We start from the raw sequence: 103,854 nt of genomic DNA, 5'->3' as shown, positions 1-103,854 counted from the left end.
GGACAGGGAGCAGTGCTGGCTGGTGGAGGGCACTGTAGGATCACCACACACCGATGCCCCGGTGCTCGGCGTCAACTCAGAGCAGCACAATGGTGCCACGGTCAAGCCCGACTCCATCAAAATGGCTCGGAGCCAAATGTCCTGCTCCCTCTTGGTCTGAGGCTTGAAGGATCTGCAAATCTTGCAGTGATCACTGAGATGGGTCTTTCCCAGACAGCGAAAACAGTCCACGTGCGGATCACTCACTGGCATTGGCCGCTTGCAAGTGTCACACGACTTAAAGCCCAGGGCACATGGCATGCCCCGACCTGGGCACACTAACTAACTCTAAACTAACTAAAAACTGCTTCGACTACAGGAACTACTAGATATAAACTAATGAAGTCCAAGGGGGAATCTACAGCAAGGCTGGAGCAGAGCATTTCCAATGCACCTTCGCTGGCGGCAAGAAGGAACTGAGGGTGGGAGGAGCACGCAGCGCCCATTATACCATGCCATGGGGCACCACTCCAGGGGTCACTAGGGGCGCTCCCCTATAGGTACTGCTAGGGGGAAAACTTCCAGGACTGGTGCACCTGGGGAGCACGCACACCTACTGTGGAATGCACATGAGCAATCGAAGAAGAACAAACATGTAACGGATGTTAGTCACGTTGCTTAATGCACTAGTAGAAGTCTCACAGATACTATGATGATGAGTGTGGTGTAAGATCCTGCATAGAACAGAATAGAAATATGTTACTGCTCAGAAGAGGGCAGACATACACAGGAGACTGCTCTTAGACACAGATCCCCTTCTGTACGCTCACACCTTCCTCTGTACTTGTCATGGCTGGAGAAATAATTTATGCTGATTTAAAAATTCCTGGAGCCAGTTCCTCTTCAAGGCCACCACAACCATCTCAGCACCTCAGTAAGTGGATTTAGTTTCTTATTTTTGCATCAAGGTGGTTAGTCTTTGGTTAGGATTCCATTTTTCTCAGATATTTTTTTGTTTGGCTTACAGCAGAGACAGCTTAGAGAAACTGTGTCCAGAGCCAAGGAGCAGCTCTCTGCTTTGTGTGTGGTGGGACTTAGCTAATATGAAATTCTTTACCATTCTCAGCATTTGGCAACTTAATTTCGTTAAGGTAATATAGTGCACTTTAGTTTGTTAGTCCAGTGTGTCACAGAAAACTTCTTAGCCTCTGACAGTCTAAACATGCAAATACAAATGCAATGCAATATAGCTGTACTTTGTATGACATACATACATATTTGAGGCATATCAGCAAACTATTGAGGTAACAGTACATAGTATAGTGGGTTATAGTTGGGGGCAATGAGCAGGACATTGGGTGAGTCTGAGAAAGAATGACAAAGCACAAGGAATGTGGGGGGACTCGTAGAATAGAATTTAATTGTTTTGTTAGAGAGAAAGTTAAAATCCATATACTTCTGAGAGAAGAGGTGGACCTGAAATTAGGTAGGGAGCCAATTATGTGCAGAGGGTCATGGAGACTGGCAGATGGTGGGTACTGGGGGGTGTCGGGGTGGGTAAGCGATGTAAGTAGGGAGAGGGACGCCTGGTATCTGAGGAATGGGACCGGAGAAGAACCTTGCCAAAGGCGAGCAGGGAGGGAATGACAGAGATAATGAAGGGGATTTGTCTACTGGATGCTGAAATGGACACAAAACCAGGGAAGCTTTCCAAGGACAGAGATGACGTGTTCTGTTTCTGAGCGCAGGAGAGACAGCAAGTTATTGCACTGTAGCTCCACTGAAGTATGGACAGTCAGGAGGGACTGTCAAGGAGAAGACAGTGGCAGAGCTGAGAACAATGAAGAGTTATCAGTGTTTTAGGAATATTTAAAATACAAGGAACCATGTGTTACAATTTAAGTTAAAGGATGTAAACTGAGTATCATAAATTATTTGTGATTCCTCTGAAAAATTATATTAAAAAAGTTAAAAATCTTGATATTTGGAGACTGTTTGGGGGGGGAATCATTTAAATATTAAATAGCTATTTTAGGGTGTATTTTCCATAAGTACAGTAAGACTACAGAGTTACATGAAGAGTAAAATTTTCAGAAGTGCCTAAGTGATTTAGATGTTTCTAAGAATCCCACTCTATTAGCCCAAATATTTAATCAAGCTGTATATCTAGTTTATCTTGCTATAGTCAAACATATTATATGTTAACTACCTTCAGTTATACTTGAATATTGCCAATGATTCTGGCTTCCTTTATCTCATAAGTTTTCCTCTAAGTATAGCTATAAATGTATTGTACTTAAAAAAAATGTATCGCTGTACACTTAAAGCTCTTGAACATAACTGAATTATTGTACATCTTCTGAAACCATTTCTTATAGAAATACCTGGTGCAATTTTATTAACAGTTGATATTTTTCAACAGATCTTGCTTTGGTATCTATTTACATCACAGTAAAGCTTAGCATAATATGTGGCTGTCTAGTCAAATTTAATTCTTATTGTGAACTGTCATGAAATTGTATCCATCCATTTTTCGATATTATTTTCAGACAGGATCTTATCTACTCTTGAAAAATATTTTAGGATTTAGATTCTGCTTGTTACATCAGTGTAAATCCAGAGTGATGCCATAGAGGTCGGTGAAGTTACTCCAAATTTACACAAGTGTATCCGAGAACTGAATTTGTTTTTTAAATTGTTTCTCTAGCTGCAGCTATATAATGTTGTTAAGATGAAGACTGACACTATGTTAATGACTGGAAATTTAGGCCTCATTCCTGTGATCTGATCTGATCCTTATGGGTGGACCTTCAGTTACACCTGTACAGAATCCCATTGAAGTCAATAGGCACAAGGGTCCACTCACATGTGCAGGAGTGGGGCCTTCATTCACAGAGTCCAAGGCCAGAAGGGACCACAGTGATCATCTAGTCTGATGCCCTCTATAAGAGAGGTTGTAGAATTCCCCAAAATAATTCCTAGAGTATCTTTTAGAAAAAACATCCAATCTTGATTTTGAAATTGTTAGTGATGAAGAATCCACCACAACCCTTGGCGATAATGTATTTCCTGTCTTATTACTAGGGGCCTGATGCTCCAAATGCTTGCAGCAAGGGTGTAGAGGTTTGTGCTATGGGTCATCCCAAGGCCTGAACCTGCAGACGCTTATGTGCGCATTTAACTTTACTCAAATGAGTCATTCCACTGAAGCAGCCACTCATACGTTTAACATTACACCTCTTCTGAAATCTTTGCAGGATCAGAGTCTAATGCTGAAATTAAAATTAACTTGTCTCATAAGTTGTTGGTAGAATCATGAAGTCACAGAATTGACTTCATACTGTAGTTAAAATTGGAAGATAGGTTCCAATATACAGAAGATCTTGACTTTTCTACTTCCTGTTCCTAAAACCCCCTCTGCTTTTAGCCTGAAATAATTCATGTTAGTCTGAAGCTACAAGATAATTTTCCTGAGAAATTTTAAAGTAAATTCAACGAGCCATTTTAAAATGAAGACAGAAAACACAACCATACCCAGCATTAATTAATATGAAATTTGCCAGATGATGGTGCTAAGAGGTTCTAGTTAGGAGCAGGGGCCTCATTCTGATGGTACAATAATTTTTAACTATTCAGAAATTATTTCCACTATTTTTTTCCACTTATAATTCCAGAACAATTAGTTCTGTAAAGTTAAAAGTAGCGATCTGAATTAGGTGTCTGTGAGAATCCTCAAATAAAGATCCACTTTTATGAACAGAAGGATGCAATTTTTGAACTGACCCAGAATTAAGAGTGGTTACAACAGGAAGAAATTTTAGTCTTCTGTAGTGGTTATAAACTCTGTGAGTAGCCTTAAGAGTGTCACGAGCTTCATCTGTAGCAAAAAGTTAGTTTCTAACCCTTTCCCTAGAGAACGCAGTTTGAAAATGTAGTGTGAGTTTGGTTTAATGGTGTTTCTGTTTACAAAAAAATTACTGATGAAAATTAAGACGCTGAGCCATTGTAACGGCACTGTCACTTCTGTGTAAATTTGGATGTTACCTTAGTCCAGTGTTTCTCAATCTTTTTGTGCTGGAAACCCCCTTTGGACTTAAAAAAATAATTGTGACCCCATACCAAGACTTGAAAAAATTGCGATCTCTTACCTTAAGTATTATTAAGTAAATTATTAATAATACTCAGGGCCGGCGTTAGGAGGTGGCACACAGGGCAGTTGCCCAGGGCCTCACACCACAGGGGACAGGGGCGGCTCTAGCTTTTTGCCGCATCAAGCACGGCAGGCAGGAATTGCCGCTGAATCCGCAGGACCGGCAGACCTCCCGCAGGCAAGCCGGCGAAGGCTGCCTGACTGCCGCCCTAGCTGGGACTGGCAGGGCACCCCCCGCGGCTTGCCGCCCCAGGCACGCGCTTGGAGCACTGGTGTCTGGAGCCACCGCTGACAGGGGACCCTGCAAAGCTAAGTTACATGCTTTGACCCCGCGTCGTGGGCCTCAGACTCCAGGGAAGCCAAAGCTGAGGCCCAGGCCCCGCTGCCTGGGGCTGAAGCATGTACTTTAGCATCACGGGGCCCTCTGTGATGTGGGACCCCGAGCAGTTGACCTGCGCTTGCCACCACCTAACACCAGCCCTGGCCTTGCAACACCCCTAAACCCGCCCCCCAGGCTGAGAAACATTGCCTTAGCGGAACGTCTCTGCATTTAGTGCACACCTGGGTGACTGAGAATAGGCCTTGGCTCACTGTCTTCATTCCACAGTACAATTCTCAGGAAAGGAGCAAATCATTAAACTCTTTGGGCTGGGATTTTCAAAGACGCCTAAGGGGTTTCAGTCACCATTGAAATGCCACTAGGCTCCTTTGAAAGTTACAGCCATAGTGATATTTAGGGAAATGATAATCCACATGTATGGTGGGTGGCTTTAGGCCAATTCCCAGGCCTATTCCCTCTCCCCCCACCCCCCCCCCCCCCAGTGCCCCAGCCCCCTGGGCTAGAGTGAGAAGCCTTTTTTTTTTAATTTTTTTTTTTTTTACTTCGGGCGCGGGGGTGCGGGGCTTCGGCTCTCAGCAGCGGGTTCTGGTGGCTCTTGGCACTTCTCAGGCTCAGCCTTCCTTCAGCACTGCTCCCGACCTGGAGGAGTAAAGGTCCCGCCGGCCCAGTCAGGGGCGGCTCTGCACAGCACCGAGCGCGCGGGGTCGCTGCTGCTGCGCGACCTCCCGGACCTCCCCTGCGGCACGCCTGAGGTCTGCCCCAGCGGCACAGCAGACCACAGCCCCTCACAGGCAAGCTGCCAGGCCTGCTGCCTGCCACTGGCAGGCGAGCGCGCGCGCCGCGCGCCGCCCGCGCCCCGCATGCGCGCGCTGCGCTGGTGCCTGAGACGCCACAAAGCCAAAGCAAAGACTGACACTGCCTGGTGAAGGTGAGCCCCAAGCCGTTTTTTTTTTTTTTTTTTTTTTTTTTTTGTCCTGGGCCCGGGGCAACTGCAACGAATTGGGCCGCCGCTTCCTAAAGCCGGCCCTGTTCAAGTGGATGCCAAATACTAGCTAGTCGATTTCATTGAAGACTGAATACAAAAATGATCAATCAAATAAGACAACAGCTTTGTGAAAAACGATGTAAAATGTATTAAAATCTCTGGTCAGTGTGACGCTGGAGGCCAGACTAGGTGATTGTCATGGTCCTTTCTGGCCTTAAAAATCTATGAACCTCTGAATTACTTGAAAATCTAAGGCCCTAGCTGGACTATTTCCATTTCATGTACTATCACCACCAACACATGTTCTGCGGCGCAAATTCTCTGAGTATTGTCTGTACAAATCCATTTAGAGCTTTTTGGAGGATGTTTTCCTCCCTCAGCCTCACAGAAATTTTTTACTTTTTGGCAAAAAAAAACGTGTAACTGAAATATTTCATCTGAAAACCAAAATAGTTCAGTTCTGAAATGCTGCCATGGTGTGTCATGGGATTTGTAATTTGGGTGCCTCATGTCTCCAATTTCCTCTATGGGTTGGACTCCCAGTTTGGAATACATCTCCCATGATGCATCATGGTCTCCCCTCTTGGCAGGGGAGGGGCAGTCCATTTATGGCACCATTGTGTTAATTTTGACGGAATAAATGGGCCCAAAAGATCAAAGGTGTTAATAAACCCCGTCACTGTGTAGCATTGAACAGTGTTAAACAAGTTTAAGGGTTTAACATACAAGTTCCTCAGCTTGCTTAGACCCATGGCAAATACACCATTACAAATCATTTTAACCTTTGATTAAAGATACCAAAAAACAAAGAAAAGCAGTTGAAGCATTTGAAATATAAAGTATTAAATAAGGCTTTCATTTTAACACCATTCCTTATTTCCTTTCCCTTTATCTTGAGAGAAAAAACCCCCCTATTTGACAGTCTTTATTGTATTAAAGATGCTAATAACTGTCCTTTTTAGGGAAAAGAGAAAAGGTTAATAGAGATGGGCTGGAGCTGTTGCTGTTTCAAGTCTGATCCTGATTCTCTAAAAGAGAAAACCAGACAAACAAAAGGGGAGAGAAAAGAACAGCAAAGATAGAAAATGCAACTTCTATTTTTGGTGTTAACTCTCAGTTGTAACCTCACTGCTGCAGAAACACAAGCAGGCAACTTTAGACATGGCTGACACAGCAGCAAGATCCATGGCCACCACGATAGTCAATGCACCAGGCTTTCTGGCTGCATTCCTTGGGATTTCCCAGGGAAATACAGTCCATGGTGGAGGACTTCCCGTTTGACTGCCAGAAAACTCTTCAGCGCCAACACGGACAAAGTCCTCCACATGATGACAAACTCATGAATGACCCTCAGAACGTTGGGAATTTATACACCTGCCACAAAGAGTAGACAAAACAGTTACCAGCCCTACCAATGCAACAGGTATGCCTCATATATCCAACATCAATGGCAGCACGAACCACAAAGGCAGAGACCACAGAGATGCCGACCTCCATCACCATCGTCTCAATATTCCTTCTCCAAGCAACAATTTTGAGGGCTTGGTCAAAGGTTTTAACAATCTTGCTTACTCTGTAGTGCTGATGACACTGTCCATCTTCCATTTTGGGGAATGTCTGACTCCCTTTTATTCAACGTGGTCTTCCGTCACCACCACCACCAAGTGAGTCCTAGAAAGCTCAACAAATTTGTGAGGGTCCAGTTGTTCAGGCTGTCACACTAGCAATGATAATACCAGCACCAGACAATACCAGATCCTACTCCCTTTGCACAGAAGCTATGAAATTGTGGAATTGGTGCATCCAACACAATATCAACATCTAAGCCTCCTACCTTCCAGCCTGTCAGAATACTACAGCAGACACATTAAGCAGAGAATTTTCTCACAATCATGAATGGGAACTAAACGACATGGTCCTGCAGAACATATTTCAATAATGCGGCCACCCATCTATTGACCTCTTTCCGACATCACATAACTACAAGTGCCCACAATTCTGTTCGAGAGCAGGTCTGGGAACCCCAATCACTGAGGGATGCCTTCCTCCTCAGATGGGAAGCACCACTTCTATACGTGTTCCCATTGATACCACTGCTATTGACAGCGATAAACAAGATACATATGGACAAAGCAAAAGTCATACTGATAGCCCCAACATGGCCCAGACAGACTTGCTAGTCTTAACTGATACAGATGTTGCTATGTATTCCACGCACTCTCCCACTCTAACCGGACCTTCTATCACAGGAGGACAGGCAGGTCTACCATGCACACCTGGAGAGACTTCACCTGCGGGCATGGCTCCTACATGGTTCGATCATGAGGAACTAGCTTGTTCGGAACAGGTTAAACACATATTACTAAACAGTAGGAGGTCAACCATGCACAAGACTTACCTTCAAAAATGGAAGAGGTTCGCCATATAGTGCCAAGCGAAGCAAGACACTTTGGTTTCCTCACCTCTACCATTGATTTTGGAGCTACATCTTGGAGCTAAAAACCTTAGGACTATCCACTAGTTTGATCAAGGTACATCTGATGGCTATTAAAACTTTCCATCACAGGATTGATGGGATGTCACTGTTTGCACACCCGATTACCAAACGCTTCCTTACAGGCATTCAGAGCACTTAGCCTGAATTATATGCTCCCGTGCTGCTGTGGGACTTGAATACGGTACTATGCTGCCTCAGTGGGGCCCCATTCGAACCCTTAGTGACATGCTCTCTGATACATCTATCAACGAAGGAAGCATTTTTAGTCACTATTACATCAGCCCACTGTGTGGGCAAGTTAGGGGCTCTCGTGGCTCACCCACCTTATGCCTTTTATTCCCAAGGACATGGTCACCCTCAGACCACATCCGAGTGGTCATACCTAAAATATCTTCATCCTTCCACATCAATCAATCCATCTTCCTGTATTTTTTCACAAACCTCACGAGAGCAAACAGGAATCAGTACTACATACCCTGAACGTCAGTCATGCACTAGCTTTTATCTTGATAGAACTAAACCTTCCAGAAAATCCCCAAGGCTCTTCGTCTCCACTACCAAACATTCTAAAGGAGCCACGATCTCCACGCACAGACTCTAAAAGTGGATCTCAGGGTGCATTCACCTCTGTTACCAACGAAAGAACTAACAATCCCCATCCGGGATCAGAATTCATTGTACTAGATCCATTAATACCTCAGTAGACTTTCTAAAAAACGTATCATTCATAGACATATGTAGAGCTGCCACCTGAGCCTCTGAACATACATTCACAAAACACTATGCGATCACCCAGAGCTCAAGATCAGATGCACTGCTAGGGCTAACAGTGCTGTCTTCACTCACCCCTACAACTCTGAAGCCCCTTCAGTCCAACGTTGGGTACTACCCTATAGTCACCCCCATGGAGCACTCACAGGGACATAAAAGAAGAGAAGGTTACTCACCCTGTGCAGTAACGGGTTCTTCAAGATATGTGTCCCTGTGGGTGCTCCATTACCCACTCTCCTCCCCTCTACTTTGGAGTTCAATTTCCAGACTCTGCGGTAGAGAAGGAACTGAGAGGGTCGGGTCTCATGTACACTAGAGGAGGCTCCAATGGTGCTGCGAGATGGGGACTGTGTATGCATGACCCAGGTGGGTACTGCTGCTGAAATTCTCCAATCAAAGATGCAGGGATGCACCAACACCTAAAGTGGAGTACCAACTGGGACACACATCTCGAAGAACCCCAATGACTGCACAAGGTGAGTAGTAACCTTCAGGGCCAGCTCCAGGCACCAGCGAAGCAAGCAGGTGCTTGGGGCAGCCAACAGAAAGGGGTGGCACATCCAGCTTTTTGGTGGCAATTCGGCGGCGGGTACCTCAGTCCCTCTCGGAGGGAAGGACCTGCCGCTGAATTGCTGCCGAAGAATGAAGTGGCGGCGGTAAAGCTGCCGCCGAAGTGCCGCCAATCGTGGCTTTTTTTTTTTTTTGGCTGCTTGGGGCAGCCCTGTCTCTAATGTAGAGTCTAATTCTCCACTGCCTTACTCCTTTCTGTGTAAACAGTGCTGATTCATCAACACAAGAGATTTACCATGCAGCCATATCGTCAAATAGCATTGATAAGTTATCTAGTTAATAACTGGTCTCATCAGTAAAAATGGTTATAATTTTAAGAATTTTGAAATTTCACTGAAATTTCAAAATTTGAGAAATAAAATTGGGGAAAATGTTCAACAAAATATTTGCAAACTTTCCGATCTGGGGTGTGTGTGTGTGTGTTTTCCTTCTAACTACAGAACTAGGCAAAAAATTTAATATTAAAAAAAATTGGGAACACCTTTTGAAATGTGATTAATTCTCTCCTCCCTCTAATCATTAGTTCTTTCTTCAACTTTGACTTGCAGGGGTGTCCCAGAGGTGACTTGGCCTCTGATCAACAGATTTATTGTTATTTGTATTACAGTAGCACCTAGAACTTAGCCCCAGTCATGACTGAGGCCTCATTGTGCTAGGCACTGCACAAGTATATTTGGTTCTCAACCAAATCATTTTCAACCTAAGGCCCCACGCTGCTAACACTTTACACATGTGCTTTGCTTTTCTCATATAAGTGGTCTTTTTTGAAGTCAATGGGACTACTCACATGCTTAAAGATAAGTGCAGGCACAAGTATTGTCACCCTGTTTTTAGTGTTAGTAGACACTGGAGCCTGGTCTGTTTTCACAATCGAGTAAAATGTAGTGACATGGAGGCTGGGTATTTCTAAGTTTAATTTATTTATTTACACTGTATACACCAGTCCTGGTACAGAGGTGGTCACAACTGGCATGCAAACAAACCCCTCTTTCAGGAGTCTCAGCCCAAAAACCATACCTGGTTCCCAGGAAGCAACTCTGTCCCAAGATATGACTCTAGTTAGAAAAATTAAGGCAGAAAGCAAACTCCCCTGCTGGTGCCACAGCTCCTCCACAAAGAAGCTACTGTATACCACAAAATAAACAATAATATAACACTGCTTCAAAGACTGACCAGTGCTCACACATTAAGAAAAAGAATGTATATGACGGTGTGTAACAGCACCACCTGGTGACTCCTGGCGTAACAGTATCTATAGGATTGGGGGTCTAAATGGGGTCAAAACACAACCGGGGTATTTAGAACATGAAGGAAGGGACAGGGAAGACAAGGGGGATGGTCACAGGAATACAAGGTGATATGTATTAGCTTGGTTAACAATTTGGAGGCTTCACATGGTTTGTTTTTTGCTTAGCCGTTATTACTAGGCAGTTTACCATGGGTAAAAAGAACAGGAGGACTTGTGGCACCTTAGAGACTAACACATTTATTTTAGCATAAGCTTTCGTGAGCTGCAGCTCACTTCTACGGATGCATAGAATGGAACACACAGACAGGAGATATTTATACATACAGAGAACATGAAAAGGTGGAAGCACGCATACCAACAGGAAAAGTCTAATCAATTGAGATGAACTATCATCAGCAGGAGGAAAAAAAACCCTTTTGAAGTGATAATTAAGATGACCGATAGAAGGTGTGAGGAGAACTTAGCATAGGGAAATAGATTCAATTAGTGTAATGACCCAACCATTCCCAGTCTCTATTTAGGCCAGAGTTAATTGTATCTAATTTGCCTATTAATTCGAGTTCAGCAGTTTCTCTTTGGAGTCTGTTTTTGAAGTTTTGTTGTTGCAAAATTGCCACCTTCAAGTCTGTCACTGAGTGGTTAGAGAGGTTGAAGTGTTCCCCCACTGGTTTTTGAATGTTATGATTCCTGATGTCAGATTTGTGTCCATTTATTCTTTTGCCTAGAGACTGTCCGGTTTGGCCAATGTACATGGGTGTCACTTTACAGGGGGAATGTAAGAAAGGATCTGGCTGTGTAGAATGATTTACTCACTCTCACTCATGCCCGTCACCCCAATCGGGGTATGGGACGCCAACCACAGATCTCCAGAGTCCTCTATCCTGGGCCATTTGCTCTAGCTGGTTCCAGGTATAGCCCATTTTTTTGCTATCAGCCTGAAGGTCGCGTCGCCAGGTATTTCTTGGACGGCCTCTTTTCCGCTTGCCTTGGGAGTTCCACCGCAGTGCCTGTCTGGTGATGTTGGTTGGCTGCTTGCGTAGTGTATGTCCTATCCAGCTCCACCTTCTCCTTCTAATTTCTTCCTCTGCTGGGAGTTGACGGGTCCTCTCCAAGAGGTGGATGTTACTGATGGTGTCTGGCCAGCAGATCTGGAGAATCCTTCTGAGGCAGCTATTATGGAGGGCCTAAATCATGCATAAGGGACAGTGTGGGGGAAAAGGGGTGAAGGTGCTTTTGTGAGAAATGGGTGAAAGAAGCTGCCATTGGTAAAGCCGCCCCTAGCGTTATGTGAAGAGGAGAGGAACTCCCAGGTAAGGGGGCTGAGACAGGCTCCAGAGAAGAACAAGTTCCATTGTTATTTCTCACGCTGGGGGCTGATGGTGTTTCTCCAAACATTGTCTCTTACAGGTTCCCCTCCATGTCCCCGGTGGCATCGCATCGCTGTAGGGGTCGGATGGGCTGGGAACATCGTCCTGACAATAGCTGTGATAGCCCTGGGGGCTTGGGGTAAGTAGAGCCAATCTATTTATCCATTTGGGCTTAATGGTGCTCCACTAATTCTCTTCTCATTCCCAAATCCCACTGATATTCCATTCCTGATTCCAGTCCGTTTAAGAATGAAATCCTTGGCATTACATCACCAGCCAGGTCAAAATGTTACCAGAACAAGGTGCATTTAAAAGCTAGATGCATGAAAGTTGTGTGATCCAACTAAGACAGGTTCACTGTTACATGTGGGTGGAGGATAGAAATGCACCAACATTGAGTAGTGAATAGGATTTTCTCTTCCTCTATCCCTACCCTAGCTGTGATGGACACATTACACTGATGATTTTACACCCTCCACAATTGTTTTTTAATTCCTAAATAGCTGCAATAGAAGTAATTTTTATTGACACTGATGCTGTTTTGAAGTTTCCCAGTTGCATATCTCTTGTGAAGGACAGACCAGAGGAACTCTGAATACATCGGAGAATAATGAAGCAGAGTGCTCCTGCCAAGAGGATTTCCGGTCTCACTTGAAACCCCACAATGGCAGCTTGGCAGGTAACCCCGGCTCATACTGTCCCAGAGCCATGAGTCACTCTCCCTGGAAGAGTTTGCAGCACTCTAGCTATGATTGAAAATCCATTCACCATGTTAAAGGGACACTGTCAGCTTGAAACACAATGGACCAGATTCTCATTCATACTGAGGCCCCTTTATATACATTACTCCAGTGTTGTGACCCCCCACGCATCCAAAAACCCATGAGTTATGCCCTAAAAATTATGAGATTGACTTATTTTAGGAAAATTATACATTTTGGGTTCTTTATGTTTGCCTTCTGGTGTCTGAGCCTTTAGGTTGCACTTGGGGGCCTGCTGTCAGCTTTTCTCTGCAATTCTGAGGGACAGAAACTTTTGTTAATGAAACTAACATTCTCACATAATCCCCTGACTCCAGGAGGTGGGGCTTAAAAGAAAACACCAAACTTCACAAGATGTGTGATAAAAATATGAGAGACGGCAACATTGCCAAAGTGATAGTGTAAAGGGGCGAAACCATGGGAGTAAACTTTCATTTTTTTAGTCAAAGTGTTCAGGAGATTTTTTCAACAACAAAAGTTGTTCAGAAGATTTTTTCAACAACAACTAGAAAAGTTCAAATGCAACAAGTTTTCTGTGAAGATTTTCATTTTGAAAAAAGGCAATTTTTTATGAATCAACTCTACTCATAACTACATCTGGGAAAACAATGTTCAGGGTGACCTTTAAGTAGATGGGACGCTTTTTAATATGCTCTAATGCTTTAGGTGTGATAGTGATGTACTGTACACCCCAAGCTCCTCTGTCTTTTCTCTTTTCATCAGTCCCAATAGGTGGGTGCAAGGTAAATGCAGCAACTGCCTCTTTCTGTACCAATACGGTTATTTCACTCTCCCTGTCATCTTGTTCCCTCTTTATGTATCTCCACCTGTTTCTCATCCTATGTTTGCATTGGTAGCTCTTTGGGGCAGAGATTGTCTTACTATGGGTATGTGCAGCACCTAGCACAATGGGGTCCATATTCATTTTTGTGGCCTCTGTTCTCTGTTCTCCTGTAATACTAACCATTGATTTATATTGCAGTGATGCCAAAAGACCCAGTTGTGGATCAGGGCCCCATTGTTCCAGGTGCTGTTAACAAAATTCATAAAAAGACAGTCTCTGACCCAAATAGCTTACAATTTAAGTACAATTAAATCATAATTCTCAACAGTTTATGCAGAGGAGCAGCGGTGACATCTAGTGGTCAGATGCATCGGACACAACTCATGCTCCAATACGTCTGGTAGTCTATAAGGTGCCACAGGACCTCTTTGCTGCTAGTGGTCAGAGTAATTCCCATTGGTAGAGCATAGACAGTTTTAATAATAATGTACTACAACTGCTATAGAGGTTGGATCACAAAGTGTTTTACAAACTCTGTAGGACTCACAGGAATCATTTCCCCCACTACTGAAATGCATCCACCTCTGGGGTGAAACTCAACAGCTGTTCAGCAGCACAGAGCACTGCTATACAATGTGTAAGGGAAATGACTGAAGAAGAATCCCATAGTCTGTTGGAACTGCAGGAGGTGTTTTAGAGAGACAAATTGAAGTCACCCCAGGCTAGAATTTGAACAGGTTCAGACCACCCAGTATTCAGACCACCCAGCAGATTGAGGGATGTTGCCAGCAGATTGAGGGATGTGATCATTCCCCTCTATTCAACATTGGTGAGGCCCCATCTGGAGTACTGTGCCTCACACTACAAGAAGGATGTGGAAAAATTGGAAAGAGTCCAGCGGAGAGCAACAAAAATGATTAGGGGGCTGGAGCACATGACTTATGAGGAGAGGCTGAGGGAACTGGGATTGTTTAAGTCTGCAGAAGAGAAGGATGAGGGGGGATTTGATAGCTGCTTTCAACTACTTGAAAGGGGGTTCCAAAGAGGATGGATCTAGACTGTTCTCGGTGGTGGCAGATGACAGAACAAGGAGCAGTGGTCTCAAGTTGCAGTGGGGGAGGTTTAGGCTGGATATTAGGAAAAACTTTTTCCCTCAGAGAGTGGTGAAGCACTGGAATGGGTTACCTAGGGAGGTGGTAGAATCTCCTTCCTTAGAGGTTTTTAAGGTCAGGCTTGACAAAGCCCTGGCTGGGATGATTTAGTTGGGAATTGGTCCTGCTTTGAGCAGGAGGGTGGACTAGATGACCTCCTGAGGTCCCTTCCAACCCTGATATTCTATGATTCAAGAAGAGTCAGATGACTGGAAGGTAGCTAATGTAATGCTGGTTTTTAAAAAGGGCTCCAGAGGTGAACCTGGCTTGAGTACTGGGCAAATTCACTATAGTTTCTACCAAGAACAGAATGATCAGATACATAGATAAACATGATTTGTTGTGGAAGAATCAACATAAGTGAATTCTTCAAGGGAGTCAACAAGCATGTGAATGAGCGTGATCTAGTGGCTATAGCGCACTTGGATTTTCTGAAAGCCTTTGACAAGGTCCTTCACCAATGGCTCTTAAAATAAGTAAGTAGCCAGGGATAAGAGGGGAGGTCCTCTCATGGATCAATAACGGGGTGAAATACAGGAAACAAAAGGTAGGAATAAATGGTCCACTTTCACAGTGGAAAGAGGTAAATAGTGGGGTCCCCTGAGGATCTGTACTAGGACCAGAGCTGTTGAACATATTCATTAATTATTTGAAAAAAGGGGGTGAACAGTGAAGTGGCAAAGTCTGCAGACGATACAAAATTATTCAAGATAGTTAAGTTCAAAACTGACTGTGAGGCATTACCGAGGAATCCCTCACAACTGGGTGACTTGACAACAAATGGCAGATGAAATTCAACATTGATAAGTGCAAGGTAATGCCCATTGGAAAAAAATAATCCCAACTATACGTATACACTGATGGGTTCTAAATTAGCTGTTACCACCCAAAAAAAGAGATCTTGCTGTCATGGTGGATAGTTCAATGAAAGCTTCTTCTCAATATTCAGCAGTGTTCAAAAGGCTAACAGTATGTTAGGGACTATTTGGAAAGGGATAGAAAATAAGACAGAAAATATCATAGTGCCTATAAATAAATCCATGGTGCACCCTCACCTTCAATACTGTGTACAGTTCCGGTCACCCCATTTCAAAAAGGATGTAGTGGAACTGGAAATGGTTCAGAGAAAGGCAAAAATGATCATCAATGGTACGGAACAGCTTCCATACAAGAAAACACTAAAAAGATGAGGGCTGTTCGGCTTAGAAAAGAGACAACGAAGGGGGCATATTATAGGATGGGGTAGGCAACCTATGGCACGGGTGCCAAAGGCGGCACGCGAGCTGATTTTCAGTGGCACTCACACTGCTCGGATCCTGGCCACCCGTCTCGGGGACTCTGCATTTTAATTTAATTTTAAATGAAGCTTCTTAAACATTTTAAAAATCTTATTTACTTTACATACAACAATAGTTTAGTTCTATATTATAGACTTATAAAAAGAGACCTTCTAAAAAATGTTAAAATGTGTTACTGGCACGTGAAACCTCAAATTAGAGTGAATAAATGAAGACTCGGCACAGCACTTCTGAAAGGTTGCCGACCCCTGTGATAGGACATGAATGGTGTGGAAAAAAATGAATTGCGAAGTATTATTTACCCTGCCCACAATACAGAAACCAGAGGTCACCCAATGAAATTAATAGGCAGCAGGTTTAATATGACGAGAGGAAGTACTTTTTCACACAACTCATAACTAACCTGTGGAACTCATTGCCATGGGATGTTGTGAGGGTCAAAAGTATAACTGGGTTCAAAAAAGAAATAGATCCATCAAAGGCTATTAGCTAAGACGGTCAGGGATACAATGCTAGGATTGGAGGGATGCTGAACCTCCGACTACCAGAAGCTGGGAGTGGAAGAGAGGTGGATCACTCCATAATTGCCCTGTTCTGTACACTCCCCTGAAGCTCTGGTATGGGCCTTCGTAAGAGACAGCATACTGAGCAATACAGACAGTGGTCTGACCCAGTATGGCAGCTCTTAATGAACCCAAGTGGACCTTGCTTTTAGTTCTCAGCTGAATAGGATGACCAGATGAGAGGAAGAAAATATCGGGACACATGGGGGGGCGGGGTGCAGGGTCACCGGCAGAGCAAAACCAAAAAAACAAAACAAATGGAGTACTGCAAAATATCAGGACAAATTGCGTCCTGACCAAACATAGTTGGGATGCGGGACAAACGCCTAGATATCGGGACAGTCCCAATTTTATCAGGACATCTGGTCACCCTACAGCTGAACCATGGCACTAGCAGTGGTACAGCACCCCCTACTGCCAGACTGGGGCACTAGGTTCAGTTCTGCCTTGTTAGGTGGTGTCCTTCTATCTCAGTCTTCAATATTATTTGTTTCAACACTCAGGGTACGTCTACACTACGGGACTATTCCGAATTTGCATAAACCGGTTTTGTAAAACAGATTTTATAAAATCGAGTGCGCGCGGCCACACTAAACACATTAAATCGGTGGTGTGCGTCCATGGTCCGAGGATAGCGTCGATTTCTGGAGCGTTGCACTGTGGGTAGCTATCCCGTAGCTATCCCATAGTTCCCGCAGCCTCCCCCGCCCCTTGGCATTTCCGGGTTGAGATCCCAGTGCCTGATGGGGCAATAATCATTGTCGCGGGTGGTTCTGGGTAAATGTCGTCAGTCACTCCTTCCTCTGGGAAAGCAACGGCAGACAAGCATTTCGTGGCTTTTTTCCCTGGATTGCCCTGGCAGATGCCATAGCATGGCAACCATGGAGCCTGTTTTGCTTTTTGTGACTGTCACCGTATGTGTACTAGATGCCGCTGACAGAGGCGATTCAGCAGCGCTACACAGCAGCATGCTTTTGCTTTTGCATGATAGCAGAGATGGTTATCAGCCATACTGTACCATCTACCATACCATAAATTGGTAATAAGATGAGCATGGCTACCAGTCCTTTTGCACTGTTCCATTTGCTGCTGTCATAAGTGCCCCTGGCTGCTCTTAGCCAGGGGCGCAAAAGCCAAAATTGGGAATGACTCCCTGAGTCAATCTCTCCTTTTTGGTATCTAAAAATAGAATTAGTCCTGCCTAGAATAGAATAAGTGTACTAGAGAACCGCTGTATCAGAGAACCAGAGAGCACAGCTGCTCTGTGTCAGATCCTGCAGAAATTATGAGCTGTATGCTATTCACAGGGGGTGCTCCTGCAACAACCCCACCTGTTGATTCCGTTCTTCCCTCAGCCTTTCTGGGCTACCGTAGCATTGTCCCCCCACTTGTGTGATGAAGTAATAAAGAATGCAGGAATAGACACAGTGACTTGTTAGTGAGATATGAGTGGAAGGCAGCCTCCAGCTGCTATGATAGTCCAGACAGGACAGTAAGGAGTGTGTAGGAGAGAAGCCCAGCATCTCTCTGCTAGTTCAGGGGCACTTGAATCTTTTCTTTACACATGAAGGGTGGGGGCTGATGGAGCTCAGCCCCCTGTTGCTATGACGACAATGGTTATCAGCCATACTGCACCATCTACCAGGAAAAATTAGGACCAGGCGACCTTGATCGACCTGTCCCAAGCAAGTTGGTATGGTTACCAGTCCTTTTGCACTGCCCCATGTGCCAATAGGCTGATGATGAGGACTGGTACCAGTCGTATTGTACCATCAGCCAGCCATGGCGTGGGGGGAGCAAGGATGTTGGTGTTGAGTGCTGCACCATCGCGTCTATCTGCAGCAATCAGTAAAGATAGGGTGACATGTAAAAGAGTCAGAGGATTGTTTTCCCTTTCACTTCTGGGTGTGTGTGTGGGGGGTGAGTAGATTGCCAAGCTATGCCCTGACCCACCGCGGACACTGTGTTTGACCCTAGAAGCATTTGGAGCTCAGCCAAGAATGCAAATACTTTTCGGAGGCTGCAGGAACTGTGGGATAGCTTCAGTCCTCCAGTCCATGAGCGTCCATTTGATTCTTTGGCTTTCCGTTACGCTTGTCACGCTGCAGTGCGCTGAGTCCCTGCTATGGCGTCTGTCTGGAGATTTTTAAAAAAGGATTCTGAATTTCATCTTCTGTAACAGAGCGCTGATAGAACAGATTTGCCTGCCCTTACAGCGATCACATCCGCATGGTCCGTGCTGGAGCTCTTTTTTTATTTTGATTTCGGACTGCATCGCCACCCGTGCTGATCGGAGCTCCACGCTGGGCAAACAGGAAATATTCAAAAGTTCGCGGGGCTTTTCCTGTCTACCTGACCACTGCATCCGAGTTCAGATTGCGGTCCAGAGTGGTCACTGGTGCACTGTGGGATAGCTCCCGGAGGCCAATGCCGTCGATCAGCGTCCACACTAACCCTAATCCGATATGTTAATACCGATACTAGCGTTACTCCTCTCGTTAGGGAGGAGTACAGAAACCGGTTTAAAGAGCCATTAAAATCGATATAAGGTGCCTCCTAGTGTGGACAGTTGTGGCGTTAAATCGGTTTTGCGCTCCTAAAACCGGTTTAAACGCCTAGTGTAGACCAGGCTTCAGTTTCCCTTGAGGTCTCCCATCGGGGTACAGGCTGGGTCTGTCTGTGTTCAACTTTTATGATCTGACATGGTCAGATCCCCAGGAACTACATTTTACTGCAGCAATCCGGACAATCCCACCCAGTGATTCCTGCATAGAGCCCAGAACTTGTGACTGAGTCAGAGCAGATCTTTAGTAAGAAACCAACTCTGTGTAAAGACTTCAAGTGAATTTTCTCTTCTCTGGCCTCCCAGCTCTGCCAGCACCTTGCTGTCCTGGCCTACAGCATGCCGGCTGCTTGAGTGCTGACCCTGAGAAAAGCCCTCACTCGTACATTGAGTCTGAAGGCTTTTTACATGGCTGTAGGGAAAAACTTAAGCAATATCTAAAACTAGAGCTGATACATTGTAAACCTAGTTCATGATAAATATAAAAAGAAATGACAGTTTGATGTCCTCTGAAGGAAGTAGAAAAGTGAAAGTCCTCCCCCTCTTTCCCAATGGGGGGAAATGTTGAGAGTAAATGTTTATTTCCCCTCCAAAACTGAATGAAATCCTCCATCGCTACTGCCGCCCCCCCACAAAAAAAATCAGTATTTCCATTTTGAGTCCCTTCTCCCCATCAAAAAATGACAACTACAATAAACACTTTTATTTTGGTCAAAATGACATTTTCCATTAAAAAAAAAGAACTTTGAACAAGAGTTTTCACCCAGCCGTAATTTGCATGTTCAGAATGAATGACACCTCTGTTCCCATCTCCCGCTCCAGAGGGCTCCGGGTGCAAACTCTGTCCCAGCTACTGGCTGCTGCATGGGGACAAGTGCTACTGGCTGTCTAAGGAGCGTAAAAACTGGACTGGGAGCCGTGACGACTGCTCGGGGAAGAGCTCTCGCATGCTCGCGATCCGCAACCAGGAGGAGATGGTAACAAAATACAGGCTCATCAAACTCCAGCTGGAGAGAGACGTGTGTCCCTAGTTACAGTCCCAGAGCAGCAGGTTTATCCAGCCTGACTCTACCCCTCTGCCTCATTTCTCCTTTCCCCCCAGTTAATCAAACTCCGCACTGGGGGGTTTTCTCCCCTTTGGGGCGTCTGGCTGATTAACATACAGTTCAGAACAAGACCCCCACAGCTTTTACCAGCGTAGTTACATTGGTTAAGGGTATTTTCCTAACATAGGTGTGCCCGCAAAGGCCCTAGTGTAGCTGCAGTTTTACCAATGTGCCTGCGCTTACTGCAGTGTAGCTTATGCTGATCGGGGGCACTGGCATAAGCTGTAGTGGTAGAAACACTTAGCAATGGATATAGCTGTGTCCACACTACAGGGTTTCCAGTATAACTGCACCAGAAACACCTCCTAGTGTAGACAAGGCTTAAAGTGCTGATCTGGCCCCCCATTACCATAGTATCTGAGCTCCTCAGTACCTTTACTGTATTTATCCTCTCACACCCCTGTGAGGCAGGGCAGGGCTATTATCCCCATGCTACAGATGAGGAAACTGAGGCACAGAGAGCCCAACAGTGGGATTCACAAAGGTATTTAGGTGCCTAATGCTCATTGATTTCAAGGGGAGTTAAGTACCTAAGTATTTTTGTGAATCCCACCCTAAATGACTTGCCCAGAGTGACACAAGAGCATGGGCAGAGCAGGGCCGCCCAGAGGATTCCGGGGGCCCGGGGTCTTCGGCGGCGGGGGGCCCCTTCCGTTCCGGGACCCGCCGCCGAAGTGCCCCGAAGACCCGTGGCGGGCCCCCCCCCCCGCCGCCGAATTACCGCCGAAGCGGGACCCGCCGCTGAAGTGCAGCCCGGTCTTCGGCGGCGGGGGGCCCCCACCGCGGGTCTTCGGGGCACTTCGGCGGCCGGTCCCGGAACGTAAGGGCCCCCCCCCGCCGAATTACCGCCGAAGACCGGGCTGCGCCGCGGCGGCCCCGCTTCCCCGCCCCAACCTCTTACCCCGGCTCCCTCTCACCCGGAGTCTCAGCGCCTCGCCGGAACAGCCGCAGCGTGTGGCCGGCGGGGCCTGAGCTCCGTCCCGCTCAGAGCCGCGTGGGGAGGGGGCGGGGCTGGGAGCTCCACGCCGAGCGGAGGGAGCCGAGCTCAGCCCAGAGCTCCCAGCCCCGCCCCCTGACGACGCGGCTCGGAGCGGGGCGGGGCTCAGGGGCCCCGGCGGAGACTCGGCGTTTGATGCGCTGAGGCTCCAGGAGAGGGGCGGAGGCGGGAGCCCCCGCTCTTCTCTTGGGGGCCCCTGCGGAGCCCGGGGCAAATTGCCCCCTTTGCCCCCCCCTCTGGGCGGCCCTGGGGCAGAGCAGGGAATTCAACCATCCTCCTCCTGTCGCACGTCAGCTCCTCTGGGCCGGCAGCTGGAGGCTGTGACATGTAATCACTGGTAAGAATGTGGCCACTGCTCCTGCCTGTGCAAGGGGGACCCTGAGAAGAGGTGGTGTGTAGGGCCCTCAAATGTCTTACTACAGCCCTGTCTGTGGGCTCTGCTGGGTTCCCCTGGGCTCTGTCCTCCCTCCGGTCTTTGTGCTCCCAGTGCCAGATGGAGGGTGGGGGCAGAAAGTGGTGGTGTCTCAGGCACCCCCTTTTGTGGGGTCACAGTGAGCTGCTGCTCCCAGTCAATTGGCCAAACCCTTATCCCTTGATCCTCCCTCTCCTTCCTTCCACTAGAACAGTGGGATTTATCATCAGTGCAGATCGGCGTTAAGACCCCACTGCGGTGCGGGGGGCAGCTCGCCCAGCTTAGAGAGTCTGTCTTGGGGCTTGTCTAGACAAGCACTTTGTGGGCAGCAGGCTGGGATGTAAACCTACCTCACACAAGCTTTCTGTGTGCACACGGACTGCCCTGGGGACCCTCCTGTTGTGCACTAAAAATTCCCTATGGCACTTGCAGAGACGCGGTCAGACTGTCCACACGGCCAGTGAGCGCAAGCTACATTTACACCCCCGCCTGCCACGCCCTAAGGGCTAGATTCAGAAAGGGACTTGTGCGTTGGGATGCTGAGTGTCACGGTGCCTAGAAAATCCCTGGGATTCTCAAAGCCTGAGTTAGGTGCCCGGGTTCCCTGTACAATGCATGAGGAGAGATCGGTGCCCCAGAGTGTTAGTCACAAAGCCAGCACGCTAGGCGGGGAACAATGGGAGAGAAGACGAGGGGGAGGATACCAACCGCCGCCTCTCTCGGGGAATTTGGCGCCCAAGACTCCATCTACGCCGCGGCCAGGTCTACGCTACAAACCTACTGTGGTGCAGCTACATCACTCGGGGGTGTGAAAAATCCCCACCCCTGAGCCATGTAGTTACACTGACCTAATTCCCTGTGTAGGCAGCACTATGTTAATGGGGGGGCTTCTCCCATCAACAGAGCTACCGCCCCTCAGAGGGGAATTAACTACGCTGAGGGGAGACGCTCTCCTGGCCATGTAGAAGCATCTTCACTTAAGCGCTACAGTGGCACAACTGCACTGGTGCAACGTTTTATGGTTAGACCTGCCCTACACGTGCTACAGTGTCCCAGTGCGGCGCTGCAATGTGGACACTTTCTACAGTGATGGACGTGGGTTTGGTTTCTTTAGGAAATCCACCCCCTTGAGAGGCGGTAGCTAGGTCAATGGACTTGGTCCAGTAAAAGATATTACCTCACCCACCTTGTGTCTCAAACATCCTGGGACCGACACAGCTACAACTACACTGCACACACCACTGTCAGTATGGCAGGCTTCCTGCTTCTAATGTACTTAAAAAAATGGATCGTTTTTGCATCTGAGAAACAACTTGCTAAAAACTCTTCCTTGGCCTGCCTCCTTAAACATTTACAATTCACTTGCTGGAGTTTGTGCTCCTTCCTATGTTCCTCATTAGGATTTGTCTGGCAAATTTTAAACGGTGCCTTTTGCCTCTAATGGCCTCCATTACTCTGCTGTTTAGCCAGGGTGGCAATTTTTTGGCCCTCCTCCTGTCTTTTTTTTTTTTTTGGGTGGGGGGAGGGTACACATTTAGCCCTGGTGTACACTACAGACTTACATTGGTATAACTATGCTGCTGAGGGGTGGGAAAAATCCACCCCAAATGACACAATTATACTGACCTAAACACTGGGTGTAGACAGCGTTATGTTGCTGGAGAGGCTTCTCCTGTCGACACAGCAACTGCCTGTTGGGAAGGTGGATTATCTACACTGATGGGAGAAGCCCTCCATCAGTTTAGGTAGCATCTTCACTGCTGCGCTGTAAGTGTAAACAAGCCCTTAGGCTGAGCCTCTGATGGTGTTTTTAAGTAGTCTCTGTGCTGCTAGGAGGCATTTCACCCCGGCGACAGCTCTGTGATATTTCCATCCAACAAGTGTCCTGCTGCTCATGTAGTTCCCCTTTGTGAAGTGAAACGTGACTGTTGTGGGCTGGTTTGGTATTATGCCCCTCCAGGGAGGCTAAATGTCATTACCCTGTGGGCACTGTTACCGGGCAGTCCAGCTCCCTTCACCTCTTGGGGCAGATCCTGTGCTCCACTCAGGACTAAATCAGGAATTGCCTCTCCCCTTGCGGGTGCCAGGCCCAGCTGCTCCAAGCAGCCATCACGGATGGGGGCTAAAAATCATCTCTCTGGATCATGCCCTGAGGTGACATTCCCTCTGCTCCAATCCCGCTTTATTTATTCACACAAGAGACTGAGACACGTGCGACCACACACCTCAGACTATCCCCTAGCTCAGTATTAGCAGCTGCTTCTAAGAGGTGGGAGACCCCTGTTCAAAACCTCTCTCCCCTGCAGGCAAAAGGGGGGACTTGAAATGGGGTCTCCCACTTTCCAGGTGAGTGCCCCAACCCCTGGTTTTGCTCCTCCCTGCTATTTTGTGGGAGTTCACCTGTGGGACCCAAGCTGGTAAGTGGCCTTTGAACATGCTGAGTGGCTCAGGGCCTGCAGGTGCATTAGGCAGAGGAACGCCTATCTGCTGCTGGCTCATGCATCACACACTGGGGCTTAGGTAGCCAGCAGTGCATGGGCTGAGTGACAGAGACACAGGTACCTAGGAAACTTTTACTCTGAATATTAAGGCACCGAGCAGTTCAGTCACCTCCAGGGTTTGTGAATCCCAGGGGGGACGTGGTTCTGGGATGGAGGTGTCTAAAGTGGCCACTAGGCACTCAAGTCCTTTTGTGAACCCAGCCATTCATCCGGCCAAGTCCTCAGGCCATCTGCAGCCGTCTATGACCCAGGTCACATGGTGCAGGTTTCCTCTCCCCGCTAAGCCTCAGACTGTGTTTTTAAAGGAAAGCTGAGATGTGGTAGCTCAAGGTGGCCACTTTCAACAAGAAAGTATCAGGTCACCAACCCCATGAGATTCAGCCTCCTCCATTCCTTGCCAGAGGCCCCCTAACTCAGCTCACATGCTTGACTGATGCTCTGTAGGAAAGTTACAGAGATGAAGGCCAATGCCAGAGCCAAGCTTCCCATTAGAGTGAGGGGAGGAAAGACTCACCCATGGGCCTTTCCTTGTTACAGGGACCACAATGACACTGACTCTCTTTAATTCTGCAGCTTCTCAGGCTCTGCTGAAGGGAACAGCTGTGGCTTGATAAGAGGCAGCCGGATTCAGTCTGAGACGTGTGGTGCTGAGTTCAGATGGATCTGCCAGAAAGAAGCTGCCGTGATATAAACGGTGGAGCGGAGGCTCTGTATTTGTGTCTCTATAACATGCAGTCCCCTGCATTTGGGCTCACGGGGCTGGATTGTGGCTTTAGACGGAGCTCTAAGCCGGGGGCAGAGCAGAGGCCTGGGAGGTGCTGGGACTCAGGTGCCCCTTGCAGTCACAGTTCCTCCCCTCGGTCCTTCTCACTAGGCTGGGGCCTTGGGGTGTAATTTATAACTGCCCCAAACCTGCAGTAAATTGGTACCCAGGCCTGGGAGGCCCCTCGCCACCTCCTGCCTTTTGCCTGAGGGAGCCTCGTCTGTGTCTGCCAGGGGTCAGCTCCCCAACTCCACTGGCCACACGTGCTCGTGCTGGGCTTGCAATCACTGCAGTTAGCAATAGGCCCACTCTGCCCTGAAGCTCTCTGAGCATCCAGCCCCTGGATCCTGGCAGTATTCACAGATCTGCTGCTTCCAAGGGAACAGGAATGCCCCCGCCCACCAGCTCCACCTCAGCTCTCTGCTCTGCTTAACACACAGCAGTGACATATGCTCATAGTGAAATCACGTGTCAGTTCAACAAAGCCAAGAGTCAAGTAGAAGTGTTGGAAACAAACGGTTACATATAAAATAAAGTCATGTTCTAGAGCCTGGACTTATTTACCAAGATACTCTTCTGCCTAACCACGTACAGCTCACCCAAAATCCTTGCAGCGCTTTACAGCCAGGCAGGTTGTGACCTTTCTTTCACGAGACATGTGCTGGCAGTTTGCCTCTCAGGTGAGGGATCCAGTATGTATGTCTGCACACCAGGATAGACCAGACCAACCCCTTATCTTTGTTCTTAAACAGGACACCCCCTCTGCTGTTTGCAAAATCCTCAAAAAAAGAAGGAATTTACAGGAAGAAAATCTCTCAATTTGCACCTGGTTCACTATGCAAATAGGCATCCAGCTACAGGTACACACAATACACAGCTGACTAGACAAGGAGATAACCTGTTACCACCTGCCCAAAAAGAACATTTGAGATACATCACCTCCTGGTGACCTGCCTTAACTGCAAGACCTTAAGGGCATCATTCCACTTTAATTGAGTTGTCTCGTTAGCACTGCCCCCCCACTTAGTACAGCAACTCCCATCTTTTCATGTACTGCGTATATATACCTACCTACTGTATTTTCCACTCCACGCATCTGATGAAGTGGGTTTTATCCCACGAAAGCTTATGCCCAAATAAATGTGTTAGTCTCTAAGGTGCCACAAGGACTCCTCATTTTTAATGTCAGTATAGATACTGAGTTCCTTACCTATTATCCATACGCACATCTTGCAGTGATTATAACCACCTTTTGGTGAACTATTATGTAGCCATCAGTGCCAGGGGATCCCTGTAAACCCTCTGCACCCCCTGTACTCTGCCAGTTGGCACCAAGGGTTCCCTGGTTTACACCTTGCCCCCAAACCCCCTTTCTGGGCTGACTCAGCTCCTCTGTCCTGTAAGGAGAGGGACTGGAGCCAATACCCGGCTATACAGCTGGCTGCAGTGTGTGGAGAGGGTGAGTGACAACCTCAGGGCAGACTGCTGGGAACCAGGCACAAACCCAAACTGGCTGAGAGTTCTAGACTCAGATTTCACCAACCAACCATCTAGTGCAGAGGTTCTCAAACTGTGGTCCACAAGCTCCATTCAGGTAGTCTGCGGATAGTTCCCTCGAAGGTGCCACCTGGGTGGCCGCACACAAGAAAATGAAGAGAGTCAACCACCTAATTAGTGGAGTCGCACAGGTGTGGCTCCACTAATTAGGTGCCTGGACCCTGGAGAAGACGCCCACATAAGGTGAGGTGGTGGCCTTGGGGAGAATAGAGGGTAGGTGGGAGGGGACAGTGGGGTGAGAAGAGGGGGTGGGAGGGAATTTGGAATGTGGCAGCCAGAGAAAGAGTTGACTTTCCCCCAGCTTCAGGGCTGTGGCTGCCAGGGAGAGACCCCCCCTTCTCCTTCCCAGCTCAGGGGTTCCTGCGGCAGAGGAGAGAGGGAGAGACCCTCTCCTCCTTCCCAGCCCCAGCTCTGAGGCTGCCGTTGTAGAGGAGAGAGGGCACATCACATTAGAAAGGTAAGACTACCAATATTAAAATATGAGTTGTGTGCTTTTATTTATAGAACAAAAAAATTTTAATTATAAAAGGTTTTTTATATAGCGCTTTTATCCAAAGCGCTTTACAATAGTTAGCTAAGGTACAAACAATATTTGAAAAGATCATTAAGTGGCCCGCCAAGACCCACAGCAATTTTCAAGTGGTCCATGAAAAAAGAGTTTGAGAACCACTGATCTAGTGTAAACTCAGGCACTGTAACAGCCTAACCATGGAGTCCCCTTGTGTACTCTGATCTGTCTCACCACTCAGGTGAGCCTGCCTTTGTGACAGATGGTTCCTTACAGCCAGAATCACTGCAATATTCAGGTTACTCCCCATCCAAAAAGCACTTACCCAGGTCAATTACATCTTAGATATCAGACCAAAAACAATGTTTGTATCAAGTTTATTATAGGACAATGTATCAAAAAGGAGAGGAGTTATTTACATACATATACACATATAAATTATATATATATTACACACACACACTCACAAAGCTAGAATCTTAAGTTTCACAAGGTAACAAACATCTATAGCAGTGATGCTCAGTGATTCAGAAGCCAAATTAGCAACCAACATTACCCAAAAGAGCCACGGTAGCATGAATCCATTGTTTCATTCACTATAGTACTAGTCATATTTAAACAGGGAGTCCAAGTAGCACAGAGATAGTTATTTCTTGTTCAGGGTTTGTATCCCATCCCCTCCCTTGTGCTCTGAGCTGCTGGAGATCAGCACTTCACACTGCTTAATGCCTCTCTCCACTCTGGTGTGTTACAGTCAGAGGCTCCCAGTACAGATGCTCCAATATACCTTACAATGTGGGATACGACTGTCAGAAGTGATTTAACACTGCAGCCGCGCACAAGCATTCAATAAAGTCTAAGCAGATTCTTATGATGTTAATACCTATTTTAACACGGGTGAGCCAGCCTGGCCCCAGCTGGGGATTTCTCAGTGTCCTACTGAGACACGGGGACTTTGGCATGAGCCGGTACCTGGTCTGTGTGTGTCATACCTACCCACTCCCTGCCCTCTTCTACCCACCGGGCTCCAGGAAGGGAGTGAACAGAGCTCTCTCTCCCCTTACTCCTACATACCAGGCACTAGGTGTCCCTTGAGTAAGACTGCGAGTCTTTCACAGAATCTGTGACTTCCATGACCTCTGTGACTTTCCATGACTTCTGCAGCGGCCCGGTGCAGCTGACCCCAGGGCCACTCGAGCAGCTGGGGCAGCCCTGGGGCCAGCCACTGTTTGGGCAGCCCCAGGCAAACGCTTCAGGAGCAGTAGCTGGGCCCCTAGCTGCACCCCCAGCAAATATTTGAAAAGGTTACATAGATAATTGTCTTTCGTGCTCAGAGCAATCCCTGTTATTCCGGAATTTGTCAGATGTGATGGCCAGAGATCACAGTCAGGTTTTTCCAGGGCTAATTTCCATAATACCCTTGTTATCCGCCCCCTTCCACTGCAGCCTCCTTCACCTTTGTAAACGCCTCAGGTTTGGTGCAGATCCAGTGTCTCTCGCTGGTGCACCGCAAGCTGCTGACCCTATTCTCATCAGTCAGATACCCGCAGTCACCATCTGCTGTTATTGGAAACCTAAAAGACAGAAGCCAGGGAGCTGGTGTCAGGCAGGAGTTGGGCATTTCCCGTCAGTCGCAGACAGGGGGAGTTGCTCGCACAGTGCAGGGAGCTGCTGCACTCACAGCCCCTCACGATTCCCGCTCCTGCACCAGCCCCCCAGCAGAAGGGGGCAGCGAGAAAGGGGGCAGCGGGGCAGCAGGGCCAGGAGAGGCTCTAAGATCAACTGGCCTCCATGGAACATTTATGCCGGGGGGATATTTTAACCCCAGTTCCTGCTCCTCACACACCCCCAGCTGAGTTTGGATGGGCCCCTGCAGGCCCAACCCATTCAGTCTGCCCTGGGGGAGATTCCAGGTGAGTAGCAGCATAAGGAGCGACAGTAACGCCGCACAGAAGAGCTGAGTCAAAAAGACTCACAGGTTGTTGAATTCGGTGCCATTGGCCCATTTCCAGGGCTGTCCTGGGTCCCTCCGGAGGCCGATCCAGTGGTCGGGTTTGCCTTTATAGCGCAGCAGGAAAGCCTAAAAACAGCAGAGGGAGAGGTGGTGTCAGAGCCCCGACCCTGCTGCTCCCCCAGGCTCCAGGCAGGGAATCCCAGGTGGACACGGAAGGGCTCTGAGTGTTTCCAGGGACTGGCTGGGGATCTTTACCTTCCCCTTACACAGCTCTGGGTAATTCAGTATTAACCCTCCCACCCCAAACCCAGCTCCCCTCACCCCAATCTGCCCTGGGCTGGGGCAGCTCTTGGGTGCTGCTGGGTCTAAGCGCCCCCCACACCGCTCCATGCAAGGCCAGGTTCTGGGTGAAAGCTGCATCTTACAGGGCAGCTGAGCTCCCCTCACCATGGCAGGGGAAGGGGAAGGAAAGAGCCCAGCTGATCTGAATAGGAGATGCTGGGAGAGGCCAGAGATGAGAAAAGCCGCCCCCTCACCCGCACCATCGAGCTGCCCTTCGCCTACCCAGGAGCACTGGCTCTGCAAGTCAAGCTGGGATCTCAGTCCCTCTCCAGCCCAATACAGCCCAACAGGCCAGTAGACACCTGAGCCAGCCCAGCCCTAGAGTGGGACAGTCTCCTACTGGGAGGGCTGAGAGTGGGCAATCCCCATGGTCACACACTGACACTAGGAGCCTGGCATTCAACAGCTGGAAATCCATTCGCTGTGGCCTCCCAGCACGAGAGGGCTCAGAGCTGCTCCTCGCCCTGCAGGGGCAGAGACCAGGTCCTACTGCAGTAGCAGCTGCTGTGCCAAGTCAGGGCCAGAACAATGAGAATCTCTCTCACCAGGTCCTGCAGGGTGTCGATCACAGCCAGGGAGGCGTTGAGGGAGGAGCAGTGTCTCTGGCTGTGGTTCCAGTTCCCTTCAGCCTCAGAGAAATAGTAGCATTTCTCTTGGTACCCGATCCAGCCGTCTGGGCACGCAGGGCACCAGGGGCTGAGAACAGCTGAAGAACGCTCAGATAACAACACTGAAATGAGACAGTAACACATGGTGTAAGAGGGGACCTACCCATCTGTGGGAAGAAATGAGCCCCAACATCCCAGGCTTTGAGGCTCCCCTGACAGCTGCTGGGAGGCTGCTCAGGAGCCAGGAGGACACTGGGAATCCAGCCCCAGAGAGGGATTATCTAAGCCCGGTCTCACTGGGCCACTGTCTCGGGTTCATGTTCATTAGGGATGCAGCTGACAAACAGCTCGTGATTTAAAGCACAGAGAACCAGGCCCAAGCTCAGTGTTAGAGCAGGGGGTGGGCAGAAGAGCGACACTGGATAAGAAGTTGAGTTCAGCAGGATTTGCCAGGACTGTTACCCTGAGGAGCTCTGCTAGCCTGGGCCACTGTCCCCATTCCCCTGCTCTGTGTTTGGCTTCCCCGGAGAGGCAGGTTGAGATGAAGATGGGAACAAACACCCTTCCCTTCAGGAGACTGAACGCCTGCTGCCCGGGCCCGTCCAGCACAGTGCGATGGAGATGCTTGTTGTGATATGTTTACCTGGCAGGAAGGATTCCTGTGACACTCCCAGCTTGGGGGGACTAACACAGCTCACAGCAGTTCATCCCAAGCACAAGAGCAACATCCACATGATCAACAGAGCAATAAAAGGCAGATGAACAACTGAGAGGGAAGTGAAGTAACTTTCAGTCAGGAACATGAAATGGCCACAAGGTGGTACCAGAACTCCAGCAATAGAAAGGGCCTGTGACACTGACTGGCCAGTTGCAACTTACCTCTACAGAAGAAGTGCATTATTTCTCCTTCCAAATACAGCAGCTGGAAGGAAACTCACTAGACTAATCCTAGAGGATTTTGCATCACTGTGCGTGCACAGAACATATGTCCCCTGCAGATTTCTTTGCTTCCCTGCAGAAAAATGACTGACAGGAAGGCAAAGGAGTCATATGCCCCTCCCCAGCAGAGCAGGTGCATTGATTCAGGTGCCTGGAGCAGCCAATAGAGAGAGAAAAATAACTGGGGAGGGTGGAGATGCCCTGACCAGTGGCTCCTACCCTATAGCAGGCTCAGCTGCTAATCCCAGATGGGCTGGGGAGGATGGAACTTCCTCTTCCCCTGCAAGGAGTGGCCAGGGCTGGGTCAGACCCTCCCGCAGAAACCTCTCCCGCTGCAGGATGCTCCACCCTCACCCCACTTCCTGCCCCCATTGCTCCTCAGTGTGGCAGGGAGGGGATCACTGTTAAGGGAGCAGCTCCACTGTCCACCCAACCCCTGTACATCCAGACCCACATCACCCCTCCACCCAGAACCTCAATAAGCCCCCTGAATCCTAACTCACACCCCAACAAATCTTGCATCCTGGAACCTCCACCAAGCCACCCACACCCAGATTGTCCCACATAGAACCCTAACACCCCACACCAAGCTCCTCCACACTTGGATCCTGCTGGGCTGAGCCTGCTCACCCACACCTGGCGCAGAAGGGCAGCAGCAGTGGGGGTCACCTATAACTCACACCACAAAGCTATTGGCAAGGTCAGTGCAGTAGGTGAATAACCCGAGGCAGGGTTATCAGGGTCACTATGGGGAAGATGGGGGGAGGGTTAGCTCAGTGGTTTGAGCATTGGCCTGCTAAACCCAGGGTTGAGAGTTCAATCCTTGAGGGGGCCACTTAGGGATCTGGGGCAAAAATCAGTACTTGGTCCTGCTAGTGAAGGCAGGGGGCTGGACTCAATGACCTTTCGAGGTCCCTTCTAGTTCTAGGAGATAAGTAATAATTGGAGATGTACCAATTACCTTACTGCCCCCAGTCACAGCTACTTGCTCTCAGCCTTAGCTGTCCCCTGCGGCTGGGACACACCTACCTTTGGGAGAACATTAGCAGCAGAAGTTGATCAAAGAATGAGCAGGGCATGTGCCAGGCGTGTATTTCCCCGGAGTTGTCATGGTGCAGTGTGCTGTGCACACTAATGCTCACACATGAATGGAGCAGGGCAGTCAGTGCATAAACTGCTGCTCTGTGTGTGATGTGTCTCATTTCAGGAAGCAACTGCAACTGGGTGGGGCACAATTTCACATCCTGTACAGAGCTGGATATGGGAATACACAGCCCCCCCAAGAGAAAAGCTGCCAGGCCTGTGGGCCCCTTCCAGTATTGGTTAGGATGGACAGGGCACAGCAAGGAGCCTTTCAGCTCTGGGAGGCCTTGTCTGGTGCCATCTGTCAAGGCCTGGTGGCTCCCTGACCCACGGGTGTAGAACCCCAAGCTCACAGATCCCACCTTACGCTGTGTGAGCCAACGCTGCCCATTGCAATAGCCGGCCAGCCCAGCAGGGAGCTGGGACTCGCGGCTAGCACCGGTGTAAGGACGGGGAAGCAGTTGCACATTACACAGATGTGCTGCAGCAGTGTCCCCCACTGTGGTAACTTACTGCAGTGCTCAGCCCCAGGGCAAGCCCCTTTCTGCACCACTGCAGCCCTTCTACATTAGCAGTTTGCACTGTATCAATGTCATTACATCAGCACAAAGGATTCCTAATACAGACACTTGGATTCACCCTCCTGAGGCCCAGTGATCAGATCCCAAGGCAACAGATAAATCACACCCCTGACAGTCTCACAGCCCCTCCCTCCCCCCCGCCCCAGACTATTGGCAGATACAGCCGGGTTCCCATTCACCACAAACAGCCGCCCTCTGCGCTAGCACTCGCTGTCTGTGCAGGTGGGGGAGTCAGTAGCGCTACGGGGCCCTGCACTGCCGAAGTCACTCATTGGTGGGTTTCACACAGCATTAATGGAGGTGTCTGTGCTGCGTTCTACAGCTCATTTCAGTGACACGCCAGCACCTGCCAGCCCGGCCCTGGGCACGACCCGGGGATGCAGGCAGGCCAGGCTGGTACCTCAGGGTGACATGCTGCAGGCAGAGGGCCCAGCTCATCGCTGCCCTGCGCCTTCTCCTGTCAATCACCCCCACTCTGCACAGGGGTACCAGCGACTGTGCCTGGGGCCCAGCAATAGTGACTTGGGCCCCAAGGGCTCAGAGCTGGGCTGGGGGGAGCGAATGTCAGTCAGATCGTCCGACACAGAGAGCGCCCAGGTGCAGGGGTCTGGGGGGAGCGGGAGGAGGGTCATGGAGGAACATCCCCCAGGAATCCTCTGCCCCAGGGGCAGAAGCCAGACAGGCTGGGAGGACAGACTGTGACTGTGGTGGCTCCAGGGGGAATGGGATGTGCAGAGAGGGGCAGGGAGGGCTGAGAACTCACCTGCCAGGACAATAACAGCGATGATGAGACTTAAGAACACAGCGGCTGCGAGGGTGACTGCGAGGGCGACTGCATTTCTTGCCATTACGACTAAGTTCTGAAACACAAAGACCCGTCAGGCCGGGCCGCGAGGACACGTCTCACTGAGAGCACCAGGGCTGGAGCTGCCCTAGAACATGCCCCGTTCTGTCGATTGCTCCCGTCAGACGCTCTGGGAGGGGAGCCCGGAGGGTCAGGCAGGCTGGGGCTGGCAGAACAGTCCCTCCTTCCCCTCAGCCCAGTGCCCTCCCTGGGCACCCCCCAGCCAGGCTGTCACGGGGCCTGGTGAGCTCAGGGGCACAGAGACAAGGACCCACATATGTTCTGGTGGCAGGAGCTCAAGCTGCCCCCCCCATCCCCGCCCCCGCTCTGCCCCCTGCCGAGCGCTGGCTGGGCCCACACTGCCAAGTGCGCCTGTCCCCGCACACTGGGGTCTCGCACTGGCCACACACAGCAGAAGTGGGGAGGGGCCACGGCCACCGCTGTGTGCGCCAGGCAGCAGCTGTGAGCCGGGATCGGTGCCCTGAGAGCCCCTGGGGGAGACCCAGTCCCTGCTGCCCATGGACGGGGGGGTGCTGGGCACTGGCTGCTGCCACTGAGAACATGGCCCCAGATGGGGCAGCCTCTGTCTCTGTCCAGCCTGTTCCCAGGCAGCGACGCCCCATTACCTGGCCACCATCCAGTCTTCAGGTGTCCATCGCCGTTAACTCTCCCCTGCAGCGGCACTTCCCTCTCAGCAGCCCCAGTTGCTGGCCCCAACGTCTCTCTCATTGACACTCGGGCTACTCTCGGGCTGACTGAGTCAATTCAGCAGAAGCAATGCCGAGCGGGGGTGGGGATCCTGGCTCTGGCTCCCCTCACTGCTCCAGACTCCCCAGCTGATCTGAAAGCTGAGACAGATCCAGCAGGACAGGTCAGGGGGGGATGATTTGTGGTTTCCTCATTCCCTGCCCAGCAGCCCAACCCCTGCCAGAGGTGGTGCTATGATGATTAAACCCCCTTAAATCCCATTGGCCTCTCCACCCCCTAGGGCTTCAGAGACCTGATCTGCTATGGAAACTTCCCTGCCTTCCCCCACTCCCTGGGATGTACCCACCTATGCAGGGGAGAGAAAAGCCCCCTCCCCAGGTCTGCACCCACCCCCCCCTTCTTGGAAGAGAGTGAGCAGAGACTCATAAGGGGGCAGCATCCTGGCAAGTGATGGGAGGGCGGGAGGGGACTGTGATGCCCAGCCACTAGGTGTTTCCCACCAGAGGACATGGGGAGAGGGGGCATCATTGCCCTGCAGCAACCCCAACACACCGGGGTGCGTGGGGGAAGTGGAGGGAGGTGCATATAGCATGTCTGACAGGCCTGGTCTACACTAGGACTTTAATTCGAATTTAGCAGCGTTAATTCGAATTAACCGCGCACCCGTCCACACCAGGAAGCCATTTAAATTCGACCTAGAGGGCTCTTTAGTTCGAATTCGGTACTCCACCCCGACAAGGGGAGTAGCGCTAAATTCGACATGGCTATGTCGAATTAGGCTAGGTGTGGATGCAAATCGAACTTAGTAGCTCCGGGAGCTATCCCACACTGCACCACTCTGTGACGCTCTAGACAGCAGTCCGAGCTTGGATGCTCTGACCAGCCACACAGGAAAAGCCCCGGGAAAATTTGAATTCCTTTTCCTTTCTGGACAGTTAGAATCTCATTTCGTGGTTGGACATCAGGGCGAGCTCAGCAGCACCGGCAGCAATGCAGAGCTCTCCAGCAGAGGAGTTCATGTAATCTCTGAATAGAAAGAGGGACCCAGCATAGACTGACCGGGAACTCTTGGATCTGATCGGTGTGTGGGCGAGGAGTCTGTGCTGAGCTGCGCTCCAAAAACGGAATGCAAAGACCTACGAGAAGGTCTCCAAAGCCATGAGAGACAGAGGATACAGCCGGGATGCAACGCAGCGCCGCGTGAAAATCAAGGACCCCAGACAAGGCTACCAAAAAATCAAAGCTGCAAACAGACGCTACGGAGCCTGCCACCACTGCCCCACCAGTGACCATGGACTCTGACGATGGGACAGTGTTGACGGGCAGTTCCTCGGCGATGGTCGCGGACGGGGAAGATGAGGAAGGGTTTGTGGAGGACGAGGCAGGCGACAGCGCTTACAACGCTGGTTTCCCCGACAGCCAGGATCTCTTCATCACCGTCACGGAGATCCCCTACCAACCGTCCCCGGCCATTAACCCGGATCCTGAATCAGGGGAAGGAGCAGTCGGTAAGTGCTTTAACCATGTAAACTTTTATTCTTAATATAACAGGAATCTGAAGTATGTGAAAAGGAGGTCTCTCTATATATGGGGATAGAACAGAAATCCTCCTGGGAAATCTCCACAAAGCTCTCCTGGAGGTAATCGAAAAGCCTCCGCAGGAGGTTCCTGGGGAGAGCTGCCTTATTGGGTGCTCCGTGGTAGCACACTTTTCCGCACGAGGCTTTCATGAGGTACTCAGGGAGCATTGCCTCCCCGAGCACGGCTGCATAGGGCCCTGGTTTGTGCTGGCTTTCACGCAGCATGCGCTCTCTATCTCCTTCAGTGACTGTCCTCAGGGTGATCTCGCTCGGAGACTCCTGCATGTAATTAGGGGAATTACTGTAATGTTACGCCTGGTCCAAAGTATTTTAAAAAAATCTCCGGACAGATGGCATAGCAGAGACTCAGCACGCTGCTGCGTGACGAGCGTAACGGAAAGCCAAAGAATCAAATGGACGCTCATGGAGGGAGGGGGGACTGAGGACGCAAGGTATCCCACAGTTCCTGCTGTCTCCGAAAAGCATTTGCATTCTTGGCTGAGCTCCAAATGCTTCTAGGGTCAAACACAGTGTCCGCGGTGGGTCAGGGCATAGCTCGGCAATTTACGCACCCCCCCCCCAGAAGTGAAAGGGAAAACAATCCTCTGTTGACTCTTTTACATGTCACCGTATCTTTACTGAATGCTGCAGATAGATGCGATGCTGCAGCACTCAACACCAATATCCTTGCTCCCCCCCCCCGGCCATGGGTGGCTGACGGCACAATATGACTAATATCCATCGTCATCATCAGCCTACTGGCACATGGGGCAGTGCAAAAGGATTGGTAACCATGCCGACTAGCATCTGTCAGGTCCCCCAGTGTCAGGTGAACCTAATTTTTCATGGTAGATGGTGCAGTATGGCTGGTAACCATCTTCATCATAGCAACAGGGGGCTGAGCTTCGTCAGCCCCCACCCTTCATGTGTAAAGAAAAGATTCAATTGCCCCTGGACTAGCAGAGGGATGCTGGACTCCTCTCCGCCACACTCCTTAATGTCCTATCTGGACTATCATAGCAACTGGAGGCTGCCTTCCACCATTTCTCACTAACAAGTCACTGTGTCTTATTCCTGCATTCTTTATTACTTCATCACACAAGTGGGGGGGACAATGCTATGGTAGCCCAGGAAGGCTGGGGGAAGAATGGAATGAACAGGTGGGGTTGTTGCAGGAGCACCCCCTGTGAATAGCATACAGCTCATAATCTATGCAGGATCTGACACAGAGCAGCTGTGCTCTCTGGTTCTCTGATACAGTGGTTCTCTAGTACACTTGCCCATATTCTAGGCAGGACTGATTCTATTTTTAGATACCAAAAAAGGAGGGATTGACTCAGGGAGTCATTCCCAATTTTGGCTTTTGTGCCCCTGGCTAAGAGCAGCCAGGGGCACTTATGACAGCAGCAAATGGTGCAGTGCAAAAGGACTGGTAACCATGACCATCTTATTGCCAATTTATGGTATGATAGATGGTACAGTATGGCTGGTAACCATCTCTGCTGTCATGCAAAAGCAAAAGCATGCTGCTGTGTAGCGCTGCTGGACCGCCTCTGTCAGCGGCATCTAGTACACATACGGTGACAGGCACAAAAGGCAAAACAGGCTCCATGGTTTCCACGCTGTGGCGTCTGCCAGGGCAATCCAGGGAAAACGGGCTTGAAATGATTGTCTGCTGTAGCTTTCCCGGAGGAAGGGATGACTGACGACATTTACCCAGAACCACCCGCGAAAATGGTTTTTGCCCCATCAGGCACTGGGATCTCAACCCAGAATTCACAGAGACAGACTAGACTGTGTTCATTGTTCGCAAAAATTTATCTTTGCAAGGAATTCACTCCCTTTTTCCCATCACACAGCTTCGACTGTCTCCAGACCTGCCACAGCATTCCCCTCACAGAGGCTGGCAAAGATTAGGCGGCGAAAGAAAAAGACATGGGACGAGATGTTCGCTGAACTTATGGGGTGCTCCCGAGACGAGGCGGACCAGCAGAGCCAGTGGAGGGAGACCCTCTCTCTGTACCAGCGCTCACACAGCGAACGGGAGGAGAGGTGGCGTGAGGAAGACAAGCAGGCGACTCAAACGCTGCTTGGACTAATGAGGGAGCAAACGGACATGCTCCGGCGCCGTGTGCATGTTCTGCAGGACCTCAGGCAGGAGGACAGAGCCCCCTGCAGTGTATCTGCAACCGCCCTCCCCCACCACAAAGTCCCATACCCCCCTCACCCAAAATAACCAGAAGGAGGGGCGCCAGAGGCCGTGTAAACTGTCACTGCACCCCAGCAGAGTGCTCAAGTACCCAAAAGCTCTCATAGCCTACATTTTGAGAAGTCCTTTCCTTCCCGCCTCACCCAAGCCCCCATCCCAGTTTCATCCCCCAACTGTCTAGTTGATAATAAAAAATACTTTTCTGTTAATTACTGTTTCCGTCATGTTCTTTTAGAGGAGACTGTGTTTGAAGGAGGGGAAGGGGGTTGGTAATTGGACAGGACAATCACCTTTACCAGGGTACAGACATGGGGGCAGGATCAGCAGCAGGTCACACACACACTGCAGTCAGTACACACCCTGGTCGCTATGGGAGGTGGTTTGCAGGTTCTGTGTGGGTGGGGGGGTACGTGACTTTGTAGCGAGGGAGGGGGGTTACAGATCTCATGCAACGGTCCCTGTCCTGGACCACAGAGCCACGCAGCAGAGGAATCTGTATCCGTCCTCCCCCGCCAAAAGGCCACATAGCCCCCGCACACAGAGTCCCAAAAAGGAGGGATGGCAGGCTCCGTTGAAACATCCAGTCCGGCACTGCAGACCGCTCTGGGAGCAGGAACCTGTCATTCCTCGAATTACAGGCGGTCTTTACATCACTGCACACCCTATCCAGCACAGTCCGTGTCCCAGTTTCAACCTTGTAACGCAAAGTCATCAATAAAGAAACCATTGTAAAGTTACAGTGGAACATGTATTTTATTTTTAAACGTGTGTTGGAAGTTGGGGAAGTGGGGTGGGCGGGGTATGTAACTGCAGATGCTAGTCAACAGTAACTTGGTAAAGAAACAGGGGCAGGTTCAGCTTCTCTGTAAAGAAACTGAACAGTCTCAGGTCACGCTGCTCACTGCTTGCTGGTACTTGAAGAGTTCCTTGTCGCTGTGCAAGGCGCCTGCACAGAGCTTCACGAGCCAGGGCATTAGCGGGTAGGCTGGGTCCCCGGCGACCACTATAGGCATCTACACATCCCCAAGACTTATTTTGTGGTCCGGGAAGAAACTACCTTCCTGCAGGCGTCTAAACAGACCAGAGTTCCTGAAAACACGCACGTCATGAACTTTGCCTGGCCACCCGACATTGATGTTGGTAAAACGTCCCCCATGGTCCACCAGTGCTCGCAGCACCATTGAAAAGTAGCCCTATTTCTCAGCAGCTGACTGTGGAAGAGGTGGACGATAAGGTGCGAGGAGTTGACAACGGCCATAACTGCAGCGGGATCCGTGCTCAAAGTGCTGTGGCGCCCGCGCTGTCACTGAGCAGAAAAGTGCACGAACAGATTTCCCGCTGGCGCTTTCAGGGAGGGAGGGTGGGCGTGATTGACGGTTCAATGATGACAGTTACCCAAAACCACCCTCGACACATTTTTTCCCCCAGCATGCATTGGGGGGAAATCCCAGAATTCCAATGGGCAGCGGGGAGTGCGGGAACTGTGGGATAGCTTCCCACAGTGCACCGCTTCCAAAGTCGACACTGGCCCCATTACTGTGGACTCTCACAGTCGAACTAGTGTATTTAGTGTGGATACACAACTTCCACTTCATAAGGTCGATTCCACAAATTCGAATTAAGTTGATTCGAAATAGTCTTGTAGTGTAGACATACCCACAGTAAACAATGCACTGCACCCACTGCAGACTCCGGCTGTGCATGTGCAGAATGTCCATGGTTTGCCTCCTACATGTACCTACTGGTGCAGCGCATCCACTTAAGCAGCGGGGTCTTAGCCCCAAGCCTGGACTACAAGGAGCTGGGCCTGTCAGATCCTGGCATCCACAGGGGAGGGGAGAATGTGGGGTGACAAGCGTCTCTGTTCTCCCCCATATCCCCCTCATGTGACCGCCCAACCTCTTTCTCCCACAAGAACTTCCTCTTCTCCAGACCACGTCGTGGCGGCCTGCACGAGTCCCTAGAACTGCCCATAACAATAGTGCAGAGCTGTGCAGGCTCCATGCTTCTGTCAAAGATATGGCAGGCAGCTAGGAGAGCCATGCAGGTTTGTGGGATTTAGGGGAAAAAAGGTGCTAAAATCATGGGATACATATACAGTTATGGGATGCTGAACACTGCATTATGGGAAGTTGATCCCATGCTCCCCATGCGGGAATCACCATATAGTGCCAAAACTTCCCACGGTTCAGTGCAGTGGACGGTGGCAAGTTGCACAGTGGGATTCCTACCCATGGTGCACTGCACTCTGAATACATACAAGCGCTCCTGGCGAGTACACTCACCACCGACACAAGGAGCCAAGTAGGCGCGTGCACAAGTGACATACTAGCTGTGGTGACCGCATGCCGATGTAACATGAGTTAATGTAAGCTGGTAGGGTAGACATGGCCTTAGGTACAGTAACTCCTCACTTTAAGTCATCCTGGTTAACATTGTTTCGTTGCTGATCAACTAGGGAACATGCTCATTTAAAGTCATGCAAGGCTCCACTCTTACCTTGTTTGGCTGCCTGCTTTCTCCACAGCTGGCAGCCTCCCTACGCCCCCTCCTCCCCACAGCACCTCCTGCCCGGCAGACCCCACCCAGCTCAGCACCTTCTCTCGCCCCCGCCCACAGCAATCAGCTGGTTTGCAGCATTTTGGGGGCAGAAGGCGGGGGGGAGGGAGGGGAAGCGAGCCTGTGCACTGAGTCCTTGCTCCTCCCCCATCTCCCCTAAATACCACAAGCCAGCTGGATTGCCCCAGGCAGGAGGGGGGAGTGAGGACAAAATAGCCAGCTGGATTGCCCCAGGCAGGAGCGGGGAGCCAGGACAAAATAAGCCTTGAAAAATTGTTGGCGCCGCCACATGCATCTGAAAACATTTTGTGGCCAGTAGCACATTAAGGTTGGCGACCACTTCTCTAAACTAAAGTTTAGAGTCAAACCACAGTACAGAGCAGGAAATACCGCGCAATGTGCTTCTGGGAGCCTACAGCACCTTCAGCCTCTTTGCCTGCCTCATCTCCGTGCTACTGGGTGGTGCCTGTGCAGGGGCACCTCCCAACTATAGTACTGCACTGTATGTTTGTAAACACACAGCACGTGCACACCACTCCCCCAGCGTAGTATTAAATTGCTTGTTTTGAATTGTTTAAAGCCTATATAATGCCTTTTATCGGGCAAAAAAAGTTTCCCTGGACCCTAACCCCCCCCCCCCTTTACATTAATTCTTATGAGGAAATTAGATTCACTTAACATCATTTCACTTAGCCACATTTTTCAGGAACAGAACTACAGCGTGAAGTGAGGAGTTACTGTATATGAATTGTTTGGAAGATGCAACAGGGATCTTCAGCGACCCTAGGAGTGAGCATACAGCCGAGGAAGCCCTTTGGGCACTGCAGCAGGGATATCCGTCTGTCGCTAAAGATGCTGGGAAGTTCCACTGCTTGGTAGCAGATACTGAATGGAGCAAGGCTGTGCAGCATTAGCATGTCTGCATCAGCCTAAAAGAGGACATCTGTAGCCTATAGGACTAACCAGCTTGCTCGTGTGTGTGCATTATATATATATATATATATATAAAGTGTGTATGTATCATTTCTTATCATTTAAGTATTTCATGTATTGTAATAAGGGTATAGATTTATATTAAAAATAAGTTTGGTCGTAATGCAAGAGACCTACAGGTCATATCTCGTATGTTAAGCTAAGGCAAAGTTAATAAATCTATATTAAGACCTTTTACCCAGAAAGCAAAGTTGATCTATATCTTGTTACCTAAACAGATAAGTATCCATGCATGTGTCTAGGACCTTTATCTAGACCAATAGACAATGGAAAAATGGCATGGGGGGGTTTCAAAGTTGTACCCACAGACTTAATAGGTACACCACAAGGAAACTTATGTGCATATGTACGTCATCCATACACAAACATACTAGCCAATGGGGTAAGTGTACCCTAACATTTCTGTGGGCAAGGAATAAAATTTGGGCATAAGAGGAAGAATTTCTGGCACTTGCCCTATAAAAGAGGTAGCCCACCTCGCTAGAGTATTCTCTACTTTACTCTTACTTTCACTCACTATTTTATTCTATCTATGATGACTACTACTCTTACTAGGCCGCACTTGTTCTTCTAAACTTTTAAGTTTCAAGGGAACTAGGCTAAGCTTGGTTCCCCTACGTTTTTATTCTTAGTTTATTAGCTTTTGATTTTAACTTTAAGTTAGTCAGGTAAACCCTAAGTTAGTTTTGACAGCTCTTAGTATTAGTGTCTAAGCACTGCATCCCTCACTCAAGAATTGAGAAACCTGAACCACAAGGCTGGTCCTGTGTCTTACCACCAGGTTATCAAGGAAGGGTGTGAGTATATTAACCAAAGCTTTGTAGCATCTAATACTATATTACCAGATATATCTTTTGAATAGCAGTAATGCCATTGTAATTTTGTAACTGATTATTTTTCCATTTACTTACTATTTCATTACTTTTAATAAAGTCTTTACGACTATATCTGTCTCAATGTAAGCTTCCTGTCACACCAAGGTTCCTTTGTAAATTCTGTGGAGCCTGATTCGAGACAAGAACTTTTATCTTCTAGTCAGACTGGCAAGCCTAAAACCCACACTTATTAATATTAAATTAATAAACTGAATATTAGTACACCCTAAATCAGACTACAGACTGGCAAGCCAGCCAGACAGCTCAAGGAGTGTGACAGGAATTTTCAGGGATTCCAGGCATCCTTAGACCCATGAAAATCTCACCTAAGGCATAAGTAAAGAGTTAAAGTTAGATCACTGATTTTTGCTCTACAACCCATCCTGGACAATGATCCCTCACTTTCACAGGCCTTGGGTGGCAGGCCAGTCCTCACCCACAGACAACCCGCCAACCTGAAGCATATTCTCACCAGTAACTACACACCGCACTGTAGTAACTCTAACCCAGGAATCAATCCATGCAACAAACCTTGATGCCAACTCTGCCTATATATCTACACCAGCGACACCATCACAGGACCTAACCAGATCAGCCACAACATCACTGGTTCATTCACCTGCACGTCCACCAATGTAATATACGCCATCATATGCCAGCAATGCCCCTCTACTGTGTAGATCGGCCAAACTGGCCAGTCCCTACGGAAAAGGATAAAATGGACACAAGTCAGATATTAGGAATAGCAATATACAAAAACCTGTACAAGAACACTTCAATCTCCCCGGCCACACAATAGCGGATGTAAAGGTATCCATCCTGCAGTAAAAAACTTCAGGACCAGACTTCAAAGAGAAACTGCTGAACTTCAGTTCATTTGCAAATTTGACACCATCATTCAGTCTGTTTAATCCTGAGCTGGCTAGTCAATTACAAAAGCAGTTTCTCCTCTCTTGGTGTTCACCCCTCAACTGCTAGAAGAGGGCCTCATCCTCCCTGATTGAGCTAACCTCGTTATCTCTAGACTGATTCTTGCCTGCATATTTATACCTGCCACTGGAAATTTCCATTACATGCATGTGATGGAGTATTCACCCACAAAAGCTTATGTTCCAATATGTCTGTTAGTCTATAAGGTGCCACAAGACTCTGTTGCTTTTTACTCATCAAGATTAACACGACTACCCCTCTGATACAGACCAAAAACTGTGTCTCAACTCACAGGAACTTGACTTCCTGTGGTTGACTATCTTAGCAGCAGTCTCAGAAGTTTCCTGTTCAGTACTGTGGCTTAAAGTTTTAACTTGGTTTTAATTTAATCTTGCAAGATAAGTGAAGTAATAGTAATGTTATTTTAAAAAGTGACATATGCGTGTAAGGGGCTTTGTTAAAGGTTGAAGTTATATCTTATTGGTACCATTTGTTATAAGCAGTAGCATCGGGCCTGATGACCCACACTAGTGGTGGCGGGGGAGTTGATAAATCTATGTATTAATTGCAGCCAAAAGGCCTCAATAACTCAGAACTTGTACAATTCTTCAGTCCCCACAACTCTCCTGGGCTCCATCTCTAATCCGGCTACCTCAGTATCCCTGGAGTTTGGCAGGTCCCGACAGAGAGAAAAAACCCTCTTGATCAGCTACGGGCCATCGAGGGAAGAGAGGACAACATGCCCCCACCCCTCTATCATTTACTTGGGACTTATTGAAGTAGGTGTAAACACTGGTTTGGGGTATTGTTTCCTGTTTCTGTGATGGAACGCCTTCAGTTACAGAGTAAAAACAGTAGCGTGTTCATTATAGTTTATTACACAAGATATTTGAATTCTAAAACTGAGTTCTATGTTACATGTTAAGGTGAGTGGAGCAAGGGCAAAAGTAAAGCCTATTGAAGTTGCCTGCAGTACTGTTTTGGAAAACTTTGCCAAAAAATATATTCAGCAACATGAAAAAGGTTTAGAACAGTTGAGGAACAACAAGATAATCTCTAAGCATTGTAACCCATGGGGTTTTGTGAGTAACGTATTTAATGTAGAAACAGAGTGTGATGAAGTGGGGCTGTTCTTAATGTTTCCTCTGAATTCTGTGTGGGTGCCTCAGTTTCTGGCCAACACTGTCTCCGTGGCAACTAATGGCCCAGGCCCTTCCCTCCTGCAAGGGGATGCTAAAGGTGTGGGAGAAGAAAGATCAGGTGACCTCCTGGCCCGGGAAAGAGACAAAGGCCAGAAAGGAGGGCCTGGAGGGGGTTTCAGTTTGGGGCTGGCTGGGGACAGGAAGTGAGGGCAGACATGGGTGTCTGCCTCACTGGACCCCAGAATGGACCCAGCTGAGAAGTCCGGTTCTCTGTACCTACAAGCTCTGTTTTAGATCATGTTCCTGTCATCGAATAAACCTCTCTTTTACTGGCTGGCTGAGAGTCACGTCTGACTGCGAAGCGAGGTGAGGGCGCATGCAGGACCCTCTGGCTTCCCCAGGACCCCGCCTGGGCAGATTCGCTGTGGGAAGCGCATGGAGGGGCATATGCTGAATGCTCCAAGGAGAGACCCAAGAGGTGAAGCTGTGTGAGCTTCTCGCCCTGAAGACAGTCTGCTCCAAGGGAGAGGAGGCTCCCCAAAGTCCTGACTGGCTTTGTTGGGAGCAGTTCCAGAGCATCGCCCGGGGACTCCGTGACACAGAGCAAAAAAAGAAAAACAGCTAAACCGGTAAAGGAAATAGCTGTTAAATGTCTGCTCGTAGCTTATAGTTAATTGGGGAAAAGATTAAATAAAAAAATTAAAGTTACTCAGAAAAGCCCAGCAAACTTTGGATGCCAGCTTAAAATTGCTGCACAACTATAAATCAAACCATGGTTGGCTGTTGGGTAAAAAAAAAACAAGTTAAGAAGTTAGAAAATGTTTTAGAGGAGAACAAAGAATCAGTTCCCATCCCTATTAGCATGATGGAACCGATGGAGACAAAAAATCTGTAGGGTCAATTACTAGAAGTAGGTAAGAGAATTAGCTCAGGTTAATACAGTACCTTTAGTAGTGGAGCTGGAAATTGAGCCTGAGAAGCCACAGGGAGAGTCAGAAAAGGAAGTCAGCAGTGCAGCAGCAGCAGCTATTTGTAGTCTGCAAATAAAGAGGAAGCTGAGTGTCAGAGGCGGCGACTAGTAACGTAAAGGAGATGAGCAGAGCAAATGGGTAGCAAATATCCTCTCCTCTATTAGTGTCCGCCCCCCATTGGGAAGAGGAACTGCCTTTAGAAACTAATTGTTCAAGGACTAAAAGATGCAGTGAAGTGACACTACTGCCTGTGATGTAGTAATCTCTAAATTACGACAGAGAGAGATACAACCATCAAGGGATGCAATTCCTGCTTCTCCACCCAATATTACATTGGCACCATATAAATCAGAAAATTCAGCCCCTTTGGGTGGACAATTATTGGCATTTGGGCAATCATTCACATTGCCTAGGTCCCTAACATTTCATGGGCCCTCTACACCCCTTTGGTGTATGTTAGTTAGTATCACCTGGTGTACCAGTAAACCACCACACTACACCAGATCTGAACAGACTAAGAAGTGTCTTGCATCAGTGTTGAGATGCCTTGAGTGTAGGACATAAAGGTTCTATAAAAAGTTATCGTGCTCATCCAGGATTATCTCCAGAGCAATACTTCAGGAACCATGAGCTAATCCCATAAGAATTAAGGGACTCTGTAGCAGGGTGCTGGTGCAAAAGCACCTAATTAGCCCCTGGGGAAATAGATTGGGGCTGGGGAGAAGGCTGGTGCCTGGCCTTTAGAATTGGCTGCACCTGTGGGCCTGAGGGTTCAAGGCTAGAAAGGCTGGTTGGCAGCCAGAAGGGCGAATGGCCAGGGGAAGGTCAATCTCCAGGCTGAGGGCAGACTGTTTAGGAGAGGAGATTATCAGGCCTGCAAGCTCTGTACATAGCATAACACTGGTGGTGGGAGAATGTTGTGTAAATAAAGCCACGGGTGCTGCATAACTAGAAGCCTCTCTGAGCTTTACTGGGGCAACCAGTGGGCCCCAGGAAGAGGGGTGGGCAGAGGACCTGTCACAGACCCCCAGGGTTAGGCCTTGGTACCAGTGTCAGCAAATAACCCTGGACCTTTGAGTGGGTGCGCCCCTCGACAGGATTATGCATTTGGGTCCCATATAGGGGCCCAGGACCATATTCTTCTCTTTTCAAATGCTGCACAGAACAATTCACGCTTGAGAACTCAGTTGTAATATTTAAGCAGACGGGTGAGGCTCAATGATGGGATATTCGAAACTCCAAGCCCACCTGAATGAGCTGGTAATGGAAGGCAAAGGCCCAGCACCCTTGCTGCATCATTAACCCATTTCCTTCTCTCTGGTGGACAGCCTCCGGATAGATGAACCCATAGATTTGTCTGCATACGCTACAAATTACTTGGCATAACGCCAATTGGCCCCGAGTGTAGTCATAGCCCCTTTAGGCAGGGATGCAAGCAGAAGACCCACAGTATCTGCAATGGTAGGGAGCCGCCACAGAAATTATAAATACTGGGGCAGTCATTAGCATTATCCATACTAAGGATCTTAGAGCCTCCTCTTTGTCACTGGGGTGTACAAAAACACTTGCAACTTTTGTAAGTAATCAGATTGTTACCACACTTTCTATACCCATTGAAGTACAGATAGGTCACCTAAGAAAATTTCATCAATGCAGAGGTATGAATCTAACAGACCCAAGGGAATTGTCTATTGGGAACTGATTTCCTAAACAAACAGGAAAGTGTTCTTAATTTGAATAACCAATTGTTGAGTTGTCATTTTCCTGTTCTACGGTAATACGCATCAGTAATCACCTGGTCCTTGGAAGCCCAAACCGCCTTCAATGAGCAGAGAAGAATTATGATACATGGGACAAAGAACTCTTAGCTATCAAGGCAGTATTTGAGCAATAGCAGCACCTACTAGAGGGGGGCAGGTCCCCTGTCCAAGTGCTCACAGATCACAAGAACCTGGAATGTATTTGAACAGTCAGATACCTCAAGCGGTGACAGATCTGCTGGTCCCTCCTCTTTGCCCAGTTTGACCTGTCACCTACCACTCAGGAGCAAGAAATGGGAACACTGTCCCATGAGGCTGAGTACCTGCAAATGCATGAGAAAACTCTACAATTTTAAAGGCATCCAACTTCAGTGGCACAGCAGACAACAGCCTAATGGGTCAGTTCGCACCTTGTTACCCAATGACCATTTCAGGAGAATGCGGACATCCCACCAGCCCCCAGGTTCGAGTCCCGATGGGGTCCTCTATCATAAGGACCATACCTACATCTGAATGGGCAACCTAAGCTGCAGGTTCCTAAATTGTCATGATGCATCCCTTGCAAGGCACTTCAAGTACCTCAAGACCCAGAGCCTAATCTCAACCATGGGCTACCATTTCTGTTGACTATTGTGGCTCTGCCTTCCCAGGAACATTCAACTGTTCTACTTGGGATTAACCAAAATTCCACACTTTATCCCCTGCTGTGCCATCCCTACTTCCCAGGAAACAGCTTGCCTCTTTCCTGGAAAATATTTTTCAGCTCCATGCATTGCCATGAAGCACATCAGACTGTGGTTCTCAGCTCACTTCCTGGTTCTGGTGGGAATTTCTAAAACTTCTGGAGACTGAGCCCCTCCTTTCAACTGCCTACCATTCACACACTAATGGATGAATATAGCAGGCCAACCAGATTCTTAAAACAATACCTGCACTGATTCTTGAACTATAATCACAAACAACTGGCTGTCTCTGCTCCCATGTGCCAAGTTTGCTTACAATAAATGGCATGCACGCCTCTACCCAGCAAACCCCATTGGGGCGGGCGAGGGACTACAATTTTCACCACTACTTTCTTCTGGATGTCCCCACAAACTCCCCAGTATCCTCGATCATAGATCTAACTACCCATCTCCACCAGGTACACTGGGAACTCAAAGAACACTTACAAGCAGCCAAGAAACCATATATATAACTATCATTCTGATGGGGATCGCCGGGCTGCCCACAACCTTGCCATAGGAGGACATGGGTCAGTAAATCATGAACTCCTGACAAGTCAAAGGGCAGCTCCAATATTTGGTTGACTGGGAGGATTATGGCCCAGACAAGAGGTCCCAAGAATGAGTAAATTACATCCGTGCCCTGCATCTGTTGCAGGCATTTCAGAGACCATTAAGAAACCAGGCCCAGGGGCACCCAGAGAGCTCCCTCAACCAATGCGGGAGAGGTTCTGTCAGGAGTAAGGCCCTCACAGCTGCACCTGCTTGGTACTTCTGATGTCACAACAAGCCAGGCAGGCTGCCTGATAGAGCACCCTGCCTGACTGGCAAAGGAAGCCAGATGGCTGGTTCTTAAACCTAGCAGCAGCAGCTGCTCAGCACATGCACACACACCCATGCCCACTCTGCCTCCCTCTGCAAGCTCTCTTCTCTGCAGCTCTAGCTCAGATCCTGCCCGGTGCCCAGCCTTGCTCCCATCCAGTTCCAGCCTTGCTTCTGTCTCAAAACAAGCCCTGCTCCTGCCTTCCCTAACTCCTAGTGATCCAGTTCCAACCCTTGGCTCAAACTTCAGTCCTGACCCTTGGCTTGGATTCCTGCTCCAACCACAAAGCCCAAATCCTGCCCCAACCTGGTCTGCTGCCACTTGCTCAAGGACCGTACATGGAAAGAAAACATCTTCCCCATAGGGGAAGAAGCCATCTAATGCTAGAGGGCTTTTGAATCCAGCAGACAAAGGCAGAACAAGATGCAGTGGCTAAGAATTGATACTAGAAAAAATACAAATTGGAAATACGATGCAAATTAAGTGAAGGGAGTTACCCATTAGAACAGTTTCCAAAGGGATGCAACAGATTTTCCATCACTTTAAAATCAAGTAGATATAAATCCATGTGTGCCCACATATTGAATTCTGTGTGCAGATGTGGTCGCCCCATCTCAAAAAATATATATTGGAATTGGAAAAGGTTCAGAAAAGGGAAACAAGTTATTAGGGGTCTGGAACTGCTTCCCTAAGAACAGAGATTAATAAGACTGGGACTTTTCAGCTTGGAATAGAGATGACTAAGGGGAGATATGATTGAGGTCTATAAAATCATGACTGGTGTAGAGAAAGTGTTGTTTACTACTTCTCATAACAAGAGCTAGGGGGTCACCTAATGAAATCAATAGGCAGCAGTTTTACAACAAATGAAAGGCAATATTTCTTCACACAGCCCACAGGTTTACTGTGCAACTCCTTGCCAGAGGATGCTGTGAGGGCCAAGACTATAACAGGGTTCAAAAAAGAACTAGATACATTCATGGAGGATACGTCCTTCGATGGCTATTAGCCTGGATAGGCAGGAATGGTGTCCCTAGCCTCTGTTTGCCTGAAGTTGGGAATGGGCGACAGAGGATGGATCACTTGATGGTTCCCTGTTCTGTTCATTCCCTCTGGGGCACCTGGCACTGGTCACTGAAGGAAGACAGGATACTGGACTAGAAGGATTTTTGGTCTGACCCAGTGTGTCATTCTTATACAAGATTGGATGCTAAAGTCACTGGGTGAAATTCTCAGGTCTGTGTTTATGCACAAGGTCAAACAAGACTAACAATGGTGCCTGTGGGCCTTAACATCTAGGATGGGTTTAATGCCCTTTGATATCCATTGAGAGAAGCTGCCCATGGGGTAGGAGGATCATAGGAGGCTTCTTTGAGACTTGAAAATGGAAGAGTCCCACTGTGAGAAGGGTGGAAGCAATCGCCCAGGGGCCTAGTTCTGAGACATGTTGCTAGGCACTTCCTAGGGACTGTGGTGCCTGCACTGAGGAAGGTTGTGTGTGTTAAGTATTGGTTCTATGGAGATCTGGTGAAGGACAGAACGGAACATTTTCCCCTTTCACACTGTAGTAGCTAAATGGAGACTCTAAAATTCAGAATTCTGCTGTTTCAGTCCCTGCTGTTGCTGTCGCTGCCCTACTCTGTGGCCCGTACTCTCCTTTTCACGCCTTTCCTGCGAACTCCATTGGTTTGTCTGTGGGAAGAGCTCATGGGCAACACTGGCAGCAGGGGCTTGTCCGTAGGCCAGCTGGAGCTCTGCAAGGCATCTACAGTCCTAGCTCCGCTCCTAGGCCCCACAGCCGGCAGCACAGCCCACCAGCCATATTGGAGCCTTGTTCTTGACCATTATTGCCTCTGCAGACAGCTTTTCTTGATGGTCAGTTACCAGTGTAGTGCAGCAAATGTCTACATTGCCGCAGGACGGCATCACCATTCTGCTTCAGTGCAGGAGTCAGTATTAAACAGTGCAACCCTCTTAATCCAAGGCAGGGGTCTCAAAATCCTGGCCCATGGGCCATCTGCAGCCCAAGAACCTCCTGACCCCGGCCTGCAGAGGAGAGACCAAGGAGAATACAGGCAGAGAGACTGCTGGCAATCTCAACTACAGGCACACACACCCCACATCTCCGATTGGCTGGGGGAGAGGGACAGAGATACCTTCATTAGTTGCTGGGCAGAGTCAGCCATGGAGGCAGCACCCCCCCCCCCCACAATGAATACAAGTTGAACTACTAAACACAACTATTGGATGTATCCCTTTTGTGCAATCCTGAAGGTTTCAACTGCTCAGTCAGAGGCCAAACAGCAACAAACTGACAGAACTGAAGCATTGCCAGGTGGCTGGCCAGCACTAAAAACTTTGGGAGGCGAAGAATTGTATAAAGTCGTATGATGTATTTATTTTGAATTTCTTAGAAATAAAAATGAACATAAATATTTTCTTTTCTGAAGACCAGCTTCAGTGACACTGTTGGCCCGCTGGGAGGATTTGAGGACTGGCACTGGCCCTAAGGTAAATTGCGTTTGAGACCCCTGATCTAAGGAATACCAAGGACTCTGCAAACACTAATGGGTTATCAATTCTTTGCACTTATACAGAACCAATTATCCACAGATCCCAAGGTGCTTTCCAGAGCGGGGTGAGCACACTTACTTTCATCCTCTGAGATGGATGTAAGGCAGAGGCCGTAACCTACACCCTGCTGCCTTCACATAGTCAGTAGCAGACCTAGGAATAGAACCCAGGCATCCTGACAGTCCTGTGTTTTAATCTTTTACAGCTTCCTCCCATAGCTGGGTTTAAAACGTGTGCTCTGACCACTATTCTCCCCACCAGCCCTGGGACAAGAACTCTGGGTTCCTGAGGATTAGCCTTTTTAGGCACAAAGTGGATCAGTAACTCTCCCTCTACAGTGTACAGACCAGCAACTACTGCAGTGATCAAATTATTTGCTCTCCAGACCCTAGTGAGCCCTTAATCCCTTCACCTGGCATCTAGGGAGAGAAAAACCACTGCTCCTTCCTGTTTTTTCTTCCCCATGACATCCCAAGGGGGTTCCAAAGAGGATGGAGCTCAGCTGTTCTCCGTGGTGGCAGATGACAGAACAAGGAGCAATGGTCTCAAGTTGCAGTGGGGGAGGTCTAGGTTGGATATTAGGAAACACTATTTCACTAGGAGGGTGGCGAAGCACTGGAATGGGTTCCCTAGGGAGGTGGTGGAATCTCCTTCCTTAGAGGTTTTTAAGGTCAGGTTTGACACAGCCCTGGCTGGGATAATTTAGTTGGGGTTGGTCCTGCTCTGAGCAGGGGGTTGGACTAGAACCTCCTGAAGTCCCTTCCAACCCTAATCTATGATTCTATGAAATTAAATTTCAAAGGAATTACCTCACCAGACAGGTAAATGCTATGAAAAAAGGGGTTGAGTAGGGATGGTTTTGCACTATTAAGAAACAGGATAGAGAAAGATGCAGGTCTGGAGATCCCCCCCAAACATTTTTCAGTATAGTCAGGGGGGAGGCACAGCTGTTAGATTTGGACACATCTTCCATTAAAGTTAAAGGAAGATGAGTGCATAGCAGGACCCTAAGCTCCAATGGAGATTTTGTAAAAAAAGTTTATTGATTTAAATGGTCAGTTATGGGAAACTGGGGGGGGTGTCAGAATTATTTAATGACAGACATTGAGATTCAGAAAGTTTGTAAACCATTACAACACACTGTCAACATCACATGCCAAAATACACACACTCCATAGCCTTAAGTCAAGCTCTAAGTTCTCAGAGCAAGTAAAAACAGCTGCTTATCTGTACATTTCAATTATGGATGGAAATATTTTTCCTGGATGTGCCTAGGTGCCCGCATGGTGAAGTCAGCATTTATTGACATTTACCAATAAAGACCTAATCCTTCCAAGGCTACACTTGTATCAGTTTTGGTGGTGGGGGACACTGTTCCCTCTAAGCTGTATTCATGCACACACAGATTCTAAACCCTGCACACACAGCAAAACACCACGTGCACAACAATTTGCACACAAGTATTTTTTTGCGCATACAGCCTGTCAACAATTAGAGGGAACATTGGTGAGGGAAGTAGGGCTCCCCCACCATAGCATTAAGGCACAGGGCTGTAGCTACACAAGGTTCAATTAATTAATGGGGCGAGTTTTGGATTAAATTCCCCGTTCCAGAAGGAAAACTGGGTTTAATTCCAAGCTGATCTCTCTTCCTATCTAGTGGCTTTTCTCCAAGAAGGGAGCTGTTTCTCTGGCAGATGGGCAGGAGGTGAGACATGTCTTCCACAAGAGACAAGGAAGTGCATTTGTTCTCCTGCGACACTGCAGCAGTAAACAAGCCCTAACTCACCCAAGGGTGCTGTTAATTATTCTGAATCTGTCCCCAGCCCATGCCACAGGAGAGCTGGACACTTACATGGCTCTAGGAGAGCCAGGCTGGACCTGAGCATTGCAAACCTGTCTGGAGAGAAATGGGTGCCATTTCAGGACAGGTAGGGTGCACTCAGCTGATCTGCCACACCAGCTTGCAACCCACACACAGCCCAGTGGCCTGAGTCCTTGTCCCCCCTCCACCTCCCAATTCCACATATGGTTCTACTACTCACTAGAAGCAAAACAGCCAGAAGTTACCCTAGGATCTCCTTCCCACCCCCATGTACTGGGGCAATGCCACCCTCCCCTGATGTTAATTCCCCTCCCCTACCCCATGTCTTCTCTGCCCCAGGTCCCCCCTCTCCTCCCCATTTCCCCTGCACTCTAGGCTGGGCCTCTAAGTCCCACCCCTCTTCCTCCCACCCCCCATCCCCTCCCCACAGTATCTCCCTTCTCCCGCTGGTCTATGGGGCTGGGTCTCTCCCCTCTCCTCACTGGCCCCAGGGATCAGATGCTCACCAACCAGCTGCAGTGGCCCTGCTGGGTCCCCAGCTCCAGCCCTACTGACTGGGATGCAGAGCCAGGCCTGGCTAGGGACTGCAGTGCAGAGTCGGTGGCTGTGCAGCCAGGACAACAGTGCTTGGTTCTCCTGAACAGGAACTGCTAAACTCACACGAACTTGTGGTTCTGCCGACTCAACCACATGCAAATTGTGTTCTGTCATGGGATGGGACTGGTTGAGACACCCTGTGCACACACCCACTGAACTGTCCTTCACTGAAGAGAAAGTGGAGTCTGGTGCAGGGACAGAGTCAGCCAATGGGGAACTGGGACAGCTCCAGCCTGTAGCGTGTGGGCCTGGCTACACTTCATTTTATAGTGCTCTAGCTTGGTGGCTCAGGGGTGTGAAAAATCACCCCTCCCCTCCCCCCAGCACAGCAAGTTTGAGCACTTTAAAGGTGGATTAACAGAAGCGCGGGGAGAGCTCTCCCAGCGCTCGCATGTGTCCCCACTCACACATCAAAGTGCTGCTGCAGGGCCCTGAAGCTTAGAGCATACAAGAACAGGAAATGCAGGTTGCTGTGGGGGTTGGGTACAATCAAATGTTTCTCTGAGATCTGAGCTAGCTGCTTATTTCCGAGTTATTCACTCGGACCCCCCCGCACTCTGGCCTTCCAGAGCTGCTCTCACTGTTTCTTGTGAAACGTGTCTGTAAGTTACTCCTGTTGGATTTCTGCAACTGTTGCATTTGGAGCCATAAGTGTACAGGTCCCCCTTGTGGGACCTGCTACACCATTGTAAGCGCCTTTGATATCAGTGTAACCACATCCAGACTGGGAAGAATTGTACTGCTCTAACTATACTGGTTTTGATAAAGCAGTTGAGCTTCTGTGTGGATAAGACCAAAGTATTGACCCTTGTACTTAGTCAGTAAACATATGCAGCCATATGCTCAATATTACATCGTAGGCAACTGAAGAGCAAGTGAGGGCTGGAGAATTTAGGAGGGAAATTAGGAAGGCTATCAAAATTAAGAATCCAATAATAGTGGGGGATTTCAATTATCCCCATATTGACTGGGAACATTTCACTTCAGGACGAAATGCAGAGATAAAATTTCTCAATATTTTAAATGACTGCTTCATGGAGCAGCTGGTACGGGAACCCACAAGGGGAGAGAGAACTCTAGATTTAGTCCTGAGTGGAGCGCAGGAGCTGGTCCAAGAGGTAACTATAGCAGGACCGCTTGGAAATAGTGACCATAATACAATAGCATTCAACATCTGTGGTGGGAAGAACATCTCAACAGCCCAACAGTGTGGCATTTAATTTCAAAAAGGAGAACTATTCAAAAAGTGAAGGGGTTAGTTAAACAGAAGTTAGAAGGTACAGTGACTAAAGTGAAATCCCTGCAAGCTGCATGGGTGCTTTTTAAAGACACCGTAATAGAGGCACAACTTCAATGTATACCCCAATTTAAGAAACACAGAAAAAGAACTAAAAGAGCCACCACGGCTTAACAACCATGTAAAAGAAGCAGTGAAAGATAAAAAGACTTCCTTTAAAAAGTGGAAGTCAAATCCTAGTGAGGCAAATAGAAAGGAGCATAAACACTGCAAAATTAAGTTCAAGAGTGTAATAAGAAAAGCCAAAGAGGAGTTTGAAGAACGGCTAGCCAAAAACTCCAAAGGTAATAACAAAATGTTTTTAAGTACATCAGAAGCAGGAAGCCTGCTAAACAACCAGTGGGGTTGTATTTGACGATCGAAATACAAAAGGAGCGCTTAAAGATGATAAAGTCATTGCAGAGAAACTAAATGGATTCTTTGCTTCAGTCTTTACAGCTGAGGATGTTAGGGAGATTCCCAAACCTGAGCCGGCTTTTGTAGGTGACAAATCTGAGGAACTGTCACAGATTGAAGTGTCACTAGAGGAGGTTTTGGAATTAATTGATAAACTCAACATTAACAAGTCACTGGGACCAGATGGCATTCATCCAAGAGCTCTGAAAACTCAAATGTGAAGTTGCAGAACTATTAACTAAGGTTTGTAACCTGTCCTTTAAATCAGCTTCGGTACCCAATGACTGGAAGTTAGCTAATGTAACACCAATATTTAAAAAGGGCTCTAGAAGTGATCCCAGCAATTACAGACCGACATTAGACTTACCGGTACTGGGCAAATTAGTCAAAATAGTTAAGAATAAAATTGTCAGACACATAGAAAAAACAAACTGTTGAGCAATAGTCAACATGGTTTCTGTAAAGGGAAATCGTGTCTTACTAATCTATTAGAGTTCTTTGAAGGGGTCAACAAACATGTGGGCAAGGGGGAATCCAGTGGACGTAGTGTACTTAGATTTCCAGAAAGCCTTTGACAAGGTCCCTCACCAAAGGCTTAAACAGGCAGGCCACTACATTCTGCTCTGCCTGAAGGAATAGAGCTTGCCTCATGCCTACCTCTTTAGAAGCACTCCAAAGTCCTGCCCCTCCACAATGAGCATACCACAATGGCGAGGGACAGGTTGTCTCACACACCCCTGCCTGCTCCCCCCCAAAGCATGTATCACTTTAAATAACACTATTACTCTATCTTGCAAGGTTAAATTAAAAAACCTCTAAGTTAAAATTAAGTCAAACCACAGTACAGGAAATACTGGGATCACTGCCAAGCAGTCACTTAAATAAAATGGTCAATACTGGAGACTGACTGTTGTAGATGCAGGTAAAATCATAAGACTAGGCTTTTGGTTATATATAACTGGACAAACTTCTGATTCAGTGGCAGATCTCACCTCCATCCAAACTGAGGTACCAGTCATCAGTTTTAGGTTCTCATTTAGGCCCCACTTGTGCAGTCGTGTGATCTACTTTTATGCAGATCCTTAATGTGATTCTTGTGAGTAAACTGTCATCAGGATTGGGAGCCTTTGTTTCCCCAGTATTTTAAACTGGCCAACTGATCTGAGTGGAATCAGCAGTAACCATGCGCATTAAACTGTCCGCCCTGAGTAACCACAACTTGGTGAGGAAGCATAGCTGCTGGGCTTTGTGCAACAGGCTACTGAATACATGATACATGTTCTCAACTCACTACACTAGCACCCTAGAGGACATCACATCAAGTTCAAGATCTAAGTGCTCATCTTCAAGGTAGTTAACAGCCTGGGCCCAAGATACGTCTAAGATACCACTCAACTTTGCTCCTCAAGCAGAGTAGGACTCTGCTCTCCCAAGGATAGAGCTGAACAGAGACCAAACCCCGCAAAGGCTCAGTCTTAAGGCACCAAAGGATGTAAAAAGCAGCACAATCACCACCATCTTCTGTCCCAAGAACAGGGTTCACTTCTTCAACCTGGCCTCATTAATATACACAGACAGCACAGTATGGACACACCCATTCACCAAAACACATTTCAGGAAATGCAGAAGAGCTTTTCAAAAAAGCCCTTTCTACTGTATCAAAGTTGACACTCAACAGAACTCAAACCAACCAGTTTAAACAAGCCAAAACAACCTACTCCAGGTAGAGGTTTTATCTCAAAAAGGTAAGTGCTGGAGACTCCATGAAGACCACTAGGGACTTCACAAAGCCTATGATTTTACAAGGGGGCACCCAGCTCCTATGATGAGGGCCAAACCTTCCTTTTCAAAAAAGTCTTTCCACCATTACAAGAATGACTCATGGCATTAATACCTCCGTCTACCCTAATGCCCCCAAATTCAAGATGACTCAAATCAGCCAACCAGTCCCCAAACCCCAAACACCCTATTCCAAGCATGGCTTTTACCCTGTAAAAGGAAGATGTGCCAGAGACTCCAGGAAGACCACTAGGTGCTTAGCTATTGATTTTACATGGAAGGTGCCCAAATACCACTGTGAGAAGCATCAGTATAGAAACACTGAAGTAAAACAGGCAGTTCTCTTTCTAGAGAGAGGAATGGAGACCAAAACAAACAGTCTGGTTTACATGGACACAGATACTGTGGGGGATGGGCAGCAATACAAAATCCTAAAACAGAACCACACATTGCCGTTGTAGTCACACCACTAGAGCTCAACTGGACACCACTGGTGTGGTATAAATCTGAACTACATATGAAATTGCAGCTTGATGTTACCAAGAGTTTTCTGTAACAAAAACCACCATCGCTTTCCAAAGCAGCATAAAAACCTATCAGAAACTCCAAACAGCCACAAGTTACCAGTTAATGGGTTCTGTTAGAGGCCCTTACCTGCCCTGGAATCCAGTGAGCCTGTTCCTCAATTTACCTCAGCTTCCCCATAGCAGTTGAGCAGTAAATTCAGTGTAGCTTTCGACAGTCACCATGCCAACAACTGTCTTCCCTCCTCCGGGAGGAGTGAGACTCCAAAGGAAAACAACTCAAGCCCCCTGGTCCTTCCTGGGCCACAGTCCTCTTCGCAGTGTCTCCCCTTGATTGTAGGGTTCACAGAATCCATGATTCCCACCCCCAGGTCTATGCACCAACTTCTTCCCAAGATGCAGGGGAATGAAGGGGGCAAGGAGATGGTGCAGGATGGATAAAATCAGTGATTAAAAAACAGTTTGATAAAATGCTTTGAGGAAAAAACATCTTAATTAAAACTATCTTTAGATAGATTATAGCATCACAGAATAGGGATTATAAATTCTAATTCTATAGTATGAGACAATATTCATGTAATGTCTAAGTTTTTTAGATGAGTTCCAATAGTTCATGGATTGGGGACCCAATCTTATGGGGTTCCAGGGGCTTCTGTATAGAAAGATAGATTTAGGTTATCTTCTAGACTGAGCACTATCAGTGAGGCTTAGTTTTGCATTTCTCAAACTGTGGATTTGTGTCTCCAGAGATAACATGCTTGTTAACAGCAAAAATGTTTTTAAACATATAGAGGTGAGAAACAGACCTCAACCCTATTGTCCCTCTGCAAATGTGTACACAGAGTCAATCCCTTAGCTCTCTCTAAGAGTGCAAAGTTTCAAAAAGTTCAATGAATAGAAAGCTGTTGGGGGTAGAATATTTCTGGACAAGGAGAAGCCTGGAGATAAATGTGAAATTTAAATCAAATCCACGCTGTGGACGAATGTTTTTACTTGGGTGGGGGCTGCAAGAGCTGGACCCACTGCACTCTTCCCCTCCTGCCACATGCAGAATCTTACTCCAGGGGTCTTGACACAGGTCCTCCACAACAGCAGGTCTTGGGGTTAACACTCCATCAAGATGCATGGGGTAGCTCCCCCCATTTCAGAGAACGGTCTCAGGCTCTCTGCAGACTCAGGCAGGTGTTTCTGCGTTGCTTAAAGTCACAGTTCCAATCTTTTCTTCCCAACGACTCAACTTTAAACACACAAAACACCACAGTCCGAGGTCCTGACATGACTCTAGGAGCCAGGGCACTAGCCAGGATGTTTATGCCTTATCTGGCCCTTATCAATCCTATTCACAGATTGACTCGCTCCTGAGCTCTCATTACATAGACAGATGCATTGTTATAACCATGACAGATTTGTAACTTTTTCCATACCAATCCTCAAGACCGGCTGTCTAGCTTGGACCCCACTCAATTCAGGCAGTACAAATGCAACTGTTTGACATGCGTTCACAACCCTCCTAGGCTGAGAGCACAAACCGTAAAGCCAGCTGTAGCTTCACAAAAATCACATCATGCTCAAACCTACTTATGAAGAGAAGAGCCCACAGCCAGAGAACCTCCTTCCAACTGGAAGGCCTCTGTCCATCTATTAGGCAGGCACATGCATGGGATCAAACTAAAACAGCCCTCCAGATTTTGGGTTAGACACCTGAATACCTTTGAGGACCTGGGCCTTGCTCCCTCCCAGCTCTGGGCAATTGACAAACTCAGGAGCATCTGAGGATGGGGAAGCTACAAAGTAAACTAGTTTGCAACCTTTATCCAGAGCAGCCAGGCCTGAAACGCCAAGGGTCTTTCAGAAGGGAAGCCGCTCACCTGATTCATGTCTGGTTCTGAGATTCCTGTACCCTTCCTATCAGATATCCCAGCAGATGATGGGCAGCCTAATCCTCCAGAGTAGTCAAACTGATTGTCACTTCCTGGGACAACTTTTGAGCTGGTCTTGGAGCTGAACCTGAGGGGAGAGAGCAGACAGATCCTCTAAAGAATCAATAGTATATTACATAGAAGCAAGGCTGGGATTAGAGAGTTTGAGTAAGAGGTGAGTGGCTGAATAATACTTATCTGATCAGTCAGTGCTCAGTGACAGTCTGTCCTGTTGGTATCCAAGAATATTCCTGCAAAGGAAGTAACACAATGCTGTTAAGCAAAGCTCAGACTTTAAGGCCAAAAGGGACCATCATGATCATCTCATCTGACCTCCTGCACATGGTAGGCCACAGAACCTCACTCATCCACTCCTGTGATAGACCCATCTCCTGAGGATCAAGTCAATAATCCACTGGAAGAAGTTCTGTGGTATTTTTGGACACAGCCTGGAATGAAAGGGCTGTTTTAAGGCATTGAGCATGAAGTAATTTTATCCCCAAATTACTAATAGTCTGGAGAAGCATTGCTCTTATAATGCTAACTCAGGAGAGTAACACCTGGGGGCCATTTGTGATGCACCCCTCCCTTTGTACTATTTTAGTTAAGTTCTAGGCCTTGCTGGAGCCTTAGGCATAACTAAGAATATGAACCAGAGTAGGACTTGACAGAATAGTAACACAGTAAGTGTCAGCTAACCAAGTAAGTATGTTCCTGTCCTGAGATGATCATGCAGAGACAAGAGTTCTCAACACATTGACCCCTTGTAAAGATGAAGAGGGGATGAATGGATAATGAATGAGGATATTTTGTTGGATGTACAAATACAAGGATAGTAACTAACATTACCCAGTGTAATATGCAATTTTTTGTATCAATGTAAACCCAAAAAAATGTCATAGGAGGGGCATCTTTGTACAGGCTTAGGGGACAGCATTATGTAGACTGCCCCACTACATTTTTTTTTGGGGGGGGGGGCCCACAAGCCAGTGGTCTATGACTAGTTTGAGGTCTGCTGAATCACCACACTATGCTCTCTGCTAGTGCAGCTAACATCCGAGCTCCAAGAGCAGCAGCACTAGCAACACACCTGGCTCATCACATACCCTAGAGAACTCCATAATTAGACAATTATGAACATTTTATTAATAAGACTAAAACATAAGCAGCACACAAGCAAGCAATAAATTGTTTCCCCTTATTTCTTCTCCGATAATACTGTGTCATCAAGAAAAGTTAACATAATGCAGCGAGTGACATCTGTTGGTGTTGTATTAGCCTTGCAGAAGAATGATGAAGGTAAGAAGTCGCCATTAGGTGTCAGCATTACACAGCACATCCCCCTGTTTAATCAAGATCAGAACTGTGTTTTATGTGACTCCCGAAGTCTTTGCAAACATTAATTTACACAGCTCCAATTATCCCAGGTGCGTTGGATGAGCAGTATGTTTACAGCCATCTCAGAGGAGATGAAATTAAGGCAGAGGCAATAACACCCTGCCAGGCCCAGCAGCTGCCGCAGCTGGGATGGAGAGGTCCAAGCGGGACAGGCCCCATGAAAGTCCCTGCCTGAGTGTCAGCTCCTGCAGGCAGCCTGGGGCCGAGGCCAGCGGCTGCCCTTCCCCTTGCAGCCAGACGGACACACTGCAGCGCCGGGCTGGCACCAGGGCTTCCCCCACGCGTGGCTGGGATCAGGTCGCCCCGGGCCTGACAAACCCGCTGCGCCCAGGGGGCCCCGGGGCGGGTCTGCAGCGAGGATCGCGCCCCGCGGGCGGGCAGCGGGTCGGGAGAGGGAACAGAACCGGTTTCACACGCTCCGAGCCACAGGGCGCCCCGGGCCTGGAGCCTCCCCGGAGCCGAGAGTCCTGCCCCCGGCTCGGTCCGGCTAGAGGCACCGGCCTGCCCGGTCCCCGGCTCCCCCCAGCCGCGGCTCCTCCAGGGCTGAGCCCAGCGCACGGGGCCCGGCCGCAGACGGGTGAGGCCCGGCCGGGCCCCTCCTGGGGCCGCGCGTCGCCCCCCAGTAGCGCAGGGGAAGGCGGCGGCGGCGGCGGATCCAAGCGCCCGCCCGGACACACTCACCACGTGCACTTGCGAACGCAGGCAAAGAAACACGGCAGCGTGGCCCGCACCGGGTCTTATTTATAGCGCCGGAAATTCCGCGAGAGCTCGGGCAACGAGAGCGAGACCGGCAGCAAGCGGGTGGAGCGGGTTTAAAGGGGCCGTGGTCTATTTCCTCTTAAAGGGGAAGTTGCCAATATTACCCTCTCCTGACCCCTAGCCTGGGGGGGTGGGGGTTGAAGCTGAAACGAACAAAAGACGGAGCTTGTGCACGCAGAGACTAGACTCGTGAGATGCTCTTGGGGTGACCCCTTTATTGGATGCAGCTAAGGAACCCCATGCTCTATTTTAGGGAAGCCCTATAGCCCTCAGCAAAGCAGGAATTTTTCTCTCATAGGTGTATTTCTGCTGCTCAATTTACTGTTTAAAATGATCAAGCGAGGTCCCTTAAAATAAGGGACAAGTGGTCACTCCACGTTCCTTGTCTGTTGCAAGTGAATGGGGAAGTTGATATTAATGCATTACATTCCTTAGCATGAACCAGACACTGATGCAAAGCTTAAGAAAGTTTTGCAGCAGTTTTTCCCACCCCTGCTCAGGTAGAGTTGGGCCAGGCATTTACTTTGGAATAAGTCCAGCCCAGGTGTTGAACATTTTATGCTGGGACAGGAGCTGGTACCTTTTGTTGGTGGCTGTGTCTTGTGCTCAAGCTAAGCTTTAATTTAAAAAGAAGAAGTAGCTCTAGCTCTTATGGCTACAAATTCTTTCAGAAATGACAAATGGACAGATGTCTGCCTGACCTTTCAGACAGCCCAGCTTAAGTGCAAGAGGCCGATGCTTTCAGGCTGCCCAACGGGGTGAGGGGGGGGAAGGGCCCTTCCAAGTGATAAAGGTTTGGAGAAATTCTGCAGTTTCCACCTTGCATGCACGTCCTTAAAGCATTTGTTATTCAAAACAATTTTGTTCAGTGTCTGGGTACCAATACTAAATCCTGACACAGCAATACTTGATCAATTGGTTACTGTCCATTCAGTACATTTTCTGAAAAATAACATCCATAAAAAAAAACTGGATCTATGTCAACTACTGGTGTATCACAGAGCTGTGCAACCAATGGAACAGAGAAGCTACCCACTTTTGTTTCCTGCCCAGTGAAGCTTACCAGAGGGTGACAATCAGCCGTAAGGTTAATCTATAACATGGATGCACAGTACTGGGTAGTAAGTAATTACAATATATTTATATTTAAAGGCCTCAGTGGTAGTGTCACTACTCCAAATTTCTGTTTAACTTCTCATATACATAGCACTATGGGACACATTATTACAATCCCTATCCCAGTATTTCAAAACACTCAGCCTACTACTAATGATACAGATGGTAACTGTAACTGCCCTAATAAAAGGGGGTTGCTATCTGCAGTACCACAAGGGCCGAACTACAACACCAGATTGGAAAAGAATTGTTATGTTTGGATATAAAGGGCTGTTATATGTACACATACATACTATACATATACGCCCATATATGCTACAAATATGTATGCCACGTCCATATATAGTAATTATTTGGGAGTGCCTCTAAGGCTCAATCATAATACTACATTCCTCAGTCATGGTCCTGGGCCTAACATTCCCAGGCCCATCATAAGGGACTAAAAATAATTGGATAATAAAATCTGTCTCTCCGTAGTACAAGGGAATGTGCAGACTAAAAAGACAGATGGGGCATGAGTGTATGGATGGTAAAATATGGTAACCATATAACAGTGTTTAGCCCACTGGGTTATCCTCAGTCCATACATTATGCTTTTCTGGGACGATGGGTAAACATCCTCCCCATAAAATGATAAAAAGTGGGGGAGTGTGGTAAGATGAGGCCCTCAGACATAAACCCTTGGTATCAGAGGCCCGGTATGAGGCCTAAGGCCTGAACTAAGGTAATGGTCAAGACTTTGCTAACGCAAAGTTAAGCTGTGAGCCAGAGGCAGGCCCTGCTCACAGGAGCTGGCAAGGAAAGGGCTGATGTTGCAAAAATACACATACCTAAAATACACATACCATACACATACAAACATATGCCAGGATGATACCAGAACACTCCAATACTTGCACATTACACACAGATAACAAAGAACACACAAATCCATCCTAAGGACAGGAGCAAAAGCGTAATATGATGGATAGATTTCTTTAAGGCACTTTTTATTGTAAACTATTTTCCTACATGTCTTTTATAAAGAAATTACTGTGCAAAAATGTGCAGTGCTGGAAAGTCCAGGCTGCTAATGAAACAAATGCTAATTATTCCTAATTTCAGAGGGTAGATTGTTGCTGCTTGAGTTATGTGCCTTCTCTGCAGCAAGTTAGATTCTTGAAGGTGCCTGATCTTCACTGTGTAACCTTGCTCTGCAATACATTTGTCGTACTAGGACCTGATTCTTAGGTATGTTGAGCTCTTTCCTGGGAATGGATTCTGTTGCTGACAGAAAACTGTCCTAAAATAGCACAAACACGGCTAGATGTACATGGTTAATCTATTCACACTGTTCCAGAGCAGGGATTCAAACCTGGTGCATTAACCACTCGGCTGTTGGGTGGGGTTAGCTGCTGTCTCCTCCTCCAGTCCTCTTGTGAAACTAGTGTGAATTTTATTTATTTGTTTTTATTTTAGCTGAAACTATTCAGTAAATTCAACACCAGTTTGTGAATAGTCTTGTTCGGCCCAAAAGTGCATTTTTTTAAAGGGAGGGAGGTTGCAAATAAATGATATAGTGGAAAATTGTCCCCCACCTCTACTTGTGATGTCTTTTCACTAGTTCTCCCATCACTATAATCTTCCAGCCTAGACAGGACCTGAATTTCAAATGCAAGAAAAGGCTTTGGGGCCATTTCTATCCATTTTATGAAAGCAAGGAGAGGCAAAGGGCATAAGTCCATTTTTTCCCTTTGAAGCTCACCTACGTTATTCATCATTCACGTGACAGACTGACACTAAAGAGCATTTGTCCTTCACACACACAAGTGCAGAGCACTAATGTCACTGTCTATATCAGGAGAGCGTCTTTTTCACAAATCCATTTTGATACAGCACTGCAGGTTTCAAAATGAATCCGATCTGCTTTTATCACCCCGCAGCTGTTCCCTTCAGCAGGATCCACCACCTTGAACCTGGGAAACAAAATCACTGTTTAGTTTTTGAACAAGATTTATAGCAGCTTTTCCTCATTCTGACGCCTCTCACGAATTTCTTCCTTAACACCTGAATTGTTCCTACAGAGCCCTGGTTGATAAGACTTCCCGGCACATGATCCTGTAGAAGCTGCTGGCTGGTGTTTTCCAGAAGTGAACACGACTTGTTCACATTAGAAAAAACAACCCTCAGGATTAGCCACACTCTTGATGTAAATCATCTCTTGAGGTTTAGGACTGACCATCCCTCTGTGCAGAGGACTGTGCCTAGCACTGAACATCCCTTGTGTGCATAAGTAGCCTCTGCTCACAGCAATGCTGGAAAGTCAACAACCCCCTGCTCCCTGCTGGGCATCTTACATGGACTCCAAGGATAACAACACTCACAGTGTTTGATTTAACAGGGAGCCGTCCACCCAAATCCTTTTCCTTGCAGGGAATGTAATGGTGAGTCCAAGCCAGATCCGGTTTGCGTCTTTGGAAGTAGTTTGTATGAAGGCCTGTAAATGACATGGAACAATAAACTGACAGGGAGACAGGAGGTTATAGTGGTTCAGGTGCTAGCCAGAGACTCACGACAGCTGGATTTTATTCCCCTTTCCAGCCCAGACTCCTGTGTGACCTTGGGCCAGTCACTTAGCCTCTGTCTCAGCTGGGACAGAGTTAAGGTTGTGGTACGTTCTTTGTGGTCTATGTTGTGCTACTAGTGAAGTGTCCAGTGCCAGGTTGTAGAGCATAGGGTATGTACTTAATTTTTTAAGTCCTTTGCTTTTTAGCTTGTGTAGGTGCCTTGTGTATAGCGTAACCTTAACTGACACACAACAGCAGTTTTGTGTATTAATTATTACTAATGATGCTCATCTCCCCAGAGGTTTTATTTACCATCTCATCCTGATCCCGAATCGTTAACAGTCGAGCGCTCCTCTTTGAACAGTCGTCACGGCTCTTGTTCCAGGGAGTTTTTTCTTTAGACACCCAGTAGCACTTGTCCCTGTGCAGCAGCCAGTTTGGGGGGCAGAGCTTGCACCCTGATCCCTCTGGAGGGGAAAATGGAAACACGTAATGGAGCTGAAGGTTCTGACGAATGCTGAACTTCATCCCAGTCAATCACAGAGGCTTCATGCAGCTAGAACTACTACCCTTATTTTTGTTTGGGAACAGGTCCCATATTCAGTCAGCAGGAGGCGCTGCAGCCAGGAGTGAGGGGTATGGTGGAGGATGTGAGCACTCCAGTCCTGGAACTGTACTGGCTAATGCAGGTTATGCTCAATTGGGATTCTCCTTCACTTTCTCTCCTTAGCTATTGGGCAGTGTTAGCTTGCAAAGGCAAGCACTCGGAAGTTAGGAAATGTCTGTTTTATTGTGGCCCGTGCAACCTTAATTCTGCCCCCATGTGGGTCCACCTTGTGCACTGAATGAGGCAAGGCCCTATTGAGAAAACAATAGTATGTGATCATGTAATTAAAGATTGTCTATTAATACATATGCGCAAAGGGGCAGAATTATCCATGCACCATAAATCTGTCATTTCCCGACTTCTGAGTGCTTGATTTTCCCGCCATCCAAAATAATGTTTTGGAATTTCCTAGTTTAAAAATAAAAGAACAATAATTCTATGATGTGCAACTGAAGCAACATGCCCAGTGTGAATCATCAGCAGGGTTTGCACCCTGAACCGTCAGCACAGACTGGATCCCTTCAGTGACAGGCATCCTGCGTTAGCTGCTGGTAGGAAAAGGCTGTGATGTGGGGGAAGGGGCTGTTGGGTTCGGAGGCTGTCAAACAATAAGCTGCAAGAGCTTCTTTAAAAAGTCAGAAGAAATTTTGCCAGTGGCAAGTGTAAGTGATGCCTGTATTTAGGTTCCCTACCAGCTACAAGCTATAAGTAGTTTGTAAAGCCCTTTGGGACGAAAGGATCTACACAAGTAGGATCCTTAGTGCATTTGGTACTGTACGCACTGAGATTACCCCAAGTGACCACTAGGTGTCACTGAACTACGGGGAAGCAGCTGAGAGAGCAAAGGAGCAGAAGTTACCTCTTGAGTTGCTGGATGGAGGTTCACATAGAAACTGTTTGAAGCAGAACGGAAAATCCTTCAGCTCAGTGCTGCAGTTATAGCCGTAGCTGGGTCTCTCATTGGCACCGTCATTCCCCAGGCTCTTAAAATTTCCTTTTGACAGGAAGGAAAGAGCATGATTGTGAACCAGAGTTAACTATTCCGAGTTCGCAACCTGAGACTGAGAGTGTGTGTGTGCAAAACAAACACGTGCACATGCGGTGACAAGTTTAGAGTAGGGAAAGAGAAAGAACAAGACAGAAACTCTCATTCGTTGCACATTGTAAGATGCCTTCCCTTTTCCCTGCACGCTTAACAGAGGAGTTGCCATAGCTGGATCACAGGGGTTCATGTATCCAGCTCTTAGCTACACATTGTTCATGGAATATTCTGCTCTGCTTTGGAATGATGAAGCGTCCATGATTTTATTCACAAATGTGTTGGAATCGATAACCTTGACTCAGTGCAGGGGGCTGGACTAGACGAGCCCATGAGGCCCCTGCCAGCCCTACATTTCCAGGATTCTAGGAACAAGAAAGAGTCTCCGTGGAAATGTGGGGGAAGAGGAAATTTCATGGTGCAGCATTACACACAAGTGAATAACTAGCCTTGAGTTACTCACCCCACACGCCCATCGCTACCACAGCTCCCAGCAGGACGATGTTCCCAGCCCAGCCGACCCCCAGAGCCATCCGATGCCAGCGGGGACACTGAGGGTGACCTGGAAGAGTCAGGGTTTGGTGAAACATCTGCATATAGTGCAAGAAATAATCATGGCCAGCTGTTTTCCAGTGGAGCCGGTGCAGCAGCCTCCGATGGGGGTTATGTTCCCCCTCACATAACAGCAGGATAATTTTGAACCTGTCAGTCAAGGAGCAAGTCACTCTTAGGGCAGCCCTGTGACTAACCAGACGAAATACTGGAACTTGATGAGCATGCGAACACCGACCTCCTGTTAGCAACGTCACAAGTTAACAATGTGGTTATGTCCCACTCAGGTGAAAGTAAGCCGGTCCGGTCCGGTGTACCGGTAAGAGCTGGTACGCCATGCCGGACTGGACTGGCTTCTTCGGCAGTGATTTAAAGGGCCCAGGGCTCCAGCTGCTGCGGGGAGCCCCGGGCCCTTTAAATCACTGCCAGAGCCCTGCTGCCCCAGTGTAGTGGTGGCAGGGCTCCCGCAGTGATTTAAAGGGCCTGGAGCTCCGTGGTGGCCAGAGCCCCGAACCCTTTAATTCGCCCCTGAGCCCTGGGGCAAGTCTGTGCTTCAGTCCCCCCAGGCCTTGTCTGGGATGTAAAGGAGCAGCACCAGGCGCTAGTGATCACACTCTGGAAGTCCAGCATAAGCACGTACACTCGACACTGGTCAGATTAAAGCCGAGGCTCCTGCTCTAGCTTTCACTTGATTCATGTATAGCGCACATGCTGCCGTACACCTGGCCTTGTCTGGCCGAGAGCTTTGGAAGGTGTTAGTTGGACTGAGCCAGCTGATGTGATCAGACATCACACTGTTAAACCCTGTTCAAGGTCTAAGGATCTGTCTACACTGGAGCTGGATGGAGTAATTCCAGCCCATGTAGACGTACCCATGCTAGCACTGCTTGAGTTAGCGCACAAAATATAACAGTGGAGCTGCAGTGGTGCAAACGGTGGGAGGTGCTAGCTGCCGGAGCCTGTACCCAGCATCTCGGATGGCATCGTACTTGAGCGGCCAGCCCGACCTGCCGTTTGCGCTGCTCCAGTTACGCTGCTCCTTTTAGTGCACAGCTCGATTAGAGCTACTGCGGATATGTCGGCCCACGCTGAAATCCCACCTTAGACGTACTCTAAGATTCTGCCACCCCCCGCTAGTTCCAAGCCTTGTCTGGCAGCTTTAAACAAGCCTGGAGCCTGCTCCTGTACTTCCTGAGTGCCCAGAGCTCCCATCACAAGAAATGCAGGATTGGGCCCTTAAGCCTCAGCTACCCCAGTCTGTGCCCTCCTGGCCCTAGGGACAGTGGCTTCCACTCCTGGGACCTTTTTAAAGATTAATTCCGGAAGGTGACAATGAAACACACGGTTATGTCTGATTTTATAGATCGGGGGAGATGCTTCTTTAGGGGAATTGAACCCAAGGGATCTAATTCTGGATGGGAGACAGGCTCCGAAGTCCTGTATATTACAGAACTCACAGGGGAGAGAAGCAGCCGCTCAGGTGTATAGTTTGAGCACAGATTTCCCCTGAGCTGATACACTAAATCTAGAACTCAGCGAGGTGCAGGAGAGGCTCAGATCAGTGTTTCCGCTGTGCATTATTTTGCTTTTGTCAACATCAGAATTTCATTTTCCAGCCTGTTGCTCTTTCACCCACCGTGGTGGTGTCTGACGTCCCCCACAGTTTTCTCCGATCCCGACAGACCTAACCAATCCCTTGACATCCCCCAGCTTTGCAACCCCCTTTCCAGATCATGAATATATTAACCACCAGGGCTAGTGCAGAACCTTGTGGCAGCTCCCTGCCAACCTTTTGTTGAGATGAAACTGGCCATTAAGTCCTGCTACTTGTTTCCTGTCTCTTAGCCAGTTTCTGTTCTAGGCTAGTACTTTGCCATTCACCCCATGAATTCTTAGGGCTTGTCTACACAGGGAAATTGACTGGATGGTTGTTCCCAAATAGCTCACCATGTGGACACTCTATTCTGATTAAAAATCTCTTTCTCCCAGAATAATTAGTGCACTTTCGAAGAGGAGTCATTATTCTGGAATAAAATCACTTTTAAAATCACTGTCCTGGTCAGTTTACCCATGTAGACAACTCCTTATTTTCCTTACTGACTTCTTGTGAGGGACCTTGTAAACTGGTCCAGTAGTGTGCGTATTAGTGGATCTGTATTCTGAGCACGTGGGATTTGTAGCCAGGCAGATTATACAGGCACAATTCGACACCCAAATATAATCTCTCCTTCCTGTACAGTCAGGGCCAGCTCTAGTTTTTTTGCTGCCCCAAGCATAAAAATTAAAAAAAAAAAAATGAAAACCTCCAGGAGCAAATTACCGAAGCAAATATAATAAAAAAAAACCCTTCGAAAATGCCGCCCCTGGAATGCCCACCATGCCGCCTCTGGAGCATTGCTTGGTTTGCTGGTGCCTAGAGCCGGCCCTGTGTACAGTGCACAGACAGGTGCCATTGATTTGGGGAATTCTACCACCTGCTATATCAGGTCTTCTGTCAGTGTCCATTGCAATTCACTTGTTTGTTGCTTTCACACTTCTCGCATTTGTAGATACACACGTACAGGTTTTATTTTTGACCATCTGCCTATTTTTATTTAACTCCCTTGATGCCCTTTTGCAGAATTGACTTTTGTGATCTTACCTTGTCCAGCCTCATGATCAGCCATCCAGTAATTTATGTCTTATCCTTTACTGGATCCTGCATCTTGGTATTACTAATATGTCTGACATTAGCAGGCTCCTCAGCACCCGTTTGCTTTTCCCCAGCTCCTACCTTAAATAATCACCCCAAATCCTATTTATTGCATGTGCCAAGAGTCTGGCCCCGCTCTAGTTAAGGCAGAGCCCACCCTTTCTGTACAAGCTCTCTCTCTCTCCTCCCCCACATAGTCCCAAGCTCACTACATCATCTCTATCCACTGCCCTCTGCAGTTATCTGCACCATCACTAGAGTATCACGATGGCGCATCCAGAATTTCCACACATACAAGATGTTTTCCCTTGTCCCCTCCCTGCCAGGTGACATGTAAAGGCACAGTCAGTAATGGACACCACAGGGAGACAGTAAGTCACTTACCTTGGGTCCCAGATTGACACAGCCGGTCTGATCTTGTCATCTTCTGATGACGGTTGCATACCATGTACCCCTCTTCATCCTCCATTGGCCAGGCTCATCCTGGGTTTGAACTCTGTTCAGCAAATACTCAGAGGCGGGAAATGAGCCAGCTACCAACTGACCCTCAGGCTCTGCAGCTCAGGGCTCACACCTCCAGCAGCAGCACTGTCCCCCTCATGAGAAACCACAGGAAATTCGGGCTCTGCACACAAGTGACACTCAACTCCTCTGCCTTCCCTCACACCTTTGAGCCCATCACTAGACTCTGCCAGCTTCTCTCCTGCAACTTCTGCCGAGTCCCAGCAAAGTTAGCTTTCATTTCATGGGTAGGGTCTGAAGTCAGCGGTGCGACTCAGAGTCGAAAACCCCTTACGTTGTAGTAAGTGTTTGCTGGATCAAGCCATTAATTGTAACAACGGAAATTACAGCAGAGCGCTGGCACTGCTATAGTAAAGTTTGAGTATTTAATTCTCGAAACATTGACTTTTATTGCACAAACGTAAAGAAACTGAAAGACCAGGAAAAGAATGTAACTACACAGACAATGTTCATGCTCCTGGGATGCTCTCCTGCTCTCCATGTCCATGTCCATCTTTTCAGAGACTGAAATCCTCCTAGATCTGAGGTCCGGGTCAGCTGTCCCTGTGCCATTCAACATGCCATCACGCATTCCCTTCTTCCATCTTCTAATCTGGGAACGCCTCTGCACCGGTGCAGAGGCTGTGCTGAAGGCCAAGCTTTCCACTGTGAGGCAGGCAAAGCACAAGGTGACCATTATCAGTGCATACCCTGGGTCGGGCACAGGGGCGGCTCCGGGCCCCAGCACGCCAAGCGCGTGCTTGGGGCGGCATGCCGCGGGGGCGGGGTCGGCTCTGCCAGTCGCCGGGAGGGCGGCAGGCAGCTCCGGTGGACCTCCTGCAGGCGTGCCTGCGGAGGGTCCGCTGGTCCCGCGGCTTCGGTGGAGCATCTGCAGGCATGCCTGCGGGAGGTCCACTGGAGCCGCAGGACCAGCAGACCCTCAGCAGGCACATCTCCGGGAGGTCCATCGGAGCCGCGGGACCGGCGACCGGCAGAGCGCCCCCCGCGGCGTGCCGCCGTGCTTGGGGCAGTGAAATCGCTAGAGCCGCCCCTGGTCGGGCACCCAGTTGCTATTTAAAATTCAATCCCTTTATTCCACTGAAGTTCAAGCCAGAACATAATCACTGTCCCTAGCTATTCAATGCACCTGTTTGCTGTTCCAGCCATGGTGAGCATGGCCCAGGGACATGGGAGATGGGCCTTGTGCTGCAATTTGTGGGGAACCCGTGTTGGGAGCACAGGTGGGCAGGTGGACAATGCCCCCTCGCCTAGCAACATGGACAGTGTATGGAGACCAGGGACCAGCATTGAACCTCTCAAAGTGTGTTCTTTGTCTGAGGTGGCTCCGGGGTGGGTATCAGTGTTTAAAGCCACAAAAGAACACAGGAAACCCCTGCCTCCCCCTCCTGTAATGCTGCTGGTAGCAGTCGCTCTGGGCTTGCAGATTCTTAGGTCAACACTGATCCCTGCCACCCAAACCACCGGCATGTTAGGGAGATTGTGGTTGAGGGACCCAGAAATCACCGTGGGTGTGGGGAAACATGCTCTATTGTTTGCAGTACAAGCACTTGCAATGAAAACTACCACCATCGCCCTAGGTGACCCTATGTGTTATCAGTCTTCTGAGGGTAACAGAGGCAGCAAGGGAGCAGATGCTGCAAGCATCTGGGTACAGACCTGCAGCTATGCTGTGTACCACAATGCTGTCAGCAGAATTAATACCAGAGTGGCGTGGAAAAGTGTCCTACCGTGGGAAAGAAATAAGGCCACACTCCCCAGGAACCGACTGCAACAGATTGCAGAGGACCTCAATGAAAGTTCCCTGGAGATCTCCATGGAGGATTCCTGGGCCATCCCTCTGCACATAAACAGTGCCTTTCCAGTGGGGCACCCCCTGTGTAGCTGTGTGTGTGTGTGTATATATATATATGAAGATTGTATTCCTACTGTATTTTCCACTGCATGCATCCAATGAAGTGGGCTGTAGCCCACGAAAGCTTATGCTCAAATAAATTTGTTAGTCTCTAAGGTGCCACAAGTACTTCATTGAGTGATGGTCCGTATATGTATTCCAAACACGGGTCAGTTAATGCGCCAGAGTCGGAAGATTTCTGTAGCAGTGTCTGTTGCCCTGCAAGTATGTCGTACATCTCTGCGTGCTCCAGGCGAGGTTATATGAGGCCATGCGGGGCGATGCCCCTTCAGTTCCCTCTTACTGCCGCATGGTCGGAGTCGGAATGCTCGCTCCTCCGTGTTTGTAGTTTGATTACGTGAGAGTTCTTGTCTGTTCTTTTACATAGTTTCTTATTTCCCTTTGGGGTTTTGGTATAGTTAGTTGGTAGTGTTAGTTAGTGTAGTTAGTCCCCCTTTACCCTGCTCAGGGCCTGCCCCAGCTTTGTCTGGGGTTCAAACACTGGGCTTCGTACTCTTGCTTGTTCTCAGTGAGTGACAAGCGCCAGCGTTGCCTTTACTGCCTCGGAGAAGCACATCTCACTGCTCACTGTGAAATCTGCAGGTCCTTTCCCCCGCAGACCCACAAGGCTCGTCTACTCTGCCTCTGTAAGTTCCTTATGGAGGAGGCTCTCCGGCCACATGCAGAGTCTGACTTGGGACCAACAGACCCAGCGGTGAACTGCCCTTCACAGAACATCCAACAACCTGGATCTGAGGGTACCACCATTGCAAGACAACCCTAAACGTTAGAGTCACAAACACTCCAATAGGCATTGCAGCAAGTCCCCGTTGCAGACAGTCGCCAAGCACAGCATTCCCTCCCTGCGCTGTGCCAGGTCGGGTGAGACATTGCATGCAGACCCTGCCGTGCCACCTCCTAAGTTTCCCCGTTCCGAGGGTAAAGCTAAGAGGAAGAAGGTTGCACTGGTACTACTGCCCGATGCACCAACCACATGCTGGGACAGCACTCCAGGGCCTCCATGCTCTGGCTCTGCTAGGGACACCCCCTGGACTCCTGGGTGTGTTGAACCCCTCCTTCCAGGGGCACATTTAGACCTACCTTATCTGCTCTCTCCACCGCTTACAGGAACTGCTACTCCAGCGGACACACCACTCCTCCTGGGGCAGAGACCATAGCTGGCCATTGCCCACGGACTGCTCGTACTGACAGTTCCCCTGCTACTAGAGGCTTCCTTGGATTCTGACACCTTCTCCGAGGTGGAGCCATCCTTCTCTCCCATTTTCAGGTGCAGCCCGGATTACTGTGCTCAGCCGGTGCACCTGGCAGGGTGTGCCCCTGCCTCACCACCATGGTACCGGTATCCTTGGAGCTCATCGTATCCCCAGGACTCGACCCCTTGGCCACATTAGCCACCATAATACCCCTACCACTGGCCATACTCGCCTTCCCAGGCTTCACACCTTTCTGTCCGGGTTTTTGCACCAGACCCATCAAGCTCCAACCCTGAAGCAGAGCCAGAGCTGGTACTGCCAGTCCCACCGGCCGCTTCCTCCTCCCCTGGTGATGCCCTGATTCCCCTGCCCTCTCATCTCCCGACCACAGGTGCCCCCCCCCAGCCTCACCCCGACTCTGCCCCCTCCCTGCCCCTATGTGACCCCTCCCTAAATCACCACCCCGGCCTCGCCTCTTCCCCGAGCGTGCCGCATTCCTCCTCCTCCCTCTCCCAGCGCTTGCCACACGAAACAGCTGTTTTGCGGCACAAGTGCTCGGAGGGAGGGAGGGAGAGAGGGGGAGCGTTCGGGGAGGAGGCAGAGGTGGAGGCGGAGTGGAGGCAGAGGTGAGCTGGGGTGGGGGGGCGGGGAGCTGCCAGTGGGTGCAGAGCACCCACCAATTTTGCCCCATGGGTGCTCCAGCCCCGGAGCACTCACGGAGTCGGTGCCTATGTTCCCAACGACATCAGCAGTACCAGGAGCTGCTGCAATGGGTTACTATTGACTTGGGCATACCCCTGGAGGAGGTACACGACCAACACCACCAGTTGTTGGATATTCTCCAGCCCAGGGGACCATCTCGGGTTGCATTGCCCGTTAACAATGCTATTCTCCAACCAGCACAGGCAGTTTGGCACATGCTGGTCTCATGTACCCCTATGCCCAAAACAGTGGAACGCTGGTACTTCATCTCCTCCAAAGGGGCCAACTTTCTCTTCTCTCCCTGTGCCTACTTCCTTGGTGGTGCACACACTGACCGAATGGGCACGATAGCATTCTCACATCTCTACTCCCACAGACAGAGCAGCAAAACACCTTCACCTCTTGGGCTGTAAGGTATATTCTTCCGTGGTGTTGCAGTTTCGCATTTCCAACTGCCACGCTCTGCTAGTGAAGTATAACTTCAACAACTATGCCAAGCTACCAGAGTTCCCGGATGATCTGCTGCAGGACAAACAGCAACACTTCCAAGCTCTTGTGGAGGAAGACTGCCAGACTATGAAGTTGAGCTTCCAAGCTGCTGTCGATGCTGCAGATACGTCCTCCCGCTCCGTCGCCATAAGCGTCATAATGCGCCAGCAGTCCTCCAGCTTGCCATCTCAGTCCAGTACCTCCCTTTCAACAAGGACAATGTGTTCTCGGCAAAGACGGATGAGTCCCTCCACTCCCTGAAGGACTCGAGAGTGATGCTTTGGTCTCTCGGGACATACACCCTGGCACCCCATCAGAAACAGCAGTGACAACCTTTCTGGCCATGCTCCTATGTCAGACCGCCTATCCCTGATATCAAGACCTACAACCTACACAAAGGTGTCATCAGTACCAGCGACCCCAGCCATCAGCAGCCTCCACCTTACCGTGGCACCAGCCCAAGCCCAGTCAAGAGCTGAAAGCTGCCCCCCGTCACCATCCCTGTCACCCCGTCATCTTGCCCTGTTTGCCCACAACTGGGGCAGGATAACCTCAGACCATTGGGTACTAGAGATGGCATGGTTACGCTATCAAATTTCTTGCCTTCCCTCCACACCAGGGCTCCTCCCGGACACCTGCTGGGAGTCTCTCTCATCGCAACCTCTTACAGCACGAGGCAATCGCCCTCCAGGCAAAGGGCATGATAGAGCTGGTGCTCAGCTTTCGTTGGCAGAGGATTCTATTCCCTGAACTTTCTCGACTCCATCCTGCACTCGATCTCTGCCTCCTCAACACCTTCAAATGTACTGCCTGGGGTATAGGTAATGGCTTCCTGCAATGACAAGGTGAAATGCATGGACATGTGACTTGCCCATGTGACTCCAAACTCCATCTTGTTATTGTACTTTTCCACAGTAAGAACAACAGGTTTCCCTCCACATGGCAGAAGCTATAAAAGGCCCTGGAAACCCCTCCATTTTGCCTCTTTCCTGCTCAAACCTCTGGACTATGGACTTATACTAATGGGAGCATCTAACCGATGGACTGAGGACCTTCCAATGATTTGGAAGCAGCCAGAGATTGGACTTAAGCCAGCGGTTTATTCCACCACTGCTACAAGCCTAAACCAAGAACTTTGCAATTACTGTATGTATTTGATTCCTTTAATCAATTTTAACGCTCACCTTTCTTTCTTTTTATGAATAAACCTTTAGATTTTAGATACTAAAGGATTGGCAACAATGTGATTTTGGGGTAAGATCTAAGTTATATACTGACCTGGGTATGTGGCTGGTCCTTTGGGATCAGAAGAACTTTTTATTTGATGAGACAGTTGTAAAGAACCACTCATCTCTGAATCCAGTTTTCTTGGTGGTGATATAAGAGCTGGAATTTCTAAGGAAACTGCTTTTATGACTTCTTGTTAGCCAGTGTGGTAAAGCAGAAGTTTACTTTTGTTGCTGCGTTGGTATATCCTTTGGGGGATTAGCCACCAGTCTTGGGGTGTATCTACTCTATTTCTCAGCGGTTTGTCTTGAATTTGGCAGCCTCAGTTGTGACCCACAAAGGCACAGTTACACTTGCATTCTACCTTGAAAGAACCCGTGCCTTTCGCACCTCTCCACACCTCTCCGTGGTTATTGCAGACAGGTCCCGGGGCCACACCCTCTCCTCCCCACGCATCTCAAAGTCAGTCTCCACATGCATCTGAGAGTGCTATGTACGGTCTAACACCCCGCCGGGCTGGATTATGGCAAACTCAACGCGGGCACACGTGACCACCTTTGCCTCCCTGGCAGACATATCCTGGCATGACATCTGCTGAGCAGCAACCTGGTGGTTCCATGCATACCTTCACCCCCCATTACACCATCGCCCAGAGAATGGCAGAACAGGCAGCCATGAGCTGAGCCATGCTGCAGACGGGGCTACTCAGTGCTAAGAGGGTGCCTGAAGGGGCGTCGCCTCGCATGGCCTCATATAACCTCACCTGAAGCAGGAAGCGACATACTATGCATGTGCAGGGAAATGGACACTGCTACCGAAATCTTCTGGCTACAGCATATGGTGCACATGTGCACCCGTGTTTGGAATACAAATCGTGCCCAAGCATCTCGAAGAACCTCCAGTTACAGGTAAGTAACCTCTTCTTAGACTAACTACTTGCTGTGGTTAGATGTTGATTGATGTTCGGCTGCGTCTGTGTGTTCTTCCTGTGTGCTGGCACAGCAGACCTCGAGCGACCCGCTCAGTGACCACAAGGTACAAAGGCACCCAGCCAGGTTTATTGTCAACGAAGCACAGGAATAGAACCTGGCAGATCCTATGAAGATACTAAGACATATATGCCAGTGACAATGGATGCCACTCAGTCAGTGGTGGGACTTTCCACTGCCCTCTAGGCTGCCCAAAAACACTCTCTCTGACACATCTTTATACCCTGATATAAACAAGGTACATACTTCCCCTTTGACACAGTTAGTTACTTCTCCCTGATGTGGCTGGTTATTACCCATCACCTTGTTCATGTTGGTTCGATCAAAGCATCTCTGTTATGTACTGTCATCCTGACCTTACCTTTTAGGAGGGGTCAGTGTGTTTCTGTTCTCCTTGGAGAACGTTTTGGATGTTCTGGTACCACTTGATCTCGGGATGTTTTTGCATGAGTACTCTGTGCCCACTATACTTGCCAATGATCTTTGCACATCAAATGTGTTTCTTGTACATGAATAATTGCATTGGAATGGTAGATTCAGAAGGTATTTTGAAATTGAGGCTCTGTTCTTTTATTCTTTTGCTTGAGTACGCAGAATTGGATCCTAGAATATATCAGTTCATCTACAACTGAAATACCATATAACCTCACCTGGAGCAGGAGGCGACATACAATGCATGTGCCGGGCAATGGACGCTGCTACAGAAATCATCTGGCTCCAGCGCACGGTGCACCTGCGCACCCGTGTTTGGACTACAAATAGCGACCACACATCTCGAAGAACGGTAATAGAACCTGGCAGACCCTATGAAGATACTAAGACATATATGCCAGTGACAATGGATGCCACTCAGTCAGTGGTGGGACTTTCCACTGCCCCCTAGGCTGGCCAAACCCACTCCCTCTGAGGCACATCTTTATACCCTGACATAAACAAGGTACATACTGCCCCTTTGACACAGTTAGTTACTTCCCGTGGCTACTTACCACCCATCATCTTGTACATGTTGGATAAACTGGAGAAACAGTCTGAAGTAAAGAGGATGAAATACAGTAAGGACAAATGCAAAGTCCTCCACTTAGGAAGGAACGATCAGTTACACACATACAAAATGGGAAATGACTGCCTAGGAAGGAGTGCTGCAGAAAAGGATCTGGGGGGCATAGTGGATCACAAGCTAAATATGAGTCAACAATGTAAGGCTGTTGCAAAAAAAAGCAAACATCGTTCTGGGCTGTATTAGCAGGAGTGTTGTAAGCAAGACACGAGAAGTGATTCTTCTGTTCTACTCCGCGCTGATTAGGCCTCGACTGGAGTATTGTGTCCAGTTCTGGGCGCCACGTTTCAGGAAGGATGTGGACAAATTGGAACAAGTCCAGAGAAGAGCAACAGAAATGATTAAAGGTCTAGAAAACATGACCTATGAGGGAGGATTGAAAGAAACTGGGTTTGTTTAGTCTGGAAAAGAGAAGACTGAGAGGGGTTATGATAACCGTTTTCAGGTACATAAAAGGTTGTTACAAGGAGGAGAGAGAAAAATTGTTCTTCTTAACCTCTGAAGATAAGACAAGAAACAATGGGCTTAAATTGCAGCAAGGGAGGTATAGAATGGCATTAGGAAAAATTTCCTAACTGTCAGGGTGGTTAGACACTGGAATAAATTGCCTAGGGAGGTTGTGGAATCTCCATTATTGGAGATTTTTAAGAGCCAGTTGGACAAACACCGGTCAGGGATGGTCTAGATAATACTCAGTCCTGCCATGAGTGCAGGGGACTAGATTAGATGACCTCTCAAAGTTCCTTCCAGTCCTATGATTCCATATTCCTCGACTAATACTAATTTTTTAAAATGAGAACTAAATGCTCCATATTTATTTTTAGCAATATTTTAGAATTCTTCATGTGACTACAACACTTTCAAGCCTATTTGCTTTTTGGACTAAACTGTTCTGTCCTTCTAGTTCTGTTCTTTAATCCAGTACTTTCCATTACAGTATATGTTCCAAACCACAGTGTGTTAAACATAATCTTGCAAAGTTTTTTTGCTATTTATTTCCTTTTTAAAGAAAGGAAATGGACAGCTTCAGCAATCAAGCTGTGATATTTCAAGCCTGGCAGCCTTCTCAGAATGCAAAACCTAGTAGAGAAAACCAGATCTGATTAAAAGTATCTTTGCATTCTCTGTGCATTAGAATAGGGTCATTGTTATTAACACTTAGCAAAAACTTCCGTGGTCTGCATAGCCCTGGTATAATTTGCTAACCACCAATGCTGCATCCTTGTTTCCTGCCTGCCTTTGCTAAGCAAACAGACCACTTTTTGTCTTACAAACTGCTGCGGACATGCACACAGAAGACTTGTTCCCAAACATCATGATTTTGTTTAATAATTACACAAATTCATGAGACTGGCTTAGGAAACACGATATTTTAATAATAAAGATGGGGTTCATTTTCAAAATGCTGTCAGGTAGCATTGAGGACACGGTGCGGAATGCTGTGGTCCTGACACTCAATATGAATAGGCTGATCCACGTGGACGTTCAGTTGTGCAGCTGGACGGCTTTGAATGGGCCAGTGAATCCAATATGGCTAGAGGAGGAAGATGAAATCAAGCAGTTACTTCTGCATAATGTTCTCCTGGAATGGCTTTATTCTGTGGAGCGCCACTGCTAAACTCAGGCAACTAGCAGTGAATGGTGGGACAGAATTGTGATGCTGAGCTGGGATGACCAACGGTGGTGGCTGAATTTCAGGATGAGGATGTCTAATTTCCCATGGATCTATGCAGAGCTCATCCCAGTGAAGCCGTCCACATGAAGAGGCATGTGGCCATCTGTGATGAAGTGGGAATTTTTCATAAAATTTTGGAAGAATATTGTGTGTGCCCCATATCAGAGGGTAGCCATGTTAGTTTGTATCCACAAAAACAAGGAGTCCGGTGTACCTTAAAGACTAACACATTTATTTGGGCATAAGCTTTCGTGGGTAAAAAAAACACTTCTTCAGATGTATGTGCCCCAGTTCCCCCCATGTGCTTCATGTTCCACTAGTGCTGGGAAGGGTATTTCCTTTGTGCAGAGTCTCAGCAGACAATGGTTGCTCTGATGGTCTGGATATCTGATGTCTAGCAACTAACAGCCCTGGGTGTCTGACTTTCTGCAGGAAGCCAGCCTGTTTGACCAGCTGGGGAGGAGCCAGCGGGTTGTGGCTAAAAGTGAGGCGACTGGAAGGAGGGTTCACTGGGGATTTTGGGACTCGGGGGTTGAGTTCAATATCTTCATCAATGATTTAGATAATGGCCTAGAGAGCACACTTATAAAGTTTGCAGATGATACCAAGCTGGGAGGGGTTGCAAGTGCTTTGGAGGATAGGATTAAAATTCAAAATGATCTGGCCAAACTGGAGAAACGGTCTGAAGTAAATAGGATGAAATTCAATAAGTACAAATGCAAAGTACTCCACTTAGAAAGGAACAATCAATTGCACACATACACAATGAGAAATGACTGCCTAGGAAAGAGTGCTGCGGAACGGGATCTCGGGGTCATAGTGGACCACAAGCTAAATATTAGTCAACCGTGTAATACTGTTGCAAAAAAAGCAAACATCCTTCTGGGATGTATTAGCAGGAGTGTTGTAAGCAAGACACAAGACATAATTCTTCCGCTCTATGCCACGTGTATTAGGCCTCAACTGGAGTATTGTGTCCAGGTCTGCGCACCATATTTCAGGAAAGATGTGGACAAATTGGAAAAAGTCCAGAGAAGAGCAACAAAATGATTAAAGGTCTAGAAAACATGACCTATGTGGGAAGACTGAAAAAATTGAGTTTGTTTAGTCTGGAGAAGAGAAGACTGAGAAGGGGACACGAGAATGGTTTTCAATTACATAAAAGGTTGTTACAAGGAGGAGGGAGAAAAATTGTTCTTCTTAACCTCTGAGAAAGGACAAAGATCAATGGGTTTAAATTGCAGCAAAGGAGGTTTAGGTTGGACATTGGGAAAAACTTCCTAACTGTCAGGGTAGTTAAGCGCTGGAATGAATTGCCCAGGGAGGTTGTGGAATCTCCATCATTGGAGATTTTTAAGGGCAGGTTAGACAAACACCTGTCAGGGATGGTCTAGATAATACTTAGTCCTGCCATGAGTGCAGGGGACTGGACTAGATGACCTCTCGAGGTCCCTTCCAGTTCTATGATTCTATGGGGCCTCCAAGCTTATTGCTTCCCCTCTCCCCCAGGCTTCTGAGTTCATTAACAGAAAGGGGTATTTCTCTATAGTGCCCAGGGGTGAAAGTAACTTACAGGACTTACCGGTACTGCCAGAGTCCTGAGGGGGGCGGGGCCTCTCAAGATTTAAAGGCCCTGGGGCAGCAGCTGTGGCTGGGAGACCTAGGGCCTTTAAATCAAACAGGGGCTCCCAGTTGCAGAGGTGGCTGGGAGCCCCCCAGGGCTCAGGGGCCAATTAAAGAGCATGGGGCTCTGGCAGCTGGGGGGAATCCCGAGCTTTGCAGGGCTGGAGCAGGGATTTAAAGGGCCCAGAGCTCCTGCCGCTGAGGGGAGCCCCGAGCCCTTTAAATCCTGGCCCCAGCCCGGCTGTCGGAGCCACGGCCGGGATTCAAAGGGTTCTGGCCTGCCCGCAGCTGCGAGCAGTCCAGAGCCCTTTCAATCCCCTCCACGGAAGCCAGTGCGGTCCAGCACGGTGTACTGGCTCTTGCTGGTACGCCGTACCAGACCGGACCGGCTTACTTTCACCTCTGATGGTGCTGCAAGGCTTGGTTGAACACTGTGAAAAGGTCAATATTAATGTGGGGTGGTCTGGAAAGGTCCATGATGCCAGGATATTTAGAAACTCTGGCCTGTTTACTGGAATGACAAATGGCACCCTAGGTTGACTCCCCATCCCCAACCCACTGCCATGCACCAGAGACCAGAGATATCAATGGTTGTGGCCACAAAAAGGATACTCTCCTGCACAGACCATGTGTTGGTTCAACCATGTCAGTGAATTGAGGACTTGAGTTGGGATGATGAATACCAAGGCCAGACGATGGCACAAAGGTCAATATACCATGTGCAGCCATGCTTGGAGAGGTCTGAGGTGTAGCCTTACCTGATGTACCATGTATGTGCATGATGCCATGTGGCCCAGAAATTTCCAGACTATTGTGGCTGGATGTGCCTATAGGGAATTTATCAGGGTCAAGATTGAGTGAAAACGATCCTCCAGAAGTATGGTCTTCCCCGTAAGGAGTCGAGAACTGCCCCGATGAACTCTATTCTTTGTACAGGCATAAGGGTGGATTTCTGATAGTTTATTAGTATGCCTAACACCTGGAAGGCTGATAGGATAAGATGGATATCGATTCCACCTGAGCTCTGGACTGGCTTCTGATTAGCCAGTCATTGAGGTATGGGAATTTGTGAACTCCATTTCTCCTCAGGAAAGATGCCACTATTGCCAAACATTTGGTGAAGACCTGTGGGGCGGCTGAGAGGCCAAATGGGAGAACCGCAAACTGGTAATGAGCTTGGTTCACAACAAATCAGAGGAACCTTTTGTGGCCTTGGAAAATCGATATGTGGAAATACGTATCCTTTAGATCGAGGGCAGCTACCAATCCCCTGGATCCAGCGAGGGAATGATGGAAATCAAGGAGAACATGTGGAACTTTAAGTTCTTGAGATAACAGTTTAGTTGACACAGGTCTAGGATCGGTCTGAGACCCACCCTTGGCTGTCGGAATGAGGAAGTAATGGGAATGAAACCTTTTCCTCTTAGATCAGTGGTTCTCAATCAGGAGGGCAGGGGCTAGGGTGTCCCCGCTCCAGGGTGCTCTCTCTACACTGGGTGCTTCCCTGATCCACTGATCATTACATATGTTTCAAAGCAAATAGAATTCATTAAACAGCAATCAATTTAAAAATATGGAAAAAATGAGAAAGGTGAAAGGAAAACACATCACCCCGCTCTGTGGCACGGGGACGTCACAGCCAGCGCCTCTGGGATGTAAGGGCAGTTCAGTCTGTTCCTCACAAGTCCCAGGCCCCTGCTCAGGCCCTGGCTGTGCTGCAGGGACACTGCGGGTCGGACACTTGCTCTGGCGGTGGCCACACGCCCTCAGGCTCTAGGTGGCAGGACCCTTCTTCCCAGCGTCACCCCAGCCCCGTCGGGGTTACGATCCCCCTCCAAGTCTGGCCTGCGGAGCCTCTTGGTTGGTGTTGGGATATATATATCTATATATCAATATACACTGTTATTTAGATATAGGTTATAAGGTATTAAGGCCTGGTATAAATGATGCATGTTTAACACAAATGCATGCACTGCAAGTTAGCAATCGAAGCAAGGACTTAAGCTCAAGGACTATTAGAACTTTTTGGGCAAAACCAATTTTATGTTCCAAGTAAAATATGGAAAATGTTGAAAACCTCTATTGCAGGTCTAACACTGGGGGCTTCTCCCTGTGCTGGGCTCACTGCCCAGGGTCGTCCTCGCTCTCCCCAACTGCTCACCACACCTGGCTCCAGACTGCTCCAGCTCCAGCTCCTCCACTCTGCCTCAGCTCCTGCTCCACTCTGCCTCAGCACTGCTGCTGCTGCTGCTGCGCTGCCTCCAGCTCCCTGTGCTGCTCCTCTGGCTCTGGTGGCTGCAGCTCTGCTCCCAGGACAGGTCTGCTCCCAGGGCTGCTTCTGTGACTCTGCTCCCAGCTCTGACCTGCTTCCTGGGCGGCTTCTCTGGCCCCACTAGATGTCACACAGCTCTGCTCCCCAGCTCAGCTCGGGCCCCTGCTTTCTCCTTAGCTCGGCCCCACTCTGTCTGACCGGGCAATCCCAGCTCACACGGAGGACGGGACTAACCCAGCCTCCTGACTCCCTGATTAGCCTGCCCGCCCTGTCAATCAAACTGACCTGGAGCGGTGGCCTCTCCCCATTACTCCTGGGACTGTCAGTCTCAGGGTCCTGATTTTCCATTGACCCTTCTCCTTTTGGTACTGGATGCTAGTCAACCAACCCCCTCCCCCACCCCACACACACACGCACACACTGAGTTTTAATAAGGGGCCAACAGTTCCCTTACACATGTTTGAAACTAAGTGTGTACTTAAGTCTATAAGACTGAAGCATGTGCCTCAAGTAACACTTAAGTGCTTTGTAGAATTGCGGCCTAAACTTTCTGAGTGTTTTCTTTAAAAAGAAAATCCCCTGCACCAGTGCACCTTGCCTGGACCTTGAGGCATCTTTCTAGTAAGTCACAGAAGCACTTGCCTGAATGGCACTATGAATACACTGCTGTGGTATTTACAAGTATCTTACCTGGTGCTTCCCATAGAGCGGGCTGAGCTGCACACTTTAAGCCCTTGCTCCACCCTGAAAAGGTTTGGGAAGGAGAACTTAAATCCAAAGCAGGTCACCCAAAGGGTTTGGAGCCCATCTCCCATCAATAGTTGGGAGTCTCAAACTCACTCTTCCTACAGAAGCATTTCTACTGATTCCAAATTGTTACACGCCGTCTACAAAACAATATGCAAAGTGCCAGGACTGAAAGAGCAGTAGCCTGCGTCATCAGGCCTGGCATCCCATGTTAGCGAAGCTGTGTTAAATGGTAGCTAGCAAAATAACTAGCCTGTTCTCCATCGTTTATGCAAGAATCATGCTTACTCAGAATTAGAAAAAATACACTTCAGTCTCATGAAGGCTTTCTATTTTTGCACCTACTGTCAGATATTTTGGTTGCTTTAGTTCTAAAAAGATGTTTGTCATGTTTCAAAACGGTTCTGTTTGTGGAAAAAGATGAAGAGGAAAGTGTGTTCACAAGAAGCATCGGAAAGAACACATTTTCTGTCACTTTGACGCTACCAGATCAATGATGTTTTCGTACCACACGGGGGAAAAAAACAACAACACATAGCCAGTCACTGGTTGGACAGGATTTGGTTACTTTGTTGCTGAAGTGTTTGTGGTCAGTACCTTTCAGTAGGGTAGTACAGCAAACTTACAAATACCATTGTAGAAAATACATCTAAAGGAAGAAACAAACAAAATCCTTTTTCTCTGCTCTTTCATCTGCTTGAGAAGCATGGGGAGGGGGGGAGCATATATTGGTACAATCTCTTAGTATGCACATCAGTCTAAGGGTGCAGAGATAGATGACATGAGTCCCAGCTTCATTGTCCCTGGAAATACTCAGGGTAAATTTCTTTCCTGTTAGTCAATAACACGCAACAATTCCTCCAGAAAAATCTATCCCCTATTTTCAAAAGTTCACATGTAATTGTAAATTAAATTAGTTTAAATATTTAATTTATTTCTACCAGCCTCATGCCCACTTCACCTTTATGCCTCCTGTCCACTGCTCACCCTCCACCCCCCACTTCCAGGATGAAACATTTTAAAAGTCACATGTCTAATAATGGCCGTTGGGACAGAGACCCGGGACGTACTGGGGAAACCATGGAGTCAGAAGCAATGATTGCTAAATTTTGTTTTTAAATATTAAAAATGGTGTAAAAGTTTAAATATGGATTTTATGGGGTGGGGCTGGAGGTGGTACAGCCGCTCCGGAGGAGCTGCCAGCATGGGGCCGCCCAGTGGCCCCATGTTCTGCTCCTTTCACCCTTGCGGTTCCGGAGAGCCCGGCGGTTCAGAAGTCTCCGGCTCAGTGGGAGGAGGACAGAGTTCCCCCTAGGTAACGTGGGATGGATGTGGAGGGCACGGGGAGAGCGTGGGGGCCCCAGGATGGGGGCGGGGTGGAGTCACATGGGGGGGATCACGTGGGGAGGTCATGTGTCCCTTCTTAAACTGCTGCCCCCTCTTTGTGTCCCTCCCATGAGTGCGGCAAACCAGTAAGAAACGAATTCTACCTGCACCCCTGCCAAGGTCGCACAAGCCAATGGCACAGTTGGGATTAGATCCTAGGTCTCCTGATCAGTCTAGTGGCCAATCCACTAGCCCCCTACCTGATTCCTTCCAGGTGTTCTTCCCACTAGTTAGGTCATTGTGGGTGAAATTCATCTCTGTGCAGAGGGACAGCACAAGGTCCATGCACCACAACTTCAACTTGTGAGACTGTGGGAACATGACCATCTTAAGGTAGGCACAAGTATAGAACCACGACTCCCTTTTTAGATACAGGGCCCAATCCTGGGAGGTGTGGCTTGCCCTCACCTCCCATTGATTTCAGAGAGAATTAAGCTTGCTCAGCGCATCTTGCAGAGTTGAGTTCTACCATGGAAGAAGCAGTCCTTCCCTTGAATGGGGCACTCGGCCATAGAATCACAACTACCCAGTTGTCTCACAGAGTGCTAATACTGAACAAGAGCTGGAAGAGCTAGGAGGGCAGTATATGTAAAGATGGTTTTCGCCTATGGAAAGTTCAGGAATTGCCCATGTAATTAAACTTATTTTTGATTTGCAATCTGAGACCTACTCACAAATTACCTATATTGCAAGGATTTTTCTGGTATGTTACCAGGGAAAGGAAGTCAAATATCTGAAAGACAACACTTCCTGATTTTGGATGTGTCTGTCATCCTGCTAAGACGTACCTATGAGGCTGCTCTGAGACACAGTCTCTCTTCTGTACGTTCACACCTTCCTCTGCTCTGTCATGGCTGGAAATATAGTTTATGCTGATTTAAACTTTGCTGGAGCCTCTTCAGGACCACCCTATCCATCCCAGCACCTCAGTAAGTGGATTTAACTTATTGATTTTATATCTAATACCCTCTATCTTTGAGGGGGCTCCTATTTTTCAAGTGTTTTTTCTTTCCTTCAAGTGCAGCACAGATAAATTAGACAGAGGGGAGAGAGATTCAGAAGAAATAAAGAGCAGGTCTGTGTTTTATGTACCATATGAGTGGCTGGACTTGGCTAATGTGAAGTCCTTTGTCACTGTCAGAACTGGTAAGGGAATCTCTCTAATGCAATACAGGATATTTTATTTCAATTTTGTCCATACATGTCACAGAAAACTTCATAGCCAGTGACAGTCTCTATACACACAAATTGAAGTGCAGGGCAATACAGTCTTACGTTGCACACCTTTCATACACATTTGAGGGATCCAAGCAAAGCATTTAAGCTAAAACGTTGACTTGCTCACTATAGTACGTAAAGGGTCGTGCATTGGATGAGTCTGGGGAAGAATGACTGAACACAGGGAATCTGAGAGACTCAAGGAGCAGGAGGATTTCATTGTTGTATTGCAGAAGTTTAACACAGATTGGGGAGAAGAGATGGGATCTGAAAATAGCTCTGGAGCCAGAAGGTCCTGGAGGCACGACCAGAGGCTGGGGGGCAGGTAGAGAAGGGTTCTCCTAGGTATTGTGTACAGGCAGCTAGAGAGGCAGGGGTCTGTTCTCTCAGGAGATGGGGCTGAAGAGGAGGAAGAATTGAATGAAAACCTGGCCATTGCGGATGATGAAGGCAACCAGGGACTTTTTGTACTGGGTTCTGAAATGGACAGAAAGTCACAGGAGGTTTCCAAGGACAGGGATGATGTTTCCATTTCTGAGCATGGTCATGGAGGAGCCACTGGAATGCAAGTCAGCTGCAGTGTAATGAGTTGGGAGTTAGGGGAGATCAACAGAGAGGGGCAGGGTAGTGAGGATGAGGGGAGATTTGTGTGGTTTAATTTAACGCTGTAACATGCAAATCATAGTATACATTTCTGAAAACATTTGAAAATTAAAAACTTTAAAACTGATATTTTGGAGAACTATGCTAAAGATAAAGGTCAGTTAGTTATTTAATATCTTCAGAGTGTGTTTTCTGTAAGTACAGCAGGATAATTGGGCTAAATGATTAACTATATTAAACTGTTGATCGGAGCCTTCATATTTTCACTGCATTGTTATTTAATTTGCTAAGTAAATATCCCAAACATGTTATCAAGCTACTTACACACTCTATATATAACACTGCTGTACTACACATAATGCTATTTCACAGTGATGATTTTTTGTATCAATCTGGCTTTATCATGTTCTCTTTATTGGTATTTTAAAGTAATTATTTTGAACTTACACATGAACTGTATTTATAAAGCTATTTTCTTTTTACACACCCACATGAATATAATTAAATTATTGTACAGGGCCTGAAAATGATTCTTAACAAAGTACCCCTTTAGAGTTGTATTAATGGTTTATATTTTCATGACATTTATTGTTTTAGCATAAGACCCTTCTTATCTATCTGTCAAGATGTAAGCTTTTATAAAACTATATCAATGCCCTTCAGACATTACTTTCACTGGATAGTCTTCTCTTGAAAAATATTTTAAGAGCCAGATTCTGTTCTTGAGTAACATTAGAAGTCCCTGGAGTTACTCCCAGCTTACATCAATGTAACCGATAGCTGAATTTGCCCCTCAAATTGTTCAGTTTCTTAGTGAAAATTATGCTATGTTGAGAATTGACTGTGTAAATAATTTGAAACTTACTATTTCCAATGTCACAACTACTCTGCAAACATTACTGAGCAGAGAGCTTGCGACTCGGAATAGTCCCATTGGTTTTAGTCCCTAAACTTGAAATGAAAACTAACTTTCTGTGGAAACATGGTAGTAACCTCAAATAATAAGTCAAACTGAAAGACGGTTTACAGTATAAGCCTGATCTAGAATTCCACTGCTTCTAAATTTCTAAAAAAAAACAAACAAAATGGTTTATTTTAGCCTGAAATGTGTTAGTCTGAGGCTAGATGAGAATGTTCTTCAGAAAGTTTGAAGTAAATTCAACAATCATTTTATTTTTTTAGTGATAAGAAAGAAGAGAGGGGGACAGTTTTTCACTTTTTGGAAATTGTTTCCACCAATTTTTCCCCCCCACTCATAACTTCTGAACAACTTTCTTCTATCAAGTTAATAGTATTAAGGCCATGATCCCTGGTCACTCAAATACAGACCTAAAAGTCGCAATATTACAACAAAAAAACTTCAAAAACAGACTCCAATGAGAGACTGCTGAATTGGAATTGATTTGCAAATTGGACACCATTAAATTAGGCTTGAATAAAGACTGGGAGTGGCTGGGTCATTACACAAAGTAAAACTGTTTCCCCATGTTTATTCCCCGCCACTGTTCCTCACACTTTCTTGTCAGCTGCTGGAAATGAGCCATTTTGATTACCACTACAAAAAGTTTTTTTTCTCTCCTGCTGGTAATAGCTCACCTTAACTGATCACTCTCCCTATAGTGTGTATGGTAACACCCATTGTTTCATGTTCTCTGTGTATATATAGATCTTCCTACTGTATTTTCCACTGCATGCATCCGATGAAGTGGGCTGTAGCCCACGAAAGCTTATGCTCAAATACATTTGTTAGTCTCTAAGGTGCCACAAGTAACCCTGTTATTTTTGCAGATAAGATATGTAGCTATGTTTGTAAATCATCCTGTTGCTGTGTTTTTCTCTTAACTAAGTAAATAACTTTGTTTTTAAGAGAAAAATGCTGTCTTTGAAATCCCTGTTGTAGTAGGAAGAGAGCCTGAGACATAAGCCCTTGTATCAGAGGCCTGGTATGAGGCAGGACCTGCTCACAGAATCTGGGAAGAACAGGACTGATATTGCAGAAATACACATTCCTAGAAAATGCTAGGCACAGAGTACTCACGCAAACACATCCCGATATCAAGTGGTACCAGAACATCCCAATATCAAGGATGGTACAAAAACATTCCCCAAGGGTAACAGGAACACACTGACCTCTCCTAAAAGGTAAGGTCAGGATGACAGTACGTAAGAGAGATGTTTTGATTGAACCAACATGTGCAAGGTGAGGGGTGATAACTAGCCACGTCAGGGGGCAGTAACTAGCTGTGTCAAAGGGGCAGTATTACCTTGTTTGTATCAGGGTATAAAGATGCATCTCAGAGGAAGTATCTTTGTCCAGCCGAGGTGGGAATGGAAACTCCCGCCGCTGACTGAGCTGCATTCATTGTCATGGGCATACATGTCTTAGTATCCTCATAGAGACTGCCAGGTGCTATTACCGTGCTTTGTTGACAATAAATCTGGCCTGGTACCTTTATGCCTTAACGGATCTTGTGGTCATTGGGTGGTTCACTCTAGGTCTGCCGGGCTGTCTGCACAGAGCTGGGGCAGCACACAGGGAGAACACAGGGAACACACACACAGAGCTGAACATCTGAGGCAAGTTGTCTTCTGCATCAGAGCCCAATACCCAAGCTACAAGAACCTGTGAGCAGAGACATCTATTCTGGTTTTGGTATAGAAAAACCACAACAAATCTGGAGTTTCTAGGCCCAGCCATTACGGAGGAATTGTGAGCCAAAGAATAATTTATTTTTTTTCAAAAGCAACCTTCTATAACCTCTGAAAATACTGCTGCACAGGCTCAAAGGAGAACAAGTTGCCATGTTTCTTATTCCTCACACTGGATGCTAAAGGATTTTCACTAAATATTGACTCTTGCAGGTCTCCCTCAGTGCCCACATTGGCATCGGATCGCTCTGGGAGTTGGATGGGCTGGGAATGTCATCCTGGCGGGAGTTGTGATTGTGCTGGGTGTCTGGGGTGAGTAGTTCCAGGCCTTATATTATTGTTATTATTACTATATCTCCCAGGGCCTCCATTTCACTTGGTTCTATACAGGTACAGTAAGACAATCCCTTAGCCAAGGAGCTCACAGACTAAATGTGCACCTTGAATTCACCTGTTACTTCACAATCCCACTGAGCCCTCATTTCTGATTCAGTTTATTTGTGAATGAAATACATGACACACTGGACCATGCACATCAAAACTTCACATTAAGTAGATATAGTTAAGAGCTTGGGATATAAGATGTGTGTGTGATTGGACTAAAACAGCTTCAGTCATTAAACGTGCAGGGAAAAGTGGAATGAAGGAGATTTCCTCTGTTCCTCTTAATGGATTTAATACCCTCTACCTTTTTTCCCCCTAATCCTGAAGTAGTAACCAAAGGATCCTGCCTGGACGATTTCCGATCTCAATTGAAACAAACGCTTTGTGTTTCATCACTCAGCAACGCAACAGGTAACCTCGCTCTCATTGAGCTCCTTTCTCCGATTTCATACCCACCGGAAGAATTCGCTGCGACTTAAAATCAAATTGGCCAGTCAAAATGCTCTTGTTTTCTGTATAGCAGAGATGTGCCACACCCCCATGATCCTCTCTGTCTTTAGTTCTCTTGTTATCATTTCCACTGGGTGCTGAGCAGAAGCAGCGACATCTAGTGGCCAGATAGGGTAATTCCCAGTAAGTACAGCGCAATCAACTTGAAGTGTAATAAATATTTCTCACAGCACCTGGGATCCCAAAGTACTTGACAGATTATGCTGCAGATACAAGAATCTCTCCACCCACTACAAAAATGCAACTGCCTTTGGCGTTAGGGTGGCCAGCTTTCTATTTGCACAAAACCAACACCCTTGCCCCACCCCCTTCCCTGCCCTTCTTCTGAGACCCCACCCATGCCCCACCCCTTCTCTGAGGCTCCGCCCCCACTTACTACACTCCCCCACGTCGCTCACTCTCCCCACCCTCACTCACTCATTTTCACTGGGCTGGTTCAGGGCACTGACCTGCGAGAGGGAGTGAGGGCTGTGGCTGGGGGTGCAGGCTCTGGGGTAGGGCGGGGATGAGGTGTTTGGGGTGTAGGAGGGTGCTCCGGGCTGGGATCGATGGGTTCAGAGAGTGGGAGGGGGCTCAGGGCTGGGGCTGGGAGGGCTCAGGGGTGCAGGCCCTGACTGGTGCTTACCTCAAGCAGCTCTCGGAAGCAGTGGCACATCCCCCCTCTGGCTCCTACACAGTAGCATGACCAGGCGGCTCTGTGCGCTGCCCCATTCGCAGGTGCCGCCCCTACAGGTCCCATTGGCCAGAGTTCCTGGCCAATGGGAGTTGCGGGGGCAACGCTTGGAGTGGGGGCAGCGTGCGGAGCCCCCTGGCTGCCTCCACTCATAGGAGCCGGATGAGGTGGGACGTGCCGGCTTCTTCCTGGAAGCTGCGTGGTGTGGAGGCTAGCAGGGAGCCTACCAGCCCTGCTGTGCAGCACCACCAACCAGACAGTCAACGGCCCCTGTCAGCAGTGCTGATCGGAGACACCAGGATCGCTTTCTGACCGAGTGTTTTGGTTGTAAACCGGAACCTCGTCACCCTATTTGGGGTGAAACTTAGTATTTGTTTAGCAGTGCACAGCAACTGTGCACAATAGCTAAGAAGTGAAGGACATTCCCATATCATAATTTCCCTGGACAACTACAATTGTTGCATATTAGGAAAGTATTTCAGGTGTTTTTAAATGTTTTAATAAAATTTAGCAGCTGGAAATGGAGGAAGAGACAGAATCACATGTTCAGGGAGTTCCTGGGTGCCATTAGAGAAATGGAACAGGAACTGGAGTGTCCTGGGTACCATTAGAGAAATTCAGGGAGATTTTACGAGGGGCAAAATTTGTTACACAAGCTGTTTAGAACTCGGTATTCAAAAGAGGCCATAGGATTTTTATGATCACAAGCAGACTTCAGTTTTATTTCTCAGATGAAGGAAGGAATTGCCAGTAGCATAGCACCACCTAGTGGTAGGTTTGGGCATTAGGTTTAATTCTAACTTACGAGGTGCTGCTTTTCCTTCTGCGGCTACATCTACACTACCACGTAAGTCGACCTACGCTACGCAACTCCAGCTACGTGAATAACGTAGCTCAAGTCAACATACCTTAGATCAAGTTACTGCAAGGTCTACACCATGGGGGATCAATGGGAGAAACTCTCCCGTCGACTTACCTTACTCTTCTCGTCACGGGTAGAGTACAGGGGTCGACTGGAGAGCGATCTGCTGTTGATTTGGCAGGTCTTCACTAGATCCGCTAAATCGACCACCGGTGGATTGATGTCAGAGTGTGCATCCCAGCTGCATTAGTTATCTACGTCATTTAACACCTAGCACTCATGGTCTTCCTTGGAGGTCTCCCCATCCACATACTCACTTATGATCCTGTTAAACTTGTAAGATCTGATTAAATCTAAATCCCAGTGCTAGGTTTTAACGTATCCATCGACTCTCTTCTCTTTGGAGCAATAGCAGCTGAGGGTCCAGGAACAAGTTAGAAACATAGCAACTGAGTTAATAAGAGGTGAACTGCACAATCTGGAAATGCCTTTTTCTTTTTTCTGAGTTTTGAAGGCATTGAATGCAGCTATCCAGACTGTGCATGAGTAAACATATTTGTCTGCACGCTGCTCTCAGTTGTATGGGTGTTCCTGATACCCTTATGTGCCATTATTCTCCAGGAGAACCTCCAGACTCCTTCCTTCTACCGTTAAATATTCTGGAAGAAATACAGCAGAACTGGCAACTATTATTCTGGGAGCTTCAGTTTAATATTGTGCACATGTAACCCCCTCACTCAGTGTGTGTTACACGTCCCCCTCTTTGGCTGGCCCACAGGGAACATGGGTCTGTTACAGCTCCCACCTGGAGAACCAGCGTCTCTAGCTCAAGCTGTCGAGGTTTGTGCTATTATTAGTGAGGGAGAATGGTCCGGTATTTAGGGCACAAGCCTAGGACTTGGGAGATAGGGTTCATTTCCCTGCAGTGCCACACACGTCCCATGTGACTTTGGGGCAATCGCTTAACCTCGCTGTGCCTCAGTTCCCTATCTGTAAAACGGGGATAACGGCACTGCCCTGCCTCCCCGGGGTGTCATGCGGCTAAACCCATTAAAGAGGAAAAGTGCTCTGAGATCAGCTGTGTTCTGTATGACCTGTTCTCTCTTGTGCTTTCTGTAATTAAGTAAAAGAGCAATTAACTGTGTTAGACGCTGAGCAAAGTCTCTGTGTATTAAATGCTTCACAACCCTACAACAAACTTCCAGAGAGAGTTCAACTGTAACTGAAGTGGGGGCCAGATAGGTCTGTGCCCTGAGAGCATGTCTTGGGATCCCAAGATTGGGGTACAGATTGGACTTGGTTCAGGTCCCAGAGGTTTAAACACCTGGGGATCTAGGGACCCAGAGGCTTGGATTCCCCTCACAGCAGTCTGGTGAGTAGCTAGCAAGGAGGCAGGGGACACCTGGCCTGAGTTATTCCCTGCTGGTCCCGTCCTCCAGGGGCTGTTCATGTACTGCAGTGATGAACCTACTAAAAACACCTGATAACACAGCTCACTCCTGACTCACCCGAGCTCTGCAAAAGACCTTAATCCTGCCCTAAAGTGTGTCTTGCTAAGACCTGAGCCTTTCCTCAACGAACACAATCCAAAGAGACACCCTGGTTGGGATACTGTCTCTGAAAGCTCCACACATGATTTTACTTAAAACCTTCAAAGCCATTCCTGACACCCTCTTTCCTTGTCCCCCTCTAGAGGGCTCCAAGTGCAAACTCTGCCCCAGGGATTGGTTGTTGCATAGAAGGAAGTGCTATTGGGTCTCTAAAGAAGTTAAATACTGGAAGAAGAGCTTTGAGGACTGTACAGTGAAGAGGTCTCAAATGCTCGTGATCCAGGACCAGGACGAGATGGTAAAGAAAATATGATGCTGAACCTTCAGCTGGAGAAATGGGTCTATAGTAGAATACAAGGACTTGTGTCAGCAATAAGTACAGAAAGAAAATGTTGGAAGGAGGCTCAGCTGTATGAAATTTGGCTTAATTAAAGCTAAACCAAAACATTCTTTATATCTGGGAGCAGAAAGGGGAAAAATAATAAACAATGCAGTTCCTACTGTGGCTCCGCATCTTAATTATTTTTGCCTAAAAATTCTTATACTTTAAGTAGAAAAGAACTTGTTCACAATTCAATAGCAAATGGATTTTTCTTATAACTACAGTGTGAACCTCTCAGTCCTACACTGAGATTCCATTTTCCCCAGGGGCAGATGCTGCTTTCGCTCTCAGGTCCCCAGAGCAGGACTGCGGATTTCCCCCGGAGGCATTGGGGGCAGAGCCCCTGAAGCAAGAAGCAGGGTGTATCTGTGCAGGTGCACACAGGGAATTCTAGCCTGTGTTAGTGATTTTACCCAGTCCCTCTGCTTTACACTTCACAGGATTTCATACGGAATGTTACAAAAGCTGTAAATCATATCTGGATTGGACTTAACGTTACATCCCCTGAGAAGAACTGGATGTGGGTGGATGGCTCCCTAGTCAATCAAACACTGTGAGTGCTCTTTGACCTTTAACGTGTTTCTTTTATAACTGTGGCAGAAAATCTTAGTCCGTTACTTTCCAACTTGAGTGCTTAAAGTTAGTCACCTCAATCCATATTTTGATTTAAAATGTACAGCAGGTGATATGGCATCCCCTAGTAGCCTACTAGGAATTGAAAGCCATGATGTATGTTACTGGGAAATTAATTTCCCTTAAGGGCTTGGCTTTCACATGTAACTTGGCTTTCTGTGTAGGTTACGGTTTTTCTACAGCACACATGTCGTGGAATCTAAGCACTAACCTGGTAACCTGGGCATTCAGTATGAAGTACTTGCTCCTTGTTGCAGGGATGCCCTGAGCAGGATATACCAGATTAATATGTTATGGGGAGGAGACTATCCCATGGGACAATTCAAATGTTGGAAGCTCCTGGCCTCCTGCTCCTGATAGTTGGGGCAGGTAAACTACATATGCTGGGGCTTAAAGCTCGGAGGACTGCTGGAAAAACCCAGCTGGGGAACCTGAATTGGGACTTTGAGGGTGGAGGGTTTGCAATCCAACCATCTCCCAGCTCAGAGGAGACCAAGTGAAACTTTTATTCCACCACTGAGAGAGGGAAAGCACCTGTGAGTGTTTGTTTGTTTGATTTTTTAAAACCGAAGCCAGATCCACTGCTTGGGGTGTCCTTGTGACATGGATTGAGGGCAATTATCCCATCTTTTCTACCTAACTGTTGTTATGACAACTCCACAAAGCACCAGACAACCCTATCACATTCCTCCAAACAGTTGCCTCTTCTCCATGTGCATTCCCACTGCACACAAATGAGGATGGGTAACTGCAATATAACTTGTTGAATACATTTAAAAATCCAATAATATATTGTCTTCATTCCACAGGTTCCCAGTAACTGGCCTTGCTGAACAGAACAGTTGTGGGGTGATGAAGGGGGAACAGATTCGTTCTGAAATCTGTGGTGCTGAATTCAAATGGGTTTGCCAGAAAGAAGCCTTCCAGATATAAACAGCATCTTTAAGTATGTGTATTAATGGAACTGAAGTCTAAAGCATCCACAGTGCTAATTTGTAATGTGATTATTTTAAATGAATCTGTGTATAATCATTTTAATTCTCAGGGTCTGTTACTTTAGAAACAGGGTCTATTCTTCTATTTCTTGGTTTTAAGAGAAGCTGCTATGAATCCCTGAAAAGCCAGCCATTTTCTGCTTATCTTGATCTTAATCATATTTTCTGTTGTGAACAACTGTTTCAAAGCCTATAGCAGAGGCAGGTTGGGACACCCAAGTGCTGTTTTGGTTTGTTTGACAAACATAAGTGTTTGAGAACTCTTGCACATGGGCCAAATTTTTAGAACTAGCTTCTAATTCTGTTCGCCCAAAATCTCCAATTTATTTCTTCAGGTCTGGTAGTTGTGTGTTCAGCTGACCAGTCTGGTGAACAAATGCCATTTATTTACCCAAAACTGAGATTCTGTGCTACCAAAAAGAAATTGGGTGGGCAAGTTTAGAGAGGCAATAATCTCTGAAAATTTAGCTCCAAGGCGTTGAGGTACTATGAAATCCAGACAGGGTGAGATTTTCAAAGGCAGGCAGGGCAGTTAGGCACCAATTTTCAATCAGAATTGGGTATCTGAAGATCTCTAAGACCATAGTGTTCCTCTGGATATTATGGGCAAAGTTTGCAACTTAGCCTTTAAGACGTTCTGGAAGAGGTGGGAATCCCTCCCTCTCCATCTTTTCCCCCACCTTTTTCTTTAATTTGCTTCTCTATGATGAAGGCTCAAAAGGTGGGTGTGTTTAATTTGTTTAAAACTATTTATTTAGGAAGCTTTATGAGTTTACAAATCCTTGCCATGTAACTATCAGGAACAAAGCATTGCAACAGTTAGCTTGTGTTTAAAGAGACTTTACAGAGGAATATAGTCATCAGATCTTTCTATTTAACAGGGTGGTACCATACACCATTACATCTATGTCATTTCTAGTGATTTTATTAAATTGAATGAAAGCTCTGTATAGATATATTTAACCTGTCGTGTCTGCCAAATGTTCATATTCAAAAAATAAAGTTGGGCAGATGTGCTGACTTTTTTGTGGGTGAATGTACTTTTTCCAAGTATTGAATAAAATGTAACCAAATATCTATTCTTGGTCTATTTTGCTAGATACATAATTGGTGTGTTAATTTTTCCATAACCACAACCTCCCATATTATTTGAACTATTTCTCAATGGTTGGGCAATTTTTTTTTCCAGTGAGAGGCTACCACTAGCCACCAGCAACTAGCAGATGAGAGATTAATTCATTTCCTTGGTGTGCCCATTTCCACTAGGAAGCCCCGAGAGAGTTACCAAAGGATCATTTGCTAATAAATATCCAACAATTTGGGATATTTGGTTACCGGTTGCATCCCAAGACTCTCATGACTGGACACATCCACAATGCGTTCATAAAATCTCCTTTTTCACCACAGTTTCTGCCACATTTATCCCCATTCAGTCTCTTGCTGGTTTTTAATCTGACTGGTGTGAGGTACCATTAAAACAGCAGCTTAGCAGAGTTTTCTTTTATTGTGCTGCAGGTTGAGGTTGCTGCGTCTCTTTTCCAGCTCAAACCCCCTTCCTCTGGGGTAAGTCTTCTATCCACACCCTTTTCCCAGCATGTCCAACATGGACATTTTTTTCTTAGGAAATCTGGCTGCAGAGCTTGCTATAAATTAGTTATAATGTTGTTTGTTTCCTAATTGACCAGACATCATCACTTCTATTCAAGTTAACCTGTTTTATACCAAAAGCTTTCTAGAACGTTAAGAAACATAGTGCCTGACTTCAAAGTACTGGTAGGAGGGGAGAGTGGCCAGTTAAAATTAGTTTTGATCTCTAAATAAGTTAGAAAAGTTTCTTTACTGAGTAGCGGGCCAACCCCTGGTGTTCCATGGCTCTTCCAATCTTTCAAGCTCTCTGGTTCATGATACGGTTTAAGATCTGGCTTATTCGCAATGGATGTCATTGGTGAGAGAAATGACCTGTACTTTAGTTCTATCCCAAACCCATAGAGTAGCCTTTGCTAAAGGATGCTGTGACAGTGTCAAGACTCACCACCACTGGCGCCTCCTGCAGGTTGCTATAGGAATTAGTTCTTGTCCACTGCGGAGCACCCTCTGCACGTGGTGTCTCACCTGTTGGCTGCTCCGCTGATGTGGGAACCACATTGCTCCCCCCTCGGTAGTGTCTGCTTCAGGACACGGCCCTCCGGCAGCACCCACTACTCCCTTCTCACCCCCTTCTGTGGGGTGGGGGTGGGGTAAAAAACAGTCTTTCTGCTTGCACCTGCCTCCATGGCCAACCACAACCCAAAGTCTAGCCACTCCTTCAGGGGCAAGTTGCAGTCTGTATTGGCCACAATCCCTTGTGGTCAGGTGCAGTGCAAGGGGGGAAGTTGTGGGGGAGGGGGTAGAAGAGAATGACCCAGGCCCACCTGCTACTCTGGGTCCCAACCCAGGGACCCTCTAGCAGCAACCTCTCTCTGCCCTCCTTCTCTCCCCTCCTATCCACCTATCTTCCCTGGACCACTTCTCCTTTAGCCCCATGCACCTTCTCAATCCTTTTTAGCAGGGGCCACAGCCTGGCAGGTAACTGGGCCAGAGCTCCCCTCTGATCCCCCCTCCCCCAAGCCTGCCCAGCACTTCTCTACCCAAGGTGCTACCTCAGAAGTCAGAAGTCGTCCTCATCCTCGTCCTCGTCCTCGTCCTCCTCCGCTAATCAGGAGGAGACTGCCTATTCCTTTACTAGGCCGCCTTTATATAGGGCCCAGCCCAGCCCTGATTGGTTCCCTCTTCCTTTCCCCTGATTGGCTCTCCACAGGCCTTTGCTGATTGGCTGCTGGTCTGGGCAGCCTCTCTGGCCTGTTCCAGCCATTTTCTTCATAGAGTGCGGCAGCCACCCCATTACAGATGCATATACATTTCTGGTGGGCTTGATTTTTTAGTAATCCATGGTGGCCTAGTAAAGCTTACACTCCTGTAATTTTCTTGTTCAACTGGGCTCCAGCACTCCCAATCCACTACTGCTTTGAGCTGGCTGGCTTGATAGAATATTTGGAAAAGCTAGTCCATCCCAATTAATAGGTCTGTACAAAGTATTTTCTCTCACTCTTGGTCTTTTTTTATTCTATATAAATTCTAACAACGTCCTCAGTTTTCCTGCTGGGGGGTTTTATCTACAACTCTCACAGAAATATATCCTTGGCAGAAGATTTGTTTTGACTCTGGCTACTCTTCCCAATCAAGAAATTGTATATATCCTCCAGCACTGAAGGTCTTTTTTCGTTTGCTGAAGCAGTGGTTTGACATTGAAATCAGGGCGCTCTTCTAGCTTGTTTGAGATAGGATTTCCCAGGTATCTTGTAGAATTTATTGCTCATTTGTATCCAAATGTTGTCTGGAGGAGAGACTTTTCATAGTCCGGCAAATTTCTACCTATTTCAGATTTGACATAATTTAGTTTAAATCCAGACACTTTCGCAAAGTCCTGAATTTCTTTAGAAACCCATTTGAGGGAAATTTTTGGTTTAGATAAATATACTACTAAATCACTTGCATATAAAGCTATTTCTCCGATGTTTTCCTGCAAGTTTTATTCCTGTGAGGGGTCCATCGTTCCTTATCTTCTGTGCATAGCCATTGCACAGTCCCTCTTTGTAATTCAAAAAGGGAAGATTTAACCTCATTAACTCATACAGCTGTCTTGGGGCTGGTGTAAAGCGCAGTTATCCATTTAAGGAACCAGGAGGGATGGGTGTGTGTGTGTGTGTGTGTGTGCAGGGCCACCCAGAGGATTCCAGGGGCCTGGGGTCTTAGGCAGCGGGGGGCCCTTCCGTTCCAGGACCCGCCGGCGAAGTGCCCCGAAGACCCACGGCGGGGGACCCCCGCCGCCGAATTACCGCCGAAGCGGGACCCGCCGCCGAAGTGCAGCCTGGTCTTCAGCGGTAATTCGGCGGCGGGGGGCCTCCGCTTTGGGTCTTCGGGGCACTTCGGCGGCGGGTCCCAGAACGGAAGGGCCCCCCGCCGCCGAATTACCGCCGAAGACCGAGCTGAACTTCGGCGGCAGGTCCCGCTTCGGCGGTAATTCGCCAGTGGGGGGTCATTCCGCCCCGGAGCGGAAGGACCCCCTGCCAGCGAAGACCGGGAGCGGAAGAAGCTCCTGCGCCCGGCCCCGCAAGTTTTCCGGCCCCCCCGGAGCGAGTGAAGGACCCCACTCCAGGGGCCCTGAAAAACTCTCGTGGGGGCCCCTGTGGGGCCCGGGGCCTGGGGCAAATTGCCCCTCTTGCCCCCCCCCTCTGGGCAGCCCTGTGTGTGCGTGTACAGTTCATATATGAGACAGGACCTGAAACAGAAAGGCTTTGTCTACACTGGCACTTCGTCAGCAAACCCCCCAGCTGGGTGCCTGTCACAGGTGGGCAGGGCCCGGCGTGTGGGTTCTGTAGCAGATCAGGTCTCTGAAGCCCTTTGGGTGGGGAGGGACCAATGGAGTTTAAGGTGGTTTTAATCATCATGACACTGCCTTTGGCAGGCGGTTGGGCAGGGAACTAGAAACCACAAATCAACCTCCCACCCGTGACCTGTCCTGCTTGGTCCGTCTTGGCTTTCAGATAGTCTGGAGAGTCTGGAGCAGGGAGGGGGAGCCAGGGCCAGGACCTCGGCTCGGCTGCTGCTGAATCGAACCCAGTTACACAGAGAGGAGCCAACCCCAGCCCAGCGCCTGAAGCAGAGTCTGTAGCCTGAGTGTCGCTGAGAAAGGGGGCAAAAAGCAAGTTCCAGTGAGAGCGAAAAAACATTGATGCCATGTAATGAATGATGATACAGGAAGAACTAAGTAGATCCAGGTAATGGGGCGTCGCTGCCTGGGAACAGGCTGGAGAGAGATCCTGAGGCTGCCCCACATGGGGCCATGTTCTCAGTGGCAGCAGCCAGTGCCCAGCAACCCCCCATCTGTTGGCAGCAGGGACTGGGTCTCCCCCAGGGGCTCTCAGCAGCTGTGAGCCAGGGATCGGTGCCCTGTCTGGTGCACACAGTGGTGGCCATGGGGCTGCGCAGGGGCCTTTGGGGCTGGGTGTGTCAGACCCCTTGGGACAGCCCTGGCCCAGCTCTGCCTGGTTCGTTTTCCCCCCTTCTGCTGTGTGTGGCCAGTGTGAGACCCCAGTGTGCGGGGACAGGTGCACTCGGCAGTGTGGGCCCAGCCAGTGCTCGGCAGGGGGCACAGCGGGGGAGGGGATGGGGGGGCAGCTTGAGCTCCTGCCACCAAAACATGTGGGTCCTTGTCTCTGTGCCCCTGAGCTCCCCAGGCCCCGTGACAGCCTGGCTGGGGGTGCCAGGGAGGGCACTGGGCTGAGGGGAAGGAGGGGCTGTTCTGCCAGGCCCAGCCTGCCTGAGCCTCCGGGCTCCTCTCCCAGAGCGTCTGACGGGAGAAGTGACTGACAGTAACAAGGGAATTCAGGGTTGGGTGGGAAAAAAGAAAAATCCAGGTCCTTAGATGCTGAGGGGCAGTGCCCTGGTACCACATGTACATCAGGGGACCACAATGTGGTAGGTACTGAGATTGTGACAATGCTGAGTAGGGGGAAATGTGAGGTGGGAAGGATAGCTCAGTGGTTTGAGCATTAGCCTCCTAAACCCAGGGTTGTGAGTTCAATCCTTGAGGGGGGCCATTTAGGGATCTGGGGCAAAAATCTCTCTGGGGATTGGTCCTGCTTTGAGCAGGGGGTTGGACTAGATGACCTCCTGAGGTCCCTTCCAACCCTGATAGTCTATGATTCTATCTCTGAGACCAGCAAGTCTTTAGAGGGAGTGAACTTTCCATCATTAGAAGTCTTAGTTTCAGTTCATGGCTCTTTCTAGCCCTTGATTTTACACTCGGGCAGGAAGTACACTTTTGAGGCACACGTGACTCTTCAAGGCAGCAAATGCAGTGACAATGTCCATAATTGACTGGAATTGCTTCTTGGCAGGAGAGGCAATGTTTAAACCCAGGAAAACCCAGCACATTTCCCATCTGGGTGTCTCTTCCCCAGAGGGAAGAGACAAAGAAGAGCTAAGTAAGGACAGAATGTTGGCTATTCTAGCACCATGATAAAGGAAAATTTTTTTAAGAAGAAAAAGGGGAGTATTAACAGCAACTAACAGCACCTTTGTGAATTAAACGCTAATAATTTGAATAGAAAGGAGAATATAGATGCGGTAACCTCAGATCAGATGCTGCGGAGGTTGAAGGAACTGAGGCTGTCGCCCATGCAGGGCTACATCGCCCTGAAGCAGGGCATGAGATGGGGGAGCATGTGTGGGCCAAATGGACCCTGCTACCTACAACCTCCAATGTGAGGCACAGGGGCGCGAACACACCTAGAGTGAAGCACCGACAGAGACGCTACTCCCAGAACACGGCTCTTCCATCAACTCTATCTAGTGCCAGTGCTATATGCAGCGCATTGTGTCCTGCAGCCTTAGAGCCCATAACACCAGAATTAAATGACCACTTCCCCAGTGTTGGGGTGGGGGGAATAGAGGAGATATGGCAGAACATACCTTCCCCTCCCTGATTTCTGCCAGGAGACATCTGACTCCTCCCCAGGGCGCAGGACAGAGGCTGGGGGCTGGCTAATGGTGAGACTTGCCACCAACTTCACCCCTCCTCACACAGGCTTGGGCTCGGCCAAACCACTGCAGAGCTCCCCCTGGGCAGGCAGGGCACTTGGCAGCCGGGCGTCTGGCTCCCTCACCGTGCTGCAGAGCAGATGGTGCTCACACCTGCTCTTGGCAGCGTCCACAGTGCTTCTCCCCTGCACACATCTGGCTCCTGCCCCCAGCACACGACTGGCTCTAGCCCTCAGTGCCCAGCATCTGTCCCCCACTTCCCCAGTGCACAGCTGGCTCTAGGCCTTCTCCCCAGTGCACAGCTGGCTCTAGATTCCCAGCTCACATCTCACTCCCGCACACAGCTGGACCTTGCCCCAGCTGCCTGCAGACTCAGTGCAGTTCCCTCATAGCTGGAGCCTCTCCCTGGCCCTCCCGCATGCCGATTCCTTCGGATTTTCCACCTTGTGCTTCGGCCGTTCACTAGCAATGCCTAAAACGGTTACGCCTGAGGACAAATTAAAGAATTTGGCATGAAGGTGCTCCATGTGGGTGGAGGGAAGTTATTTTGTACAGTTTGCAGCAAAGTTCTTGACCATCTTAAAAAGGACCACCTAGTCACATCATGTTATAGCGACAGAAAAAGAAAACGAAGGGCAGAGAGTGGTGATGCAACAAAGCATCAGCTCACGATTACTGGTGTACTTGCACGACAAAATGAAAATAATGAAATAAAGGGAACAGATAGTACAAGGCTGGGTGAAGGCCTGTGTGACCCTGGGTGCCTGGGGAAGCCCTCACTGGCAATGCAAGGTGAGGGCAGGCTGCAAAAGGGAAAGCAGATACTCCCAAGACTGGCGGGTAACACTTCAGTTAAACTCCTCAACTAGTCACAAACTGTGCTTCCGAGTCCCACACTCCCCACA

General features: G+C 48.1%; 2 protein-coding genes and 1 pseudogene across 4 annotated transcripts; 1 reads left to right on the top strand and 2 right to left on the bottom strand.

Moving 5' to 3' along the window:
- The first annotated feature begins 736 nt into the window (after positions 1-736).
- On the top strand, positions 737-96,902 carry LOC120392519 (killer cell lectin-like receptor subfamily B member 1B allele C). Of its 3 annotated transcripts, none has more exons than XM_039517328.1 (6): positions 737-913; positions 11,949-12,047; positions 12,456-12,587; positions 19,851-20,005; positions 95,180-95,292; positions 96,182-96,902. In XM_039517328.1, exons 1-6 carry the CDS (start codon positions 829-831, stop codon positions 96,303-96,305), a joined length of 708 nt encoding a protein of 235 aa, XP_039373262.1. In that variant the 5' UTR covers positions 737-828; the 3' UTR covers positions 96,306-96,902. The 3 variants fall into 3 exon arrangements, with proteins under 3 accessions (XP_039373262.1, XP_039373264.1, XP_039373263.1); XM_039517330.1 differs by lacking the exons at positions 737-913; positions 11,949-12,047; positions 12,456-12,587; positions 19,851-20,005 and adding exons at positions 86,705-86,837; positions 90,592-90,690; positions 91,093-91,173; positions 94,501-94,655; XM_039517329.1 differs by lacking the exons at positions 737-913; positions 11,949-12,047; positions 12,456-12,587; positions 19,851-20,005 and adding exons at positions 86,705-86,837; positions 90,592-90,690; positions 91,090-91,173; positions 94,501-94,655.
- LOC120392532 lies at positions 27,306-53,539 on the bottom strand (annotated as a pseudogene).
- Positions 63,702-67,430, bottom strand: LOC120392527 (killer cell lectin-like receptor subfamily F member 1). Its single transcript, XM_039517345.1, has 5 exons — positions 67,334-67,430; positions 66,691-66,825; positions 65,537-65,691; positions 65,042-65,154; positions 63,702-64,633 (listed from the first exon to the last, which is right to left on the bottom strand). Exons 1-5 carry the CDS (start codon positions 67,401-67,403, stop codon positions 64,510-64,512), a joined length of 597 nt encoding a protein of 198 aa, XP_039373279.1. The 5' UTR covers positions 67,404-67,430; the 3' UTR covers positions 63,702-64,509.
- Positions 96,903-103,854: the final 6,952 nt, after the last annotated feature.

This window comes from Mauremys reevesii, unplaced genomic scaffold (assembly GCF_016161935.1).
Source record: "Mauremys reevesii isolate NIE-2019 unplaced genomic scaffold, ASM1616193v1 Contig1, whole genome shotgun sequence".
NCBI lineage: Eukaryota > Metazoa > Chordata > Testudines > Geoemydidae > Mauremys > Mauremys reevesii.
This window is presented reverse-complemented; position numbering and strand designations above follow the sequence as displayed.

Excerpts from the sequence above, each read along its gene's own strand:
- LOC120392519 (XM_039517328.1), top strand. The coding sequence starts at position 829 with ATGGCTGGAGAAATAATTTATGCTGATTTAAAAATTCCTGGAGCCAGT. Across the intron at positions 914-11,948 it reads ACAACCATCTCAGCACCTCA|GTTCCCCTCCATGTCCCCGG; the intron begins GTAAGTGGATTT and ends TGTCTCTTACAG. Across the intron at positions 95,293-96,181 it reads TCCCTAGTCAATCAAACACT|GTTCCCAGTAACTGGCCTTG; the intron begins GTGAGTGCTCTT and ends TTCATTCCACAG.
- LOC120392527 (XM_039517345.1), bottom strand. The coding sequence starts at position 67,403 with ATGGCTCTGGGGGTCGGCTGGGCTGGGAACATCGTCCTGCTGGGAGCT. Across the intron at positions 65,155-65,536 it reads TTCGGGATCAGGATGAGATG|GCCTTCATACAAACTACTTC; the intron begins GTAAATAAAACC and ends TGTCATTTACAG. Across the intron at positions 64,634-65,041 it reads TCCCTGTTAAATCAAACACT|GTTCAAGGTGGTGGATCCTG; the intron begins GTGAGTGTTGTT and ends TTTGTTTCCCAG.